The following is a 142689-nucleotide window of genomic DNA, read 5'->3' as shown; positions in this document are numbered from 1 at the left end:
CCTGTTGGAATAAATGCTCAACGTTCAGCCGAGATAATAGCTCAAGTTTTTAAACCATGGAGTGGTTTTTAATGGCTGACATTCTCGCAGTTCTTTTTCTTTTAAAAGTTTCCCATTCGTATAGGTTAATATTTCTTGACTTGCACCAAAAGCGAGGACCTGTGCTGATCTCCTTCGGCAAGTCACCCCGGGGGAAAGGCTCTCGCCTGAAATGGAGATAAGGAATATGCTTAATTTTTGCTACCTCACTGCGGGGGAGAATGGTAACTAATTTTTTGAAAACCTGTTAGATTATGTAATAAGTAGTAAAACCTGAGTTTTAGAATTTTTAGGAAAAATTCTCCAAAACGTTTGCTGTAATGTAATAATGACGGCATCAATGGACGATAACAAGGATGGCGACTAGGGAAGAAAGGTCATAAATGGGGGTTATGTTACGTATAATTATCTGGAGCCAAGACCCCAGTCCCCACATAGGATTTGCATAGTTGCAAACGTGTGATGGATGGGGGCTTCCTTAACTTGATATGCTTTGATTCTAACTGAACATAGAACAATAAAAAAATTCTTTCTTTAGCGTCTTCATTTTCATTATTTAGACTAAAAGACCACTGCTTTTACCTCAGAGGAATTGTAGACCCAAGAATAGTCAATTACAAACAAAAATAAAATTGAACATAAGTCCAAATGAACCACAGGGTCTAGTGGAAAGAACATGGAAACAGTCAGACCTGGTTTCAAATCTCAGCTCCTGAACACAGTGAATACAATAAGGATAGAACTTGGGAGAAGTCAGTTAATTTCTTTAAGCTTAGAGTTGCTCATCTATACAATGTTTTGGAGTTGTTTTGGGTTTTTTTGGCTTTTCGTTTTTGGTCAGTGTTACATTTTATGAAAGCTCAGCTTGCATTACCTAAGGCAATGAAGTTTCTTAATTTAAAAGTGATTTTTAATCCTTTCCTGTTTTTTATTCTACAAACTCTTAAACACTGCATTGCGTTTCACTTTTTTTTTTACCTTATACAGGTAGGTGTTCCCTAACCTGTGTTCCATGGAACATTAGTCCTTTGCAAAATGTTATTAGGTGCTTTATGGAAGAAATTTCTAGCACCAATATTGGGGAAAACACAAACCTGTTGCTGTGAGGTTTTTAGAAGTACATCTGTGTAGTATTCTTGCCAAAAACGTTTAGCCTGAATCTGTGAAGAAACACGCAGATAAATTCAGAATGTGATTTATAGAATGTCAATATCAAAAAGACAAAAGGACAGAAGGACTGATCTGTGTTAAAAACTATTGAACTGGATAGGATTATGGATGTTTCAAAAGTTATACAGAACATTTGTGGACACTTGGGGAAATTTGAACATGGAAGCATAACAGATATATTGGTGACTTAAATTTCTCAGGCACCATAATTATAATGTCATTATTAGACGAATGCTTTTGTTCTTAAGAGATGTATGCTTAAGTATTCAGGAGTGAGGTCATGATACCCACACACTTCTTTCAGATAGTCCAGGCCAAAAAAAAAGTAAGAGGAAATATGGCACTATTTTAATTGTGGTTCTATGTGAACCAACTGTAGTACAGTTGACCTAGAAGAACACAAGATTTAGGAGTGCCAACCTCCCCTTCTCCCACACAGTCGAAAATCTTTTGAATCCCCAAATATCTCACTGCTAATAGCTTCCTGTTGACCAGAAGCCTTACTGATAATCAGTTGATTAACATGTCTTTAATATTGATTTCTTTCAGGTCCAATGGTACCTACATTATGTTTTGTTTTATGGGATAGGCAAAAGTTTACAACTTCTTGCCCTTTAAGGAAGCTAGAATTCCATTTCTGCCTCCCAGCAGGTGGCAGCAAATCAGTACTCTATAAAGTGCAGTAAAATTGTAATTTTTCTTGTCCTGGTAAATGTTCTGGAGGTTACAGATTGTGGCTTTTCTTAGCTAGAAGAGCAAAAAGAATATGCTGCCAGATTGTAGGAATTTATATCAACTGATCAGCTAGTTGGGAGAGTATATTTAATTTATGTGACTAAATTGTATTACATATTTATATTAATATTGTTCTTCATTGCTTGTATATCACAGAACAAAAAGTCCATTTGTAAGCAGTTCTGTTGGGATAACATTCAGTAATGCTTATATGTTATCTCCATAGATAAACAATACTCTTCACAGCTGTTAATTGGCAAATACCATCAACACAACATAACATTTCAAAATTTATGGGACATAGATAAATATTCTTAGAGGAGAAAGTATAGCTTTTTCATTCTTTTATTAGAAAAGATGAGTTAATGATCTAAGTGAAAGTCTGCAAAATCATCCATAGGCCACATCTGGGGCATAGCCTGCTTTCGTATACCTTATAAAACTTAACAAAACTAATTTTAAAATAGAGACAAATTATCAGTATCTGGAACAAAAGATCCTACAAATATTAAAACTGGTTCTCAACCAGAGATATTTTGTCCCCAAGGAACATTTAGCAATGTCTAGAGACATTTTTGGTTGTTACAATTGGGGTGGCTATTAACAATATCTAGTGAGTAGAGAACAGAATGCTACTAAAATTAATTCCACAGTACCCCACAGCAATTTTCTGGCCCCAAATATCACTAATACTAAGATTGAAAAATTCTATTTAAAATCACAAAAAGAGAATATTACAAATTTAGGTCAATAAAATTTGATAACTTAGAAGAAATTAACAAACTCCTTGAAAAACAAAACTTACCAAAACTGAAGAAGTAACCGAGAATCTGAGTAGTTATACATTTATAATAGAATTTGAATTTATAATTAAAAACCACTTTACAAAGAAAAGTCCTGGCCCCGATGACTTCACTGGTGAATTCTATCAACATTTAAAGAACACAAAATGTCAATCTTATATAAACTCTGAGAAAATAGAGGAGGAGAGAATACTATCCAACTAATTTTATAACGCCAGCATAGGCCTGATAGAAATATCTGACAAAGACATTAGAAAAAAAATCAGACCAATATCACTCATGAACATAGATGCAAAAATCCTATACAAAATACAAGCAAATTGAACACAGCAACACAGAAAAAAGATAAAATAACAATGGCCAATTGGGATTTTCCCCAGAATGTAAGATTTGCCCAACATTTAATCAACTAACCAGGTTAATAAAGGAGAAAAAAAATCATGTCTCAATCCAGAAAAAGCATTTGACTCATTTATTGCCAATTCATGATGAAAATAATCACAAAACTAGAAATAAAAAAGAACTAACTTCGTTTTATAAAGGACATCTACAAAAGACCAATATCTACTTAGTGGTGAAATACTCAGTTCCTAGGGTTGGGAAGAAAATGAAAATTTCTGCTCTCATCACTTCTATTCAACTTTGTATCAGTGCACTAGACAAAAATTAAGTAAAATGAAAGGTGTATAAGATTGGAAAGGAGTAAAAACTATTTACAGTGGTCCGTGTAGAAAGCCTATCTTTAAAAAGTTTTAGATTAATACATTGTCCATGTAGAAAATCTTTTAAATCTAGAATTTATCATTGAAATCGGTGTGCTCAGAGGAAGGAAGATCAGTATATAAAAATATTTTAAGTTAGCAAGCAGCAATTAGAAAATGAAATTTTAAAATATACCATATATAATAGTACAAATACTTAGGAATGAGTTTAGTGAAAGACATGCAAAAGCTGTACTTGGAAACTGCGAAACATTTTTGAAATGAAAGAAGATCTAAATAGAGAGATGAGTATACAATATTCATGTACACAGAACATGTACCAAGAAAAACCATATTCTGAGCTATAATATAAGTCTCTGAGGATTCAGATTGTACAAAATATATTCTCTGAAATTAAAATAGAAATCAATAAGAGATTTATGGAAAATTCCCAAATCTCAGTAATCAAAGGCATAGATTGCTTAGACTGCTGACCTGAGAAGTTCAGGTTCACACCGAAGACGTTTTCCTTCGCTGCAGGGCCAGTTGAATCACATAGGAGTTGATTCTGGACATGTCAATGCCGCATTCTAACCAACGGCACTAACCTGGCACTGCCTTGAGGTTGGGGTATGCCGGAAGTTGCAGATGTCTGTTACGTACTTGAATATTGCATTTCAACAGTTACAGCATATTTGAAATTCATGAAATCATCCCCGTTTCTTTTTCCATCACAGTCTGAAAATACTGATGGAAAGTCGGAACAAGGCTGTGGGCGTAGTTGACAAAACAGAAAATCTGTTCCTGGACAGCTTTTGATGAATAAGTAGAAAGATAATGAGCATAGACTACATTTGCATAATGGCATAACAAGGATTCATTGAACAATGCTGTCTGGGGAAACTACAGTTTGGAAACCAAATGTAACATTCTGGTTCTGGCAAAATTACCCATTGTATTTAATGATGATGTGTGGATTTGGGGGTGTGGGATACCCCATATGCTTTATTCTCTGATCTTAAATATCTTTTCATCCAATTTTTCTAACAAAATAATTGAAATTCATTTTCTAATAGAAAAAAGTTCTAACATCCAGATTTGTCCTAATGTAGCTCTTTCAAGGAGTTATAAAAGTATACTTTGCTCTTTAATAGACCTTTGAAAGGATTTGGGACCATAAATCATTTTTATATTAAAAAGTTTTTTCAACCTGGAATGGGATTTTAAGTTACTTTCCCCCATAATAATTTATTTTGACTGTCAATTATGGTTAATTTAACCAGATAATTTTCAAATTTCACTTTGTAAGTGGAATTTAGGAGACCTTTCATTCTAGATATTTCCTTGTAGAAAAAGCACTTTAAGTGTTTTTTCAATATCTACATTGTGCAGTTTTTAACTTCATGTTACTTCAGATCATTCTGGAAATACTTTACCATTTTGGTATAATTTTCTGAAATCACAGGGAAGTGTTCTGTTCTGATACTCTTTCTACTCTGGATTTGAACAAAAAGGGAAAACCAAATATAGTTTGTTAATAGCTAATCGTAATTGACATTATTGAACAATGATGGCCATTGTGCTATTATTCTATTATTAATTGTTTCTCTCAACATCCCTATGAGAGAGATGGGTCTGATATCCCCGTACTTATGAGGAAACGGGGCTCAAGGAGATTAACATGCCCAAGGTCACATCATAAGTGGGAGAGCCAAGATTTGAGTGCATGTGATCGAACTCCAGTGTCCACATCTTTAATCACTGGTGTTACTAACTCCCATTTTCCTGTGCATTTACTAAAGTAACAGGATTATTTCAGATCCCCCAACTTATTATGACCTCTCCAATTTCAGTGTTATCTCTATAGTATAAAATGTGATATAATGGCACCCTATTTTTCTATATGCAGCAGATTTTCCAATGTGATTCACAATTTCACCACATGATGGTAGCAATGAGGTGAAAACCCCTGTGCTTCTAGTATTTGACATTAGGCTCAGACCTAAGTATAAATGTCAACAGAAAGTAATTGAAGGTGTTAAAAAGAGTATTTTTTTTAAGGCAGCCATAAAGAATTAGTTTAGAGGATCTTTTTGAAACATAAGGAATGAAAAGATCACAATTTTGAATGAAAAGGGAGAAGAGTAATTGACTCGTAAATGTTAAAAAAGATAAAAGATGAGCCTTTGTGTTCATAAAGACGTATGTGGGACAGATGTCAGAACTTCCCGCAGGAAGGAAAAAGCCAAAGGAAGAAGTAAATGAGAACATGACTTACAGAGAGACAGAGAGACAGAGAGACAGAGAGAGACCAGCTGTAAAGTGATGCAGTCAGTCCCAAGGTCAAATGGATGTGTTCCAAGTGAGATCCCACAGTAAGTACAAATAGGTTAGCAAAAGCCAGTGACCAAAAGATAACCTTTAATAGCCATCACTACTTCCTTTTCTAACCAGGATAAGCATGACTATTTCTTTTCTCTGCAATACCAAAGATATAACCTATTATGGAAGGAAGAAGCATTGTTTTTTAGAAATTTATGGAAGCAAATTCTTACACATTCTGTTAATTACAGTGACTCCAGAGACTCTCAGAATGTGGTCCCTGGACTATCAGCATGTTTATGCAAATTTTTGCCCCCTCCAGATGAGCTGAATCAAAAACTCTAAGCATGGGGCCCTCCAGCTACTTCAGATGTACCTGAAAGTTCAAGGTCCACTGTATTACTTAAGGGAAAAAAAAAATTATCAAAGAATTATTAATAATACAAAGATACTGGAAATTATATTCTAATATTAAAGGAATATTAAGTAAATGGAATGTTATGAAATTTAAACATGACTGATGGTTTTTAATAACTGAAAATGCCTATAATATATAATAGTGGAAATTATAAAACTGATCTCAATTATAAAAATTCTTTAAAATATAGAAACAAACAAAGCTTGTCTTTGAAACAAACAAAGTGATTGTCTTGAAGTGATGGGATTGTATGCACATTTTGTTTTTGCTTTATATTGCAAATGCTGTTTTCAAATTTTCGATGAGGAGCCATTTTACACCTATAAAAAAACCCAGTTTTATCAATATAATGATTAATGATGAAAGAGAGAAAGACTTTCCAAAGTCAAAATACTATTTAGAGATTACATTCTTGCCTATTTTTTCCTAAATATATGGTTAATAGGAAAAAATTGACAGTGACAGTCCAAAGCATAAAGAAAAAGCAGTTGACACGTTGCTTACTAGAGAGACAAGGCACAAATAGACCACAGTTGATATGTTCAGTGTTGAAAGAGGTACAGAATAAAAATTTGACAGTGAGAGAAAATAATCTTGTTTCAGATACTAACGATGGGCTTTGCTCTTTCAAGTATCATTAGTAAGTAAAAAAAAAAATTAAGTATTCTGAAGTAACATAAAGGAAAATGTCTTCAAATTTAGAAAAGAATAGGCTTAAGACATGTTACCCTTCAGGAAAGATTCTTATTTTATTCTATGTTATTTGAATTAATAACTTAGGAAGTCAAGCAAGGTCAACAACAAGAACCAGCAGAAAAAAACCCTCATAAGATTAGAATTTTAAAAATTAATTCCTATCTATATTTATGTATATCTTGAATGTTACATTTTATGTATGATTACTTCTTTATGACAAGTACCTTTATAATATATTAAAATTGATACTATATTAGGCCACACAACATGCAGTAAGTTTTTTAGAAATCTGAAACTGAACAGACCACATTCTCTAAAAATAAGAAAATAACAATAAAAATTAATAATAAGTGATCAAACAAGAGGAAGAAAAGCAATCATTTGGAAATTTAAGAGGGAAATTATTCCAAATAAGTCTTAGAACAGAAAGGAAATCAAAACTATAATTATATATCCTTTAGAAAAGGATATGAAATAATAAAACTAATGGAATACATCCAAAGATGTACTCAAAACCAAATTCAATATTTAATTATTTTCATAATTTAAAAAGAAAACCTAAAAGTAAATGAACTAAGCCTTCAATTCAACAAATTAGAGAATTTTAAAAAATCAGGAGAAAGGAAATAATGATAAAAGCAGAAATTAAAGAATTATAAAATAAAAACTATTAGAGTTATGGTTGTGTCTTTGAAGGAAAAATAATACAGAAATACCCTGGGAATTTCTATTCAGAAACACACACATGCACACACACACACTAATACATTAGAAATGAGAAAGGGGATAGAAATAGAGGTTGGATATAATTTTATAAAAGAAGATCTCCATTTCCAATAAAGGGCAGGCTCCATCATTGAAACCAACGCTCCCAATAGAATGGAACAACTGAAAATGATAGACAGCACATAAAAACAGGTTCTTAAAAGCAACAAAGACCTAATGAGATAGTAAGGAATTTCCAGGCCAAAATTTAAATAGAGAAGAACCCCCAGAGATAGTATTACAGCAGAGCACTTAAACTGCTTTTGTCCTAAGAGCACTTGCTAAACCAACAAACTGTGGCTTTGGTGGCCTTGTAGAGCATGGACAGAAGAAATGAAAGCCCAGGGTTTACCCAAGGTGAAGATCTAAAAGGAGACCCTTCCCCCAGAAAGCCAAGATACTAAAGGGATATTCCTTCCAAATAAGGATGAACCAGAAGTTCCTGCCCAAGTTGCCTTGGCTCTCTCTATGCAGAGCAGGAATGGGAAATAAAACTGTCTCCCAGAAGTTGTAATCATATGAATGCTTCAGGATGCCGTATGTCCATCACCAAGGTAGTCCAAAAAAACCGTAAGCCATGTTTTAAAGTTATTTCTGAACTGATAATGCTTCTGTGCACCAAGCAGAGCCAAAGACATCTTCAATTTAGGCCTCTAGGAATCCTCAAAAATAATTTTCCAAGGGAAAGCAATAAGCAGGTCACAGTCAAAAGTAACCAAATGCCCCAGGGGAATAAGCCACCAACAAGAGCCAGCAGAAATAAATTACAGAAACAAATCTACATTGAATTTAGATGCTGGAATTTTTCAGTGACTGATAAGAAAATTACTATGTTTTAAAAAATGAAAAACAAGCTTAAAATATCTTCAGAGAATGGGAGACTGAAAAATAAACTAGCGTATTTATAAGGGAACTAAACAGCAGAGGGATATTTGAACGTGCTTAATGGTATTTGATGAGGAATAAAAGTAGACCCAAATCCCTGGCTTGGTCTCCATCTCCTGATGTCATAAAACTTCCACTTACTGTGAGCGGATTTTAGAGCCTAAATAAGGCCTAGTCAAAGAAGAGGTAGCAGATCGTTAAGTCTGACGAGCTTCTTCAATAGAAAGCTCACTAAGGAGGCCAACATAAAACAAAATGAGAAACATTAATAACTTTCCTTCACAACAGCAAAACCAGTTAGAAGTCACAATAAAAAATGCCTGGTTCACAATGCCAACAAAAACTTTGTATATGATACAAAGGTGGCATTACTAATGGGAAAAGAAGGTTTTATTTAACAAATGGAAAATTTGGTTAATTAGGTGGGGAAGCAACAGTAAAGGCATTATGTGAAGCTGGGATTGCCACCACAATTCCGCTTTGAGGTGCCCTGGTAGAAACAGGAAAGACGTCAGATCTGAGAGTTTTGGGATTGCCACGACAATTCCGCTTTGAGGTGCCCTGGTGGAAACAGGAAAGACGTCAGATCTGAGAGTTTTCTGCCTCAGCTAGCAAATCTCCTAGTAATGTGTGATTCCTAGATCTACATCCAGCTTTATTTATTTAGAGTTTGGAAGGAGATACACCATGTGAGCAGTGGATGTCTCCCAGTTTCACAGTGTTTTAGTTTAACATGCAAAGAGCACTTTTTTACTTTTATGAATAAAAATCTTAACATTTAAAAATGATAGCAGAGATATATTCTGCTTTTGGTCCCAACAAGATGATGTAGCCTTGTTTCTCCCTGCCCTGCTCAACTAAGGACAACTATAAACCCAGGCCATCACGCAAGACACAACCGGAGGAAAACTCTGAATGTGTAAAGAGGTGACACGCAGATTTAGAACCCCAGGACAGCAGGACACCTTCACCCAGCTTTTGCTTTTGTTTTATTTTGTATTAATCAGAGAAGTCTGTCTCTAATGAGCTTCCAAGAATAGGTAAACAATTTTGTTCCACAGAATTTTTAAGCAAAAAAAAAAAAAAAAAAAGAAACTAAATTAGGGTTGCCACATTTAGCAAATAAAAATACCAGATACCTATGCAATATTTGGGACATACTGATCTCCTAAATACTAAGAAATGTATTTGTTGTTTATCTGAAATTCAAATTTAACTAAGCATCCTCTGTTTTGTCTGCCAACCTAACCTAAAACTAAATGCATTTTGAATTTATAGAATTTTTTTTTATTAGTTTCAGGTGCACAAGACAAAGTACTACTTAGACGTTTATCATTTCTATCCCTCACACTGTGTGAACCCCCTCCCCCCATCCACTATCCCTCTGACATCGCACACAGCCATTACATTTCCACTGTCTCTATTCCTAATGCTGTACTCCGCCTCTTGTAAGTATATACATACATATATGTACATATATATATAAAATGATAGTTGGCATTCATTATTATTCAGCTTCAGGTGTACAGTGCAGGAATTTATAGAATTTTGATAGTTACATTACCACAATTATTTTTTGGGACAGCGGTTCTCTGATGGTAGATTATAATCAACTAGAGAGCTAGACTCTCAGGGATGGGAACTGGAAATCAATATTTTTTAAATGGACCCTTCCCCCTCTCTCCATGGTCCACCCCTGTCCCAACCATGATCCTAATGTTAGGTCAAAGTTGAGAAAAAATGATCAATATTTTCAGGTGTTTAAATATTCTTCAGTTTACATAGAGCTCCATAAAATGAAAAATCTAATTTCCAAAATAATGACCATAATCTAATTTGATATCTCTAAACACGTTGTCTTAACTTGACACTAATATGTGCAATATATCTGACATGACCACATAACTTTAAAGGTACCCTGTTTTTTACCATATTTCTTTGGAAATGTTTAAGCTTGCTTTCTTCTCCTTCAGGAGAAAAATTGCTAAAGATGATGATATAAAAGCAAGCAAAATCTCTTCCCTATGCTGAGACAAAAAGCAATGCAATGTATTTTTAAAATTGTATTTAGTCATGGCCTTTTATTTCAAAGTAGAAGGAAAGAAATTTTAGGGGAAAAAACAGATATTAAAAGTATGAGCAGTTGCCTTGAAGCATAATTCAATATTTATCAAATTCTATGTGTATTTCTGCTGAACTTGGTTGGAAAGAGCAGCTTTGGGCTTAGACAACTAATATTCAACTGTCTATGATAAATATTCTTAGTTCCATTTACATCAAATTCAAATGTGTTTATTTTGCTTTTTGATTTCACAAGCAGACAAGACTAAACTGCTGGATGTTGCTGTTTTGATCTTATGCACTATTTCAGCTTGTTCGAATAAATGCGAAATGTCTGTTCATTTGATTAAAAGAACTCCACTGTCCATGTCAGCCCATCTTCCTCGTGACATGCAGGCAGCTACACTTACAAGAGGATTAAAACTTGTGGGTTCAATTGCTCCTACATTTTCTAGTTGATTTCGACAGTTCTTGGGACTATTGGCCAATTTTTTGAAAATGGCTTATTTTAAACCTTGAAATAACCATTTTCGACCTCACATCCTATCGAAATCATTATTTCCTCCCTAGGGATAGTTGATGAGGTGCCTCACAAAATCTCGTGATTTTTAGTTAATGCAAACTGTTGTTTGGAAAGAGAACTTGCCCTGAAGCCGGTAGTTTCGAGGGGAAAGCCTGCTGGTCCCCAAAACGGGGGACTGAGGGCATTACCTGGGGCTGATGGCTCTCTCCACGGCCAGCCTTTGGCCTCGCAGGTTTGACTTGTAATCTCAGGTAGAGACTCATGTGAAGCACACTCCTGGAGTGAGTGTGCGACCAGAATGCCAATTTACTGATTGGTTATAAAAATAAAACATATACTTGTCAATAATTCTCTCTCCAGGAAAATTTTGATTTACAGCCAAATGTCAATCGGAAGAGAGTAAGATAATGGCTAGTGTCATCAGCCTATAATACCTGCTACTACAGCTCCATTTCAGGCTTTTATCTTCTACATTGCTGATCAGCTGTTGTGATTGATATGTGCCTTTTGTTTTCCAGCATATGATTAAACATTCAATCAGATTACAGTCAAGTATTGGCCAAAGGTGTATGTCTTATTCCCAGGGTGATCTTGCGTTATTGGTGAAATGATGCTTCGTAAGCTTTTTAAATAGTTTACTCCAGAGTTTAACTGTGTTTTTCTCTTTTCATACTTAAGTGGAGCATCTCGACTCTGAAGAACAGCTGCATAGAACAGAAATCTTGTCTGTCTCATTCACAACTGTACCCCCAGAGCCGAGAACAGTGCCTGTAACATAGTAAGCACTAATAATAATATAATAATTGAATGAAAGAACAAGTTGATGTTGTCTCTAGATCTTCCTACACTACACAAATGTTATCAGAAAAAAGAACATATGCTAAATTCCCATGGATTATTCTCTTTTTGGAGGATATCAAAAGGAAATGGCTTACACAGCACTTGCCCCTGACTCACCAATTTAAATTAGACTCCCTGTCCCCACCCACCACTTTATTATTCTCTCTCAGCTTTCTTTTCCTTCAGCATTTGCCACAACTGATAGTTTGCAATTTATTTGTGTTTACTTTAAGGTCTGAATCATAAGTTCTGGAAGGCAGGGACTGTGTCTGTTTTATATATACCAGAATCTACAGCCTATCTTTATGCCACAGACTTCATGTATTTAATAGAAGTCACCTTGAATTTTATGAACTTGATCTACTTTGACGTCGTAGGAGGAATAACTAATGACTCGGGGACTTTGGATATCAGACTAGTTGGATGGTGAGCTATTTGGAGGGCAGGCCACTGTCCCAACACCCCGAAATCCCATCCCATCGGGCAGTACTGCTCACAGCCAACCATGGATCATTGGTGTTCCCCAGCCTGTCTATAGAATAGCAAGGAAACAGTTTAGTTCATGTTCATTGTAAATGTGACAGTCAAGATTATTATATTTTATAAGAAATCTAGTTGCATATTTAATAATCACTAAGTTCCTAAAAGTTATTCATCTCAGCTCACATTCTGTTAATGGTGTACTTTGCCTCGTCTATTGAATTTTATATAAATGCCATTTACATCTGTTAATGCTACCGTTTTTTTTTTATTGTGTGTTATGATAGCCAATTCACAGAAATAAATCAAGAGCTTAAAGGTAGTGGGGTGGAAAAGTAGTGATGAGCATACGTAGGCATGTAACTAGAACAGCACAGCCCTATAAATGTACACCATGGACAGGAGTCCAGTGCAGAGACAGAATGTGAAGCTCTATGTGCCAGCACAAGGGAATCTTGATGCACACGTGAAAATTGGGTTTTATCAGACCAGCAATCAATTGGCCTCTAGTTTCTATTGCATTGTCTGTTACAAAACTTTGTTAAAGAATGGCAAGAAGCCACGGGAGCTTTTGCATCGCTTTCTAAGTACTGTGACCTTTCTGATAAACTGATTGAGTTTTTCCTGAACAAGCACAAAATAATGCTTCCTAATATGAAATTGATAAATTGTGTCATTTAAAGGTGGAGGGGACCAAAACTAAAACATTATTCAAAGTTGTGCGCGTGCACACACACACACACACACACACACACACACACACACACACAGTATTGCTAAAAAGTTTATAATTCCAGCTGAAAGGCTAATGAATAATTATCATGCTCAGGAAGAAACTTCAGCTATAGGAATTTCACAGTCAAAATGGACTGTTGTACATCTTACAATATGAATGGCAAACAGCACAGAAGGGCAGTGTCTCTCATGAGGGCATGCTAGCAGATATCTGGCTTACATTTGAAAGAATCACAGATGTGCAGAGTATCAGTCAATGCTTGGCAGAAATGTGGCAAAATATATGAAAGGGAAGTGTTCAGTGACAATGGGTTAGTCATTGCCCTGCCCCCATGCTAGAGGAGATTTTGTACACAGTTGGCAGTTCCTTTGTGAGCCACGATATAGGCTGGAAAAACACTGACAGCGTCAGTAATTCATTCAGTGAGGAAGTGGTTACTTATTTGGATAAAATGGTTGTCCCTTTACCCATTGTTTTACCCCAGAACAGAGCTGGTGGAAGTAGTTAATAATGTGGTCAACGAGTGTTTATCCTTTAAGCATCTTCGTGAACAAATTGGCAGTAAGAACAAGCCTCCAACTCCATACAAAAGTAAATTATCGAGGTGCAAGTGTTTAAACCAGCATTTGAAATTAGAGATGAGATAAAAGAATTTATGAACTAGTAATGCCAATATTTTTCAAAAAGTAGTTTTGTCTAGTAGTGTATTTTAATGATGTATTCTATTTTTAGAAGCCTCAGTCTATTATGTCAGAGTGTAAATTTTAACATTTTAAATATTGTGGTTATCAGGATATCTTAAGAAGGCCAAACTACGGTATAAATATCTTAATCAACAAGTTTGATTTTAACACTTGATTTTTTCATTCTTTGGAGAAATCCAAGAAATTATGGGACATACTTATATGTCATATCCCCCAAAATAAGATAAATAAAAGAAGTAAATCCAAATCCAAACCTGGAGAAAAACTTTCCAGAGCTAAATGAAATCAAAGTGGAGTAGGACCCCATTTGTCATCATCTCTGAGGTTGAAACAGAAAACGTTCCAGGTATTGTGATTTTTTTTTTTTAATCCTACTGTCTGACTTACCACTGAGAGAGAAATCAGAACACATAAGGAGTTCCAACTTTTCTCAGTATATTTCTGAGCTATATATTTAGACGTATCAGACAGAGATTCTGAACAACTCTGCCAATCCTGATGATCAATAATGATGATTAGGACTTTTTATTTTAGTACAAATCAGCTAAGAAAAGAAACTGACTGGATGTGGGCTCTAACCTGTGCCTCAAGCTCTTCACCTTTTAGAGGGTTCCAGAAACTGTGGGGAGAGATTGCAAACAGTATCTCTTGCATTAATATGAAATATTAATAATGACTATTAATTGCAAACTAGTTTGTTTCGGATGAACCTGGAAAACATTATGCTAAATGAAATAAGCCTGACAGAAAAGGACAAATATTGCATGATTCCACTTATATGAATTTCCCAGAATAATCAAATTTGTAAAGACAGAAAGTAAAATAGAATTTACCAGGGAGGTGAAGGTGGAAGAGAAGGGGCAGTGAGCAGCTGGTGTTTCATGGACACAGTGTTTCTATGTAGGGTGGTCAAGAAGTTCTAGAAATGGATAGTGATGATGGTTGCATAACAATGTGGATGTGCTGAATGCCACTGAATTGTACACTTGAAAATGGTTAACATGGTAAATAGAACATTGTGGATATTTTACCACAGTAAAAAAATGAATGTTTAATCCCTATTTTAAAATTGTAATAAAAGCGTATTTAAATGTACCCTGAATTGTTAGTTATGTGTGTGCCGAACATCCAACAAGAGGTCTGCGCATGCATGCTAGAAGCCAGCTCTGGAAATTCTCCTTAGGGATTTTTGAAGTAGCATTTCTACAGAATGGAGGAAGTGCGAAGCCACTGGCAGAGGCTGAGAGGACACCTTGAAGAACTAAGGCCCGGAGGTGAAAGCTGGAGCTCCTGGTAGTTTGCTGTGGGAGAATCCGCTCTCTTCTTATCTGTGGAGATACAGTCCAATGAGAAATGTAATGTTTGGTTTCCTTCCCACTGGTGTGAATTCAGTCTGGTGTCAGGCGACAGAAGCACACTTGTTGCTGTTTGGTGGCTCTGTATTTATGTTGCCCTTTAACTCATTAGGCATATTAAAACTGAAAGTCTTTGGTTGTGGAATTCCTTCTTTTGGTAGAGTATTCAAAATAGGAGGCCTTTGGGAATTAAAACAAAGAAGAGTGTCCTCTCAGACTTTGCTGGAAGACAGTTTTCCCTAAAGTGGGCCATGGAATGATATGTGTTCCATGAAAAAAAGGTTATTTGTGGTGAAGCAATCATCACCACAGGTTTCTCCACGGCAGAACTTTCCAGAATGCATTTTGAATTGACAGAAAGATTAGTCCCTTTTTAACTGTTGCTGATATTGTGATAGGTCTTAAAATCGACCTCCTTTTTATTTTTCACAGAGCGTTCTGTGTGACGTGTGTTCTGGGAGCACACTTTAGAGAAGCTTGGCCCTAAGGAATTGTGATATTGTGGTTTATAAGAAGAAATATATATTTGGTCTTCCTCCCCTGTGTCTGGCACAGAACTCCCAAAACTCTAGGAATTTCCTAAGTGATAAGAGGGATAAAGGTGTCTTGATGTGCATAATAAACTCCTTTCAACCACACCACAGTTTATGTGAATGAGGTAAATTTTGGAAAGTACCTAAGGCTGCGGACTGGTTGTCGGGGGAACCAATTGTGTGATTGGAGGATTGGAACTTTCTTTCCCACCCCCTTGATCTAACCTGTGTCTTCATGCCAATATTCATCCACAGTGCATTTTTAATAGCTAAAAAATTTCATATTTGTAAATATATATGTATAATATTACAGTGCAGTTCTGAACTATTGGCATAGTCTGGAGGTTCAAGGAATATATCAATGCCTTCATTCATTTTCTTTCTTCTGTGTTGCACTTTAATGCAATTTTAAAGAAAGGATTTGCTCAGCCTGTCCTAATCCCTCCGCAGCTGCATTTTGACTCTAGATATAGCCACAGCTGATCAAGGTTATGTGTCTCGCTAACATATTTGCTTGTAATATAGTTCTTAGATGAATCCTGAAAAATGGCTGTAAATTTCCAGAGACATCTGTTAGCCGCTCACGTGTGTTTATTTATACACTGATTGCTGTCTCACTGTGTACTATAAACTATAAATGGTGGTAAGCAACTGAAGCACCACATTTCATATAGAAAATGAGAAAAGCATGAAACTTCTTCCAGGAAAGGAATTTGGAATTGATTTCAATTTTGAATTGAAATCTGTAGAGACCACCACTACTTTTCCACAGATGATGCTACCTAAGTGTTTCCATGTGCCTCCCAAAGCCCTATTTGTAATTATGTTCCTATTTCAAAGGCCCTTGGAGATCAAAAGGGATTGAGGACTGCATTCTGCTGGCGGAACCCCTGTTTCTCAAGAAGGACAGAGTGTGTTGGTGAAAGGAAGACATTTCCCCTGTAGCCTTTTTCAATGAGCCCCAGCGAGGCTTTCCCCATCCTGTCAGGCACAGCTCCTCTCGCTGCCTCAGTGTCACCCAAAGAAATCACAGTAGAGAGACATTTTCCTGTGAGTTTAGCCAACCCACACCTGAGTTCCCACTCTGTCTATGGCCAGAGGGACTGCTCCCCTGGTGCGATCACAACCCCCCTTAAATCTGAGGACCAACTGGGTCACCAACTCAAAGCTCCTGAAGGCTAGAGGGTTTCTGTCAAAGTAGGAATTAAAATTATGAAAATCAAGGATACTCTGAAATTAAATTAAAAGATGGAAGTGCATATTTTTATTTTTAAAGATATATAGGCAACTGATTCACTTAGAGGTATTGCTGTTTCTAAACCATAAACATAGCTAATCAAGCACAAGAAAAAGCACAAACTGATAAAGGATTAAAAATCACACACTTTAAGAAATAGAGCTGGCCTGATTCTAAGTCTATTTTGGTTTATTGATCACATATAAGTTTCTCCTTTCCTTTTGTCAATTCACTCAGGCCATTTCTAAATATACTTCTATGGACTTAGAAAATAGAGTTTGTTTCTCCCAAAGAGAGCTTTCATTACCAATAAATAAACTACACACTTTGAGACATAGTATCTGAAAAAATACAGCATATCCATAAAATAAGAATAGGATAATATAAAAAAAATCATGGAACAATAGTTTTTGGAAACTGAAACATGATATCTGAAATAAAGCATTTGGTTGAAGGATTGGATAATAAACATGATAAACATGTTAATAAACACCAAAAATAATCTGTATTGGTTTCCTATTGCTGCTGTAACAAATTACCACAAATTTAGTGGCTTAAAACCACACAAATTTATTATCTTACAGTTCTGGGGGTCAGAAGTCCAAAATGGGTCTTCCTGACACAGAAAAGATCCCAAAAGCTTTCAGTGGAAAAAAAAACCAATAGGTCATCTTAAAAAGATTGATAATCAGACTGGCATCGGTTTCTCACCAGGAATCCTAGATAGCAAAGAGCAACTCTTTCAGTGCCTTCAAAGTTCTTGGGGGAAATCATATTCAAGCTGCAGAGAAAAATGTAAAACATTTTCTCAAAGCTATCTTCCTTTTTTTTTTTTTTTTTAAAAGAAGTAACTTAGCTACACTCCAACAAAATGAGAAAGTAAACCAACAAAGAGCATGAAATGGTATCCAGGAAACATAAGTTCAACCTGGGAGAGCAGTGAAAGTAAGTCCTGGGAAGGTGGCTGGCTGTGCAGAACTGGAGAGTGACATGTAAATTGGAGGGATAGGGAAACAGCTTCAGGAGGGAGGGCTCCAGAAAAAAGGAGGATTTGGTAGACTAAATAGTATAATAAAGACATTGGTAAAACTTGAAGATGTGATAAATGAACAGAAGGATTCAAGGAGAAAAGCAGAACCAGTTAGAGATGATAGAAGACAGGGATAGATAGATAGAGAGAGATACATACATACATACATGCAGGTAAATTTATTACAAAGAACTGGCTCACATGATTATGGGGCAAGTCTGAAATCCATGGGTGAGGTTATCAGGAAGGGAAGAGCACACAGGCTTGACTCCACAGGTACAGACTGAAGCTATAGCTACAGGTGGAATTTCTTCTCTGTCTTGGAGGGAAACCAGCCCACACACGTTAATCTGCCTTCCTTGGAATCAGCTGATTGGGGACTTTAATTACATCTTGAAAATCCCTTTGCAGCAACACCTAGATTAGAGTTTAGTACCAGGACTCCAGCCTAGTCAAAACGACATATCAGAAACTCATCACATGCAAGCAAAAGTAAAGGGATCAGCAACTGCAAGAGAAAACAGAAAATCCCTTTATTAGGAAGTTATGGTCCAAATAAAAAGCAAACTAAAAAATGTTATTTTGATTACATGGTAGAACACAGAAAAGGAGAATACTTTGAACTTGACTCTAGACTCATCTTCCGCTGACAGGCCCAGTTGTTGTGATTTTGGAACCGTAGAGGGGGACGGCTGATCTGAGCTCACCACTTGGCTCTAGATGGATACATTCACCTAGTTATGAATATGTCAATGCTGTGCGTTGGCTTGGAACCTTTAGAAGCAACCTGCGGGCAAGTCACAGGAAACTTGACTCTGTTTAAGGAACACTGTAAATGCCATCAACCTTGACATTCTACAAATAGAGGTTCAGGTTATAAGGTTGGGAGGAAAAGTTGAGGGCAAAGTGACGGAAATAAGAATCACTGAGAGGAGGTGGGAAGGGGATGTGGGAGACACATAAGTTAGCTAAATCCTCCATCACAGGAGGGAATCAATAAACGAGGTCTACAATCAATACATCAAGAAACAGAAATAGAGGCTTGTTAGTTAGAACTGCAGAAATGGCAACCAAAAAAACAAAACCAGAAAACAACAGCAGCAATAACCGATGTACCAATGGTTGCCTCAGAGCCGCAAAATTAGGAAAGGGGAGAGCAGAGTCTAGGATTGCTGCTTTTCAATTAGTATAAGTCCTTCTCTACTCTTTGATTGTTAATCAATCATGTGCATGTTACCTTTATAATAAAATTTTAAACAATTGTATTTTTAACCAAAGTCTCGATCAGAAACAAAGGGCCCTGGGAGATATGGAAAAGAGGAAAGTTAGACAAAAGCGAGCACTGGAGGAATCATACTATTTACAGTGGGAATCCAGGAGTCCCATCTCTACTGCCCATGTCCTCAGTGAAGTCCCGCCCAGGTTGGTGTTTGGGGGTCAGCGTTCAGCATGGTAGAGCACACAGCCAACCTGGACCAGGGAAGAATCCCAGAGAACAAGTCAAGTATAACATCCTAACAAAACATCACACCCCTAATCGATAGCAGAGGGCATTTCTCCCATTGCCTGGCGTCTCGGGACATCGGCACTGTGTCCACTCACCTGTACACTCGGCTCAGATGAAACAGGGGCTTGACTACCCTGGGAAGGAACCTGGGGACAGGGAACCATTTAGCCAGTGACCCCAATTCTATTAGACTGTAACCACACACTGCAGGTGATTATGGCTCTTGTTGGAACTGTCCCAATGTTCATTTCCTCATCGCGATTTCCTGGCAGCTCTGCTCCAAGGCTAGATGAAATCTTGATTCTTGCCAGAAACCATTCTCAACAAGTGTTTGCTGAATAAATGCTTGCATACATGAATGGATGATTAGAAGCTGGAGGAATAAGCTTCCAAGAGGAGCTTGGAGACAGCAGGGCAGCAAGCAGGTAGCTTGGGTATCTTTGCAAGTCGGGGTGCAGGGTGGGGACTCGAGAAAGGTGCAGGAAAGGGAATGGAGGGCAGACAGCAGAGCTGGCTTCTCTCCTCAGTCTCTTCCTGTTCCTTTATGTTGTCAGTTCTGAACTCTTGTTTCTCTCCTGCCCATGTGTTTCTTTGCACCTGGCCTGGGGTTTGGTGCCTCTTTCAGGGACCCCTGTTCCTGTTCCTCCGGGTTCTGTTCTGCATTTGCCATGTGCAGGCATGTGACCCTCCCACGCACAATGAGAATGCTTTATTTCTCCATATTTACATAACATTCCTATCATTTTCCTTCTGGTCTTTCTTTCTCTGTACCATCTAGTCTTTTTAGAAATTCCTAGAAAGGACAGATCTCCACCCCGACATCTCCCCACCAAACTAGCAGTCTTTTAATGATAGTGACGTATCTCATTGAGCTCTTTTGCAATTGGGAGCTTCTTCTCCCTCCCTCCCGCTCTTGGAGCTCTCCTTGTGAGACTTTTCCAGCAATCATTCCAAGCTTTAAGTAGAATCACCACAGGCAGTTGTGCGACTGGGAAAGAACCTCCTGTTCTCCTTCAGTATTATTTAAAAGCCAAGAAAATGGATCCTCGATGACAGATCATTCTTGTCACATTTGTCAGCAATCTCATCGAGGCCGTAGTAACTAAAGAGGGCGCATTCAATGAGAAACAGAAATACAGAACCTCTTTTTTTACTACTCCCAAACAAAGAGCCTGGATGCCTCTCTTGCTAAAATCATAAAAAAATGGAGTTGAAACAAGAATTTTCCAGGGAATGTCTGACTGCCATTTCCTATAGAGAAAACAAAGTAACAAAATACATAGTAGTCCCTTTAAAAGAGTTCAGTAACTTGGTGCATGAATAAATAAAGCCAGTCATCATAACTTTAGAAATTAAGAACCTACGAAATTGCAATTTTCAAAGCTCCAACACAGTTCAGTAATTTTATTATAAAATTTGCATTCTGACCTGTAGTACAAATGCAAAAGATTCTCCAAAGTGTGTGGGGGAGAAAAAAATGAAAGTATCGAATAGCACGTCATCATAGCACAGTTAGATAATCTGGTGTAAAACGGAAATCAAATGCAATAAGCATATTCCTTACCTCTAGTTTTAAAGGGGTACCCTTTGATATTATATCTGACTTGGCACATATGGGATACTGCCATCAGTTTAAAAAGCCTTTCTCAGGAAACTGCCAGAAGCATCAGACTTCTCTGATGGGATGGCACCATGGACAAAAGTACAAAGATCCCTGGAGACTGAGTGCTAGACACAGCTGTGACGCCCGGGACAAAGCATCCAACTGCCCAGGCCTCAGTCTTCTTTGTAAAAGGAGAGGGGTTGATACGGGGCTACATCTTCCCCTTTTATTGGTCTCGGATGGTTTTGAGAATTTCATGAAAGCTATGGGCCCGTCCACACTCAGGGAAAACACACCTCAGTACATACACAGAACATTTTATGCCTAACTTCAGGGGCTCATCCCCCTACCCCTAATGCCCACACATGGGCCATCTGAGGGCGTGGGGGGCTATGTGAGCTCCCTGGTCCTTCAAGGTCTCGCCTCCGTGATTGTCTGCCGGGCCGTCTCAACGTAGTTATGAACCAGGCTGGGCCACGTCCTCCACTCTTGGAAACCCCACTGTAGTGTTATCGTCACAAATGCCCTTGAAAAAATATTGTTGTACGTAAATATTCACCCGCCTGCACGCATCTCCTGGGTTTTTACGGAAAAATATTCTGGAGAGGTGGAACCTACAAATTCCAAAGAAAGAAAGTTCAGCTCTCACCTTCTGACTCAGAGTGAGCTTTCCCTGTGGAAAAAGAGAATCGTGTTCAACTCTAAAAGGATAAAAATTATACTTAAAATAGCAGTTTCTGGGATACCCATTTATTCCAGCAAGAAGACTTATGAAGCTTTAGGCGAATTCATTCCTTCATTGAGCCAAGCGTTTACTGAGTGCCTATTATATGCCAAGCCAGTGGGTAGCACTGGGGCTGAACGAGAACAATCCTGTAATCAAACAGCAGCGAGAGGAGTGGAGGAAAGCGACGAGAAATATTGACTAGAAATGTTTATGGCTTGAATGGGGGTATGTAGAGAGTTCTATGGGAACATAATGGAGGGGACACCCAACGCTACCAGGGACAGACTACACAGAAAAGGTGATGCCTCAAATATTTTTGATGATGAGTTAGAATTTTCTGGGCAGCAGGAGGACCTCTCAGACAGGGGCTATGGGGAAGGATGACAAGTTTTCCAGTGTGACTGGAGCTCGGGGCCTGTGTAGGCACACGCTCGGAGACGGGTGGAGCCAGACTATTCACATGGTCTGCAAAGAGGTGACACTTTATTGATGTCATTATTACACGTCATATACGGTGATAAGGACTTACTGAGGGCTTTTCATCAGGTTAGAGAGGTAACATCGGTATTTTAGAGAGGGGGCGTAGGGAGGATGGATTGGAGGTGAGGGAGGCAGGAGGCAGGTTAAGTAACACTCTTTACACACATCTCTTTTTGTATACTCTCTTCGATAAAAGTTTTATTCGCTTAAGCCCTATGTTCATATGCCAATTTTTGATGCGGATAATTTGCTTTTTAGTAATCATTACCTGTTGGGAGTCATCTGACGTCATGTTCATCCATTAGGATTTTATTTTTAACCCCAGTTTGAGCAATATGTCACTTATATTAGACCCCTGCCCAACACATGCCCACAAATATATTTTAATTACGAACTACCACACCTAATTGGAAAAGAAGAGCTTGCCAAATACTGTGAACGTCCCTTTCAGTTAGCAATAATTTGCAGTCTCTGAAATGGTGAGTATGGGTACCATAGGTGCCGCCATACTGCTTCAAATGCTGAAACATTTTATTTCATAATGCAAAACTTTATAGTTTTGTATGTTCTAGAAGTATGAATCCTATTTACATATTACCACCAAGATGCTTTACCTGGCCTAACCTTTATCATTCTTTCATGCCATGGATGGGAGAATGGAGGAGGTCACCTTGGGAGAGTGTGTGCATGGAGCAGAGAAGGCAGCAGGAGAGCCGTGAGGGCCTCCAACACCAGGAAATGAGGCACTCTAGTAATCATTCCATTAAGAGAAAACACCGAAGTTTTTACATTCATTTTAATGGGGATATTTAATGATGGATAACACTGGTTTTGTCTTATGAACAAAAATTTTGGAACTAATTATACTCATTTATCAAAGCATGAGAATGTACTTTTTCATGAAGTTCAAATTATTTCCCAATGCATAAAGCATGATTATCATAACACTCTTACGATACAAAAGTAGTAGTTAATGTTTGGGTGAAGGGCAAGCTACCTAGTGTTCTCACGGAAAACTACAGATGAAGTCCACTCATCAATATTTATTGGTCGTCTACAGAATAGGCACTGAGGTGTTTCAGCTTAAAAATCTCTTATGTTTTCTAAGGGAACTTCATAGGTTCCATTTTCTGAATTTTAAAAATCTTTCTTTTTTACAGATTTATTGAGATATAACTTGGATACCATACAACTTTAATGTTTTCCAATCTGAGGGCAGTTACCGTGAATTTTCAAATAGACACATAAATTAAACACATCATCCCACCAGCTTAACAAAAAATAATGGCAGCTACTGCTTATTAGGCACCAACTCAGGTGACAGGTATGAAAAGTAGCACTTTACATAACAGTTCCTAATCTTCACACCATACCTGAAGAATACATCTCCCATTTAAAGCTGAGAAAATCCAGCTTTAAAGGCTCAGAGAACTTCACAGAGGTCACCAGGGAGGGAGTTCAAGGGTAGGATCTGGATGTAGGTCTGACTCAAGGCCTTTCTCTTCTGTACTTAATCTTGCTACCAGTCTTCTGAAAGACAGAAGCTAGAGTCTGGAATATATATAGAAATCCTCCACTCATTTTAAAGATAGATCCATGTTACGACCCATTGCTTTGGTGTTGCCAACGTTTCAATTTTAAAGCGTTTTACTATCATATGGGGATTAGCTTCAGAGACATTTCTTAGTGGTGTTACATTTAATGCCTTATGCTTAAGTAGAATTACATATCCTACAAAGGTTAAATTGGCTTTTCTTGTCTCCTTCCTCTCAAAAGGACCTATGCTAATATAAGTTTCTAAATATATTTAGGCAAGTGCCGGGGTGGAGTAGGAAAATTGGTAGGGACGTGAGTTAATGGATTTTACTAGATACAAATGAGTTATTAATATATGATGACTGGTAACGGTAGAATCTGCTGTGTATTTAGGCAGACACCCAGGGCAGAGTGGCTGCCAGGTCACCCAGTTAGGAATCATAAACTTCCAGAAGTAGCATAGGCGCTTTTGATGTCCTGACCAGAGGAGAGAAAATTACACTACCAAAATAAATCCTTCCCTACAAAGGGATAAACAAGAATTTAGAATGGAATTACACAGAAAGACAATAGCGAATGTTGTGGTGAAGGCATCCACTGGATGTGAATTGCCAGTGGGGCGTCCTTTCAGCAGATGAAGTAGAACATGTGTGAAAGTAAGAACCTAAGAAGCGCTTGAATCCTTGGGGGTTAGCGGCGCTCTAAGACTGGTGCTGGGAATTCCAACTGGAGATCAGGTGTGGCCAACATCCAAGGTAGAATAACCCAGGATGGAACCAGGAATAAAGAAATTATGTTATTATTGGAAATCACGAGGGTAAGCAGCTAGTCTATAAATTAGGGGTGGCTTAGGGAGTGATGTAAATGAAAGTCACTATTAGTTTCAGGAATACAGCATAATGGGTAGACATTTATATAACTTACAAAGTGGTCCCTCCGATAAGTCTAGTATGCCCGACACTATACATAGTTATCACAATAATACTGACTATATATCCCTGTGCTGTCTTTTCCATCCCCGTGACTATTTTGTAACTGCCAGTATGGACATTATTCCTGACATGGTAAGATCTGGGAAAGCAACAAATCCATAACCTGAAATACAAGACTCTCGGGAGGCTGGGAATTCTGTCCAGTGTGCTCCACCAGTCGCATTTCTCTTCTCGCCTGTTTCCTTGTTCTTGAGTTCCTGCTTTAACTGTATCACAAACGCTATGTACTGAGCTAGACATTCTTCCAAAACCCTTCCAAAACCTCAGGTATAGGGAATCTTTGAGAGACACAGATGACATAAGATTAACGTCTATGAAAAACACCAAGCTCTGGGATGATACCAGCCTCTGCCAAGTGCTGGGAGAAGGAAGCTCTTCAACCTTTCAAAGTGCTCCTTTCCTGATTCCAGGATAAACTGAGGGATGTCCATGATTCTCTCTGGCTTTTTTTTTCCCTGTGTCTTTCTTCTCAGAGCCATGTTCTTCTGGATTCTTGATGGTTTAATTTTTTTCTTCACCACTATGCCTCTGCTCCTCCCTTGCCCTAATTCCACTGTAATCTTTCGGTGTCTCCTACATCACCCTAAATGACTTCACTGTCCATGTGACTAGACCATATCATTCATCCATCCAGTCAGTCAGTCATTGTTTATGGAGTGCCTACTATATCAGTCAAGCACTATCTGGTGACAGCATAAGCAAAAACACCTAACTCCTCTCAGCCTGCTTCTTGGTTCCTTGATTTTTCTCCCCTCCAGGGACCTTCCCAAGTCTACACTACATCAGCATTCTTCATGAAGGGCCTTGGTTCAGGATTTACTGTCTGAGAATTTTGAGAGGCTGCATTCTCAAATTCCTCTGAGTGAAGTCACGAGAGAAGGCCGGGGTCACCGACACTGAATGTGCTCTTTGCTCTCACCTCAGCTGCCCTGCAGCTGCTTGGCTTCTTGTATCTAGTCGACTGGCTTCTTAGCCTGGACCACAGAGGCCATCGTTCCGATGCTGGTCCTTCATTTCCTAGAATTTTCCCAAGGCTGCATTGTCAATCCTCAACTTCAGGTATTTACCACATTCTTTTCCTATGATCCCGCCCCCACATTCCAGAGCCTATATATGACCCTGCAGGTTGGATCTACTCCGAGGCCACACCCCCAACCTCAGTTGTGCCACCCATGCTCTTCCCAGTGCTTGAGCTAACTGCTAGTTGACACCCCTCTTCACAGCAACTGCTTTGACCTTTCTGTTCCTCTTCAGCCCAGCTTTAGTCCCCTTTTAGCGGACGACCTCGCCATGGAGGCGGACCTCACACAAGCATGTTACAACTCTGTTCTAACACAGCCTGCCTTCACATCTACTATCTCTCTAGCCACCACCTTCAGTTCTCCCTCTCTGTGTCCTTCTCCTTACCGATAAACTGTCCTAGAACCAAATGCTGTTTGCCTCCACTTTTTCAGTTCAAACTCTCAAACCCTCAGTCTGGCTTTATGCACGACCCCGAAATACTTCTTTGGTCACTAAAGACTTCCTGATGACCAAATGTAAACCTTTTCTACCTTCTCAAGCCTGTACTATTATTCCCCTTGCCTGTCAAGCCCTCCTTGTTGAAAACTCTCCCCTCGGCTTCTATTTCTGTCTCATTTTCTTAGCTCTTCTCCGCTCCTTGTGTGTACGCCTCACTGTCTGTTCTCTCCTAGACCCTGGACTGTTTCTCTCAACCTTTCTAGGCTGAGCTCTCTAGGAGCTAAAATCCTGGGTCGCAGGCGGGGGCGGGAGGGCGGGGTGGAAATCCCATTTCTTAGTGTAACGTACACAAGCTCTGTATGGACCTGGCCCCTTCCTACCTTTCCATTCTTTACCTTCGCTAGTTGCCCTACACTCCAGCTACATGGCATCACCGTTCCCCAATGTGCCAGGCTCTCCCATTCTGTCCTGCTGCCTGGTATACATCTTCCCCTCTCCATTCCTTGCCTGCAAATTCCAACTTAGCACACCATCTCCTTTGAGAAGTCTTCCCTTCCTCTTGCGGTCCGGTTTATGTTCCCTTCTGTAGCCTTGCTGCCACAGCACGGTGTCATTGTTTATTCACTTGTCTGCCTTTCTCACGAGAGTGCAGGCTCCCTGAGGGTGGGGCCGTGGATCTGTTCACTTTTATCACCCAGCGCAGAGGCTGGCACAGGATTGGTGCCAATACCTGCTTAACAAATGGAGCTGGTAAGACTAATCCTTAGATCCAAAATGCCTACATAATGCTGAATATCTCTATGACAAGTTCTCATAACCACCTACTTCAAGGACAAACTAATTCAATTATCAAGTGTTAGTACAGGTGGCTTTTAATTTCTTTTTGTTTTTCTTGGACTTTAAAAATCTTTAGTGAACAAGTAAAGAAAATTGTCTACAGAAATGAACTAGGAGTCATGTCTTGAGACAAGCGTCATTGCCTCTATATTACAGATGAGGAATGGGTGCAGCAAAGTTAAGAAACTCGCTGGCGGTCACACACACTACCAACTGATGCAGTGTGGCAGTGTTACTAGCTCCGGGGTCCCCCTCTTCTAAGCAGCCCAGCTGGCCGTCTCTTAGTGGCAGAAAATACGTCCACTAGGAGACGCTTTGTTTTCCTTAGTTCAAACTAGCTTAATTTTTTTCTAGTAATCAAATAGTTCCTTTGACTTTTTCATTCCTTTCGTCGTAAACTTTCAGGAGACTTAATAGCCTCCTATGCCTGATGACATTGATTTTCACTAAGATTTTACCAAAAATTCAAAGAGCTGCACACAAGCCAAGTTATGCACCAGGCTGCAAAGTCTGAGGCCCCCAATCCAGCAGGCTTCAATCTCCTCTGCTGCTGGGGTTTCTTCTTCTTGGGTGAATCTCCAAGCTACCAGCCCTGCTACACCCAATTATCAGCTGGCATGACTGTCCGTGAGGCAGCCACCGGAACTCGGAGAAAAATTGCTGTTCACCAGGAAAAGGGTGAGAAACCCTGACCTGACCTCTTTAATGTTAGACAATTTCCAGTTATACCTCATTGTTGAAGCCCAGTAGTTTTAATTTAACCTTCTTTTATTATATCCCACCAATCACCATCATCGCTCCAGAACACCTGTGCCCGGAATGATTTAGCAGGTAAGTGGGAAAACAGAATACGAGGGAGGGTTCAAGAAAACAGCGACCCTTACACTTACACAGCAGTTATGTCCCCAAGGTATTTCCACGTGTGTTTCTTCCAACAGTTCGCACCTCAACTCTGTGATAAGGATACAACATCATCTCCATTTTACAGATGAGGAAACAGAGATTCACAGATGCTAAGTGATCCAGCAAAGACACACATGAATTTGTGTTATAACACTGGTCTTCTATCCGGGGTTTTCTCCATTTGCACCATGATGTTTCTGGAAATAGCAAGATGCGGTAGACATTTCTGTTTGGTCATAGTTTGGTGACTAAGTGGGGTTAGTAAATAACTCTGGAAAGAGGTATAAAAATGTAAAGGAGAAAAAATGGCATCTATTTGGCCAGGGAAGAATCTACATCTCTTCAAATCTGCGTCTTTAATGGGCAAACTTTGTTTTGGGGGTGAGGTAGGGGGTGGATGGAGGTGGGGATGGACAGAGAGGATGGGATCAGCCCAGGCCGAGTAGCTTGTAAAAGTACAGTAAGTCCTCATTTAGTGTCTGTAAACATTGTAAACGAAACCAATTTTACCACAGACGAGTTGATATATAAATGAGAGTTAAGTTCTTATGACATTTCACCAACATTATAATGAACAGAATGACATTATTCGAGAACCTGCTGTAATCACTTTGTCTTGTTGCAGTTTTAGTTCCCCTCCCCCCACCCCCCATATTACATCCTTTCACATTCACCCTCGCATCCCATCTGAAGTTCAGAAATTGGGGGTACTTTTGCTTGACTGAATGGTATCCACTAAGAATTGCTGCTGCTGTAATTCCTCACATTAAAAAGTTTATGTATTTAGATGAGGAATTCCAGATTTTGCTATTTTATTCTTTCTTAATTTTTAAAGTTCCACATGTCTGCTCCTTTCTGATTAAATGGTGAGTCTGTTTTCTTCACGATTCAGTCTCCCTGTCTCTGTGTTAGTAATTTTAGTTTGTTACGTTTGGCAAAGAATATCTGAGAAAAATCTCTCAAGAGAGTAGTGAATCTTATGGATCGTAAAATCTAGTGTGTGAAGAAAGGAAATAACAAATTTTTAATCAAAGTAAGCAATAATGACAGGTTTATTTAAAATTTCCAGTAGAGAAAACCCACTAGTTTTGGAATAAAAGTACTCAATGTATGAGAGCATAAGTGAATATAAAAGATTAGCAGAAGAAAAACAAAACCAAACATAGTACAAAAAAATTAAAAAAGTTTGAAATGGATTTCAACAGGGATGTTCTTTAAACCCTCCAAATACTTAACAGTTACTAAATTTGGCAAACAATTCACTTGATAATTAAAGCCTATTTTTGTACTGTAAACTCCATAAAAACTGCTTATTAAAATTCAAGCACTCCATACAATTGATGTTGAAACATATAGGCAGTCAATTTCAGGATAGCAGGAATTATTCATTTGCTCTCACAGTTATATGAAATTAACCAGCTGCATAACTGCTTTCTGGAGCGAATGAGATAGAAGATGCAAAAAAAAAAAAAAAAAAAAAAAGTAGGATAAAATCTCTAAAAAATTGAAACACAGCAAAATTCAGACATCAGTTTGTTTCTTTAAAACAACAAACTGAAGTTTTACAGTATATTCTACATCTGCAGTTGTCATTTCCCTTACGTCCCCCCACCCCCTCAAATACTCCTAAATCCACTAGTCTAATCAATTCTTAGCTTCCAAATATTCTGTACAGATATATTTAGCAAAGAGCATATGCCTAACATTATTCTGACAGCAGTATGGTTAGCATACAATTTTAGGAAGATTACTATGTATATCATCAAGATTAACCTTTACTTAAAAAACAAACAAACAAAAACCATTACTAAACAAATAGTTTTAAAATATTATGAAAACCCATGTAAAGAAGACTCAACATGGGCTCTAAACCTGATAAAAACACACTTCAGAAAGACTATTAATGCTAAACTTTTGCCAAATGATGACCTTAAAGTGCCAAACACAAAAGAATCTCTTAGGACCGTTTTTTTCCAACAGATAATTTGTCCCTGGCTTGGCCATCTCTCCTTTAACTATACACAAAGTCCTGCTAAAAGTATGCATTGTAGGTGATTTTACAACAGAATGTTAGAATGTAAACTAAACAGGTTCTTGATATCAACAGTATGTTACCAAGGTTTTTTAAATTTCTGAATCCAACAGTTGGTCACAGAGGTCAAGTATTATCAAGGCTCCTTTGTCAGTTCTCAATCGTGTCTGACTCATCCATCCTTCAAGTACATGCAAGGCTCAATAGTTTGCAAGAGGCAGAAGCCCTAGGCCATTTAAGACACAGATGAAATAGGATTATGAGGCGATCCCATCTGAGTAAGAACTTTATCCAGCCACTGGAGGGGGCCGTGCAGATGGATCTCAATCCAGCAGGGGGTGCTAGTAACATCTTGGCGGTGGTATTCGGCTCCCCAACCCTAGAAACAACATATTGGAGGTCATTCAACTTGCTTAACTCAGTGCTTAGACTTATTAAGGAAAAAGACTTCACATAATCAGACACTTAAAGATATGGGTGCTTTCCACACACTTGCACACACACAAATGCACACAATTTGGCAGGCAATTTCAGGGTGTGTTCACAGATTCGTGACGTTCATCTGTGGATTCTGGATTAAGAAGTACTAGTCTTGGGGAATGAATGTTTTAAAATACATTATAAGGCTGTTTTAATCAAGACAGTTTTAAACTTCCATTTTCATTGCCCGTTATGTTACTGATGGTAATGTAATAAACATTATTAAATTCTCACTTGATCCTTAAGAAAATAAGGAAAAAGTTATGTTAGACAAACAAACACGCTGTTTTTTCCCTATGCAGCCACTGAAGGTCCTCCTATTAACACAGATTTCTTGAGCTTTTAATCTCTAATCAAAACTGGCAGGAGCACGTTAAGTATCCAAAAAGCTAATATTGACAGCTAATCATTGCCTTGAATCAATAGATTCCATTATTCATTTGTACAAGAAGGTAGCTTGCCAGATTTTCTCCAGGATTACTGAATTAAGACACCAAGTTTGCAGAGAAGACAGTCACTATGTGAAAGAGAAAAGTAAGTTTGCTATTGCAAAGATCAATAACTCACCGGTGTGGTGGACATGGAATATGAAATTCTGATAAACCCTTGTTTCATGAGGAACATCAGAGAAGACTGGGTTCTATTTCTTTGAAGGCGGGGATCAGGTTTTATTTATCTTTGATCTCAAACATCCAGCACAGTGATTGGCGCAAAGCAGAAGCTCTACAGAAATACTTGTTCAGCTGAACTGACACGGATTTTTTCAGACTTTACTGTGCAAATAATTTATAAAATATACGTTTTGTGGTAAAGTCCAAAAATGATCATCTTACAAATAGCACAAGATTGGCTATTAATATTACTCAAATGTTCTGCACCATTTCTCTAAGACGCTAACTGTGAGAGGGCCAAGTATCCAGGCCTTATGATAATAAAGAACAATGTTGTACGGGGTGCAAATGTTTTGTTGTTAATGTATGATAAGCAGCTGCCCTTTATCATGTCAGCAGGAGTTTTAAAATGAGATTAGTTTATCCTTAACTCTTCATTCCAGCACTTATCACATTATAATTAAACACGTACTAGGCCATAAGCATCTTGAAGCTAGAGACTTTAGGTGCTTTTTCACCTTTGTATTTAATTCTCTGGAATAGTACTAAAGTATTTGCTGAATGAATGAAATCTAATACATTTTTAATGCATACCTTGTGTTATAAACACTTTTTATTAGCGTAAAGGTTGTTTTTACTTGTGTAAAAGTAAATAATTAAAAATGTGTAAAAGTACAATAATTAAAATTGATTGGGTAATCAATATGAAATGAGTTTGAGGAGAAAGCCAATTGAGCATTAGAGTCATAAATTCTTCTGCAAAGGCCCTTCAATAATAAAAGCCTCATCAAGGGACCTTCGTAATGACTGCCACAGTTCTCGACTCCTTCCACCCATTTTAAAGAGGAGGACCATGAGGGTGAGAAAAGAATCCCCAGGTCTTAACCACACAGTTAAAATGGCACACAGAACGAGAACCTTCATCTCTTACTCTCAGAGGTAGTCTTTCTTCCACACCAATAAAAGCAGCACACAAAAAGCAATGCTGGCAAGTCACTGTCCTCATTTTAAAATTCATTTTAGCCGAAATGCTAAGTCAAAAATTAAACGTAAATGTTAATAATGGATGAGAAAGGTCTGTGTCGTTTCATAGGTGCAAAACATACAGGTAAACCTCTTCAAAAGGTAAAAATCCTCCTTTAATACTAAAAAGGTGCCAGGCTCAGCTATGAAGCATTGTAGAATTATGTTTCGAGAAAACAAACACTAAGAGAATACAATGAAAATCTGCTAACATGATTTAAAGTAGGGGAAAAAAAGATATTCAGGGAAAGATACCTTTGATCTAAAGGATGATTAACAAAGTCAGGTTCCAAAATTGCCCTCTGTAATAAATACATTACAAAACAGGTTTAACAACAAGTTAGGTGAGCTTCTGAAGAGAGGACATGAAAGGTGGTTGCCTCACCCAAATATATAATTAATTTTGTTTCTCAAGGTAACAGGATAAAAATTTATCTTTGAGAATTCAGAGATAAGTCAGTCACTAGAATAAGTTACTGACTCATGAAATCTAATCAGACATTTTAATTTTTTACATTTCAATGGCATCTTAAATTTTTTTTTTCCCCCAGAGGTAGAAAAGGAGGCAGCAAAGAAATCAATTATTGAAAGAAATGTCTTTAAACTTCTCCCTCCTCAAATCTTACAAGACAATCTTAGAGCTAAAGGCACCTATTTATCTTTGGGCAAAGGCCTTATTAACTTTTGAATTATAAGAAAATCATGAGGTTTACGCAATCACTAAAAAAAAAAAAAACCAAAAAAAATCCCGACCAATCAAAAATAAATCTCACGGGATGAACTTCTATTTTTACAAAAAGATCACTTGGTTACAGTTGAAACAAAAGCAAGAGGTGTTACCATCATAAAAGTATGAGAAACAGAATGAAAAGAAAAGAAAGGGGGGTGTGTTTATTGAATTGATCTCAAAAGACAATCATACATTTAAACTATACCTATATGTTAAGTATAGAACATAACATACTGTAATGGTATTACAATAGCTTAAATAGCGCTATTCAAATAAGGAAAAGTTATTACAGCCTGCTACTACTGACATTTAACACACACACTCCTATATTCTGATGATACTCAACTAAGTCCTTACTTAATGTTCTTCAACTTTACATGAAACGATGTACAACTATAACGAAACCAATTTCACCACAGGCTAATTGATAGAAAAAAGAGTTAAGTCTCTGCGGTATCTCATTAATGTCATAACAAAATGACGTTGAATGAAACGATGTTATTCAAGGACCTGCTGTTTTCCCCTAATAACTGATATCCTTGTTGAAGTCTAAAAATGCCTATATAACAAGTGGGCTTCTATGGACACGTATCAAGAGGAAATAGATTTGCCCATTGGGGGAAAGCGCAGCAAGGCGTGTGAAACCCCAACCAGAGGAGTCCGGGCTCACTTACCTTCACAAAGCTCATGCGTATAGTACACATTTTTGTGAGCTCGTAGACGGTCTCAAAGCCATGGTTCACAGACTGTGCCAGTAACTGAGCAAATTCTTGGTTATTAAAAATTTTCAAACTACACCCACTCGGGATCTTGCAAACAGTAGTAGGATGAAATCCGTGATGGTAGTTGCAGTTCCGACTTTGCACAAAGATGCTACTGTCACTGAGGCACTCGGCATATACCTCCCCTCCAACATAATAAAGATGGACGCCTACAAGAAGACAAAGCATAGAATTACTCATTCTCGTTTTTTTACAGCTGAAAAGCATCTGTGTAGCTTCAGTGTATGAATTTATATGGATTTAAACTCTGGCTAATTAGAGAGATATTCTCCAACTCTTGCACAACTGAGAAAATCTTAACTAACAGTATTAGTTAATACAATGCCCATATGTCAACATGCATGTCTTGGTTTCTAGGAAATAATATAACAGTCTCTTAAAAATTCGTGACAAAGTACAGCCATTTCATCTTGATAAGCATTTAATGCCCTATTTGGCCATGGATTGAAAGCATAGTCTCACTTAAATACAGCACAATAAAGGTGGACTTTATTATGGGTTCCTGCAAGTATTCATCACATACGGTAGTTCTCTGGCATTTACTTTGCGGCTAAGCTGTTTGAAAATTTTTAGGGAAGGAGAAGGGAGGATCGAACAAAGTAAAAGAACTAGCAAACCACAGGTGGAGGAAGTATTGCTGAGAGCTGTAAGATGTAAGGTTCAGGGGGAAAAAAAACTAGAAAAATTACTCATACTGTGTGGAATCTGATCTCACTGAACTGCCATCTGCTCCAAACTTCTTCCTGTGAGAGCTGGAGTGCCAGGAGTGTAGGAAATTGATCCTACCCAGACTTTAAATAAAGGAAAGGGGGGGAAAAACCATTCTGGCAAAGCCCCACACCATTAAGAGCGATTACTTTATTACAGGCCACCCAGCAAACACAGTCACATCCCCTGTGGCTTTAAACCATCTACCTTGCAGGGAACGATGGCACGGCTTAGTCAACACTAACACTACGTCTCACACAAAATATCATGTGTTGTGTTTATATGTACACAGGATGGCTAAGATTTCTGTAACAACTAAATAGCTGCTGGACCAGAAGTCCATTTTTCTGTCTGATGTAGAGAAAACAATGTAAGAGTGTGTGTTGTGTATTTTTGTTTTTCACTTTTTTTCCTCGATTATAAACACGAGAAATTCTCATTTTAGAAAATTTAAAAAGTAAAACAAAATATAAAGAAGCAGAGAATACTCTCACTCCTTTCATGACCTAGAGGGAAGAACTGTTAACAGTTCGATACATTATTCGGTTTTGAGTATCATTAAACTTTCTTTGCAAACATTTATAATATCTACATGATTGTAGGGATATAACCATTTATTTAAGGATACTCCCGTTACTGGACCATTGTGTTTACACTAGTTTTCTGCAGTTGTAACAATGCCATGACAAATGTGTCTGCATCATTTTTGATAATATCCTTAGAAGAGATTCCTGGACATTAAATCATTGGATTGCAGGCTCTTGATTCACTTTGCCAAATGACTTTCCAGAATGCTTGTATCAATTTACACCCTCACCAGTAGCGTATGTGTGCCTCTCTCATATCCCTCATGCCCGCACTGAGTCTGAGTTTAAAACAAAAGCAAAATTTCCCTATTTTAAAGCTGAAAAACAATATTGTTTTAATTTGCACATGAGGTTGGATATGACTTCATGCTTATTAGCCACCTATGTTTCTCTTATGAATTTACTGTTCATATTTCTTACCTATTTATCCCAGTGGGGTTCTAGTATTTTTAAGAATTTTTTTATGAGCTGCACCTATAGGAAACATATAAATAACTTACTTCTTATTTGTTTCCTCATTAGTCCTTTGTCTTTTAATTTTGTTCATGGTATTTTTTTTTAAACCTATATAAGTTTGAAATCTTTCATTAGTCAAATCTCTTGCGATCTTTTTTACTGCTTTTTACGTTTAGAAAATTTCTACCTCTCTGATCAAATATGTTTTCTTCTAGCTTTTTGATAGCCTGCTTTATCAAAAAAATTCAATTCAATCTATTTGCATATATATTTGAACCCCTGGCCTCACCCAAAGGTAACCTTGTTATTGCAGGACCATTAGAAGAATATTCTACTGATTTGTTTTGCTCCACTTAACATACATTAAATTTTTAAATATAGTATAGTCTGAGTTTAATTTATTCTACTGTTTTGTCTGCACACTGATTTAATTGTAGTTTCATAATGTTTTATTAACCCCAACATCAAGAATATTTTCTTTACTCTTCCATTAAAAAATTTAGCTATTTTTACTTGTTTATAATATTCAGAATACATTTTCCAACTTTCAAAAAATATCACATTGTGATTCTGGCATGGATTGTTTTAAATTATAAATTAAATTAGGAAGAATGAACATCGTCAAAAATTTTCTCACAATATTAGGCCTTCTCTTTAAGAAACACAGACTGCATATTTATTTATTCAAGTTTTCTCTCTCTCAGTAAGATTTGGTTTTCTTTACGTAAATCTCTCATATTGCTGGTTCCAATTATTTCCCCCCAAATTATGTTTTCTGTTGCTACTGGGAATGTAATTTTCCCCTCTAGTATATCTTCTAATTGGTTATTGCCAGATTAAAGGAAACTGATACATAATTTCCAAAAATAGGTTCTTTAGAGGTTTCTAGATAAACAACCATATCATATGAATCGACACAAAGACCATAAGTAATACTGATGGGAGAAGGAGGAAACGCACTTATAAATTTCTGATACAAGTAGAAATTGATAAAAACTTCCTGGAAAGTAAACTGGTCAAATACACCAAGAGCCTTTGACCTACTAATTTCACTTGAATCTATCCAAAGAATTTTAGCAATCAATTAATTAATCATATCATCTGCAAAAAACAATCATTTTTGGCTTATTTACATTATCTGTAATTCTACATTTGAATAAACTACTCAAGGCATCTGGAAAGATTTTAACAGCATTCCCAGAATTCTTATTTTCTTCCTAATTTTTAATAGGAATGTTCCAGAGTACAATGGCTTTTTACTTCCTTGGGGCAATGGTCAACTTTAGAACTTAATGAAAAATATGTCCCTCTGTCCCAAATGAATGCAAAATTGTGTTTATCTACAATTTCAGGGGTTTACAGACCACAGAAAAATATCTATTTATGAACCTAAGCATTTCATCATTAAATGTGTAGTTCAGGGCTCCCCCCAATCATATTAAGGAACTCTCTATTAATTCCTGTTTTTTTTTTTGTTCAGGGTTAAATGTTATACTTCATGTCAAATGTCTTTTAAGTGTCTATTAACCTTTTAATGTGGTCCACTGTTCTAAATTTCACAGTCGGTCATTTTTAAAACCTGGTACTTTGGAAATAATTTCAAATTTAGAGAACAAGAACAAACAACAAAAAAATAGAACAAAGAATAGCCATATAACCATCATCCGGATTCGTCTATTGTGGCAACTTACTCCATATGCTTCACCATTTGCAGCCGCATCCCCTCTACTCTTCCACACACACCCTCATGTACACACACGTACATACATACATATATGCATATATACGTGTATAAGCATATACACACCCTCATATTCACATACATACACATATATATATTCTAACACAGGATTGTTTTAGATTGATATATATATATACATGGAGGGTGCCAAAGAAAAAGTATGCAGAGTTTAAGAAAGGAAAAAACTATTAAAATTGTAATACTCAACATACACTGATAACAAAAGATAACAAGCCATGTGCATACATTTTTTTGGTACCCCTGGTATATAATATCTCCCTGAACCATTTCATCATGGCCCTTTACCTCTAAATACTTAAGTGTGTATTTCCTAACAGGGACATTCTCTTCCACAGCCACAGTACATCAGCAATGCCAGTACCTTTAACACTGACACAAATACTTTAAATCTACCGCTCATATTCTCATTTACCTGTTGGCCCAATAATGGCCTTTACAGTATGTTTCCCCGTCTGCTACAGGATCATGTCCAGGGTCAGATTATAAGGTAGAGCTGATCTATCTCTTTAATCTCTTTTAATTTGGTATATTCTCTCATCTTTGCCTTTTGACATTGATATGTTGGGAGAATATAGTCCCTCCTCACTTTTTAATAGAACGTTCCTTATTTTGGATTTGTCTGAAGTTTCTTGATGATTAGATTTAGATTTGCATTCTCAGCTGGAATTCTGCAGGTGGTGTTATTTCCTTCTCAGGGTACTACATCTGGAGGTCTCTGACATCCATCTGTCTCTCACTAGTGATGACAATTTTGATCTCCCAGTCAAGATGATGTCCAATTTCTCCACTGTATAATTGCTGATTTTTACTCTCTCTTGAAACGAATAGGCAGCCTGTGAGGAAACACTTTAAGACCATGTAAATATCCTGATTCTCATTTAAAAAAATTCTCTGTATTTCGTATCCATTAATGATTCCTGCCTGATGGCTACGAAATGATGACTTTCCAACTCTAGCACTCACTACATTTACCAATCATCCTTCCCCATTCATTTACCTATTTATTATTAGCATGGACTTATGAATAACTATTGTTTTTCAGTGATTTAATATTCATTACTGTACTTTATTCTGGTGCTCAAATTATCCTAGAGTTGGCTAATGAAAGCCCCTCCAAGTTGGCTCCTGTGAAATGTCCCCATCATTTTCATAAGCATTTCTTTATTTCCTGACATAACAAAATGTTCCAGGCTCATCATGTGCCTCCCTGTCCCAGCCTTGGAGTCAGCCATGGTTCCTCTCAGTGGGAAATGGTGTTAGAGATGATGATCTGAACGCTAGATGTGCTTATTGCTACTGGGTATCTTTGCCTCTTGGCCCTTTCAGCAGACGGATCAGAAACGATCTGCACGTATAGACACATCCACATATGCATACATGCACACATACATACACGTGAGATCATAAACATGCACATACACATATACACACACATATTAAAGTCATGACTTCACACCGATACCTCCACAGGGTTTATTTTTTGCCCTCCTCCATACTTATACGACTCTGATTTCACAGTGAAAACCTTATTCCACAGAACAATACTACACATTTAGTCATTTGCTTAATCTTATAATACCTTCTAAAAGTTTCAGAACTGATTCATTCATACTGCTACTAAATAAACAAGTCTACTAAAAACACACAGGGTTCCTTTGCAATCACTCTACCCTACCTGCCCCAAACTGAGGATATATAGCTAAGTACTATATTCGTAAGTTGTTTTGGATTAATTCTTTCTTTTTTTATTTCCCAGCGAGTCGTTGTTCATCTGAAATACATTAGGCTTACTTGTTTTAATTTGCTTTTAGTTTTAGGTTATAAGCAATTTTTTAATAGCAGTTCTGTTCTATACCAAGAGATACGATAGACTCGTGCTGCCACACAGCAAATCACTACCTCAGCTAATTACTACCAATCATTACGAGTTGATAGACCACAAAAATCACCGATTGGAAGGTGAACTTCCTGAGAATGCAAACTGGGAAAATATTTACAAACTGCAGCCAGTACGTATTATCTGGTGTTTGCTACACTAGCCCGTACAGGAAAGACTAGGCAGTTCTGGGGAAGCAGGGACAGCACAGACAAAGAGGTAAAAGGGAACACTCACCTTTTCCGATGTGCCGCCTAGTGTTTTCAATAGTGGAATTCCGATTAACGTTGGATAGCAGCCCAAGACAGAAACGGTTCTTATTGTTGGAAGGATCAGTGAAGCCATCCACCAACACACTTGTGGAGGAGGCATGGAACGCTTCACCCACGCGGTTATTGAGCTCGTAGTAGACAATAGAGCACCAGTGTTTTGGTTCCTCATAAGCAACAGCCTGAACATCTGTAAGAAAGGAAAGCTTACAGTCAACCACAGTTAGTGCCTCGGGCTCTCAAACACTGAAGCTGTATTGTACGTACAGTTGGTTCAGGATCATGGCATGAAGATATGGAAGAGCAACTGCTATTATAATGTATACAGTTTAGCTATGATGTCTGAAACAGGTACTGCTTACTAAGTATGACATTCTCCTTTCATTGGACAATAATATTCTCCGATCTGTCAGATCACCGAAATGCCCGCTAAGCAGGCATACCCGCAGCATATACTGACCACGCACAATATGCTACTAGCTCTTAATATGCCAAAATGGAAACTACCCCCATTACAGACCCTGGCTCACCATCTAAAGAAATGCAACAAGTGGTAAGTGAAGTGAAAAAAAAAACAAGGGGGAAGACAACAATAGAGAAGAGGAACTATGCCAAAGGTGCTGGCCAAAAAAGGAATTCCTTTCTACAAAGCTGCAGTATGCCTATGCTTTTTCAAAGCAATGAAAATCAGTTTCTAATTATTGATAAGAAGTTACTTTACTTCATATGGAGTTGCCAATAACTACCATAGCTACGGCTCTGCTCCAGTCCTCAGACGCAGGAAGAAACCTTGCCAGCTGGCTATTCTTACGGAATGAATCATATCTCTCTCATCCAGATTTCATGCTAACTTCCTTATATTTGCTTTAAGTCATGCAGAGCAGGTGTGTTTTGTCTCTCCATTCCCAGAATGGGCCAACAATGGAAATTACCCAACTTTACCGACAGGATGCAGCTTGTTAAGTCAAATCTCTTAAGACTAACAAATCTCCCAACAGAACATGCTTCTAAACATTTGCAACTAAAAGGTTCTAAAGATAAGTTCCTTCTGTAGTAAAATCTCTTATACCACCACGTTAAGACATTCCAGGAATACAAACTCCATCCACCCAGTATGCCAATATGCAATGATTTGAGGTTTATGAAGTCTTGGGTGTACAATCACAAAAAAAGAAAGAAAATGCACATTGGCGGCATGAACTGTAACTGTTAAAGCGAAAAGTACTTCTGTTTTCTTAACATCAACCTCCACAAATATTAAAATGTACTTTACTTGAGAATTCGGTAAACAAGAAAAATGATCATTAAAAAAAACCACACAAACATCAGCTGCTTTATACACTTAAGCAGGTGAGCAGAAAACAAACACACACTCTCTTCTGTTTGCTAAGGAGCTATCCCTTCTCAATGTGTTCTTATTTCAAAGAACAATATTTTAATGATTTGCAAGGGCCAAACCTTAAGTAAGGCCACAACATCATTAAGAGAGGGCTTTTATCAGCTATCAGGATTGTTCAAAAAACTATCCATCTAGATTGAAGGTTGACAGTTTTTTTCTACAAAAGACCAGAAAGGTTTTGTGGGCCATATGGTCTCTATTGCAAGTATTCGATTGTGCCTTACTAGTGCAAAAGCAGCCACAACTAATAGGTAACGAATGAACACAGCTGTACTGCGATAAAGCTTTATTTACAAAAAGAGGCAGCAGGCTGAATTGGCCTGTGGGCTGTAGTTTGATGATTCCTGCTCTAAGAAAACCACCAAAGGTAAAAACAACAGCGACAAAAAGGCCAACATTCCTTCCTCATGAAAACATTCACTGTAAACTTATTCTAACCGGAAAAAAAAAAACTTAAGCAATTTAAAGGAAAAGTTTTAAAGCAATTGAATGGTCTAGTTCCTGAAATCTGACATTTTAGGCTTAGCAATAGCCAGAGTGTCCACAAACTCATGAGTATACAGAAGTGCCGTGTCTGTTCTTTCCTGCTATCCTGTTCTCCAAGTAAAAATTCTAAAGACATGTGAGATAGGAGTTATTTTCCCCAGCCAGAATCTTTGTTGGCTCATAATTATACCATGTTTTCCCGAAAATAAGCCCTAACGTGATTTCTCAGGATGACATCCTCTGAACATAAGCCCTAATGCGTCTTTTGGAGCAAAACTTAATATAAGACCCAGTCTTATTTTCGGGGAAACGGTATGTTTGAGAGGATGTTCTAGAGATGATCAGGAGCCGTAAAATATGGAGCCAATAAAACAGGCATGAAAATCTGTTACAGATTAAAAGGGTGGACATTCCAGTTTATTACACTACGCATCTAAGAAAGGTGCTTTCAGTTCACCGTCAAATTTTGAGAACTTAAATGCAAGCAACTGTGACAAAGTCTGAGGTATCTCCAATTTTAATTAAAACGTTGATAAGAATGAAATAAGGCATACTCAGCAATCGAATTGCATTTAACTTCAATTTGCATAACATTTATACAAGTTCCATGAGCCATGCCACGTGCTGAGTGCACCAGGGAAGCACTTTCCTCTTATTTGGGAGCAGTGTTTTTTTTTTTTTTAATTAATTAATTAATTAATTTATTTTTAAAAATTTATTGGGGGTGACAATTGTTAGTAAAATTACATAGATTTCAGGTGTGCAATTCTGTATCACATCATCTATCAATTACATCGTGTGTTCACCACCCAGAGTCAGTTTTTATTCCTGGTGTGGCGAAGACTTTCTCCTGACACGTGTTTCCCTGAGCTCCCTGAACCCTTCAGCCTACTCAACTCACCCCTGCAGCAGCTCTGGATGAATGAGGGCAACCTCGCCTCAGTCACTGCCAGGGCACATGCAGAGCTGGAAGCAGACTCACCCCCCACTAGAGAGGGCAAGAGATGTCTGGTTCTGCGTCAAGTTCTTCCAGGTGAGAATAGGAAAAACATGAGCCTCGATTCCTTTTTGGAACCCGGTTAGAAACAAACGAATACAGCAAGAAAGAAATGCTATTAGTTTGTTCCTCTTGCAGTTATACGTAAATGGGGGCTAGAAAATAGATGGGGTTTACGAATATCTATCCTAACTACAAAAGAACCTTTTGGAAAGCCTTGCTATATGAACTTCTAAGTTTGGAAATCACCAGTGGAAACTCTACTTTGGTATTGTTTGGCTCATTGTTTCTCAATACCCTTTTGTCTTTCCCTTAAAAATATTCTTCTATCAGCAACTCAAAATTAGTAAGTATTGAAGCTCTGAACAGATGGCTGCACAATTACACTCAGACCTTCACTAGTGAAATCTGTATTTGTTCTTCATGTAAGAGACTTATTGGTAAGCCAAATAACTCTTTCTATAGAGCTTCTCCTATTGGGCTGTCTTTCTCAAATTGCTATCTTTTTAATGACTAACAGAAATTTGTGAGAGAAAGTAACATTTGGACAGATGAACTTTAGGCCCTAAAAAGGGAGTAAGCAGCCAGGCATTTTACCTCCTCTGCTGATTTCTGAGGGCAGTGAAGGCGCCATCATATTTGTGTCCATTGGCTGAGAGCCATCCTGGGTCATGGGGTCTTCGGGAGGCAGGTAAGCAGGTGGGGGTGTATCCGCTACAAAGTTAAAAAAAAATGTTTTGTTTATCCTTAGTAAACACACACTTGTTTACTAAAATTCCATGCTGAGATTCTCAAGAGATTAAGTTGCCATTTCAACCTTCCAATCAGAAGACTGGATACTACAGACACTGGGCTTGATGCAAACTTGCAGAATTACTACCATCTCACGATGTTGTAAAATTTTAGTGAAAATTCAGTGAGGATGGGGGGAAAAGCACGAAATGCCAGTTCCAGAAGCTGCCTGCCTGCCCAGGATCACGCCATTTAAAAGCAGTCAGAGGAGCATTTAAACATGCTTTCATGCACTCTATTTCGAGAGGGACCTCTGTTTTGTAGTTTCACCAGTGGATGAAAAACCTTTGAATGCTACACAGGACTTAATAGAAGGAGCTTCAGGGTCTCCTGCATTAAATCCATGGGCTCTTAGGAATTTCTCAACTGAGTTTCGTTACAATCAACTTACTGACTTAAATGGTTCATCGCCCGAGACTTCTGGCAATCTGTTAGGACTCCCTTCTCCCTACCTACTAGTTTTAAAATCCCTAGTAGCAGGATAATAGGAAACAAATCAGATTATCACGGTTATCTTCTATTTCAGAATTTACACATATGTTTCTTCTGGGAAGCTCATTGCCAGCAGGCAAATAAGAGGCAAACAATATGATTTTTGAAAGAAAGAACACTAACGTAAGTCTTCTGTTTTCTTAAATAAAATAAAGGGTATGGGTTTCCCACAAACAATCCTTTGTGATCAAACTTCAAGTTCCTCAGTGGCTATGGTGAGCCCACGTAGCTGTTACGACAGAGCGGGGAACAAAGTCTAACCTCAGGGAAGCAGGAATAACCTGGCTAAGTCCTCTGGACCACCCCAGGCCACTAACCGCCATAAACAGCTAATAGTGCTCCCTGGAGTTCTCAGACATTTCCAAGACCGACTCTGCAGCTGAATCACAACCCAGTGATTTCCACCGTCCAGCTGCTAAGAAGCAAGAGCTCAGAGAACAAAGACAGGCCTGTGGGGACTTTCTCTGGATGCCTTGTTCACTCTTTCTCCATCTTCTTTTAATTCGGGTTCTTCCATGCAGCCAGAACACTGACTCGGCTTTACTTCAAGCCAGGAATGAAGACAAAGAACCTCCTCTGAGACCAAATGCCACACATTTCTGCAAACGAGCTGGTGAAGATTTCACGGGCAACCTCTGGCAGGCATCAGCACTGAGAGGGACCAGAGTAGCTACTGGTGGTATCCCCTATTCCCTCAAGGACCTCTTCCACCCCGGGTGACTTTCTCTTCTCCATATTTCCTCTATTTGGCCCATGTCTTAATCCGTGGCAGCCAGGGGAAGAGTGTAAATTCAACCAATAATCTTCACTTTTTTTCACTCTTGGGCCCACCCTGGGTTTGCCCCTGAAGCTATCTCCTCTCCTACTAGCTGTTCATCAAATCCAAGGGGTCTGGGAGGGAGTGGACAGGACATCACCAGATGATATTAGTTTGATTTTTAAACTAATGAATGTCCCACCCTCATCCTGAACAGTTTTGGACTGAAAAACAAACAAAACAATGCAAAATAAACAGGCTTGAAATAAAAGGAAGCAATGCAAATATCCATAAAAGATAGCAGTATCACGTGTGGACCATTTTTCAGTTTTTGAGGACATATCAGCACTGTTGTTGAATTCAAGTTTACTTAAAAAGCACTGCAAGTGGCCCAATAAACACGCACGCCCACTCGTTTTCCCTTCTTGAAGTTAATAGGCGTCAGGTATATCTTTGTTTAGAGTATCTTTCTTGAGGTCTACCAGCAAGAAATTTGGCACTAATCATTTTGTTCTTCGAGATGCTTGCTTATTCACCTATGAACTTGAAAAATGTACTGTCCTAATTAATCATTTATTTCGATAAATATTACACCATCAGTTAAGTCTAAAAAAGGAGGATAATTGTTTTTTGTCTTTGCTAAGTTAAACAAGCAGATGGTTTCCAGTACTTCTGTTGCAATTCCTTTGTTGCTAAAGTATATGTTTCTCGGGATTACATCACCACTTAGATGAATTTAATTAAGTAGGGGGCTGTGATCCCTCAGGAAATATTTTTTCTGAGGTTGCACTGATAGCAGGATTTTTTTTCCACGTATGAAATGATATTGATGGAGGCTGTGTTTCTCCTAAAGCAAATGTGTGCAACGCACAGTCTTTCTTTCTCTCTTTTATCAAGAGTGAATCCTGTAACGACGATGCCACTCCCCAAAGGATGCAGCTGTTTTAATTAAAACCTTTCAAAATAAAAAACAAAACTTATTCAAGCAACTGTGGCTGAGGAATAAAACGAGGCATGTGCTTATTGCTTGGCCACGGGTCTTCTTTCAGCCAAAGTCGAATGCTGGGTGCTAGAGCACAGCACCATGTACCAGAGGAAAAGCTCCCTCCATTCCAGGTGTACCAGCTTCTCCTGGACACTGGGATAACAACCATCTAATCTGACCACAGAACAGCACCCAACATTCCAACCTACCTGGCATCTGAAAAGGGCTTCCTGGGTCCGAGCTGGTGGGAGAGTGAGGGTAGGTGCTACTGCTGCTTCCAGGCGAGTTTGGGTAGCTGCTGTTGGGAGAATGGGGAAACGGATGGCTGTTGGGTTGCTGGAAGGAATCCGGGAACGTGGCATTAAGTGGCATGTGAGGCTCATTTTGTCCTAAGTTACGGAACTGAGCTAAGAGGCTGTGCTGCGGATTATATTCGCTGTGTCTTGGAACCAGCACTGGAGGAAGAACTGGGAAAAAGAGAAATAAAGGAGACAAAAATGAAAATGTTGAAAATCTGTAACAACGTCACAATAAAGTTGAAACATAATCTGTAAGTAACAACAAATTATCTGAACCCTGTCCTGCTGCCAGCTCAAAAGCACCATTCAAAGGAAAAGGCATTTTCCACTCAGGAACAAATGCAGTGAAAAAGTAGTGTCCTTAGCATCACTGATGACGTACGCCTGAGACCTGCAGCATTGCAGACTGAGGAAAGGCTGCAAAATACATTCTTTTTGGTTAAAATGTTAAGTGAGGCTTCCCTACCCTTAATGTTTTCTTTTACTAAAAACCAACACATAATTAAGAACCTACATCACCACTGACAGTTCCACTTTCATCCTGGCTGACGAGATTTTACATTTAAGAGTTAATAATATTTATTGAAGGATAGGTATTATTCACTACAAATGTTTTCAATCGACACATTAACTCACTTTCAACCAACAGGAAGCATAGTAAAGAAAGCTGAGAGGATAAGTATAGTGAGCAGCATAAAATCCAAATGCCAATGAACATAGTTAATTAGACAAAATATGATGTTTTGTGGGACAGACTTTATATTGTGTCCTACTAGTCATACAGTCATATGCCGCTTAATAACAGGGATACATTCTGAAAACATATATCCGTTGTTAGGCTATTTCGTGGTTGTGCGATATCATAGAGTATATGTACACAGAGACAGACAGACAGGTAGGTAGGCAGGTAGACAGATGATAGACAGACAGACAGACCTAGGTATCCATAGCCCACTGCTGTACTTGTCCGTGCTGTACTTTCACAGGACTGGCAGCGCAGGAATGTTTGCAGCAGCGTCCTCACAGGTTCGTAACGCCTTACACTACATCCCCACAGCTATACAACTAGATGATAAGAATTCTTTAGCTCCATTATAATCTTATGGGACCGTCAGCATCTATGTGGTCCATCACGGACCGAAAAGTCGCCATGCGGAGCATGACTGTACCTTACGAACCCCTTTTCTCTAAGGATCTTAATGTTTTTACCCACCTCTCAGTAATCTTTATCACTACCTGATATGAAAAAAAAGGAAATTGGTTATAAAATCCACATTCCATTAACCAAATATTTAAGTATAAAGGCCAAAAATGTTTGTACCAGTAGAGAAGTAAAGAAAACAAGTCAAGGGCGGGCCCGGTGGCTCAGGTGGTTTTGCTCCTATCGCCAAAGGCTGCCGGTTCCATTCCCACATGGGCCAGTGCCAGATGTGGCTCAGTTGGTTGGAGAGCGGGCTCTCAACCACAAGGTTGCTGGTTCAACTCTTCGACTCCCGCAAGGGATGGTGGGCTGCAACTAAGGTTGAACACGGCACCTTGAGCTGAACTGCCACTGGGCTCCCGGATGGCTCAGTTGGTTGGAGCGCATCCGGTCAACCACAAGGTTGCCGGTTCGACTCCTGCAAGGGATGATGGGCTGAGCCCCCTGCAACTAGCAACGGCAACTGAACCTGGAGCTGAACTGCGCCCTCCACAACTAAGACTGAAAGGACAACAACTTGACTTGGAAAAAGTCCTGGAAGTACACACTGTTGTTCCCCAATAAAGTCCTGTTCACCTTCCCCAATAAAAAAAGAAAAAAAGAAAGAAAGAACACAAGTCATTCCTAAAAGCTCTATGTGATAGGAACCTAAGGAGTTAATAGCTGCACGGTCAGAAACCTCCCGAGGCAGAGCCACTACAAATGCAATGATAATCCAAGGGCAGGGTGACTAACAGCCCTATCCAGGGTGAGATCCTCAGCTTCCTGCCAGAGGCACCAGATGGCTCTTCCCAATAATAAAGGCCCTTGGATTCCCTACGCTCCTGGCCTGGGCTAGAAAGAGAAACACAGCCCATTTGGTCAACTGCATGGGAGGAGAGAGGAAGAGATTTAAAATATGTTACTGTTACTGGAAGTTAGGACTCAGGATCTATTTTGCCAAAGAAACAATACTGAGGGGCATTAGGAGTAAAGCAGATTGTTGTGGGCTTTCCTGGGAATCAATCCATAACTTCTAAGCTTTCTATAGGAAAACATGTTCTTAACACTTGGATTATCATGTACTCATGAGCTGAGACTGTTTAAGAGAAAATACGTTTTTGAAGGTATTAAAATTTCTCATACGCTGTTTAAATTTTACATAATCCTGTACTCGTAGCAATAAGATTTGCTTATTTCCCTACTATTTGATCCCTCAGAAACAAATCTTTTTAGTACAAGAAATGTATTTTATTTTTAGCGCACTGATGGAATCTGCCCAAACCAAGTCATCAAAAGAATTCCTCCTTCCACCTTTCAATAGCCATCTGAAATGTAAACTACTTTGTTTTGTTGAACACAAAAATTCCCGATAGTCATAAAGGCTCCCCCAACGCCAGTAGAAGTCTATATTCCAAAATAAACTCATGCTATGAAATAGTTCAATGCTTTTAAATTCCTTATGCAATCCAACATTCTCTTTTTCCTTTAGCTGCTGCAGCTTGAGTTACGCTTCCCAACTTGCCTTTTTTGGTCATCTAGCTATAGCCTCAATTCTGATTCATACCTTTAAAAGGGGGCAAAGATTGGCCTCTCAACCCCTCCCCGCAATGCAGCACCAGACAGCAGTGTGAATCAATCGTCCATCTCACCCCTTCAGAGGACCCCCCACCCCCCAACACACACATTCTGCCCCACATCTCTCTTACTGGATCCCGTTTTTAGTGACTCCTATTGCCTAACAGGTTTAGAACTGGAATTCGCCTCTTCCTGGTGCAGAAGGCACTGTATTTGTGCACCCTGAGTTGCTCCTGCAGCAACTGCTGTGTGGTGGGTAGGGGTCTGGCTCTAAGGCACAGTGCTGTCCTTACTGTGCGTTACAGGTGAGATCCATCAGCTTTTGCAGGTAATCTGGGAAGTGAGCCACCAGCGACAACAAATCAGTATCCTATAGATGAACTTGACAAGGAAAATAACCTTTCTCCTCCCTTCTGATTGTTAACATATTTTGCCACTGCTGATATAGGTACAGGCATCTTTTAATAAACTTAAGAAATGTATTGAGGTATCACACATCTATACTGAAATGCACAAATCTTCATATAAATGTAATCGCATGTACTCTAGTGTCTAGCTTCTTTGGTTCAACAGTATGTCTGTTAAGACTCACCCAATTGTGTGTGTAGCATCTGATATGGATACATTAGAATTTCTTACTTAGTTCCCCCACTTAACCTCCTCAGAAGATAATCAATTTCTTTTTTGCTAGTGTATCCTTCCTGGGTTTCTTCTTGAAAAAATCAAGCACATAAATATATGCTTTCAGAGTTCATTTTTGTCACTAAAAAGAAAGGCAGCCTACTATACATACTTCTGCACTTCGCTTCACTATCTCCTAGAATTCACTTCAGTTTAATTTATAGCAATCTTCCTCATTTGTTTTTACAGCTAATAGCACCACAGTTTATTCAACCATTCTCCCATGTCTGGGCATTTAGTTTACAATATTTTACCATCATATGTAACACTGCAGTGAATAACTGTGTGGATATATATTGTAGTACTGTTATAGGTGTATCTCCAGGGCAAATTCCTAGAAGTGGAAAGACTGGGTGAAACAGTGAATGCAGATACCATTTTGTTATCATCAAGTACTCCGTACTAGGGTTGTACCATTTTGCACTGCCACCAGTAACGTATGAGAGCGAATTTTTCCCCATAGCTTCCAGAACAGATTATCTTTTGTCAAGCTTTTGATTTTTTTTTTTTTTTTGGACAATCTGATGGGCGAGAAATGGTATTTTGGTGCAATTTTAATTTACATTTCTCTTAATATGGTGAAAGTTAATCAACTTTTCATGTATTTCAGGGGACATTTTAATATCTTTTTGTGAATCGTCTGCTTGTGTCTTTTGACCACTTTTGGTCTTTTTCATTTAATAATATATATTAGAGATACTAGCTCATGATTTATTATACATTACAAGTATTTTATCACAATCTGTCTTTGACTTTGCTTATATGCAAAAGTTTATTTTTTATTTTTTTGGTTATCAAATTTATCAGTATTTCCTCTTATTGAATATGGATTTTGATTCATAGAAAGCTTTCTCCTACACCCAGATTGTAAGGAGGCATTCATCCATGCATAGTCGGAATGCACATAAAGTTTCTTATTTTTTTTAGATCTCTGATTCATTTGGAGTTGGCTTATTTATAGTATGAGGAATAGATCTAATTTTATCTTTTTCAAAATGGTTAGCCAGTTGCCCCAACACCATTTATTAAAAACCCCATCTTTGTCTCAGAGATTGAAGGTACCACCATTCTCATAAACTTCCATACACTTATAGGCATTCCATTCCATTTTATTCCAGTCTGTGCCCTAGTACCACTCTGTTTTAATTATAGAGGCTTTATAGTATGTTTTAATATCTGATAGACTAAGTCAGCTTTCCCAGTTCTTCCTTTTCAGTGTTTTGCTTGCATGCATCTTCTTCCATATGAACTTCAGTTATCACCTTGTCTACCTCCAGAAAGAAAAGATTATTGTTACTTTTACTGGGATTACATTATATTTATACACTAACTTAGTAAGAATTCATGTCTTGATGATGTTGAAATGTCCTAGTCAAGAACCTAGTCAAGATCTGCTCCAGTCTACTTTTGTGTATTTCAGGAGAGTTCCACCATTACTGTCTGTGTTTTTGCTGGGCTTACCATAACAAAATACCACAGACCAGGGGCTTAAACAACAGAAATTTATTTCCTCAAAGTTCAAGTGGCTGGAAGTCCAAGGTCAAGGTGCAGGCAGGTTGGTTTGTCCTGAGGTTTCTCCTCTTGGCTGGTAGATGGCCACTTCCTCACTGTGACTTCACATGGCTTCTTTCCCTAGTGTTTCCTGTGTGTCCCAATCTCTTCTTCTTGTAAGGACACCAGTCAGACTGGGTAAGGGCTCACTCCAATGGCCTCATTTTAACTTCTTTCACGGCCCTATCTCCAAATAGTCACATACTGAGGAACTTATGATTAGGGCTTTGGGTAAATAAATTTTGAGGGAACACAATTCAATCTATAACACTGCATATAGGTTTAGACATTTCTTATTAAATGTATTCGTAAGTATTCTGTCTTTTCTGTTGCTCTTTTAAATGGGGTTTTCTCTTCCATTATATCTTCTAACGGGTAATGATTTATATATACAGGAAGGTTACTGATATTTCTATGTTACTTTTACATCCGATTACCTGGCTAAATTCTTTTGTTGTCTGAGTTAGTTTTATCATTGATTTGTTTTATATAGAGTTCTCCAGGTAAACAACCATATCACCAACAAATAGATATAGTTTTAATTTTTCCTTTCCAATTGTTGTCTCCTGTCTAATTGGATTGGCTAACAGTGCCAATATAATGTTAAAAAGGTAGTGGAGATAGTTAACTTCCTTGACTTCTTCTTAACCTTGGTGGGAATGCTTCTACTGTTTCCCCATTAAGAAGCTGACTTTAGGGGTGAGGGTGTGTGTGTATTTAAGGAAGTATCCACTTGTAACACTGTTATAAATCTGGCTTGCCTTTCATTTCTTTAAACTTCTAATGTTTTTTCACTAATGCCCATTTCTGTATGATGCTTTTGAGAAGTCTGATTTCACCCTACTTTCTTGCCTTTGCAAGTAATGTGCTTTTTTTGCCCTAAGGACTTTTCTTTGTCTTCAAAGTCTAAGTTTTACTAGGATGTGTCTCAAGTTAATCATTGTATGTGGATTTTACAAGTACATGGCAGGTCCTTTCAATATGTAGATTTAGGTTTTCTATAATTTCTGGAAAGTTGCCTTTGAATTATAGTTTTACATTCGTTCTGTTCTGCTGTCTCTGGGAACTTGGGAGCTGGAATTATTCATATGTTGGATCTTCTTTGTTGTTCATTCCAATCGCTTTCTCTTAGACCTTTGTCTTTTTAAATCTCCTACTTATTCTTTTAGTTGTTTTCCTGCCTTTCTCCAATGAACCCTATTACATTTTAACATGAATCTATTCTCCCTTTGACATATTGAAATTTACTCTTTATTTATGTAAGTGTTTTTGTCATTTAAATTTATTTTAAGTGTCAGCAACTCTCATAGATTTTCTTTCAATTTTTGTCCATTTCTGTACTTAAGTTTCTGAATTTCTGATTATCCCCCTCCCAAAAGCTTGTCTGAGGATATTTAATTTATTTTGATGTATTGTCTTACATATAACATATTCAAGTCATAGACTCAGGAAAATATTTTTAAATCACATCTGAGAAAAAAAATAATTTGTCCTGAATAAAGAACCTCAAAACTCATTAAAAAAAAAAAATCCAGTTAAAAATTAGGCAAAAGATTTGAACAGATGCTTCATTAAAGATGATGGAGCTTAAAAACATTCTGCTTACTGAAATAAGACCCAGAAGAACAAATATTTTATCATTCTAATTATATGATGAACTTAGAGACAAAAGTTAGGATAGCGGTTACCAGGGGCTGAGGGAAAAGGAAAAGGAAGAATTGTTGTTAATAGGTAGAGTTTTGTCGAGGGATGATGAGAAAGTTCTGGACATGGATAGTGGTAATGGTTATAGAACACTGTGAATGTACTTAATGCAATGGAATTGTACATTTACAAATGGTTAAAATGATAAGTACCGTAATTCCCCGGAAATGAGACCTAGCCGGACAATCAGCTTTAATGCGTCTTTTGGAGCAAAAATTAATATAAGACCCAGTATTATATTATATATTATGTTACATTATGTATTATATTATACCCAGTCTTATATCATAGTAAAATAAGACCGGGTCTTATAGGTATTAATTTTTGCTCCAAAAGACACATTAGAGCTGATTATCTGGCTAGGTCTTATTTTCAGAGAAATGCAGTATGATGATGTGCATATTTTACCACAGTAATTTTTTTTTTAATTAAAAGGGTTAACCGTACCAAGTGTTGACAACAGGAATTCTCGTACATTGCTGGCTATAATATAAAACTGTACAACCGCTTTGGACAACATTTTGGAAGTTTCTTATGAAGTTAAACATACACTTACCATATGACCCAGCCATTCTATTTATAGATATTTACTCAAGTGAAATGAAAACATGTATGTACACAGAGGTGTGTATTTTATTTGTGGTAGCAAAAAACTGGAAACAAACCAAATATCCATCAACAAGTGAATGAATAAACAAATTATGGTATATCCATTCAACGGACTACTACTCAACAATAAAAAGGAATGAAGTATTGATTCACACGACATGAATGAAGGTGAAAATAGTATGTTGAGAGAAGGCAGACAAAAAAAGTGCAAATGGTATGATTTCATGCACATAAAATCTAGAATATGGAAACAAATGTATGCTGACAGAAAGCAGATCAGTAGTTGCCTGCGGATGAGGCTAAGGGCTGGAGGGAGAGATTGCAAAGGTGCAGGAATTAAACCTGTGTGTGTGTGATGAGTATGTTCATTGCCATGATTGTGGTGATACTTTCAGAGGTATACATCAAAAATAATCACAATGTACATTTTAAACATGTACAGTTTATTCTATACCAACTATTATTCTCAGTACAGCTGTTAAAAAAATAAATGTGAAAAGGCAATTAAAATTGTCCTTTGCCAATTTTTTAAAATGGCTAAAGTTTCCTATTACGTAGTCCTTTTCCAGTCCCATCTTCAAGTTTTGGGAACCAATTACTCTGAGCTCTCAACAGAACATTCCCAACTAAAAGTTTAGTTTTACCATCTCCATGACCTACCATGTGCTACTTTGGGGGCTCTACAATGCGCTATCTCCCAACTCAGAATCCCCATCCAGGAAAGAAATTCCAGTTCACTACCACAGATACAGCAGCTCTTACAGCAAAAACCAACAAAAGATACTGAAAGGGAAGAAGAGGTGCAGAAAGCCGCATGTTAAAGTGGTGGTAACTCTTAAGAGGTTTTGTATGGGCCATTAAAATGCTAATAAGCAGAGCAGCAAGATAAACAATCTTTCTGGAAGATATTTCCCCAGTATTTCTTCTCAACATTTACCACCAAAGTAAACATCAGTGCCAGAGGAGAGTAAACTCTTTGGGGGTCCCAGCAGCTCCACTGGAATTGTGAAATTACATTCAAATTTTGCTTTATCTTACCAAATTCACACACGTTTTAGATTCTACTCCTCTTTACTTCTCAAATGTAAAAGAATGATATTTTAAGTAACTTACAATGAAGTAAAACTGGTTCTCCAAGAGGCGTGCCGTGCTACCTATGGCACTGAGGACTCGGTATGGCACACTGTGCTGGGGTGGGTGGTGCCCTCATTTGAATGTGTGGGTTTCTGATGTACTCAGTGTCATCATTCTAACACGTTACTAATTTCACAGAAAATGACAGTAAAACGTGGCTGGTAACAGCAAGGACGGAGACAGTTGTGGTATAAAATTAGACTCTAGAACTAAGAGCATACATGTAGAAGCAAGGAAACACTCATCCAGTTGATTTGAGGTGACCGCCATGTCCTACAGAATTCCCACTACCACCACCACGCATGTTTGCTCTAGGCTTGGAACCACTGAGCACATCAGACCGCTGTGCAAATAAGAGTGTTAGGGGGTAACTTACTTACACCGAGAGTATCAAGTGTTGGCAAGGCAACGAGCACCCTCAAGCACGATGATTACCGCCTCATGTCTGCCCGAGTCTCCAGGAATGTTCAATTATGTTCTACATAGTTGGCTTGAGAGAGGGATGTGTAAAATAAATTCCAGAATGTCTCTGACAAATGCAAGTTATGGTCACTCAATGTAAAGAAAACTTTAGTCTAATGTAATAAGTTCCATTATGAGAAGTACCTAATTTCCTGATGGTGTGTAATAAATGAATCATTATCAAATCTGATTTGTATCGTTTGATGACTTCTGAGTAGGACGTCTGTGACGTCTGGCTTGCCCGTGACAGTCCCAATGCATACCTGTTGTTTCATGGAATTATTAATAGGTGACCCCGGTCACTCTCAAAAGTGTCCTGGTTTGGGCAATAAATTACATGACCACCCAAACTACAAACAATAACTAATTAAATTCAGGAGAGGAAAGAGATGGGTATAGAGTCTTGAACAGCTGCTAGCCCTAGAGAGAAGTGTTAACGTGGAAGAGAAGAGACACACAGAAGCTAGTTAGGCCAGCTGAGCTTACACACACAAGTTGTGCTACACTAACGAGGCCCGGGCATCTCTCACCCGTGTGGGAACCTAAGGGACAACGCTGACGTGCTCTACAAGATTTCTCGCTACCTCGCACTGTTCTTCCTTCCACTTCACCAATATTTCAGGTAAGGAATGACAATGATATCTGTTTTCTATTGGTGGACGAGGAAAGAATAAACACCCAGAATAATTATCCATGTTTAAACACACCTACGTATGTGCGATTCTTATTTCTTGGGTGAGCGGCTGAAAGAATTGGATTTCTGTACCAGTGGGTAGCAGCTAGGTATTGTCCATTATGCCTATGCCGACAAACCATGGGCACGGGCCTGGCACAGCACAGCACAAGAAACAGTCAATAATATAATAACTATGAAGAATTAGGATTTGCAAACTCTAGGCCTGACTCAGGTCAGAAATAGAAAGGAAGAGAGGGTGAAGAATGTCTTCCTCTGAATCTCCTTTCCCTGTTTCAGGCTGTTTCTATTTGATGGGAATAAATATGGGAGCCCTGACTGCCCTGGGGGACTGTTTTCTTCAGTGCACTGAATAAGGTTACTCCCTCTTGGCAACATGAGAGAAGGGCTGAAGTCTGCGGCTTCCCTTTAAGGGCTGATCTTACTGCTTAATCTGAATTACAAGAATCTCCTTTGAAAGAGGAGGCCAACATGAAAACACTTTCTTTATACCCCCACATTTCTCTTAGATTTGAATCATTTAAAACTCAGACTGTTATGTCATTCCCAACGCAGGTAAAAAGCCCGAAAGTAGTTTCCCATCACCTCTTCAGATGTATCCTGGAGGGAGAAAAAAAGGCTCCTCTTGCGTGATTTCACCACCCCTCCCCGCCACCCACTTGAAAATCTCTAAGTGCTATATTCCTTTAAAAAAAGGAAGTGTTCTTCCCTTCTTTCCCTGACTTCTCAGGAGGAAAAACAGTCAAATTTCTGCCTTTTCTCAACGATGCACCTCTGCTTTTCAAAGTATCTCTTTCAGTTAATAAATAAATAAAATCCCTTTTCTAGTCAGCAGGGAAACCAAACTAAGAAAGTTTCAGGAGACATTTTTGTTTCAGGAAGCAAGTTTCAAGAGACATTTGTGATTCTGCTACTGGACTCGGCTTTACAGCGTTGCCAAGGCACAAGGAAAAGGAATGAGAAAGAAACAGCTAAAATTGGAAAGAGGGGCTGAGCTCCGGGAAGCATTCCTGTACACCCTCCAGACTGGTGAGCTTTTTCAAGATATGGAAAAACTGTTTGAAATTCTATCACCACGTTGTCAGTGGTAAAGTTGTCTACAAACGGATGAAGGCTGACAAGATCCCACCTGGGCTGGAACCCCCAAAATGTTCGTAGACAACCTCTTTTGTTTTCAACAAACAAGTTCTGATAGCAAAGTTGCCAGGCCCATGTTTGTCCACACAGACATAATGGAAACTAGCTATGTGCTACCTACCCAGAGGTACAGAAATGCTTTTTAGTTCTAAAGCCTCGGAAAAGGCATTTAGGTAAGGAGTCAAGACCCCCATTGCCGGCTCTGGCTTTGCCTTCGATCAAATCACTTAACTTCGCAGGGTGTCAATTCCCTCCTGCAAAAAAGCAAGGGACTTGAACTCCAATGGGCCTTACTGCTCTCAGCTGTCAAGGGTTCTGACTGATGACAGTGCTGCTTTATGTATGTCTGGAGCTTCACAGTGTACAAAGTTCAGGGCCAGTCTGCACCTTAGGACACGTCACTGAGGTCACCTCAGACATGGACAGTGGTCAGGGATAATCAGGAATGGTCTGAGAGCAGGTCCAGCTGCAGTAATTCTCACTTTTAAGGACAGGCTGAAGGGGAGGGACAGCCACGCTGCCAAAGCAGCTGTGCCCAGTGGAATATCGATACCAGATACACGGTCCTAGATACAGTGCGCATCCAGTGACCTTCTAAACAGAAACATTTCAGGCAGAAAGTGGGGGAGAGGGGAAGATCACTTGAAAGTTAACAGTATATGCATTTAGGAAATTGAATTCCTACCTCGGGATACGGCAGGGAAACTACACTGAAGAAAACATCCTCAGAACCTTTCACCGAGGTTCAATGAAAATATACATATATACATACATACACACACACACACACACACACATATACATACATATATACACACACATATGTGTATACATACATATGTGTGTGTGTGTGTGTGTGTGTGTGTGTGTGTATATATATCTCCAGAGTACACCCTCAAAGACGCCAGGACCTAGTCCAGCCTCCAGCTCCAGGTTAGCATTGGAGGTGACTGTCCTCTCACCCTACTCTTCACCCAGCCCTCTTGCAGTTTCTACCTGCTAGTTTCACACTTCTGTACCCTTCACTCACTCGGCCATATTTCCAAATCCAGTTCTAATGTTGTCTCCCTTATGGTCCTTCTACCCACTCCCAGTAGAAATGAATTCCTCTTTGCTTTTCGCCCCACTGTGGCCTAAACAGACTTCCATCACAGCATCTGTAACATTTCATTGCTAATTTGACTTTATCTCACCCAGACCATAAGCCCCTTGAGAGTAGAACAGGGTTTTCCTTCTTGTGAATCATCCAGTGTCTGGCACACAGTAGGTCCTCAATGTTTTGTGTTTTGTGTTTTTTTGTTTGTTTTTCAATTAATGTGTATTTGTGAACCATATGACTAATTCCTGGACTTTTTATTTAAGCTGATTAATACAGAACAGCCTTTCTCAAAGTATAGTCCTCAGACTTGCTGTAACTAAATTAGCAAGATACTTGTATAAAAAGGCAGATCCTTGTACCTCATCCCAGACATGGTAACTCAGAACCTCCTAGCGTTTGGCTGAAAACAGCCTGAGTGAAGAAAGACGGGGGTGCTGCTGGTGGTGGTGGTGGTGGTGCTGTATTCACTGGTAACATAAGCACTAGGTGTCTTGCTCTATAGATCTCTAACTACCTGTGGAATTTAAACTTTAATTTTCTCATCTTAAGTCAAATTTCTAGCGATCATCCCTCTCACCTCTAAAATCCTATACAGTGTCAGTCCTGATTCTCAGGACTACAGATTAAAATTAGGGTGATACAGAAAAGACCAACATGGTATTACACTAAGTTGACAAGAAAATTCACAAAGTGTCCAATTTTTTGGCCAGGCAACATGGTATCATGTAAAAACCACGGGTTTTGTTTGGATCACGATAGCACAGGATCCTAGCTGTATAATTTAGGCAGCACACGTTCTTGCCTGTGTTTCCACGTAGGGATGATAAAATAAGTTCCCAACAGCTCTGTGAAGACTGAGCACGCGGGCACATGGTAGGCGCTCAAACCCTGGCTCCCTCCCTGTATCTTCTCCCCCATCCTTACCCCAGTTTCCTTTCCTTTGCCCAATTATTTATTTGCTTAACTACCATAGAAGGAAGGTGCTATGTTTATTAGAGACTTCATAGCTTGTTAGTGGTAGAGAACTTCAGAGTGCAAGCTAAAAATATCAGGGAAAACTTCAAAAGACACACGTGATGCATAACAACAGGTAAAGGGGTTTTAGTTTTAGACTTGGGAAATTGGCAGCCCTGCACAATTATTTCCTAGCCAATTAATGGGGGCAATTTATCATTATTATTTTTTTTCAGTTAGCAATTTATTCTTTAAAATTCACTTCTTACTAGTAAAACGGAAATAACAGTACTTCTCTCCGATTTTCTTCTTACTTAACATTTATATAGTTCTTATACATGCCAAGCGCTGTCCCAAACATCAAGTCATTTTATCCTAACTCTGACCTACGCACTGTTATTACCTCCATTTTATAAAACTGGATATTGAGGTGCAGACATGAAGTGGCTTGCCTGTGAGTGTGTAACTAGAGGAGGCAGGCGTCCAACCCAGGCGGTCTGGCTCTGTCTGGAATCTAGACTCTCACCTGTCCTTGGTGTGTCTCTCAGGGCTGCACAGGTTACTTCTGACAAGGTCCTGGGCCACGGTGAGCGCTCAGGGAGGGCAGTTACTATTACACTAACGCAGCCGGCAGGCCTAATCATGTTAGACACGTCTCGTATGGAATCGACACTTCCCCAGGTGTCACGCTTGGCAGTGCGGCTTGATTTGTAGTTGAAGTTGAATGTAATTAGTCCTCATTCTGAGTTCAAATTTGATTCGTGTAATGTATTAAACAGACACTAATCTATGAAACAGACACTAGCTGTCAATGATGAAGACTGACCAATGGGAAATAAAGTCTCCATAAACACTTGAAGCACAGGTGTGGACTTTCTCAATTTATCATCATCAACCCAAATTCGTGCATTTCAGGTCACATACATGTGCTACTACCGTGTTTCCCCGAAAATAAGACCTAGCCAGACAATCAGCTCTAATGCGTCTTTTGGAGCAAAAATTAATATAAGACCCGGTCTTATTTTACTATAACATAAGACCAGGTCTTATATAATATAATACAATACAATACAATATAATATAATACAAGGTCTTATGTTAATTTTTGCTCCAAAAGACACATTAGAGCTGATTGTCTGGTTAGGTCTTATTTTCAGGGAAACACAGTACTAAAAAGTCTGCATACCTTTCCCTTTTGTGAAAGAGAAAAACTGATTAAAGGGAGAAAACACTGCTTTGGGAAGCAGCACAGTTTGGTGGATTCTGGATTTAGATTGGATTTGGGAGTTAGACTTCTATTTGAATTCTGGCTCTCCAGTTAGTTACAAGTTGTGACAGCTTACTCAGTTACATCTAGTGGCCCTGCCGGTACCTCTACTTCTCACACTTGTGGTCGGGATTAAATGAGAAAACATGGAAAGCGATAAACACAGTGCCAGGCACACAGTAGGCATAAAAAGTTGCTATTTTAATTTTTATCATTACTATTATTGTTGCAACTATTATCCTCCGTTTTCTGAAGATTCGTTTAGTGAAAACTTATTTAACGTTATAGTCTAAAGAAGATGTGCACAAAAGTTGCATTGCTTATTTCACTATTGTGGCCACATTATGTTTCAGGAATGCATAGTCTTTTCACATGCATTATTTATCTGAATCCTTGCCACAACCCTGGACAGTAGGTATGTTCACTCCCCATGTCACAGGTTAGCCAACACTAGTTCAAAGAAGACAAGTAACTCGCCCAAGGTCAAAGACATCAAGGGCCAAAATTTTAGTCCAGGTCTTGTGACCCAACATTCTCCCTGACCATATTTTCACCTTACAGCTAAAGGGAAATATGTATCTCCGTTAAATTATCTTATTTGTCCTGAATAAAAGAAAAATCCACATTTATCAGTCAGCAACCGGCATTCTACTGGGAGCCAGAGCCCCACCCAACTCCCCAATTCATTCTCAGCATGGATTCCTGTTTTTATCCCCCAGTGGTTTTGTATTATAATTCATTTCTGTCCTTAATTATTTTGTTGATCAATCTGTCTAATTTAGCCAGGGGCAGCCTCTTCGGGCTGCCCCGTGTCCTTAAGACATGCTCCTATCAGCTTTCTTTTTTAAAAAACAACTCATTTTAAAATTAGCTGTTGTTCTTATTTAAAAGCTGCAGGTTACCTGTCCCAAAAGCATTTACCCAGAACTGTTCCCAACTTGATCTTACCTAAACACCTGTCCAGTGCACTACCATACCCTGGATAAACTTTTTAGATGCTCAGAGAACAATACTGTCAGAAAAAAAAATACTGCTGAATCTGCTACAGAGCCAGCCAGGTACAACAGAGGGACATTAAAGGGAAACATAAAGGAGAAAACATACCAGGCAATTCTACTCTGTTGTCATATATATGTTTACTTTTAGTTTACAGGAAGTGCCCAAATCTCACATAAAAATTAGAGGCTCTCCTTTTGCCTTATTGTGACTGAAGACCCCAGACAGCCAAGCAGGCAGGTGGTCAGGTGACAGTGACGTGACTACGTAAGCCAGGTAACTACTTAGAAATGGCTTTTTCCTGTGAAAGAGTGAAGAGCTAAGAACAGCAGCGTCTCGTGGAGAGGTGGTTTAGAAGTGAGGTGGTGATGTAGTAGAACGTAAACCTCATCTTTCATTATAAGGTCTGCTACGATTCCAGGGAATAAAAATGACAATTCAAACAACTGGGGGAAAAATATGCCAAACAGTCCCTTGTTGACCTAAATCGTTTCATTTACGTGTAGCCCATGTTTCCAGACTCTCGATCTTTTATCAGGGAAGTTCCAGTTACTCCTGGTTACATAACCCAGGTCACTCCTCGCAGTTGTATGAAGAGCACGTCTGCAATACAGCAGCACAAGCAGACTTCAGTGCTAAAGGTCACAGGCACGGAGAAACCTTGCTGAGGGCACTGATAAAAGTGGAATGGGTAAGCGGCCAGTTCAGTTTCTCTCTCCATCTCCCGCACGTGGGGAAGAACTCTGTTGACATAGTGGAAGCCCAGAGCAGACTAGACGCGGGGGAAACAGAAGTCTGCAGCTTTTAAAACTAGTCCTAAAAGCAGTGTCTAAGAACTGCACTCATCCCCAGCCAACGTGGCAAAGTAACAAAATTGGGGTTTTTCAGTTCTCCCATGCTTTAGGTCCTCTGAGATGGTTAGCACAGTGTTCATGGGACCCACAGCTGCCCAAAGTCCCCGAATTTTCCTTTTTAAATATTCTTTTTGCTTCCCTATCTCCTCCCCAAACAAATCTCATTTTTCCAAGTATCGTGGCAGAGATCTGATGATTTGGCTAATTCATATTATTAGGTATGATGCTGAGTCTTTCAAGAGAACATTTGTATTTCAAAGTGGAAAAAGACAAAGGGGTGGGACATACATTTGTGGGGAAGAAATCTCCAGTCTTTTCTTTGAGCCTTTTAATATCTAGTACTAAGGAGGCTGAAAGTAAAACTGAGATAATCAGCCTGAGATTACGTAAACCCACCTTGCCTTCCACGTCTCTCACTTTTGCGAGTCTCCATCAAGAGCATAAGGTACTCCCAGCATGAGGCGAGTCACCTGTCACTCCTCCACCCCAACCACACAAAACACTCCCAAACCTACAAAAATAATGACTGTCTGAGGATGAGCCACAGGTGGGCAAAATAAGCCAAAAAGTGTAACTCACAGGTCTCAATATTATTTCACCCAAAGCTAGTCCCAGAAGTATTACAGGTTTTTCCTTATTTTCACAGAATTGCAATCAGTATATATATATATATATATATATATATATATATATATATATATATATCAGTTCTTTCATTTATTATAACAAACATTTTTTTCCTGTAGTTTTCGAAATTGTTCCTTTTCCTCAGCCATGTTTTCCTGTGTTGTTTCTAACACTAGCTGGCTAGTGTTTCTTTGCCTTATAAACTAGCCGTGTTGGATCAAAGAGCATTGGATTTTAAGTAAATCAGAAAGTTCTGAAAATGTTTTCTCTCGCCCACCTAATGTTGCACACGTGGAAAATGAATGGAGCTAATGGTCAGGAAAGCAAAAGTATGAGAAAAAGATATTTCTATCATCTGTAACATACAATCTCATAATTTCAAATTGGAGCAGATTTGGCAACAGAAAAAATCCACCCCAAAACAAATCACATAATTGTCTAGTTGCCTGCTTCAAAGTATATAATTTATATAAAAATCACGTACAGTAACTGCTAAAACTTTCCATATGTTGTTTGATTAATAAGTAACACAAAACCAATGCCCCAAATAATGCATTAGAAACAGTTGCTCAGGAAAAAAAAAAATCAGAATAATAAACTACATTTTGCCTTGGATTTAAGAATACGGAATCCACTGAGAGATCTGGGTATAAAATCCTACTTGTGACTATATTACTTCCTCTGTTCTAGTAACACGGTAGATGACAACAGTGAAATTACCAAACACAAGCCACATGCCAATGGAAACAGTCTCTTGGAGGAAAGTTCACCATCTCCACGTCCACTTGGCTATGTGTGGAGCTTGAACAGAAGCAGATAGTGACCAAATGCTTCTGTTCAGAATAGAGCTTCCACATGAGTGGCAGAAGGACTTCCTGAGCAGACGGGAGCGTGGCTGCACAGGCCGGGACACTCCTTGCCCCAGGGGTGGCTCCCGAGGACGCCTCTGCAAACTGACTCGGGGGCTTTCCCCAGCATCCACTCACTCGCGAGGCACACGTGCCTAGATCTGCACCTCTCACAGCTTTTAAAGCATTCTTCCTTCATATCAGTGGTACACGTATGGCTCCCCCACACCACAAGGTACTAGAGAACCATCCTGACTAGGGCTAGAAACGTGGTTTAACTATACACAGCAGTATGTCTGTACCACAGTAACTCTTACGGAACACATATGTGCTAATTGTCCTAAGTCTTGACCTTCTATTTTAATTTGTTTCTCCGGTCTACTTTATTTGTAACGATTTCTACTTTGCTGTATGTCTTCTTATAAACTAATTTAAATCCTCTGTACAATGAAATACCCATATGTATCTGTACCACCACATAGACTGGAACAGAATATCCAGATGTGTTAGGGTTGAGTGAGCTTTTTTTGTGGCCCCTCTCAAGCTTATAGGAGTTAGCTAGCTGCATGCCCTGAGCACACTTCTATTATTCAGTTTAGCACACTGTGCTGTAATTCATTACATACCAGTCTTTCCTGGGCGGACTCAGTTCCTGAGGAGCTGCATTAGTTCGGTGCAAAAGTAACTGCGGTTTTCACAATTATGTTCAACCATTTAAACTGCAATGACTTTTGCACCAACCTAATATATGCACCATAAATGCTTGAAGAGAAATTCAGACGTAGATGAACACAGTATGTGATGGTTAATTATATGTGTCAACGTGACTGGGCTGAGGGATGCCCAGAGAGCTGGTAACACATTATTTCTGGCTGTGTCTGTGTGTCTTTGGAGGAGACTGGCATTTGAATCACTGGACTGAGTACACAGGTGGCCCCCATTAATACAGGTAGGCATCATCCGATCTGCTGAGCACCTGAATAGAAGAAAACGGTAGAGGAAGGCAAATGTGCTGTTTTGCTTGAGCTGGGACATCCATCTTCTGCCCTCAGACATCAGTGCTCCTGGTTCTCAGGTCTTTGAACCGGGACTTACACCAGCGCTTTCCTGGGTCTCCTGCTTGCAGACAGCAGATTATGAGACATCTCAGCCTCCATATGCACATGAGCCAATTCCTATAATAAATCTCCTGTCATCTATCTGCCTACCTACCTATCTATCGGTTCAGTTTCTCTAGAGAACCCTAATACACAGGTCATCATGTTTTATTTTGATTTTTATAGTTAAGATTGTTGCTATTTAATCCCAAATTTTCAAAACACTTGTAATGACCATATCTTGACATGTGGATTGTAACTTCAGTTATCAGACTCCTAGAATCCAGCACTCAGATAAACGTAAAGGTCGATATTTCTCCCCTGTCCCTTCCCTTTGAATGGATACGCTAACACAAGACTTAAAAAAAAAAACAAAAAAAAAACCAACAAAAAACCCAAACTTGAATTAGATAGACATTTCTGTCACCACTGGTTCAAATAAAAACATTCACACTATAAACACATTTTAAAATTTCTTTTGCTTTTTAAAAATATTAATTTTAGTAAACCTTGATCCTTGAGTATGTCTTTTTAATATTCTACGTGACAAATAGGAAGTACACACAGAGCACCTTTGTTGCATATCCACGTACAGGGCTGTCTTGAGGAAAAGCACTAGCGAGACTGCTGGAGTCGTGAGCTGAACTAGTCGTGAGCTACTTTTTTCCTGAATCACTATTTTTTAAATTGATGTAATTGCAGATATACGTGCAGCTATGCATAAGAAATAATACAGAGAAATCTTGCCTGCCCTTTACCCAATTTCTTCCAAAGGTAACATCTTGCAAAACTACTGAACAACATGACAATCAGAGTACTGACACTGATTACAGTCAAGACGTGGACAATTTCCCTCAACCCCAGGATCCCTCATGTCCCCCTTTTATAGCCACACCCACTCCCTTTCTGCCCCTCTCCACCTCCTCAACCCCTGGCAACCACCCATTCGTTCTCCATTTCTATAATTTTAAGACTCTCTTCTTAAGGTAAAATTTACCAAGTGATGAATTACACGGTGACTGAGGCAGCCAGAGTCAGAAACTTCATTCAGTCATCGGTGAAGAGGATTTTAGGTGTATTTTATTTTTAAACAGCCAGGAGCTGTGATACTGAAAATGAAAGCACCTAGAGGATAACTCCAGGATGTTAAACATCAAAATTGAAATCTCAGAATTTCAAGCTCAGGTTTAAGATGGCCTTTCAAGTTGATTAAGTTCAAAGTACAGAAGATAAAACATAAAAAAAAGCCCAAATGACAGGAAGTGTCCATGAAGGCATTTTAACGGCAGCAGACAGCAACTGAATGGTCTTCTCAGTACCACAGTCAGATGGCTTACTTCACCACTGGCAGCATTTCCTTTGGTGAAGAAAAAGAAAACCTGCATTTAACCCAACCACTAATAAGTAGCCTTGATTCTAAAGGCTACTAAAAATCGAAGTAAATAGTCACCTGTTACATCACCAGCAGGGTCATAGCCTTCAGAAGCTGCACACACTTTCTCTTTTCTGAAACTGTCCATGCATTTGCAGAAAAAGAAATTCTTAAGATCATGTACCCGCATAATCTTGTTTGCATCTACAATCATGCCTCAACGACAGGGATGCATTCTGGGAAAGGCATCGTTAGGCGATTTTGTCGTTGTGTGAACCTCATAGACAGCGCGTACACAGACCTAGAAAGGTACAGCCTACTGCACCCCCGGCCATATGGTCTGGCCTTCTGCTCCTAGGCTGCATGCCTGTACAGCACATTACTGTAAAGAACAGTGTAAGCAACTATAACACAGTTTTAAGTATCTGTGCATCTAAACACATCTAAACACAGAAAAGGTCCAGTAAAAAAACAGTATAAAAGATCAAGAATGGTCCACCTGTACCGGGCATTTACCGTGAACGGCTTGCAGGGCTGGATGCTGCTCTGGGTGAGCCAGTGAGTGAGTGGGGAGTGAATGAGAAGGCCTCGGACGTGACTGCACACTGCTGTAGCTTCATAAACACTGTACCCTTAGGCTACACTAAATTTATGAAAATATTTTTTCTTTCTTCATAGCTTACTGTAACTATTTTATAAACTTTTAATGTTTTTAATTTTTCAACTCTTGTAACAACATTTAGCTTAGAACACAAACATTGTATAGCTGTACAAAAATATTTTTTCTTTATATCTTTATCCTATAAGCTTTTTTCTGTTTTTAATTTTTTTTTTTTTTACGTTTTAAACTTTGTTTTTAAAAATTAAGACACAGACACACACGAGCCCAGACCTCCACGGGGTCACCATCAGCATCACTGTCTCCGCCTCCACGTCTTGTCCCACTAGAAGGTGTTCAGGGGCAAGAACACACAGGGAGCTGGCTGTCTTCTGTGACAAAGGCCTTCTTCTGGAAGACCTGCCTGAGGCTCTTTTCCAGGAGGTGTCACCCTTTTCAGAAATATGTCCATAGTGGTTTGCCTGGTTTGTTTCTTTTTTCATCACAGATTTTCTTGTAAGCAGATAATGCACCATGAACATTCCCCTGTATGAATGAAAACCTTTCAATGTTGGGGCCCATGTTTTGAAACTTTTTAAGGAGATTGTTGAGGTCTGCAAATGTTTCTGCTAAATCCTGCCCTGTGAATTTTTTTGGGGGTTCTTCTTTTCTTCTCCTGCAGTTTCCTTTTCTCTTGCCCCTTCGTCAGCTATGCGTTCCTGTTCCAGTTCCCACGACGACTCCTTGGTCAGTTCCTCAAGAACCCCCTCCAGGAGCAATAGTGTCTTCTTCCAGGTGCCATTCACACACTCCTTGGTGATGACACCACCCCAAGCTCAAGCAAGGTTTTTAATGCAAAACCTTGAACATCACAGCTGTAGTGATCTTTCCAAAACTGCATCAGCGTCTCCTCAGCAGCAGCAATAGCCTGGGCAAAGGTCCTCCTCAGGCAGGAGGCCTTAAAAGCTGGTACAACTCCTTGATCCATTGGTGGGATCAAAGAGGTGGTGTCTGCAGGGACAAAGACCACTTTGATATTGGGATGAAGATCCCCAAGAAAAGGTCCGGGAGTATTAGCAACAAGAAGTGAAATCTTGAAAGGCACATTATTCTCCAAACAGCACTTCTCCATTTCTCTGGCATAGCAATGAGGAGGGCTCCTGGAAGGAGCTGGGTCATCCACGCCTTCTACGCGCCTGTAGGACCCTGGAGGCGTGTGCTTACTGGTATGCTTGAAGGCCCTGGGTTCTCACTGCCAGATCACAAAGGGTTTTAATTTGTAGCCTGCAACATGGCCCCCAAGCATGACTGTTATCCTGTCCTTAACGGCCGTGAAACCTGGCGTGGATTTGGCCTCCTTACACACGAAAGTCCTTTCAGGCATCCATTTCCAGAATAGGGAGATTCATCCATATTGAATATTTCTCTGGCAAGTAATTTTCCCCCGTTATCAGCTTATCTAGAGTTTCCCAAAATTCTTCAGCTGCCTTCGCATCAGCACTCACAGTAAATTCAGCATCATAGTCAGGTCCAGCCTCTTCTTTCAACATCGCAAACACACTCTTCGCTTTGGCCATGATCTTCCCGGTGCTGACAGACAGACGCTTCTGTGTCTGGTCTTCCATCCAGGTCACTGGAAGCCTCTCCATGTCTGACATAGGCCCTTCTCGAAATTTTGTTAGTCTCACTGCCTTTAATGAAGAGCTCCTCTAACAGCTTCTGTCACTTTGTTCTAGTTCTTCAAGATTGTAGCCATGGTGGGATGGGACGTGCCTCCCTGGACGGAAAGCACAAACTATCACTGATTTTCCACCTTCACAGTCCTTCATCACTTTTCATTTCATTTTCAGGTCAACCATTCGATGTGGCCTCTTACTGGCAACACTAGCAGTGGATTCTGTACATGTAGGGGCCATGATGAACAAAACAACACAAGAGTAAATCAAGCACAAGAGACAAGGACGCAATCAAGAGACTCGGCAAACGTGAGACATATGAGGCTGCTGCTGATTAACAGGGCAAAGTAGAAAGAGTTCACTCTTAAAATAAGGATAGAAAGTGTAGTACAGTAAATGCATAAACCAGTAACAGTCTTTTTTATCATTATCAAATATTATGTGCTGTACATGATTGTATGTGCTGTACTTTTACACGACTAGCCGTGCAGTGGGCTTGTTTGCAGCAGCACCACCACAAACACGCGAGGGACACATTGCGTTACGATGTATGATAGCGTAGGCCTCACTACATGAAGTGACAGGAATTGTTCAGCTCCATGATAATCTAATGGGACCCCTGACGTTTATCTGGTCAGCTGTTGACCGAAACACCGTTACCTGGCACATAAGTATATTACTTATTCACTACTTTTTACTCTCCAAAACTCTTAACTCCATTTCAGTGTTTAGATAAAAGAAGACCATGTATCTCTGTGTTGAATTTTAAAAAAAATTAACATCACAGCAGGTATATAATGAGCAGTAAGAATGTCTATATTAGAATAAGAGGAATTCAGTAAAGTTGTTGGAAAAAAGCAAGTGCAGTCCCAGCAAGAGCAAGTGTAACAAAATGTAACTTTAAAAAGGACACAATAAAACGCAAACAGTTATCTATAAATAAATCGAAGAAAAGATGTACAAGAACTTTATGGAGGAAAATGAAAGAAAAAGACCTAAATAAATTTAGACAAATATTATGCTCAAGAGCGTAACTATGTCAATCTGCCCTCAAATGAAATCACTGAAATTCCAATAAAATTGCTGGAGGATTTTTCACAGAACTTGACAAGGTAATCCTAAAGGATCTGACAGAGAAATCACAAAAGCATAGTGTTAAATGAATATAACAAGTTGTAGAAAGATCCTCCAATATCATTATATAATACTTTTAAATATACAAAATAATATTAGATACTGCTGTGAATTCATACATATGTACTAACAGTGTAAGAGTATGCATGGAACGATAAACATCAAATTCAACCGTCAAGTAATTCGAAATACTAGTTACTGAAGGGAACAGGATCATAGAGGCATAAACTGGAGTTTATGTTTTATTTGTAATCTTTTATTCCTTAAAACTGGGTGGTGGTTATGAAGACATGATTGGATTATTTCCTAGTCTTTAAACTTTTTTTGCGTGTCTTAAATATTCCATTAAAAAAAACCAGAATGCCTTTTATTTAAGAACCATGTTATTCCATGATCTAACAAATACCAATACAATAGCTACATCAGCATCACCTGAAGTACTTGTTAAATATGGATCACCAGGCTATGCCAGAATCAGAATTTCTGGGAGGGGAGCCATGGGATTCCAACCAACGCACAGCCTCATTTGGAGGCTGTAACCACTAGCTATGGTAACCACTAGTTATGAATGACTAATCCATCAGCAAAACTGGTTCCAATCTGAAGATGAGATATTTAAGTGGTTAAGATTGCCTAATCACTTTCCAATTGATGCAAATGTTCTAGAATGTGGATTCTGATTTGAGAGTTAACCCGTACAAATTTTCAAGTAGTATATCCTTTGCCCTACCCGCCCTCCCCCCAAAGGTCATACGAGTACATGGAAAAACTGCTAATATCGTATAAAGTAACAGCAACAAAGGATTCCACAGAAGAACATAATTCCTTTATGTCCTCCACAGTGAGTATGTCACAGCAAAATTCCACCAAAGATGATAAAAGGTGCTATTCTCAAGGATACCGTGGTACAAATCCCTGGCAACTGCCCTCAAGATGTATATCCCTCAAGTTCCTAGATGGCGACAACATGCTTCTTGACTTTCCTAATTGTCTTCCCTTGTATTAAAATCATAGCTAAATTTGTCTAGAGAAATGCACAGAACCAATGGGAAACATGAAAAATTAATTTAGAAAGAAAACAATTAACTAAAAGTTCCAAGTACGAGTACCACGATGACAATTGTATCCCCTGCTCCTAGGAAATGCAGTTAACCAGGGAGGACTAAGTTGTTAGGATGCATGACACATTCGAGGGCTGACAAATATATATATTTTCCCTGAGATTTAAAAGTCTCAACTGAAAGCAGGAAGAGGAATTATTGTGTTATTTTAAACGACACAAATCAGCTAAATGCCGTCAATCACAAGGGCTCACTTACCAGGGCTTTCTACTCGCTTATAGTGGTAGGGATTGATGCACACCTCCTTTTGCTTGGAACCAAAAGGAAACTCGCAGCATTCCAGTGGTTTTAGTTCATGGTGGCTCTGCAGGTCGGGCCAGCGCCACACGCGGCAGTAAATGACATGAGGCAGTCCCTTCCGGTGGGAAACTTGCAGCCTGCCATCCAGAGAGCGGGGAATGGTGACACAGTTACTGGGCTGCCCCGGGCAGCTCAGGGCTTTCTCCAGTTCCTCCATGGCCCCTTTCTTTTTCTTCAGTTTTTTCACCAAAGCATCAACAGCTTTCTCTGCCCATTTTTCTTCTTCATCGCCCTGTTTCCACCCAAGAAGTCTCTTCACCGCTGGACTTGTGAAGGAAAACAAACTGGTCACATTCATAGTGATGGCACTAGGTACACACTCCTTGTGTGTGGTGAAACGAAGGAGTCTCCAAATTGCGAAACGCCAACAGAAGACAGTTCCCTTTATTTATGTAGAATTCTCCTTAGCTGCTTAGTTTTGAGGTCCTGAAAAGTAGAAACTACCATTCCTAGTGTTGCAAAACGTAACCCAAAGTCAGCACCTAGAAAAGACAAAAGGAAAAAAAAATGTTTAAAATCATTTCTACCACAAAAACCACAATTTCTTAAAGAATTACTATGGCCAGGTCCAATTTGGAGTGCTTTTACGTACTTCAGTATGCTATGGACTGAATTATGGCCTCCCTAAAACTCACGTTGAAACCCCAGCCCCCAATGTCACTATATCTGGAGATGGAGGCGCTAAAGGAGGAGGATAAATGAGGTCACGACAGTGGGGCCATCATCTGATAGGATTGGTGGCTTTCTAAGAGGAAGGGACAGCCCTCTGTCTCTCTCTCTCCCCATGCAGTGAGGAAAGGCCATGTGAGGACACAGAGAGAAGGCAGCCATCTGCAAGACTGGAAGAAAAAACCAGAAACCAAATTGGCTGAAACCTTGATCTTGGACTTCCTAGCCTCCCCAACTGTGACAAATAAATTTCTGTTCTTTAAACCACCCAGTCTATGGTACATAAATCCTCGCTTAACCTCGATAGGTTCTGTATCTTTAAGCACAACGAGGCATAAGGATACCAATTTCACCATAGGCTCATCCATACAAACAAGAGTTATGCTCCTATGGCATCACATCAACGTTATAACAAAACAACATTGAACAAAATGACATTATTCAAGGACATGTATTTTGCTATGGCAGCCCAAGCAGACTAATAATACACAGTACTTAATCCTTTAAATAATCCTTTCAACTAGGTAATAAAATCACTGCCGTTTCAGACTGAGACACAGATTAAACTGAGACACAGTTTAAAAAGTAGTATGTTACTGTTTACATGAGTTCTGAGATAGAAGCAACAGACACCGTAGTGCAAAAAAGTCCACGTTCTCAACAGATACTGTTTTCTATTTAGATTCATTTATGGGTACTAAAAATATATTTCAAGACACCTCAATCAACAAAAATTGAAAGCCACAGAAAAAAAAATATAAATACAATAGTTTTAACATCTTTTTTTTTTCTATTAACATCTGGTTTTAGTTTGTTCCTCAAGTATTTCTTGTGCTAAGAGGAAAGGTAGATTATACTTCTACTACATAAATTTAGCAGCATTTGAGGGTATTTATTCCGTGAACAAGCCTGTGCCTTTGGGTCACAGGGCAAGTGAGGTTAGGGAATTTATTTCCCACTTTTTCAAATTTGCTTTTCATTGACATGAAAGAAATGAAGCCCATAAACACATACACTGTACCAAATTCTTTAGTCAAGTTGTCTCATTTAAAACTTCTAGTTATTCTTCACCAGATGAAAACATGAAAGGTGAGAAAGATTAAAGAGGATACCTTTACACAAACTCTGGCTAAGATACAGTACCATGTATCAAAACAACCTCCTCCCAAAAATAATGATAAAAGCTGAATAAAATACAAACAAATCGGGGGGTGGGGCGGGGAATCCCGGCTTTTAAAAGGAATGAAAAAGCTACCGAGGTCCTCAGGACTAGAGCGGCCAACATGCTGGAGAGAAGGAAAAAGCAATGAAATGAGCTGAACGTTCTTCACAGTGTTTCTGCCTAAGACAGTTGCCAAAGCCTAAGCTATAAGTAGCAAGAGGCCTAGTAGCCAAGCCGAAAAAGAACTAGGCAGAGATTTCAGTGGCCTCACAGTGTAGAGGAGACCAAAAAAAGTTAAGAGTTGAGGGCCTGCTGAGAAGGCAGACCTGGTAAATACACTAGGTTTTCAGTTCAGACCACTAAGCGGGTATGGCCCAGTATAAGGGCAACAATGAAATGGAGCCATTTTTATACTGAAACATCCTAGAATTGGATCAAGGTGATGGGAGAAGAGGAGAAAAAACTTACAGAAGAGACAATATTTTCAGATACTGGCTAAGGCTTTTCCAAAACTGACAATACACCTCTAGCCACAGATTCATGAAAGCCTACAAATTCCAAGAAGGATACACACAAAGAAATCTACAAGTTCTGATGTATTGTATCAAAGAAAAATTACTGAAACCCTATGACAAAATTCTTTAAAGACAGATTATTCTCAAATGTACAGTAAGGCTGACAGCTGACATTTCAGCAGAAACGATGGAAACAAGAAGACAGTGAAATATCATGTCAGCGTGCCAAATGTCAATAAATAGCTGGTGACTTAGAATTAATTCTATGCTTAGTGGAAAAAACATGCAAAAAATGATTGTGAAATAAGGATGCTTTCCAACAAACAAGATCTGAGAGAACTGGCTTCCAGCAGGAATTCGTCGGGCAGAAGGAAAAAGATCCTAGAAAGAAGCAAGCAACTGCAGGAAAGAATGAGTTCCAGAGGGTAAATAAGGGTAAATCTAAATGAATACTGACTTTATAAAATAATAATAGGAATGTCTTGTGGTGTTTAAAATATACAATTAAAATGATAAAAACAGGGGAAAAGGGTAAATGAAGTTGGTATTCTAAGGTCCCTCCCTGTATTACCCAGGCTGTGGAAAAGCATTAAATTATTACTGATATAGTTTTGAAGTACGTCATAATAAAGTAACCACTGAAAAAATAATTTAAAAACTATTAACAGGTAATAGAGGAGTTAAAAAATATGACATGATTTTTTAAAAATATGACTAATACAAAAAATATGAGAAAGGAGAAAAAGGAGCAAATAATGGATGGGACAAATAAAAAACAATATGATTTAGATCTAATCCCTGAAGTATCAGCAATTACTTAAATATAAACAGATTAAATACGCAAGTAGAAGGCAGGGGTGGGATGGGGAGTACCACTAAACTATGGTGACTTACAAGAGACACATTAAATATAAGAACAAAGAAAGGTTGAGAAAAAAAGGATATAAAAAGATAACTATGCATATTCTAGACAATAAAGCTGGCAAAGCTTATCCAATTAAACAAAATAGACTTTAAACTAAGAAGCATCACCAGAGATAAAAAAGGGACATTTCGGGCCAGCCCGGTGGCTCAGGCAGTTAGAGCTCCATGCTCCTAAATCCGAAGGCTGCCGGTTCGATTCCCACATGGCCCAGTGGGCTCTCAACCGCAAGGTTGCCAGTTCAATTCCTCGAGTCCTGCAAGGGATGGTGGGCTGCGCCCCCTGCAACTAAGATTGAACACGGCACCTTGGGCTGAGCTGCCGCTGAGCTCCCAGATGGCTCAGTTGGTTGGAGCACGTCCTCTCAACCACAAGGTTGCCGGTTGGACTCCCACAAGGGATGGTGGGCTGCGTCCCCTGCAACTAGCAACGGCAACTGGATCTGGAGCTGAGCTGCGCCCTCCACAACTAAGACTGAAAGGACAACTTGAAGCTGAACGGCACCCTCCACAACTAAGAATGACACAGTGTTTCCCCAATAAAGTCCTGTTCTCCTGCCCCAATAAAAAAAAAAAAATAGATTTCAAATAATAGTAAAATCGGTATGAAAATCAAAACCAGAAGAAGACACGGTTTTAGAATAAAATTAAAAAAAGGACATTTCATTTAAAAGAGTTGATCTACCATGACTAGATCACAGTCACCACCACAAATATATCAAATTTTCAGCATGTAATTAGTCTCAAAATACATAAAGCAAAAACTGACAGAATTGAAGTGACAAAGACACAAACCCACAATTTAGTAAGAGATTACCATAGTAACTGATACACAAAAATCAATAGCTATAGAAGATTAACAACGTTTAAAAACTTCATCCAACTCATGTACAAAGATCACTGAACCCAACAACAGTAGAATGCATACGCGTAATACTTTCAAATACACACAGAATACTTACCCAAATTGACCATATAATGAACCATAAAGCAAATCTCTACACATATCAAAACTGTATGAAATGTCCTTTGATCACAGCATAACTAAGAAATCAATAACAAAAATTTTGTTATTGAAAATAATTATACTTTTCAATAACTCACGGGTCAAAGAAGAAAACGACCACAAGAACAATGACAAAAAAGCAACAGTAAATTAAACCCAAAGAAAGTAGAGGGAAATGAGAGCAGAAAAAAGCATAATAGAGAACACCTATAAAATCAAAGCTGGTTCTCTGAAAATACTAATAACATGGGGTAAATGTCTAGGAAAACTAATTAGTGAAAGAGAAGGTACAGATTACCAATCACAGGAATAAAAGGGGAAAATCACTACTGATCCTCAGAAATTGAAAAGCTAAAGATACTGAACAGCTGTCACAGCAAATGGTGCATGTACACAGTCCTATGCGGCAGTCCACACGTCCGTCTCCTCACGATAGGAAAATGATGGAGGAATTAATTCAATCTTACTGTCTTCCGGTCTTTAGAGGCCAGGACTGTACCTCGACAAAGCAGATTCTCAATGAATGTTTAATGAATGATTTAGCTCCCTGAAGAAATTAGAAGGCCAAGTGTGGGGCTTCAACTTTATTCAATAAAATATGAATAAATATTACTAAATGTAAGTATTCAATAAGCTGTAGGGAGTCAGTTGTTTCCTTTTTTTTAAATAAAGAATTTTATCCAAATTTACCAGTTTTTTGAAACTGGTATTAATTTTTAGTTAACAGAAAACAAAACTATGCTATTATCAAAAATCACACTTGGCCAGAGTGTTACCTATTGAAATGATCATTTACTAAAGGTTAGTTTTGCAAAAGAACGAGAAAGACATCTAGTCCTACGTCACCACTGATGAAAGAAATATATTTCTTATTATTCTGGATATCTTTTTCTTCTATTCCAAAGACTGCTTTTTATATTTTTGCCAATGACTTTCAAATAGAGGGGGTGTGTTTATATCAAAATCACTTGGGGCTATTTCAAATTCTATCACTGATAGGTTTGTTATATAAGGTACGTGTCTTGAGAGTGTGGGGAGGATTAAGAACCACCCTTTCAGACCTTTGTTTTAACTATTCAAATTGATATTCATTCAACACAACTGCACTGAGCGCCTGCTAAGTACCTGGCGCTGGGCTGTACACGAGGACACAGGCAAAGGTGGCTACCCCCGACCCCAAGGGAGCTCACAATCCAAGGCGAGAGCCAGTGTGAAAACAACTAAGTCTGCTGAGGCGGACTGGTTTCCTGGCATGCCAACACCAGAGGTTTGCGGGGAGAAGGCGTAGGCCGTCTGAGAGCCTCAGCCAGGAGAGCGTGACTGTCCCAAGGTCAGCCAGGAGCACAGGACTGGGAGAACAGGAGGCCCATGGATGGTGCATTTGCCCATCGTGAACGAACCACAATACTGTGTGACAAGCGCTTGAAAACAGGTATAAACAGTAACATATAAAAGCAGAAAAAGAGAGAACCAATAATTCCAGGGATTTCAGGAAGTTTTTCCGAGGAAATATCAGACAGGTCTTCAAGGATGAGCAGAATTCTGCGAAACAATAGAGCTAACATTTTGAGTGATCACTGCATGACAGACAATGTCCCAAGTACTTTCCATCATCTATTAACTAGTTTAATCTTTGCAACAAACCCTCCAAAGTCAACACTACCATATGCTTCATTTTACAGGTAAGGAAAGTGCAATATAGAAAAGTTCAATAACTTGCCCAAAGTTTACGTACATGGCTATCTGGCAGAGCCAGGGTTTGAACTCCTGATGTCGGGCTCTAGAGCCTCAATTTGTTAACCACTTTTCTAAATTGCTAGTCCTAACAGACACATGATAGAAATGCCAAGGTTCAAGGTGGTTGGAGGCAATCCAGGCTGATAGCAAGGGCAAGGGCAGGGCTGTGGAGAGCCTGGGATACATTTTATCCCGCAGACAAGTGGAAGGTTTCAAATCAGAGCATTGCCATGATGAGATGTATGTTTTAGAAAGACAGCTACGATGATATCCTCAATACAGAAAGTATCCTCCATACAGAAAACAAAAATCTAAAACAAAACTAAACAGAAAAACTACCACCTCCAAACACCGCAGGGGCCAGTTAGGAGGTAAATGTCTTGATGCCACTCACAAAAATTAAAGTGACAAGATCACAAACTTTTGCATAGGAATGTGCATCGATGAAACAAAATGCAGGCTGATGACTAATTTTTGACTTATTGAGTTAAGCTTTTTTTTTTTTTAAATATGCAAGTCAAATAAGTCATCTACCTCCCATTAGGAATCCAAATGAGTCCATGATACTATGGCCTTGGCAAAACAACTCCTTTTTTTCTCTGCCCCTTTTTTGTACTTCCTGCTTTAGTTTATGTCAAAAGTTAAGTGGCCTTATCAGTTTAAAGTGCAAAATAAAAACATGACTCAGCAAACAGAGATTTCCTTCCCTCTTGTCCAAATACAAACATTTAACGCTGACAAAAAAAAAAAAAGCATTCATCCAGGAAAGAAACCCCCAGAAGCCTTAAAAAAAAAACTTACTCTAAGGAAATACTCTGAACCAGAAAAGGTAAAAAGTTTTCATATAAGACTTTCATCAGAGCATTATTTACTAAAAGAGAAAAAAAACTAATAATTAGGAAATAGTTACATAAGCTTAGAACAATTCACTTTAAACATTATGTTCATAAAAACTATGTAATAACTTGGGAAAAAACCTTAAACAGAACATAAAACAGTATAGCATAAACAATTATGTAAATATACCAAAATATTAATAGTGGCTGGGTTTGGAAGGTTTGTCATACCTCTCTCCTACTTTTCTAAACCTTTCAAACACTCTTTAATGAAAAATTGTAACTTTCAAATTTTTAAAAAAGCCTCTATATGTAATTTGCTAATTACAAAAAAAAAAAATCTATTTCATAAGCTCAAGCCACACACGAACTCTACTTATATGTCAGATTGGACTTGGAGTGTGATCTGATTTCAGAAGTAAGAAACACACATTTTAAAATAGGGTTCTGAATTCAGAACCCTTTCCTATGGAGTCTTGTCCCTGGGAAGGGTTTCTATAGCACTGCCAGAAGCCAAATGAGAAAAATACTCTTATTAATACTCCTTTTGACTTGGATATTTAATTTTGCAACTTATGTGATATTCCTTAATGTTAAAAGCAAAAAAAAAAAAAAAATTAAAATACCTTTAACAGCTATGTAGCTTGCTTTATATTTAAAGGCAAGCTAATTAGCCAACTGCACAATAGGTATTTTCTTCATCTTGGCCTCATCTAGTAAAGAAACATGTAATTATCTAACTGTGGGAATATCAACAAAATACACTCTCTGCCGTTCAACCTTTCAGATCCCAGTATCCCATAGAAAGTTTTAAAAGAAAATTATTCTAATGTGTATCTGAAGATACATTTAAAAAGGCAGGGGGAGGATGGCCGCCAAGTGTTACAAATGTAGTACCTTTAATAAAAGAATGAGGGGGAGAGACAGGTAAGACCAGTGGCCTCTGTAGCTTCAGACTAGTGCCATTTTATAATTCTTGCACTGGCATGGAATTCAGTGAGCTAGACAAAATAAACGATCCCATTAAATATTGACAAAATAATTAGATCATTCAATAAAATAAACATAAAATATAGGCTCCAAAAAGTGACTGGGGGAAAAAAGACTCCTAGTACCTTAAAATAAGGAACTGACAGAGATAAATGGTCTATTTTCAGTGAAGCAAACAACTCATTTTTTTAATTCACTTCTTGTTCTTTGGTTCATTATTCTATCTTAACTCTAATGGTAAAACATCAAAGCATAAAAGATCAAAAGAATGAAGGAACTAAAATCACAGGGTATTGATTAACTGCACTTTGAAACTGTTTACCAGTTGGATAAGCTATTTAAGAAAAAAGACTTTATAAAAATTATTTTTCTATAAAAATGTTTGATCCTTTTTTGGGGAAACAAGTATTTCCAAGTAAGTAAATAAACTGTGTGCGCATTTCCTGACTTAAACCACTAGCTTTCTTCTTAAACAGATGATCCTGTGAATAAACAGAAAAAGACTTGAGCTTCCAAAGACAAGCTACAGTGGGGCTTCAGAGAAATTGTAAGCAAACTGTTATGATTTTTGTAGTTCAGTAGTTTTTAGATCTATAACACATCAGCATACAGAATGCTATGGAGATGTAAAAGACCTCAGAGATGTGTTGTATAAAGTGATCAGTGGCAATATTAATTAGTTTTATGGAAAGGTATGCATCATCTATCCTAACACCCAATGTTAGATAGGCCTGATGAGAAATCTTGCTTCCTCTGAGATGCTTAGCTCAAGTAAAAAGTCAAAGAGGGTCAAAAAGTGAACATGCCAGGGAATCCATCTTGTAAAATAATTTTTCATTACTCCAAAATAGACTATTTTTTTTAACCTACTTGATTTCCTTTAGGTACACAAGTCAACTGTATACTCCTACTAAGAAAATGAATAAAGAAAAACCCCATTCAAAATGGAGTCATGGAGGGCGGGCTCTCATATACACACCACAAATCGAGCTTCTTTTACTTACCCCAGCAGGAAAGAGCTTACTTTACATATCCTCCTGCAGGAAGAGGCAGATTTTCTCCTTGCCCAGCAACAACTCAACCAATGAGAGGCTGCCACAATCCCAAATTCTTGCGATCTTCTAATGACCTTTTGTTCAAAACCTGCCCTCCCAACTTCCTCCCTTCGTCTAAAAAAACATGCTCCTCTCTCTTCTCCGGAATGGTGTGCTTGTCCCAAATTGCTTTTCCTGAGTAAATTCATTTGCTGCTTGATAACCTTTGTTGTTTAATTTTTAAGGTTGACACTACCAAAGGCAGAACTGTCAAGACAGATCATGATTCCTCCCAAAGAAGATGAAACCAAGATGCCCTAACAATTCCTAACACCCATAAAAACCATAGAATCACAGAAGACTAGACACTACAGAGTAGGGTTAAAAATGCTTAAAAAAATGAAGGCTACAAAGGAGAATGTTTGAGATTCAATACCAGTAAATATTTTAAAACATAAAGAGCAAGCCATCATTAAGCCAAGAATTGCAATTATTGGTAAGAGTAAGGTAGAGAATTCACAAAATGGGGGGGAGGGGAGCGAGAAGGGGGAAGTCATAGCCATGTCCATTAGCCTTACTTAAATAAATTAAACTGCAGAATTAATCAAAAGTCCTCGAGAATTGGGAACTTCCAAACTTTTGATAAATAAACCTGAATACCTATCACTTACAAGTGGAACAGCAGGCAATCCGCTTGCCGGCATGGCAGGACGGCCAAGGCAGAAACAGCACATAAACTCCCCGTTCCAGATGAAGAACAATCCTATGAGCAGTACCCACGAAAACCAGTACAGTAGTCTCCCCCTTATCTGCGTTTTCAACCGTGACCCGAAAATATTAAGTGGAAAATTCCAGAAATAAACAATTCTTAAGTTTTAAACTGCACACTGTTCTGAGAAGAGTGATGAAATGGTGCGCCATCCACTCTGCTACCTGGGACATGAATCATCCCTGTGCCCAGCGTCTCCACGCTGCAGACGCTCCCGCCCATTAGCTACTTAGTAGCTGTCTTGGTTATCATTGGAGGGACTATCAAGGCATCGCAGTGCTGGTGTCAAGTAATCCTATTTTACTTGATAATGGCCCCAAAGCGCAAGATTAGTGATGCTGCCAATTTGGATATGACAAAAAGAAGCTGTAAAATGCCTCCTTTAAGTGAAAAAAAGGTGAGTACAGTAAATATTTTGAGAGAGAGAGCACATTCACTCAACTTTTATTAATCTGTTACTGTGCCTAACTGATAAACTTTCTCACAGGTATGTATATATAAGGGGGAACATAATATATATAGGGTTTGGAACAATCTGCAGTTTCAGGCATCCACTGGGGGTCTTAGAACGTTACCCCCGCAGATAAGGGAGGGACTACTGTAATGAAGACATGTGGAGACAGCACTCTGCAACAAGAACACAACTCTGAGCAGTTCCTAATACCGTGTTGCCCCAAAAATAAGACGTAGTCAGACTATCAGGCCTAATGCGTCTTTTGGAGCAAAAACTTATACAAGACCCGGTATAATACAGTATAATATAATAATATATTAAAATAAGACCGGATCTTATATTAATTTTTGCTCCAAAAGACACATTAGGGCTGATAGTCCGGCTAGGTCTTATTTTCAGGGAAACACAGGAAAAGCATCAGAGATTATTTATTATACGGCTCCTTAAGAAAAACGATACATCTTTACTCCAAGCCAAACAGGAAAAAAAAGTTTGCTACACAAGAATAATGCCATTACAACAATGAATATAAAAACAGAGATGGGTTTTCTCTAGCTATTTCAGTCTTAGAAAATACCCCAAAGTAACAATGCTCTGTGACTTGGTTTCAACAAATAATCTGTTCAAATGTTTCTTCTCTCCAGTTAACGCCAATTAGGCACTAACTTGGTTTTGAGATATTTGTTTTGCGGGAGAAAACAGGTCAAGTGCCTCTGCATTTCTTTTTCCTGTTTTAAAATAGCAGTTAGCACAGGACTTTCAACATTTCTCAATTTCAAACGGGTCAGATGTAGCTAAATAAAACTTACCACTAACCAAAATAAGGGGGAAAAAATCCTAGAATAAGTGAGGATGGATCTAACCTCTCTTCATTTCTCTCATAGATTCTAAAGCACCTGTTTAACTACCTACTCCATTGCTTAGGAGTTGGGCTAAGAGGAACTCGACTTCAACTGAGTCCTCAGAAAATGAAAACATATTTAAACAAACTTCCTAGGCAACAAAGCAATATGAAGATCCACTGGAGATCATGGAAGAGTTCTGCCCGGTCTTAAAGCAGAAGCTATGTCCTGCTCTCACCAACCCCAGATGTCACATTTCACCTTACTGAGCCTCTTACTATTATGCCTTGTTTTGGTTACTTCCAAACATGTCCCAACTTTCTAAATGTGTGATTGACGACAGAACAGCTAGTTTGCCACTTTCTCACTAAATTGTTTTTCCAGAGATTAATTTTCCAGATCTGAGTAGCGTGATGAAATGGTGCGCCATCCACTCTGCGACCTGGGACATGAATCATCCCTGTGTCCAGCGTCTCCACGCTGAAGAAACTGGGGGGTGAAGGTGGGAGAGTGGACAAGCTCTTGAAAGCCTATTTTTAGTAATGCAATTATGTAGACACTAACAGCCAGTCTTCCAGTCTCTCAGGTGTGACTTAAGTGACATGCTAGTGAGAGACGTGATGCGGTCTCTCAGTAGTGTTAAGTGAGTGGGAATCTTAGGAACCAAAAAAAAAAAAAAAAAAAAAGGAGTAACACATAGGCTTTGAATTCCAGCTTACCCACTTACTTCTCACTTGTAAGTTCATTGCAAGCTGTGACATTTCAGCCAAATGATTTCAAAAGTGGTGTCTCCATGATGAAAATGAAGCAAGGAATTTATGGATGTCACAATTACATGAGTCTTTAAGGATACAACTGTAGTTTATAGATTTAGGTGTGTCAAGTATTGCTACTCAATATAACTCCATTGTGTTAGAAAACTCTTTAAGACAAGAAGAACTCTTTCACCTTCTGCTCTGCATACACAAGTCCCTCCATCCTGACAAACCTGGACTGCTTGTAGGGCAACTCATCAATTTCTCTTAGTCATAGAGATTCCCTACAGAATAGCACGTGTCAGTTCTTTTTTGTTTCAATAGATGATTACTTGTTAAGTAGACTGAAGGCACTTAAGTTTTCTTACTGCCCTCAATTCCAACAAACAAACTTGGCTTCTTTCGATATCTCCTTGTCACTTCTTCTAAAAGTTTACAACATTCATGAATCCCACTGAATCCCAAATCCCAATTCCAAAACTCCTGCTTCTAAAGGAAAACTGAACTTCAGTACATGCTGGCCTTCAAGACGGCCAAGTCCTAACTACCTCACACTGATAACTTTCAATTGTATTCATCTCAGCTCAAAAGCTGTAGTGTTATTTGCCCTGTAAGTGCTCTTTTCTTAAACACAGGACACTGACGACCAAAGGCATTTTAAAATTTAATTTTACTGACGGCAGAGGGAAAAAGCCTATAGTAGTTGTCTCTTAGAAAAAACTAGTATTCTCTTTGACTCCTTGCTATTGTAGAATGGCAATTTTATAGATAGCAAAGAATGCTAAATGTGGTAAATTTCCGTAAGGGGCCAGTTCTGAATGATTCATCATTAACAAATGAATGAAATTATTTTAATTGACCTATTCACTTACGTAAGCATTATATTGGTTGTTTTTACAAACATCTTATTGACTCCTTACAGGAATTCTTCAAGGTGTGTGTCATTATCTCAATTTTATTAATTAACTTGAGGATCAAGACCATATTCTAGCAAAGGGTACATCTACATTTTAAACCAGAACAGATACGAAAGTCGACCAATCAGGTTAAAAAAAAAAAAAAGTAATGCAAATGCCAAATTCACAGATGAAAATGGAACAGGCTAGAGGAAGAAAAAAACTATCCCTTATATTTAAAAAAAAAAAATCCTGCTGTATTTCATTTTTGGGAACATATTTTTCTTGTTCCACTGATCTCACAGGTGCTGTTTATGACAACAAACACCGACATCTGTAGGGCTGAGCTGACTGGCATTCACAAGGCAGGACAGCCTGAACCCTCTCCCTATATTTAGATCCTCCAGCTCAGATCTTAATTGAATAATTTAATCAGGACCCTCTAGAAGGGAAACACATCCATATTCATCACAGGCATCAAAGGAAACATCTTTGCAAGTTATATCCTTTTACAAACCAACATATGGTCTCACGCCATTCTCCCAATTGTTGAACTCCTCCTCTGGGAAGAACATGGAATTTTATTTCTTTTTATCACTTGAAAAAATCACTTCCCTCCTAATTCAGTAAAACTGGGTGGAGGCCACTTCCTCCACAGGTGAGAGAAATAAAACTTGTTGATATGTCATTGTCAGGAATTTTAAAGTTAACCATTTATTTTATGTACTTTCAAATGGAAACAAAAGGCAGACTAAATCCAAAGTAAAAAATCAGGCACATTCTTCACACTTTCAAATAAAACACCTACAAATTTTTCTGTCATTTTTAAGATGTTTTTAAAAATGGAATAAGAACAGATTTGGAATAAGAGACAGATTTGAAAAGCGGCTTTCTACTTAGTAGCTGTATTGTGAATCAAACATTTCTCTGAGCCTCAATTTTCTTCTCCACAAAATTTTGTTTCTACCACCTACCTCACTGGTTGTTATGAGGACCAATTATGAATATGTGAAACTCATCTGAAAACTGTAACATGCTGAAAAATGTGACGTATTCTATTAAGAGCAGTTTCACAAATAAGAAAGCTAACTTTAATATTTCGTATATATCAAAAAGCAAAGTTTCTGTCCTAGTTCTAACTTTCTGTTTTTAAAAATGGTAAAAAGAAAATCCGATAAGCCCCACAGTCATTCAGTTTATTTGACAAACACCGGTGCGAGACACTATTCTAAGTACAGACATAGCACTGCACAAAAGACCCAAAACAGTATTTTTTGGAATGAGACCTACATTCTCGTGGTTATGGAGGCCCCACTGAGAAGGTGATGTCCCTATAGAAGCCTGAGAAGGTGAGGGGCTGAGCCATGTGGTACCTGGGGGAGCCAGCAGAGGGAAGGGCAAGTGCAAAGGCCCAAAGGCAGGACCGTGGCTCAAATGTTCACACAGCAAGGAGGCCGATAAGGTGGGAATGGACGGAAGAGGAGAGAGTGGGTGGGAGATGAGGCTGGGGAGGGGAGCAGACACGTAGGAACCCGGAGGCACTTCTTAGCTTTCACTCAGAAAAAGACGGGGACCACTGGGAGATGCGAGCAGAGATGTCAGCCATGACTGACTGACGGTTTACGGGAGCCCTGCGCTGACTGGGTTGAGAACAGACGAAAACGATGGAAGTAGGACGTCGTAGGGAGACCAGCTGGGAAGCTATGGCAATTGTTAAGGTTTTAGATGATAAAGGTTTGGATCAGCGTGGCAGAAGGGGTCAGATTCTGCATGTATTCTGAAGGTACCACCATGAACAAATACATTTTCCTGCTTAAGAAAGAAAATAATCAACCCTAAACTTGAAGAAATCTGTTCAATTGTTACAAGTGTAAGAAAATCCCGTCTGATGGGACTATGGGACTGAGTACCTGAGGTGGGATCAAAGGTCAGTGGGGAGGGAAGTAGTCCCGGAATGATCACAGGAGCAGTCTGGAGGGAACAATGGCTAGAAGCTAAAATCTTGTACTTGTAGGAATGAAGGTGAATGATGGGGAGTGAAGCAGTGAGTCACAAGGAAGGGAAGTGAGTCGCAGAAGCTGACACAATGTTCAAAGCTGGGTTTTTCATGGAAGATGGCGGGAGGATGGGCCAAGGGTGGCAATGAAGGGGACACCACCTCCTGGCCCCATGCTTTGAGGGTTAGAAAACAGCCAGGACCTATGGGACCTACCAGGAAAGCTGCATCCTTAGATGAGCTCGGTCTATGCTCAAGGTCACTCATGTTCCAAACAACCCAGATGTCTAACGGTAAGGGAATGATTACATAATTTACGGTACACCCGACAATGATATAACTCTAAAAAAGAAAAAAAAGACACTTTCATGTCTAACATGGAAACAAACACCATACCATAATTGTTCAGTTCAAAAAAGTTGCAGAACAATATACATAATGTGATCCCATTTTAAAAACAGACAGAAGCAAAACTTGTATTACATGTATAAATACGTGCGCATCTTTCAAGGCCTGAAAGGAAATAAACGAAACTGAACAGGTTACCTTCAGGAGTGAGGTAGGAGAAGGGAGTGCAGGAGAGTACTGTTTTTTTCTTCTAATCAATTATGGTTTTCAATTTTAAAACTCCAATACTACAAATAAAAAGTGAAAGTAGGTTTTTAAGAGATTTATTCTCCGTGGCTCCAAAAAGACAGCATTATGACCAAGAGGTGGTAAGATTTATCGTTTTATAAAGGAAAAAAATAATTGAAAGTGTTTCTGCACAGAATGGAAATACCACTGAACTGGGATTTTCAGAGAAATGTATTCCTGTACAAAGGGCTGGAATATATTGCCTGATTCTGGGTGAATATGGTATGGGTGGGAATGCACTTTTTTTATTAAGCAATTCAGGCACATGATCATAAAATTCAATTTTACAAAGTGCCATAATATAACAAAAAAAGTAAGTTTCCTTCCCATTCTAGTTCCCTAGTCCCCTTTCCATTAACAGTTCCAATATCGTTCAAAGTTTTCAGTGCATGAATCTCACCCCAAAATGTTTTGTGTTACTCAAATATCTCAAGAGTAATTTGGTACTGTGCATTTTCCAGTACATAAATCTGTTATTTAGAAGAATAAAATAACTTCTAAAAATCAAAGTTTACATAATCACTGAAACAAACACTGAGATCAGCCAGATTTCATTCTCCTCCACATGACAATCAATGACATCCTGTTTTCAATCTGCCAAAAACTGGACTCGACTTAGAAACGTTCACTTGGCCACCTCACAGGAGAAAATGAACAAAGAGCAGCAACCCTCTTCCAGCATTGTAAGAGCTCCCTCCAGCTAAGAGCTAAAAGCAGCCAACGCCACGTCTTTCACTGGGTTAGAGACATAATGCTGTGGATACAAGCATCACCTGCAGAACGAGGTGAGCCAGTGAGACCTGCACCAGAGATGCAGCCCTTTGCTGCCTCATCACTGTTCAGTCCAGGGCTGTCCGTTAACCTCCCCACAGGGACTTACTTACCAACCAGAATGGAAAACCCTAAGAGTGCTCTTCGAAGGCTTAAGAACTCAAGTTCTCCCCGCTTCTTACGTTCCACTAAGAGTGCATTGGTCTCCACTAATGCACTATTTAACTGAACAGTTCTTTTAAGCGCGTACCACATAAAGGTGCCGTGGAAAGAGAATGAGTATGAGACGGTTCCCATCACCATCAAGCGTACAGTTATGAAGCGCGCAGGGAGGGATGGGAGAGCCATGTTATACGGTTGATGGAGATAAGTCACATGACATGATCAGGCTGTTTAAGGAGGAACAGACATGGAGAGTGGCCAACACATCGTGCCCTCTTCTTTGCTGCAAGTACATCTCCCGGGCATCCCGGGCTCGGTGACACCGACTCTGCAATGTGAACTCCCAATGAGTTCACCCAACTACCACCCAGGGGGGTCAATGGTGTGAACTGTGGAACGGATCATCCAAAGCGGCCTTAGTAAGAATTAGCTGTTGCTTTTGGAACGTATTCTGCTTTATCAGAGAAAGCTTCCAATTCCTTGTCATATTTTACACTAGTAATAAAACTATGAAATACCCAGAGAACACAGTAAATTCTAAAGAAATGCCTGTTCAAGACTCAAATATTTCTGTGTAAAATCTGTAAGTGGATGACGAACAGTAAACTACAATGGTTTTATTGTCCTATAAAAACTTACAAACATATTTTATAATATAAATCACTCTATCTTCCTCTCAAAATTCACACTATAGGCAACAAAGCCTTTATAGCGCATCTGAAACATCCCAGTTGAGGACTCAATAACCTCCCTTTACCATCACCACCAACTTCCAAGGCAGAGAGCTGTCGTGCAGGCACGGGAGACTACGTCCGAGTACATGCTCGGCCTCTGTCAATTTTCAGCTCCAGGACTCAGAAAGAATCAAACGCCATTCTCATACCATCATCACGCCACCCCAACAAAGCACGAAGCACTGTTCTGAGCACTGCGGACCTATTAACTCTCCTAATCCTTATGAGAATCCCATAAGGCAAAGACTACTTCAGAGATGATGAAACTGAGGTGCAGAAAGGTGAAGGGACTTGCCAAGGCAACCCCTCCACCAGCCCGCTTCTCCTAAATAACCTCCTCCTTTGTCTCATGCAGAAAGCAGGTGGACTGACAAGCAAGGATTTGCTTAGTTTTATTTTAATCCCTCCAATTCATTCTCTTCCCAATTCATTTTGTTGTTGTTGTTACCTTCTTTCCTTCTTCCCACTTTCCTATAGTTTTATGAGGGCAGCAGCGACAAAATTAAGCTCATTGTAACCTAAAGAGCCTAGAACAGGATAACAAGTTACAAGCGATCCCTCAACAAGGCGTAAGGAGACTGACACCATTACATCACACCAACAGCCCACGTCTGTGTTCAACCATTGACACTCTTTTCTTATAATGAGACTGTGCAACATTAAAATTAAACTCCTTTTAAGAAATTCATTTTCTTTACATTCGCACCGATTATTCTTAGAGTCCTGGACTGAAAACATAAACAAAACGGAACACAAATAACTGGCTCATTTTTCTTGAAGTAATCCATTTCCATTCAAGCAAATGTAGAGACGGAGAAAATTTAACTGAAGAACTCTTTCAAATATTGTATTTTATTACAGGTAAAATATTAAAATACTCATTTGAATGGCTCATGCACAGCTGGCAGTCACAATGCTATCTACAGATACCGGCAAAAAATACTCCTCTCCACCGTGCAGGATGTGGGCGCGGCGGGGGTTGACAAAGCAAACCGTGTCCGGGAGGGGCAGAACCTGGTCATGACACTCTCACTTCAGTAACCCCTCTGCCTCCTGATCCCCCCTTTCTCCTCTCTTCCAGGGTTTCTCAACCTTAGCTTTATAGGCTATTTAGCAGCACCCTGGTCTCTGCTCACCAGATGCTGGCAGAAACACCCCTCACCCTCCTGCAATTGGAACAACCAAAAAGTTCTCCACGGCGACGTGGCCAGATGAACCGCTATATTCAACCCCATTTTGCTATTCCTTTTCTCCTTCTAATCTAAGCACCTCGGGCCTCCACACCTTTACTTAGCTCCACTTCTGGATTCCAGGACGCAAGGAATTGCTGAAGTCTGCAGGAAGGAAACAGGGAAAGATACCTGGCCTTCCTAGCACTTTCCTCCTCAAAGAAGAAAGGGGGGAACAAAAAGTTAATCCTCAGAATTAACTGATATGTCTGGCTCACAGAGCACCAAGTGCTGCTGAGTATAAAACACACGTGCACACTCAAAACAAACTTACAACACAACACAGGTTATATTTCCTGCCATGCTGTAAAAACATCAAAATGAAACAAACTCGCTCATCAAATACCTACTGTGTGTCAGGCCAATAGTTCTTAACACTGCTGTACATTAGACTTCCCTGCGGTCCTTTTTAAAAGTTCCCCACCATAACCTTAAACAGGAAGGACCCCCTGGAGGGTGGGGACAGGCATTTCTGCAGTGGTTGTGGCTGTGATTCTGATGTGCAGGCAAGGTGAGGACCACTCACTGTGCCGACAGAGATCAGAGAGCCACTGTCCATACTTACACCCTCGAGGAACTGTCTAAAGAACAACTGTAATAAAAGCGATTAAAACAGAAGCTAGATGAGACAAGCAGGCATGGATCACTCCTCAAAGATACAAGATCCTCAGCATAAGCCCTACCTTTATGACCCCTTATCCCAACTTTATGAAGTTGCATAAAAAATATACTATGAACAGAAGTATAAATATAAATACACTCAAAAACTTGCTGAAAGAATCAATTAAGGTAGAAACGGGCTCTACCAACTGCATCAGATTTCTCTCCCAATCCTTGATCTTGAAAGACTATCGCAATTATAAGAGAAATACCTCCAAGCTAAGATGATAGAACCTCAATAACAACGCTTGGTGTTTACCTTTTCCCATCATCATATTCTCCCCTTCCCAGTAAGATTGCTTCTTCAGGGCAGAAACTGACTTACACATTTCTCTATCCCTTCCAAAACAGGGCCCGGGGCTGGATACACAGTAGGAATAAATGAAATACTTGCTGAATTATCAGCTTAACAAAAAGCAGAACCCCACCGTGGGGATGCACCTTTTTTAAAGGAGGTTTTCTCGGCCAATGCGACAAGACAAAACTTTTTGGTGTTTAAATGCAAGTACATGCTGTAAATATAGCTTGGGTGCCAATCACTTAAATGATAAGCTAATTTTGTTCACAGTTAACCAAAAACATTTAAAATCAATCAAACGTTCCCTCAAGCTTGAACAAACTAAACCAAAGTCCTGAGCACACAAACATGAGCAGAGGGACAATAAAGAGGTTCTTATTAATTACGCCAGACTGCAAAAGCAGCAACAGGCAAAAAGCAAAACAGGGAGCTGAAACAGGAGCTGGCCAGCTTTACACCACAGTCGGCCGTCCTGAGCGTTAGTAGAGCTACACGTATACTTTCTAAGGCAGCATTCACCCCGTCGTTATTATTCTCTTTCATGAACGGCTACTCCCTTTCACAAAATTCAGACCCATTTGCTCTGCGTTCATCCCGCCTTGCCAACTCCAGCTTTCAGAGTTTGAAAGACGGGTCAGACTTAGCACCCCAGTTCAGGCTCCCTCCTCCCTGTCACTGTCATTCAGAAATGACCCAAGAATAGGGAGGGACATGGGGAGGGACGGTAGCTGGCCAAGTGCTGAGCCTGGAGGTGAGATTCAAAGCCTTTTCTTTTTCTAACTTTGAAATATTTGCAGATCATTTAAAAGAAAGAAGACGGTGAGGCAGAAGATGCTGTCTAGTGCCTAGGAAAGCGCTCACTGACTGCTGAGGTAAGACTGTACTTCACTCAGGTGACGATCCCACCGATGACCAGCACGTTGTTCCCTTACAGCAGCCTACGAAAAGCCTTTCTTATACCCACGACCCCAGCCATCACCTTAAGAGAAAATCTGGGAAGTTAAATGCTGATGCCTAAGTCTTTCCATTTTTTTTTTTCATTTTATAAGGGCTTTTACTACTTGGGGGAACTTTTCTCACTTTATTTTACTACATTATTTACTAGTCCATCTCAATAATCAAAACCGTATTCTAAGACCGTCTCTGAGTCTCATGAGAATGAGGAAAGGTCACTATAAATAAACTCTAACACTGCAGGTAGGAGAGAAAGGCCCACTTCAATGTGCTCTATTGAGCACCGGTGTCTGTAAGGTTCGTCGATCGTGCCCGTTGAGTAAGAAACTGCAGCACTGATAGGCCCCTGAAGAGCGGGGCCTCACACTCTAAGGAGGAGTCTTCTATCCCAAAATCATGACCTGGAGGGCAGTACGGTAATATCACGGAAACGGGACGGAGAAGGCCAGTGTCTTACAACTCCAGCTTACGTGTACCATGTACCTCCTTAGAACTCCAGCTTCTCTCAGGAGGCAGGGAAACTGGGGTTCCCTTTCCTTCAATGAGAAAAGCCCAGTTTTCCCAGACCGATAACTTCCTGGTCAACAAAGAGTAATACAATACAGAAAAAGAGAAGACTTCACCCCCATTACAGTGAAGGCTCTGGTCAAGGACACCAAAACCCTTTTTCTGTTTAGTAGTTGTTGGCGGTTCATTTGTTTGTGAATTGCTTGTTCACATCCTTTACCAATTTTTCTATAGGGGTGGTGTTTCCCACTGATTTAAAAAGATTCTTACAAGAACAGTAACTCACTGCAAATCTGTTACCTGAAAGATCGTTTGTGAGTGTGTACTTAGTCATTTGTGTGTGTTTGGTCACATAAATGCTGTCAAATGTATACATCTTTCCTTTACGTTTTCTGCCTTCGGAGCCACGTTTTGAAAAGCTCTCTCTACAGCTGGTAATACCGCTCCATCTCTTGAAATGGCACAAATCAATCCCCCTTTCCTCCTGACACTATGACAAGAATCCATGCCACCCACAGTCTTTCTGCACTGAGCATGTATTACTCAAATGAAAAAAAAAAATTACCACTAATGAATGCTGTAAGAAAGGCCACTGATAAATTCAGAATACTTACTTTTTAAAGCTCTGGGCAATCTAAATAACTTTTTAAAAATCATTACAGGGCATTCTTCTCTTAGTCCAATTAACCATACTTTTCTTAAAAACTTTTATCTAGACTCGTCAGGGAAATGCTCTATTTACAAATTCCCACACTTGGTATTTCACGACTTCGTTACCAGCATTCCCACTGCTTAACGCTCCTCAGTTCACTTGGTTCATTAGACTCCCTGTGACCTGTGACCCCCGTATCTAGATTGGATTCCATACTGCGCTCAGTAACATTCTAGACCCTACAGTCACGTTGATTTTTATAAATGTTATAAATAACATTTCCCGAGTGCTTAGCCCGCGCCAGGTCCTATGCTATGCCCTTGGGGTGATCTGTACTTTACTGACTATAAAAGATGCACCTCCCCCCGCCCCCCGCTCCCATTTTAACAACTCTGAAACCAGGAAACTTATAACCAATGGTATGTCCTGTCTAATTGCCAGCTTGTTCGATAGTGCATGAAATAGTTATCTTACAATTGGCATTGTCTTCGATTAGATGAACTATGGAAGCACAACTCATTTCATGTTCCAATCAATCCGAAGGCTGCTGTGCCCTTTTTCAGATGAGGAAAAGCAAGGTACAAAAGTTAATGGTAGGTAGCTTTCCCAAAGTTCTAAAAAGCCAAGCACGGTTTGGGACTTGGACTTAAACCAAGTCCCCTGATTCTAGAACCTCATTTCTTAACCGATTTGCTACCCCTCGGCCAGACTCATCTCCACCAACGTTTCCCTCCTACCTTGCTATCAGGCCACCAAGTTCCAGGAGAAAGCAACAACTAGCTCATCTTCTCCAGTCACACTGCACTTGACCTCAGGTTTCCCCCTACTGTTTAGACTTTGAATTCTCCATAGATTTCCTGACACGCCAGCTACAGCTCTTCCAAAGCTTCTCCAATATTCTTAGTCTCCCAGGACCACCTGACGAAGGCACTTGCCTCTACACTATAGGCGAAGCCGGCACCGGCTGGCATGAGCTCTGCCACGCTTTCCTTCCTAACCCCATTCTGCTTCTTCCTCAGCCAAAACTCCCTCCTTAGCATGGCTAACACTGCGGCACCTGGGCTCCAGATCACTAATTCTGCCACTTTGATTGTTTTCTATCCATTAACTGTTGTCCAATATTATAGCCACAGGTGACTACTTAAACATAAATTAATTAGAATTTAAAATGCAGTTCTCCAAGGTTGCACTAGCCACATTTTCAGTGCTCAGTAGCCACGCGTGGCCAGTGGCTGCCGTGTTGGACAGAGCTGCTCCAGAGATCTCAACACTCAAGCTTCCCTCCCGAGGCTCCGCGCCATGACTGCCCAGGATGCCCCCCTGGTACCTGCGCAAACCGGCAAGTCCTGGGACACCAGTGGTCCTCCCCGAGGGTCTATACAACTCACTCCTATATCACCTCGAAACAACTCTTGCAATGTTATTGCATTTAATATTTTTCATTTTTGTGTATCTTCTTACCAATGACTGACTAAGCCACTCAAAACTAATAAATACTCACTGAATAAATTAAGCATACACTTACATTACAACAACAAAATGATCAAATAAGGGCATATTTAAAATCCCTCTTCCACTAAAATGACACATTTTCTTTCAATCTAACAAACAAAAGGTCCTGCATTTAGCTAACTAAGTAATGACTTAATTTAGTGTCTAATTATAATACTTAATAGATAATTAGTTCCTTTTTCTTGTGGTGTTTGAAATTGAAAGAAAAAGCTGTAGGAGTGTGAAATACTTCCACTTTTCATAAGCACACCGCAAAGAAACCACAAAAGACAAGACAATCAGAGGAACATGAATGAATCGTTTTAGTAACTATACCCTAACTATCTGAGTTTGTAGGAAAAAAATAGATATAATACAGCTGCCCTAAAAATTCAGGGGAAACTACAAATAAAGCATTAAAAATTATGTACATAAATATATTTCTGAATAAAAAGCTAGACTCCTCTCGCCTCCTTTTCCCAAACCTGGCCCGGTGAGGAGTACTTACATTCTGAGCTCAAAAGCACACCGATGTATAATTAACTGTTGTGTGTGTATGTGTTCCTTTAAATTCAGACTTGTCCAGAAAATTAGTTAAAAAACCAATCCACCACACCACAGACCTGGGTTCTTACAAGGGAACAAGGCTCTGCCTTATTCCAAACACTAGGAACCAAGTAAAGGTTTGAGAGAATCGCCAGGTACGGATTCCCATGAACCTTGGAGGGTCTGGTGCTTTATTTTCAAGAGGCAGTCTTCCCTCAAGTTCTGATTTTAGCTTGTAACAAATATTACAACGATGTGAAAGTGCTCAAACACTGCAGTTTCCAGTACCTTCCTGAGAATCTGATGTATTCACTGGAGTCACTGTTTATGAGTTTTGGCTTTTCTCAACTGAAAGCAAGCTTCCTGTACACAAATGCCTCTTCTACAGAACCTGCTCGTTTCTGCAAGTCAGCAAGCGGTTGCTATAAATGTTGTTATGCTTCTGCCTATAGCACTCGTCATGTATCTCTAAACCTGATATCATCTTAATAATGCACACCAAAGTGAAGATTTTAATTTAGATTTTAAGTATGTACATTCATGCTACCTATCTTAGCTAATTTTTTTTAAAGGAAGTTACTCCAGAATAAGTGTTAAAAATATTTCAGGTGTTTTGTGGCAAATCAGATGACAGATCACCAGATTTGACTGAATAGTTGCACTACCAGGTAGTAGCAGAAAAGGCATATAAAGAGTCAAAGAGATTTCGGTTTGGGGCAACATGGCGACGCCTCCATGTGTTATCAAAGCACACCTAGCTAACCTTGGTACCAAAAGTAAAACCAGAGCTTCCAGGTTGTTGAACTCATCCAGGTGCTGTGACAGTGGCACACCTGGAGAGGGCATGGCAGTTCTGGCCCCTCCCCCCGACCTTACCCTATGTATTGGCTACTCCTGAGTTGTATCCTTTATAATAAAACTGGTAATATAGTTAAGTTTTAAAAATAAGAAAAGCCACATATAGAAGTACAAGTACAGAAAACACATCAGCCTTAATGTCATTTTATGACGTATATCAAACCTCTCTACCTTTTTATATTTAAATTATCCTTTTTCTTCTCAGATCTTTCCAATTCTCTCCCTAGAACCCTCGCTCCTTCCCTAAGTACCCCAAACTTCAGCTTTTGGTTAGGTATGTGAGTTGCTTTTCAGAGTCAAAACATGAGATTCGTATAGCATAATCGCCTGATTTAATTTGAACTTTGTACAGTCTCGGATCCCCCATTTTCTAGTAAGATCCAATTGATTAAATCAGGCACAGGTCTTTTCCATCTCTAAAATGAAATCAAAATCCATTTAAATCTGTAAAAAAAAATCTCTCTGAGGTTGTCAGACTTGATTCCTACTCATCTCAAACAACGTTAGTTACAAAAAATAAGTATCATACCAAGAAATTCTTTTCTCCCCTCCCCAAATTACCATACACTGGATATGCTCACACCAAAGCCTCAGGAACACTGCGAGTGCGGTGGGGGAAAACAAAGAAACAAATGGGAACTGAACAACAAGAAGAGTGACACAGGGTCTGGCTTTCCCTCTCCTGATCACTAGATGGGTGACTTCAGGCAAGTCAGCTATCTTCTCTGGACCTCAGATTGCACAACTTGATATAAACCAACTGGATCAGAAAATCCTCAAAGCAACTTTTAACACTAAACAGCTCTATTCTCTATGAAGAAAAATAAAAATCTTAATGTTTACGAATGCACTTAGCAAGGCAGTGCCATGGATGCCCGTCATCTGAAATATCACACAATTTGGATACGTAAGTGTACACACAAGCCTCCCAGGGCATGTAAGAACATTCGGATTAGAGGACGGCAGTGAGAAGAAGAAGGTATATGATTCATGGTTTCATCAGATTCTTCAACTGCCCGGACCAAAAAAAAAAAAAAAAGAAAGAAAGAATGACTGAACTATAAAGACGACACAAAAGTCGGCATTAAATGTAAGGAAAAAAATGCTAAGGAATTTGCAATAAAATTATTCACATCTCAAGCTGCAGTGTTCACGAGCCAAGGGAAGACTAATTTTGATGAGATAAACTGAACCACTAGAACTTCCTTTTACAGTACCACCAGCTTATGATTATACAAGAAAAATGCAAGGGGAAAGTGGCAGGAATTATCCAGAAAAGCAAAAAACTAAATTGGCTTTGAAATGCATTACTTTTATGTCAGATTTATTCTTCCTATTCTGTTCTGCTTAGCTATGTATTAACATTATGTTTCCTTTCCTTCAAACACTGAAAAGATAACCAAGAAAAGCGTAATAGCACAAAATTTGTCTAAAGGCCTAAAAAATAAAAGCACAGTCATGTCTCTACTGGAATAATCGAGTCCGGCAGAACAAGGATTATGTGGGTGTATGTAATAGTTAGGAGTGAGGCTCTAGTCAGACCTCGTGGTTCATACCGTCACCACTAGGTGTGTAGCCTGAGGCAAGGCAGTGAATCACACCAAACTCAAGTTTCTTTACCTGTCAAATGTGACTCAAAGTTACAACAGTACTCAGGAAAGTTTTGAGGCTTAAATGAGATAGCGGTATTAGAAACAAGGCAACAGTAAAAACTCAGAAAAGAAATACCTACAATTATTTCTCCTACCCACAGCTCTAAGTCAAATTAGAACCCGCGATACCAATGACAAATACACGGAAAGTCAACCTCATTTTCTCTACTAGCTTCAACGGTCACATCCCAACTGTTTTTTAACAAGAGCAACTAATAATCCCTTAGTAGCAAAATTAACTGATTATCTCTTTCTTTCTTTGGCCCCGCAAACTCCTCAGCAGAGGTAACAAGCAGAGAAGTAACTGAAAGATGAGTAAAAAGGGAGGAAAAGGAGAGCAGCACCGTTAATAGAACCTTCTACCACGAGGGAAATGTTCTATGCCGACACTGTCCAGTATGGTAACCACTAACCATAGGTGGCTACTGAACACCTGAAATGTAGCCAGTGCTACTGAGAAGATGCATTTTTATTTTTACTTAATTTTAATTAATTTCAACTTAAATGCCCACATGTAGTTATTGGCTACCTTACTGGACAGCACAGCTTTAGATGACCCATAAATTGAATAAAGGTTGCCAGAAAACTAAGCAAAAAACAAGGGTCTTCTTTTTCTGAATTGTTCATGTGTGCAATTCAAATATATTTTTCAGTGGAGACCTGATAACTATGACTAGATAAAGATATAACATGTCAGCGGATACATCAATACAGGGCAACTAAGTTCTAATAAAGGGATCAGAAATAAGAAGTATGTTGTCCTCTGATATTTTAGAAGGTCCCTAAGGTCAAGTTAAATTGAAGCTCATACAAAGCATGACCCACTACAGGGATCAGAGCTGCCAAGGTCCTTATCAGCACCCCCAAAGCATGTCTCTCCACTACCGAATGGAAAGCTACTTAAACGCAGACTAGACATCTCTGCATTTCTGTTCAATTTTTTCAGAAATTCAGAGTTCTGTAAACCTTCCGCTCTTTCAGAAAAAAAAAATCAGCATTCCTGGCCAGTTCAGCCTTTCCACTATAAACAAAATCCATGTACCACCCATATCTGAAGTATAACGCCAGACTCCTGCTTAGCTGCCCCTGTAATATGGTTTAATTATGATGACTGAACTAATAGGCTGACATCATAGACTTTTACAGGCTGACCCCATGTCATCCTGATGTATCATTTTGCACCAGTTCAGTGCTGTAAATCAATTTAAGATCTCAAGCAGGTTGAAAAGGCTGGTAATGATGCTTTCTCTGCTGTCTCTGGAGACTCTACATTATACACAACTTACATTATTTATAAAGCCTCAATGATGCCTCCATTAGCCTTGTAAGACTACACAAATGAGATCTTTTATACACACACAACTTGGCCTTGATTATGTAGGCGACTGCAGTTTAAATATACTCGTCTAATTACACTCAAGTTTATTCTTTTTGTTCAAGTTTATTCTTTTTCCAATCTAACCAAGTTACTATGTTTTATCTTTAATCCAGAATTATTAGAAATCACAATTACAGTCTGAAATTTAGTTTTTAACTAACAAATATATTTAGGAAAATGAGACTTACTTCCTCTTAATACTTTAATGAACTCAGTAGAAAGGAATTAATTATTAAACTCCAAGAGGTGGAAGAGCTTAAAAATTTTAATTGCCTAAAGAGTGCCATTCCTCCAAAATGCAAAGGTCCTCAGCTCTTCAAGGGTATAAAATCAAAGGGTACTGAAAATAGGAAAAATGGATTTGGTTACACACCTATGGTTGGAGGGATCAAAACTAAATCAAGGACAAATCCCTACCCTTAGAAGAAACCCGATACCACCTGGATCCTCCAAAGGCTCTAGCATCACCCACCTCTAGAAAATCATCTCTCAGGACCCTGGTTACAGTTTCCTAAAAATTGCAGTGTTACACAAATGTACACCACCTGCACAGAAATATCAAATAACTGCAAAGGGGAAAGAAAGAGGGCGGGAGAGGGGAGAACAAACACTTTCACCAGTATTGCCTATTAGGCCAGGTACCTCCATCAGAATAACACTGACGCAGAATATTTATATGAATTGAAAATGCTGGGGCGGTGAACACTGCCTCTACCTCCATTCTTTTTCAACAGTTCCAGTACAGCTCACCCACCTCCAATAAAATGTAAAGTGGTAATTATCAGCAAGGTGAAAAATCAACATGGGCAGAGAACAGTTTTCTCATTACTGAACGTGGGCATGTTATCCACGGCAGGCAGTTAGAGCAAGAAATGTTCGGAAATAAAGGCATTCTGTGATTTAGGTGCTGAGAGTGTCAGTCACAGGAAAGACACACCGAAATCATGCAACTTCTGTATCAATTTCCCCTACTTTGCAACTTCAGATACAATGGAAAGAGAACATTGGGAGGAAGAAAAAGGCCAGTTGTCAACAGCACTCACGAAAACGATGCTTTCTCAGGAGATGGTTCTGAGCCGCGCCTCATTTTCAGAAGGGAAGCCTTCGCCTTCCTGGAGATCTCGCACAGTGTATTTAAAAATCGTAAGCGCCTCAAAATAAACAAAAGCCGCACCACTGTAGTTGTGAGATCCGGCGGGCGTCTGTCCTTCCTCACTTCCTAAGTACAGTAGGGAAACGCTCTCCCTTTAAGCCTTCATATGTATTTGGCAACTAGAAAAACAAGCCCACGTCTCTCTCTGCTCTCACACCCACCACCCCCACCTTCTACAGAAACAACCCCGAGAAACCCTCACAAAGCCAGGGAGCAAAGTAAAAGAACAGTTGTTCAACAGCGAACTCACAAATACACATGCAGTGAGGCAATCGAATCCGGTCAAGGGAAAGGAATGAGACGACACTTGGAGACGCAGGCGGGTGTAGGCGGAAGAGGAAAAAAAAAAAATTACGCGCCGCCGCCAAACCTTTGAATAAATTAGAGGGAATTTCGGTGCGAACTTCCCTTGACCTCGACCCCCAAGAGGGTCGTTGGGGCAGAGAAGGGAACCTGTCTGGGACGCGGAGGGACCCAGGGCACCGGGTGTCCCCTTCCTGCGAGACCGGCTCCCCGAGGCGCCGAGTGCTTAAAGGGCAGCGCCGGCGGCCGCCCTCCAACTCCCGCAAGGGTGCCCGGGCCGGCGCGGGACACAATGGGCCCGCCGGCCGCGCGGACGGGCCTGGGCCCGGCTGCAGGAAAGGAAAGGGAAACAGAGAGCGGGCGGAGGGGGAGGGTGGCCCGGAGGTCCCGCAGGTCCCGCCGCGGGCAGGGCCGGGGGCGAGGCTCCAGCGAAGGAACGCGGCTTCCCCACCGCAGACCCAACAAAGACGCAAGGGGAATCCCGGCCGAGCCCGGGGCGGCCGGTGGGGGCGAGAGAAGAAGGTGGCAGGTTCGCTCCTCAGAGCGACTGGGAGACGCCATCATGGGGGAGGGGGGGTCCCCGTTCCGACCCACGCGGGGAAGAGCCGCCTCCCCGCCGCGGCCCGCGCCGGGCCCTGCCGATCGCGGCCGCCCTGCGGGCCCGCGCCCGTCCCATCTGAGGCAGCGGCGGCGCTGGAAAGTCCAGGGTGCCGACAGGCGGGCGGGGACGCGGCAGAGGGGAAAGTTGGGATCGGGTATGTTTCGTTTTACCGGGTTGGCGACGCGCCCGTCCGCGCGGGCGCACGAGTGGCCGGACGAGCGGGGTCCCGCGGCCCCGGTCCGGCCGGCCAGGCGCTGCGCTCGCAGGGTCCCTCCCCGCGCCTCGGCCCGGGCTGAGCCGCTCGGCCTCTCCTTCCTCCTCCCGCCCGCCCTCTCGCTCCCGGAGCCTGGATTGATCTGGTCGTGCTGGCGTCAGGGAGTCGGAGCCGCCCAGCCTCCACTCCTCCGCTGCCAATACCCAGCGCACTCGCCCGCCCGCCCGCTCGTTTGCTCACACGCGCACCCGCGCGCCGCCGCCGCCGCCGCCGCCGCCGCGCGACCAGGGATCCTCTCCAAATTCCCCGCCCCGCCGGCGCGAGCGCGGCGCAGGGAGGCCAGAGGACCGCGAGGGGAGCGGCCCCAGCCCCCGGCCCCCTTGATTCCAGCAGGGAAAACAACGCGCATTCTTGCCTCCCCCTGCCTCCTTTCGTCCGGGTGAGCGGACTTGGTGCATTATCTGCAAGTGAAGTTCTGTGTTCAGCGTTTATTTTCTGAAATGTTCATTTACACGTCCACCGCGCCCACCGGAACGTTCTATTAATGTGGAGTACATGTTTGACAATTATCGTTTCAGACTCGCTTTTTGTGTCTAGTTTTCATTGCCCCTCACTTACTCCCCAATGATTTGCAAGCCTCGGAAGTTGCACGTACTCAGAATTGGATAGCCTGTGAACCAATACATGCGTGAGAATCAATTGCATGTGAATCAATACATGCGTTTCGTGCCTAATGGTTCGAGTAGGTAACCTCATTGCTCCAAATAATGACAGATGCCACAATAGCACTCTAAATTTTTGACCCAGTTTCTACAATCTTTTAGATGATACCCCTCCCCCCAATTAAAACAGACTAGCTCTCATCTACCTGATCTGCACAGACATTGAAAATACCTTTTTGTAAGAATTAATTTTTCTATTAACCAGCTCTCTGGAAGCTGGCATGAAATCTTGGATAATTACCATAACGTTATGTTTAGAGATGAATCCTGAGGAATAAATTTTACATGAACCACAAGTATCATTACCACCAAAATAAAATGTCAAAGACCTCTGTAAATTAATGGTACTTCTAGTTGTTCACATACGTTTACATGTACACATTCCATTTAAAATTCTTAACTATTTTACTATTTCTGCATTCCATGTTTAATTATCCAAAGAAAATGTAACAAACCCCACAAAACACAAAATAACAGTTTATAAATTATAGATCAGAATGTTTCTGCTAATTTCTTTGTTAAACTATTTGAGCACTTACTGGTCAATTCTTGGGCCTCATCTTATTTTTCCTAAAAGCAGCATTTGACACAGTTCATCATTCTCTGCTCCTTGGAACAACAGCTGGAGTGAGCCTTGTTAAATGCCACTTAGATCAGGTCCTTCTGTTCAAAACCCTTGATAAATAGAATGTGCTATCTCCATCCAATGGAACATTATTCAGTCATAAAAAGGAATGACACATGCTACATGGATAAACCTTGAGAACATTGTTAAGTGAAAGAAGTTAGGCACAGAAGACCACAAATTGTATACTTCTACCTACTGTATATAAAATATCTAGAATAGGCAAATAATCTACAGAGACAGAAAGTAGAATGGTGGTTGCCTATGTTTGGGGGAATGGAGGAGGTTAGATGGTGATAGCTAAAGGTTATGGGGTTTCTTTTGGGAGCTAACAAAATGTTCTAAAACTAGTTTGTGGTGATGGTTGCACAATTCTGTGGATGTACTAAAAATCATTGAATAATATACTTGAAATGGGTGAATTACATGGTATGTGAATTTTAGTTCAATAAAGCTATTTTTTTTAAAAGGAATGACAAATAAATGCAGTGTATGATCCTTGACTGGATCCTGGGTTAGGGACAAAAGCTATAAAATGACATTATAAAACTGTTAATTTGTTTAGCCAATGGATGACCTTTCTTAGTGAAATCCTACTAGCCCCAAATAGTAATTATTGATACTACACAATCTATGAAATTTGATTTTGCCCCTTGTGCAACTTATTTTTGTAAACAGGGATAGAAAATTGTATTTTAAAATAAAAGGACACTGCCATGGCCAAGCATTTGGTATTCAATGCCAAGAAGTAGAAAAATAAAGAATAAAAAAAAAGGATATTATTGGAACAATTATGAAAACTTGAATATGGGTTGTATACTAATATAGTATCAAAACAACAAAATCTTCCCTTGGCTTCCCATTTCACTCAAAGTAAAAGTTCTCACAATGTGTACAAGACTGTACATGATTTTTCCTCCCCGCCCTTCTCTACCACTCTACCCTGGTCTCCTATTCTCTACCTCGCTCACTTCCTCAAGTCACTCTGGCCTCCTTACAAGTCCTGGAACAACCTGGGCACACTGCTATGTCAGGACCTTTGCACTAACTGTTTCCTCTCTGGAAAGCCGGTACCACAGATGTCTACATGGGCCACTCCCTCAGCTCCCTCACGTCTTCACTCAAGGTTTCCTCTTGCAATGAAGTCTACCCTGGCCACTTTATTTAAAATTTCACACACACACACACACACACACACACACACACACACACACACACTGCATACCCCTCCCATTTTATATTCTCTTTCCCTGTTTGGCATGGATGGTTTACTTATCAGGACCTAACCTCTTACTTAGTCAAAAGCAATGTTCTGTTTATTACTATACTTTCAATGCCTGATAGGAGCTCATTAAATACCTGTTGAATGAACGAATCAAGTATTGTTCAAGTCACAGGAGATATGGTGGCAAAACAGAGAAAACTCCCTACTCTCATCAAGGAAGACAAATAATGAATACATACGGGCATGCAACACAGAAGGACACTTCAATCATCAACAGACCACATATATATACAATGGTGGTCCTATAAGATTATAATGGAGCTGAAAAATTCCTATTGTGATGTCATAGCACAAGGCATTGCCATGTGTTTGTGGTGACGCTGGTATACACAAGCCTGCTGTGCTGCCAGTCCTATAAAAGTATAGCGCATACAATCATGTACAGTCCATGAGAATTGATGATAATAAACGACTATGTAACTGGTTTATGGATTTACTATGATAGACTTTATCATTACTTTAGAGTGTTCTCTTTCTACTTATAAAAAAATAAAAAGTTTCCTAAATGCCAGGTTAGCAGCAGCCTCATACAGCTCATGCTTATCGAGTTTCTTGATTGCATCATTTTCTCTTGTGCTTGATTTAATCTCGTGTTGTTTCATACACTAATGTGCTGTCCAGGCTTGTAGCCTAGGAGCAATAGGCCAGATCACATGACCTAGTGTGTAGTAGGCTACACCATCTAGGTTCCTGTACGTACATTCTGTGATATGTTCATACAACAATAAAATAGCCCAAGAATGTATTTCTCAGTATTCAGATCGTTAAGCGGCCCTTGACTGTATATGAATATGCTAGGTGGTCATACATGGGATGGAAGCAGCAAGATTAGAGGGGTTGGGAATAGGGAGGTTGATATTTCTATAGGGAAAAGCTCACTGACAAGAGGTCCTGAAGGAAGAGGCAGCATGCCACATGACCTGGGAGGAGGTTTTCCAACCTCCCAAGCAGAGGTAAGAGAAGGGCAAAGACCCTGGAGCTGAGTCTCTTTCCCCCATTCACAGAAGAGCCACAAAGAGCCAGCCACAGGAGGGGAGGCGGAGTGTGTGGGCCCAAGTGCTCGTGGGCTAGTGGCTGTGGAGGTGGAAACACAGGAACCTTCTTTTCTGTCTGTTTCTCTTATCTTGGTGGGATAGCCATGCACCCTTTTTCCTGAGAATGGTGAGCGTGGAAGAGATGTTGGAGGATGTTTTTCCTGAGAATGGTGAGCGTGGAAGAGAGGAGCCGATATGCAGCACTGATATTCTGGGAGAGTTTGAGAGCAAATGAACATTGGAAATGTGGTGAGATTGCCAGGCAGAGCTCCTAACTGCCTCTTTGAGGTTAGTGGTCATGAATTTAAAGCAAGGCCAGTCAGCATGGCTGTGGATTCTTCTCCAGCCTCCTCAGCCATACGGGGCAGAGCTGGGTTTAACCAGGGCTGCAGTTGTACAGGTGGGTGTGATGGAGGGAGGGTATCTGAGAACAGAGGGTGTTAGCAAGGGTGTGACTATGCGGAACTGTGAGAAGGAGGGCCGAGAGGATACAAAGGAGTGGGGGCAAAGGGAGAGGTGAGAGGATTATAGATTGAAGGTCTCAGTGGGGTCCAAGAATTGCTGGAGTTAGGAACCACTCCCAACACCTGGGGAACAGCCTGAGAACAGGATGCTTGAAATTGAAATCACAGAGCTGGGACAGTTTGGGGTAATGCCAAGATCTAGTGTTGTGACCAGAGACAGCTGAGGCAGGTAGAGGACAGGATCCTGGATCCCAAGGTCCCTCCAAGTATGACTCTGACACACATTTTTGCCTGGTCTCCTTCACACTCCAACACACACGCTGGCAAATTTGCAACGATATTCCTCTATTTTATTTAAATATCATATCCTTTGTTCATACTTGGATATGATATTCCTCCTTTTTCATATTTAAAAGGCATTTAAACATGATATCCTTCGTTCATCCTTGGTATATGATCCTGGCTCCTCCAATTTTCAAAATTCTACCTATTCTTTAAGGCCTGACATCATCTTCTAGATATTAAGCAAACAAACAAAAACGATTTTTAAAGCTGCAATGGATGGGTTTGTTGAGCTCAACATTCTCATTTTAACAATTGAGAGAAATGGCATCTAGAAAAGTTAAGTAATTTGCTCAAGGCCAAAACACTAGTAAGTGGCAGAATCGGGTCCAATTCCAGGTGTCCTAACAGAGTTATCTCTTCTCTATTCCAAAGCCTCATCCCTGAGGCCTTCTCTGCTCCCTTCCTCTTGCTGTGCCGTGAATTATACTTGTATATTATGAAACCCCGTACGTATATTAAAGAAGTGGATAAATAATGACTAGCCTTCCCTTCCACAAAAAACTAGATTTTTTTCCTTTACCGACACAGTATTTTGGCACAAATCTCACTAAAAGAGCCTCATTCGACTGCTGCTGTGCATCAAGCTCATAATACGTAAGGAGCTCATACTAGCTAGAGTTTACTGAGTGTTACCTGGTACAATGCTAAACGCTTGAGAAGCATCATCTCTTTCTAGTCTTAGAATCTCTCTGTGAGATAGATGCCATTATCCTCATCTGCTGGTAACATCAGTGCCTATTGAACAGGGCTTGTGGGGAGTAATAATAATGATGACAACAGCTAACACTTATTTAGTGTTTACTATTTGCCAGGCATTGTTTTGAACAGTACTTTATCCTTAAAAACAACCCTAATGATACATCTCTTATATTATCTCCATTTCACAGGTGAGGAAACTGAAGCACCAAGAGGTTAAGTGAATTGCTCAAGGTCATACAACATGGTATGTGGTATAATATATGTGTTCAATAGAGGTAGCCAATATTCTTTTCACTCAGTGTTCATAGAGATGTGGTGAAAATAAATTTCTGCCTCCAAAGTCAAGTATTTTAGGTAGACTTACACCAGAAAAATTATTTAGTGGATTATTCAGTTTTTAAAAGTTTTAATGACTACGTAATTATCAGGAAAAAAATTAATTTTGTTTCTGGTAGCAATTTCTCTTCACTAGATCTGCATCCATTGGCAAGTTCACCCGAGTTGAAAGGCTGGCTTTGGCTGCATTTAACACAAAACCTAAATGACAGTGGCTTAAGCAAAAATAGGAATTTATCTTATTTCATGAAAAAAGAAGATCAGAAATAGGAATTCCAGGAATGAGGAGGCAACTCAAGGATGTCAAGGCCAAGGTCTCTGTGATTTCCTTGGCCTCTCCTTCATTGTTGATTATAAAATGGGTGCTGTAGCTCCAGTCATCATGTCTGCATTCCAGGCAGGGGAAAAGAAAAAGGATAAAGACGAAAGAGGTGGACTGAGTCTAAAGACACTTTAGAGAACACACCACCAGCACCACCATCTATGGTGGGCCATCACCACTACCATGACACCCACCATCTTCTCATCAGTAAATACTGTCTTATGGTCTCCCCTATCCGCAAAGATGGCTGGAAAATGTCATGTTTTTCACTTTTAATCTTAGAAAATTGCCAGCACAACCAAATGGAATTTTTGCTAGTGGTAAAGAAGGGAGAATGAATGTAGCAATGTGCTCCAAATGGCTCACTCTGGCTTGTGAGAGCCGATGGTTTAAATTTTAGGTTTTTTACAAGGTGGTTGTTAAACGCATTGGTAGCCTGAAATGGGTCACAGTGGGAGTATTTACACCACAAAAATCAGCAAACACCACAAATTAAGTCTCCCCCTCTCTGCTTTTTTTTTTGAGAGCCAGTTGTTAAACATTTACCAGCACCCCACTGAATACTGGATAGGTAACTAAGAGTCCCTACCACAGAAGGCTTTTCATTTTCCTTATTATATTTGTCATTTATCTCTGACTATAATGCTTGCGACTTATGAACACTTAGGCAGGTAATCTTTTGAAGTACTTGGTATATTAATAATCCCCCTCTTTATCCCTTAAAGATGATAGGCACATTCATTTACATTAGGCTTTAGTATTTCCCAGAGAATGTGCAAGTTGTTCTTTGGTATTAAGTTAGGGACGTCATGAAACTATTGTAAATTTCTGTTCAGGAACTTGAAAAAGTTTTATGTAAAAATATTCTGTTCTGGTCAGATTCAGACCTGTGCAGCCTCTGCATTTTGTATTTGAGACAATTGTCATATTAAGTTATTGCTAAGACAGACCAGCTTTTCTAAGTTAAGGTATAACTTTACTGAGGTATTTTACTTTAAAATAAATTCTTCTTCCAAAATTTAATCCTGGAAAATGAGTAAAGTGGAACAATTTTTCCTCCTGAGTATAAGGAGGAATCAACGGTTTTTCATTTGTAAGGAGGAGACTCCCCAGGTGGGTCTTTTTTGTTTTTCTTTTGAACACAAACAGGCACTTAAAAACACAGCACTGATAAGGCAGTACCTTACCCTTGGTTGGAAGGGAGGCAATAAGAAAAATGATTTCAGGAGCTGAAGTAAATCTCAAAGGCTGTGAACATGACCACACCTAAGAAGTTTTGACTCCAAAATAGAATTTAGGGCATTTAGAAATGAGCACCAAAGACAAAATCATATATAAATTCAGTTGGAAGATATACCATACCTTAGGTTTTTATTTTTATTTTTTATGATAAATGGACAAAACTGACAAAAAGAAGCCTGTGAAATTTTGCATTAAACTTTAACTTTTTATTTCTTTGGATAATATATTTTATGACAGGAATTTTTACTGTTGTTTTGTCACCTTTAAAGTCCATTGTACGAATAAAGATAGCAAATCCTTTACTGTCCAAAAGATTTCTCTTTTAAAAATCTTGCTTTGTATGATATACATTAACTAATGTTATCCAACTGTAGCAGTTGTGATGAAGAATCTTATTTGAAAATAAAAACAACGATCAATAGCAATCAATCTATAAGGCTTGTGTATCCCATTGAATCAACTATATTTGAGCACCGTCTGTCTAGGGTTTTTTGGAGGATGGTCAACAAATAACATCTGCTTCCTCTTCTGAGTATGGAGGCAAATAAAAACCACACCCAGAAGTCAGACAGATGGAACTCAAAATATGATTGTTATGATCTATAAAGTGGATTGGAATATTTAGCCATAAATCTGTGGCCAAATTAGTTTTCCAATATTTTACCTCCAGATTAGAAAGTCTCAGGCATTAACATAGTGGGACAGCCACAGGCTGAACTTTACTTGTACAACTGTGGATCACAAGGGTCACCTCCTTTCAGAGAATGCCCTTCTTCTGGTTTCCTAAAGGATTCTTCCGCTCTCCATCAGCATATACCCTGAGTTAGCTCATCTTTCAAAAGAAAGGCTAATGTTGCACTTTCCCACTTGAGACAAGGTGATCAGGTTTTTTTCCAGTTAACCCAGGGATACTCCACTTTGCCTAAATAAAGCTCCCTGAAGTTTGCATTTTGTTTTTAGGGAGCTCAAACTCAAATTTTTTCCACTTCAAATTTCTGCAGTTGTTTTGACTGCAAAAACCATTAACGGTTAAGTTGAAATGCTGTGTGTCAAATCAAAGGAGAGAAACTAATATGTAAAAAGATGGGAAGATGACTTCCTATAGAAGGTCCCAGCAAAAGTCAAAGAACAATATTAATTCAGTCAGCAAATGCATACTGAGTGCCTACTGTATGCTGGGCACAGTTTAAGGCACTAGAGTCACTACAGTGAAGAAGGAGCTTTTGCTTTTGGTTGGCACATATTTTAAGTGAGGAGATAGACAATGAAGAAAGCAACACAAGTTAAGATGTGATCTTACAAGCTACGAGGACAATAAAACAAGGCAATTCGATAGATTATGACTTTAGGGAATGGGTAGGGTTCTGTTTTAGATAAAGTGGCCAGAAAAAGGCCTCTCTGAGCGAAGAGCTTTGAGCTGAGATGTCGACAATGAGAAAGAGGCTGAAGAAGTTACAGATAATCATTTTAGACCCTCACAAGGGCTTTGGAGTTCTGCTAAGTGCAACAGGAAATCACTGAATGCTTTAAAGCAGGGGACAGACAGGATTTGAGCTACACTGTCCTGGCTTCTCTGTAGAAAAGTAGGAACTACAGACGGCCTTACAAGGCTCCTAACATGGTCACAAAAGGAGATGGCAGCTTGAACTAGGGGTTAGTGATAGTGATGGACCGAAAAGGATAGAACACTATAGCAAGGATAAAGGATAAATGCTTCTTTTATTATAAGCTTCAAGAGGACAAGAATCAGGCCAGTGAAATTTGCCTTTTCATAGTGACATGAGTTCCTGTAAATTTCAGAAAATGTATTTTAAAACAATGCTTGTCACACATTTATATTTTCCTATCATACTTTCAACAACCTCAATAGTTTTATCTCCCAAAATGAAGAATTACAGAATTTCTCTGCCTACAACACCTTCTTTTCCTCTTGTTTTAACTCTTTCTCTTTATGGATCCTTCCCCGATACAATAAACATTCTCTACTAACATCTTCCATCCTAAAAATACAGCTATACATTTATAAACATATAAAACAGAGCCACAAAAACAAAACCCCTCTTGTTCTGAAATATTTCTCTACTTATGGCTCCATGTCTCTGCTCATCCACATTTCCTGAAAGAGTAGTTTATACTTCTTGCTGCCTCCATTTTCTTATGTTACATTCACCCCATAACTTGCTATACTCTGATTTCAGTTTGGATCATAACACTGAAACTATTCTTGCTCAGCTAGGGCCACGCATACTGCTGGGTAGGTTGTGTTTGTACAACTTAGCCCTGGTTAATACTTCACTGACCTTCTCATTGCCAAATCCAATGAATACCTTTCTGTCTTCTATTGGATGGGTTGAATTCACTGTACACCACCAGTCATTCTTTCATTCTCAAAAAACTTCAGCTTTGTAAAAATTGGGAAACAACCCAAATATCCATTCCGAGAGGGCTGGTTGAATTAAAATAATGGAATACACTGGAGCTGTAATAAGGAGTATGGGCTATTTCCTATAGGCTACATGAAGTGATCTCCAGGGTATCTTGTTAAGTATAAAAAGTGAGGTGCAGAAAAAATCATGTATAGTATGTGATCATCTGTTTTAATAAAGTGGAGGGATATGAAAATATATCTATGTATATTTGCTCATAACAAAACAATAATAGAAGGATAAACCAAAACTTTTTTAAAAAAAGCTCATACAGGGATGCGAGAGAATAAGATGGAGGAAACAGGGACAGAGCTAGATTTCTCTGAATATACCACGCTTGTGGATTTCACTTTGGAACCATGGAAATGTTTTACCTAATTATAAAGCAAAAGTAATTTTAAAAAAAGAATCAATGAAAACGAAAATCAAAATGAAACAAGTGAACCTAACTGTAAATCAAGACTGTGACATAAACACACAGAGAGGAATTATTTTAATGACAAAAAAATAGTGATCTGACTGTAAATTCCTACTGTAACATAATTTAAGGACAAAAGGAACTAAACAAAATCTTAAACTGTTTTCAGTATTATTAGTAGTATTAATAATATTTGGCTTTTTATTTTGAAATTATCATAAAAACATATTTAAAAGTAATTATTTTAACAGTGTTGCAAACCACACTTTTCAGCATAAGAAAAAAGCAATACAAATACTAATTTAACTAAAGATGCTTTAATCTTAATTTGAATTGGGAATATTAGCATGAACTCATGATGTATTTTATCTAAAAATACATATTCTCCGGATTTTTGAAGGAAAATTCCTAGAAACAATTATGAATGCAAAAGGAATGAGATTGTGGTCTGTAAAAGAAACCAGAACATTTTAGAGAAATAACTGAATCTGTGGACCAATAAATAGGTAAGATGAGTATGGCCCATCTTGTCATACAGAAAGCAAGAAAGCTATCAAATGCTACTGGAGTTAATTCAGAAAACTCAGGAAACAACTTAGAAAAACTCCGAAGGGACAATTTATATAGTAATAATAAGATTGGCTATGAGTTCACCACTGTTGATGGCTCTATGGGAAATCACTATACTCTATTTTTATATTTGAAATTTTATATAATAAAAAGTAAAATGAACAAGTAAATAAAAACCCTTGGCTCCCATGACAGTGCACTCCCCCAGTTTTCTCCTACTTCCCTGACCACTTCTTTTGTCCCTCTTTCACGGGGTCCTTCTTTGCCTCGTCCATAAAATTTGGTGTTTCATTCTTAGCTCACTGCTCTTCTCACTCTACCTACTTCCTGTGGGCGATTTCATTCCGCAATCTCACGGCTCTGTCTACCACTTCTGTCTCTAACGACCACCTATTTGCCAGTGGGTTCCAAATAGGAACCTCTCTCTCTGGTCCAGAGCTCTCACTCCCTGAGCTTTAGAGTCTCACGTCCAACCACCTAATGATTTATTCTGGAACTCACACATCCTTCAAACACAACACATCCAAAACAGATGATCTTTATCCTGGAGTGTGGGCGGCGGTTAGTGGCATTGCTCACAGCCATCCAGAGTAGAAACCTGGAAGTCAGGCTTGTTTTGTTCTATCTCACCTCCCACATCATCAGGTAGGGTCAGTTTTATCTCCTGAGTATTTCTTGAATCTATTATTCATTTATTCATTTGGTGGCTGTTTATTGAGCACCTACTATGTGATAGGCACTAATCTAGGTGCTGGAAATACAGAACTAAACAAAACAGACAAAATCCCTGCTCTCATAGAGATTATATTCTAGTTCTAGATTTTAATTTAGATGTTCCTTTCTCTTCCCTGAATTACTGACCTATCCTCCTAAGAGGTCTCCAGCCGTGCCCTCTTTGAATACATCCTCTACAATAGTACTTCTGAAAATGTGGTTCCTGCAGCTGCAGTGGCATCACCTGCCACTTGCCAGGAAGCAGATTCTCAGGCCTCACACCAAGCCCACTGAATAAGAAACTCAGGCAGTGGGGTCCAACCACCCTCAGGGTGACGTGGATACATATGCTGAAGTTTGACACCCACTCTCTAAGGAAACCATTGGAGAAAGCTATCTAAAATGCAAGACTGGCCATGTGGTTTCCCTGCTTAGAACCTATCAGTGAATCTCCCTGAATACAGAAAAAGCCCAAGCTCTGGGGGAGGACACACAGGGCTCTCCCTGGTCATGTTAGCCATCCACTTATAGTGCCTGCTCATCTGTTAGGGCTTACTTCCTTCATTGTTCTCTCCACCCCAGTCAAAACCCTGAGTCTGTGTTTTTACAATACTGTGCATTTATCCATCATTTGCATGTCCATCATCTGCATATACATATAAGTGGAGGAATGTTTCAAGGGCTCTGGAACCAGATTAGCCGTGAATTTGGCCAAGAAACTCAAGATCTTTGCTCCTTTATCTATACGAGGAATGATAAAAAAAATACAGTTAATGTTTACATAAAAAATTTTATTACAGTAGAAGACACATTGCCATTAATCCTCCTCAAAATACTTCCCCTCACTTCAAACACACACCATCGTTCTTGCCACTTTCTGAAGCAGTTCTGGAAGTCCTCTTTTGTGAGTGTCTTTACTTCATCCTCCATCATGACAACGCTCCGTGTCACACATCACTTCTGGTACGGCAACTTCTGTCCAATAAAAACATTACAGTGTGTCCTCATTCAACTTATTCACCGGATCTGGCACCATGCAACTTCTGGCTCTTCCCCAAAGTCAAAATGACTATGAAAGGTAAACATTTTGAATTGATTCAGGACATTGAGGCAGCCATGACAGCACAACTAAAAACACTTACAAAGAGGACTTCCAGAACTGCTTCAGAAAGGGGCAAGAATGATGGGATAAGTGTGTTAGAAGTAAGAGGGAGTATTCTGAAGGGGATTAATGGCAATGGGTCTTTTACTGTAATACTTTTTTTTATTTAAACATTCACTGTATTTTATGATCACATCTCATATAATGGATTAACAGGCTACACCGTAAGGGTGTGAGAATTACGTACAGTGCTGGCTCGTGCTTGGTAAGAGCTCAGTGCTACCTATTTTTATGATTTATCTCTGTGTATGCATCTCCTCACTAGATTATGTGCTGCTACCGGGCAAGTGCCTGGGTGTTATTCAGCAGTGTGTTCAAAAGACTTACCACAGGGTCTGCCAACATAAGAAATGTACCGTATATACCTGTAAATGAGTTAATTTCCCAAATGTTCATTTAAAATAGAAGACTCAATGGTTGGGCTCTAAATCTCTGTTGCTAAGTGATCAATATACTGCTTATAGTGAAACATTTATTACTAGAGTAATGCATGAAATCTAAATGGAAAAGTATGTTAAATACAGGTAATTTAGTTGACTATTCTACTTAAGTTTCTTAATAATGCTAATTGTGTAAAACAATCTCACTACTAGTTTATTCTTTGGGCAAAACTGTTTTTCACACATTTAAATGGTCCTTTTTTTAAATCAAAGATAAAATATTCTTCTGTCCTTGAAGCTATTCTGACCCTTTCAGTCACTCTTTGGAGAAATCAATTTTTAGTACATGCTCAGCTACAGGAATCCTTGGATAAGGTACATCCTTCCCATTTCTTTTCACTTAGTCTAGACCTCACAATATGACTTGGGCCTCAAGCCTCCCTCACAGTGTAGCTCCTAAAATTATAGAGAAAACAGCAGAAAACTTCTTTCCCCACATTCTCTGTTATAGTAAGTCCTCACTTAATGTCTTCAATAAGTTCTTGGAAACTGTGACGTTACGCGAAACAATGTATAACAAACCAATTTTACCACAGGCTCATTGATAGAAACAAGTGTTCAGTCCCACAACATATTTCTGTCCACAAAAACATCCCCAAACTTCTAAATAAAGGCCCAAAACACTTCTAATATTAAACATCCAAACAAATGTGAACTATACATACATTTAAGAAAGATGAGTAAAAACAAGTAAGGTAATTCTATTCCAACCCGCTTGTTACAGTTCAGGGTCGCGGTGGCTGGCGCTCAGGACACAAGGCAGGACCCCACCCTGGACAGGACATCCCTCTATCACAAAGCCACTCCCATCCACACACATACACGCACTGATACTGGGACAATTTAGACATGTCAGTTCACCTAACACCTTTGGGATGTGGGAGGAAACCAGAGTGCCCCGAGAAAACCCACACCGACATGGGGAGAATATGCACGCTCTACACAGACAGCGGCACCGGCCGGGAGAAAACATTTTTTTTTCTCTCATCAACGTTATAACAAAATGATGTTATTCAAGGACGTGCCATACTTCCCGGACACACATCACACAAGGCCGACTAACCCACACAGGATGGAAAATGTACAATCTGAAATAAGTCTTAAGGTATTGTCTCTTTTGCCTGTCACCTGCTGGAATATCTGGCAGCAGGCCCAGAAAAATCGAGATTTATTTCCCCTTCTTGGAAGCTCTCTATTTCCTCTAGGTAGGGATCCTCATCAGTAAGCAAATGTTCTTTGGCTCCGTGTAGCTTAAAGGGTCCCAGCTTGAAGCCCTCCATCACATAAGCCTTCTCCCCAGTGCATTTGTATCAACGTGTCCCTTCCTCCCTCCAGCCTCTCCCAGGAAACTTCTCCCTCCCTGGTAGGGTTTTCAATGGACAGAAACGAAGCCTCATCAATCTTCACTCCTACAATGCAGTGTTTGGATACCTTCACGTCCGTTAGCTCACTAGATTCATTTGTTTGTTCAATAAATATTTACTGAGCATCTACTAGGCCCTCTTATAGGGCAAGAAGCAATGCACAGCTCTTGCTTTCGTGGAATGGCCCACCTAGTCGCTCCTGCGAGATGACTTCAAACAGGCAGTATGCAAGTATGGACGGAACAAGCAGCATAAAGAACCGGACTAGCAAGTGCAGATTTCCTGTTCTCAAAGCTCTCGTTATATTACATATAAAAATGGGTCCACTTTTCCCATAGACAGGCTGCATGCTTTACTTCTTATATTCCCAGAAACATCGGGCTAACTGCAGGTGTTGTGGGAATACGTTTAAGAAATTTTAAGATATACCATAAGGGAAATGATTCATGTCAATAGTATATCTGGAATGATCCACTTTATTAACTTGGAGTACAAACACAATCGCCTCACTTTTACTTAATTTATTGCTCGAGCACCCACCTGCCCTTAGTGACAGGAAGTGCACTTACTTCCCAAGGCCTCCCCTAAACCCGCTACTTGGGCAGGAATACTAGGAACTTACTTCACAGGCCATGAGTCCTGCTGCAGAAAGCTAGGAAGAGAGAGAAAGCCAGAACTGTGACCATTCCACTAACGTCATGGCTTGGGTCTCTGCCACATAAGGTTACAGGTGGGTCCTGCACATTCTGTTGTCAGGAAATTTGTTCGTGATTGCTATGATACGCGGACTCCTATTGATTCAGCTCTTTCCTTCCCATTAGCTCAGCAGTGTCCTGGCTGAGCTCTGAGGCCACCCCTCTTAGCTCACACTCCATGCTCGGCCAGCCATTTGCCCTAAGGCTTAGGACAGTGCCAGGTGGGCCACAGCTGCAGAAGAACCCAGCCGCAACCTCCTGTCACACTGGAGTAAGTCTTCCCCACGAAGCCTGGTTCAGTCCACGTGGCATCTTCCCTGCGTGGAACCACCTCAGCACATCCCAACAAGGGGTCTCCCAGATGCACACAAAGGCGAAAGGCAGGTGTTGCTAAGCAATAAACACATGTGTTTTGCACACCTACATCTACATACAGACTTTCACAGGCAAGGATTGCCTGTTTGCCTTAAGTTTTCATAACTTGGAGGGTGTTTTAAATGATTCTCTACAATGAAGCAACGTTCTCCAAGCGACTGTTCTTGGCTGTGTAATGTAGAAGTGGCAACCCATTCCAGCACCAATGTTTCATAAAGAAAAGTCTGCTTCTTGGACTATGGCTTTTGAGTGAGGCCAAGTAATCCTTTTTCAGGTCTTGAATGCGGAGGTGAGGGAGGTCGTTAATTAGACCGTTTGCATCTCCCCTTACCATCTGGTAGTTCTACTGAGCATTGCCCTTTCAATAACTGAAGAAAATATTAAAGGGAGAATGTTAGTGTTGCTTGAAATAGGGAGTGTGGTGTTGAACAAATACAAACCAATGGTGGTGACGACATCCCAGATTCTCTGAGGACAGAGCACTCATTTTAAGGCTCAGCGCTGCTCCTTTCTCCTTCAAACACCTCATCAACTTTCAACGACACGACACGGACTGCAGAACCAAGTCAACATCTTCAACCAGGCATCCAAAGTCTTCTACAATCCAGGCCTTATCCACCTGTTCATCTTACTTTACCACGATTTTCCTAACCAATTTCTGAGCCTCTGTTATATTTGTTTGCTCACTATTTTACAAACTCACCAGCACGTTTTTGAAGATAAACTTTAATTTGGAATCATGTTAAATTTACAGAAAATCTGCGAAGATGGTACAGGACCTTCCTATATACGCCTCACTTAGCTTCTCCTAATGTTACCCTCTTTTGTTATCATGGTACATTGATCAAAATAAAGAAAACAACATTGATATGTTACTGTTAGCTAAACACCAGTTTTCTTTCTAACGTCCTTTGGCTGTGCCAGGGTACACTCCAGGACACCAGGTTGCATTTAGACCACACACATTTTTTTTGTCTCCAGCCTCTGTTTACCACATTTTTCCTCCCTAGGATTCCCTTTCCTCTCCTGACCTATTTAAGTTCTACGTATTCTTTAAGTCCATCCAAATCTTACCTCTGCAATGTCTTTCCTAATTGTTTCTGTCCTCAGTGATTTCTCTCACCTTCAAATTCCAGGACCACTTTGGTCTGGATCACGAATTTGGAATGTGACATATGCTGGCCTGTATTGTTATGTTTTTGTTTTTTTTTTTAATTTCATTTGGCAGTTAGCATTTAAGGAAAGGATAAGGTCTCATTCATTTTCTGGCACACCTGGAAGCATTGTGTTCTCAATGAATGTTTATTGGTCATGAATTTATATACTCATGATATGTTATTTTATTATTAGCATACATAATTGGGAGTAGGCTGTAAATATTAATTGAATTCTTAGAGGCCCAAGGTTACTACATTTACATTTTATAATGTAATAGAAGGAAATATAATTTGATGAGCAATAATAAGAACTAATATTTACTGAGTGCAGACCATATGCCAGGCAACCTGCTAAATGTCCATAATTCTGAAGAAACGTTATGTGGCAAATACTACAGTTATCCCCATTTGAGGTTAAGTAATTCGCCCAAGACTATCCAACATGAAAGAGGATGGAGCCAGGACTCATGCCCAAGCAGGATGGCTCTAGAGCTGCTAACCACCTCTCTATAAAGTGCTTTTTGTCCTAACAATGACTTCTGATCAGTGATTTGCACGTAAATGCCTCCTTTTCACCAGCATGCAGTCTTTTCCTAAACTTCTAAATCCCGGTGTCCTCAATAGCCCACTGACACTGCTCCTGAAAGTTTCAAATTACTTTTTTTCTTATCTGTTCCAATGGCCTTATAATTTGTGTCATGATGTTTCTATTCTCCTCACTGAGTTTGAACTTAGAAGCTGTTTTGCATCGTGTCCCATTTGTACTCTCCGAGGGCAGAGACTTTGTATCCTCGGCCCAGGACTAAGCTTTGAACACCACAGAATACAACACCAACTGTATTTCCTCTTTGTGACAATATTTTGAATGTCTTAAATTTTTTAAGTTATAAAAGAAGTTTATGCTCATTAAGACATTCTAAAGCATATATAGAGAGAGTAGTAAGTGAGAGATACCTTCTTTCCTTCCTAGTCCTCGGGGATAGAGTGTTTAAAATTGGGGCCTTGACACAGATTGTTAAAAATGATGAATATTTTTAATTATATATAAAAAAAATACTGACCCATGATTAAAAAATTGAAAACTTTCCAATTATACAGAAGCATATACAAAAACAAAAGCATCCTAAGTTCTACTTTTCACAGGAAATTGCTCTTAAAAGTTGACTATTGTGAAACCTCCAGAAGATATCTACACGTATAAGCATTTTGGGTTTTGATTTTGTTTTGGGCAGGAATAGAAGGTGGCATGCACTGTGACAGGTGTCTTAGACTTCTGTTGTCTTTAACGGTTACCCGTTCTTCCCTCCTCCCCCACATTCTAGCCACTCTCATTTTCTAGACACTAATCAATCCTTTTCCTCTTTCTTAGTCTTCCCCTTTCTGACTCCAGTTTATCCGGGATGTCTGTTCCTTCTCCGAATATCTTTACCCTCAGAGAATTTATCCATTCTCTGGGCAGGCTACCACCTTCTCTCACTCTACTCTCTTGCTGCCACAATTCTTTTTAGACTTTCTCAACGCACCCTCATTTCTCAGCCCCTTGCAATCTGCCTCACATCCACCACTCCAATAAAATTACATTTGAAGTTTCCTGAGACGTCTCTGAAAAACAGAAATCCCCTTAGACTCCCACCGTAAGGGCTTCTGGGTGTCCTTTGCCTCCTTTCTTTTAGAAGCACTCCCTTCTGGCTTCTGAGACATTGCTAACTCTCAGTTCTCTCTCTGTCTTTAGGTGTGGAGCCTCCCCTGCTGCTGGCCCTCTGGGTCTTTCGTTCTGATCTCTATCTCTCCCAGTGTGCATCTCCCTGGGGAATGTCTTCACCTCTCACAACCTCAAACATTGCCCAACTCCATGTGCCCAACAAGAACTAACCTCTCTCAAACTCCAAGTCCACATTTCCAACTATCTGCTGGTCAGAGTCACAATTTTACCTCAAGGCTAACAGGTCAAAGCTTAAAGTCACACCACCTAAGAACATGTCCTCTTCCTGACTTCCTTATTTCTGTTATTAGGTTGGTGCAAAAGTAATTGCGGTTTTTGCAATTGTTTTTAACCTTTTAAACCACAATTACTTTTGTATTAACCTAATAATATTGCTACCACTGTTTTGGTCAACTAGCGAACATACTGGTCATTTTCTTCTCCAGTGCCCCTTGCGTCTCATCAATCGTCTCTCCCATGAATTCTGCTGCCTGCTCTCTTTTTGCCTGCTTCTTCTATCTAGACCCACCATCTCACGGCTTGGCTTCTTGACTTCACCCTTACAACCTTCTGATTGTTTTATCTTCACACAACGCCCCTTCATTGTCTGTCTCCCCACAGATTGCCAGATAAGTCTTCCCAAAAGCCCGACTCTAATCTTGCACTTCCCTGCTCAAAACTCTTCAGTGAAAAGCCACTGCCTGTAAGTGAGAGACACATTCTTCAACATAGTTTTAGAAATCCTCTGTAACAGCCATTCTCAAACATTTTTCACTCTGAAAAATTACTGACCCCAAAGAGCTTTCATGTATATGGGCTGTATCTATCACTATTTATTGTATTAGAATCTATGACTGCATAAAATTTTTATTTCCTTATGTATTTAAATATAACATGTACAAACCCATTCAATGTTAACATGAATACCACATTTTATGAAAAAATAACTATTTTCTAAAACAAAAAAATCAATGAGGAGAGTAGCATTCTTTCACAGTTTTGTCAAATCTCTCCAAGGTCTGACTTGATAGAAGATAGCTGTAATCTCCTATCTGCTTCTGTATTTAATCTGTTATGATATCACAAGCCATGGAGCCACTGGAAAATTCCATTGTGTCCTTAGAGAGGAGTGTGAAAAGGCAAATAACGCCTCAGCATGGATGGGAAAACAGCTTTGGCCTCACAGACCCTTTGAAAGGGTGGCAGGTCCCAGACCATGCACTGAGAACCACGGCTGTGTTCTTCTCTCTCACTGCTCCTCAACCAAACCTCATACTTCAGTTAACCCAGACTGTCCTTTATCCCCTAAACGTATCCACATTTTCACAGCTCTCCTCTGAAATAAGTATTTTGGTAAACAATTTTGTTTATTGGGATTGACCTATGGTTTGCCAGGGTACAGGGAGTTAGTGAAAAAACAAAAAAGAGATGAGATTTTCCCCCCCTCTGATTTGCTGGGAGGCAGTCTAGACTGGGAATCAAGGAAATTACACAGTAGTGACAATTCTGTAACTAACATTTTACGTCACCTTGGACAAGTCATTTAACTTAGTTAACATCTTGGTTCTCAGTTCTTGCATTTATAAACAGAGGAAACATGATCTCTGGAAGTTGTTCCAGTTCTAAAATCATCAGTGATTTAGAATTAAATGATCCTGAACTCTATTCTGAATAAATAGTAAAAATGTGCTACTTACAATCTTCATATGCCTCTCTCTCGTTCTTTCTCTCTCCCTCCCTCCGACCCTCCCTCTCTTAAGTAGAAATTGCTGTCTTTTGATGAGTGCATAAAAAATCAAGTTCTCTGTGTTTAGTTTCTAATGACTGTCTTGAAGGGCTTCAACAAAGAACCCAGTAGAACCTTTGTTGAATTTTTTTTAAAACTGAGATACAACTGATGTATAACATAATGATTCGATATTTGTATATATTGCAAAATGATCACAAGTCTAGTTATCCATCACCACACATATTACAACTTTTTTCTTATTATGATAATTTTTAAGATCTACTCTCTTAACAACTTTCAAATATACAATACTAACTACAGTCACCATGCTGCACATTACATCTCTGTGACTTATTCACCTTATCACCGGATGTTTGTACCTTTTGGCCCCCTTTATCGATTTTGCCCACCTCTCACTCACAGTAACTACCAATCAGTCTCTTCTCTGTATCTGTAGTTCAGTTTTTTGGTTTTTCTTTAATTTTTTTTTTTTTTTAAGATTCTCCATATAAGTGAGATCATATACGGTATATGTCTTTCTCCTTTTGACTTATTTCACTTAGCATAATGCCCTCAAGGTTCATCCATGTTGTTACAAATGGCAAAATTTCCTTCTTTCTTGTGGCTGAATGATATATAGATGCCACATTTTCTTTTTTTCTTTTTTTTCTATTGAGGACTATTGGGGAACAGTGCGTTTTCCGAGGACCCATCAACTCCAAATCATTGTCCTTCAATCTAGTTGTGGAGGGCGCAACTCAGTTCCAAGTCCAGTTGCTGCTTTCAATCTTTAGTTACAGGGGGTGTACCCCACCATCCCATGCGGGAATTGAACCAGCAGCCTTGTTGTTAAGAGCTCACGCTCTAACTACCTGAGCCATCCGGTCGCTCACCACACGTTTTTTATTCATTCATCCATCAATGGCCACTTAGGAGTTGCTTGAATTACAGGTAGTTTTAATTAAGCTGGGAATAAATTTCCAATACACTTCATGAAATCTGGAATAATTTCAGCCATTATTTCCTCCAGTCCTTTCAGCATTCCTTTCTTCTTTGCTCCTCTCCTGCAGGCACTCCACTTGTCACATACCCATGGTGCTCTGTTATTTTTCTTCTTCTTTTTTTCTCTCTGTGTTTCATTTTGGATAGTTTCTATTGCTATGTCTTCAAATATGCTAATCTTTTCTTAAAACAGTGTTTACTCTCTGTTAATCCCGTCCGGTGTAGTTTTCATCTCTAGCAGTTTATTTGGGTCTTTTTTCTTTATCTCTTTCAAGTCTCTTAACATGCTCATGTTTGCCTCTACTTTCTACAACTTATGGAGTATATTTATGATAGCTGTTTTAACATCCTTATCCACTAATTCTATAATTTATTTCATTGGGTCTATTCTTATTGATTTTTCTGCTCATTATAGATCATATTTTTCTTTTCTTTGGCATAGTTTTCTTCTTGCTTGCTTGCCTGGAAATTTCTATTGGATGCCAGACATTGTGAATTTCACATTGTGCAAACTGGATGTATCTTTATTCCTTTAAGTATTCTTGAACTGTGATCTGGGATGCAGTTAAGCTACTTGGAAACAGTTTGGTCTTTTCAAAGCTTGCTTTTAAGCTTGTTTAGGTGGGACCAGAGCAGCCTTCAGTCTAGGGTTAATTTGGCCCCATTCTGGAGCAGTACCTTTCTCAATGAGTACTCTGTTGCCCTGTGGAGTGTGAGGTTTTTCCATTCTGGCTGCATGAGCCCTGTGTGATCTCTGGAGATTATTCCAACTGCTCCTTTCTGATGATTCTTTCCCGGCCTCTCAGCACATGCATGAGATGATCAATCTTCAAGGGGAAACCTCTGCAAATCTCCAGAGCTCTCTTTATGCAGGTCTTTCCTGGCTGTGCAGCAATCTCTCTGGTACTCTGCAGAACAATTCCAGCTGCCTCGGCCTCCCTGAATTCTCAACTCTGTCTCCTTAACTCTGGGAGCCACCAGGCTCCATTTGGGTTCCTCCTCCTTGCACTGCAGCCTGGAAATTTTCTTTACGCACTAAATTGGGGGTAATTCCAGGGTTTACTTGGTTAGTTTCCATTCTCTCAGGGATTGCTGACCTGAGCTGCCTGATGTCCAATGTCTGAAAACTGTTGCTTCATATCTATGTTCACTTTAGGTAAGTGTTAAAGGTTTTGTCTTTCACATTTAAGTCTTTGATCAATCTGTAATAGATTTTTCTTTTTAATGGTACATAGTCGGTGTTATGGACTGAATTGTGTCCCTTCCAGATTCGTATGTGGAAGCCCTAACACCCCAATGTGGATGTATTTGGATATGGGGTTTAGGGAGCTAATTAAGGTTAAATTAGGTCACATGGGTGGGGCTCTAATTTAATAGGACTGGTGTTCTTATAAAGCGATAAAGAGACACCAAGAGAGCATGCACACACAGAGGAAAGGCCGCGTGAGAACACCAAGGAAAGGCGCCATGTGTAAGCCAGGCAGGAAGGTCTCATCAGAATCCAACCCTGCTGACACCTTGATCTTGGACTTCCAGCCTCCAGAACTGTAAGGAAAATAAATTTCTGTTGTTTAAGCCACCCAGTCTGTGGTACTTTTTATGGCAACCCTAGCAAACAGATACAGTAGGATCTAACTTCATTTATACATGTTATCCTACCATGTGTATTGACAGTCTCATCTTTTCTCCACAGAACTGTGACCTCTGCCATATATTAAATGTCCTGTTTCTGAGCTTTCTATTCTGTTCCACTGGTTAATTCGTCTCTTCTTGCACCAAAACAATACTGTCTTAATTATTATGATTTTATAATGTTTTACTATCTGGTGAGCTAATGTATTGACCTTCATCTTCGTTAGGAATATTGGTAATTCCTAGTACACCGCTCTTCTGCATGCATTTTAGAAGCAGTTTGTCAAGTGCCACCAAAAGCAATGTAGGGATTTTAATTGTGTTGCATTGGAACTAAAGATCCTCTTAGGGAGTATTGATATATTTCAAATATTGAGTCTTCCTGTTCATGAATATGGGATCTTCCTTATTCTTTAAAGTCTTTCAATCACATTCTATAGTTTATCTATAACAGTCTTGCATATTTCCTGCGAGATTTGTTCTTAAATACTTTTTATTGTTGTTGTCATTATAAATAAATGTTCAGAGTTCATTTGAGTTTTGTGGCTGGTATATATAAATGCAGTTGATTTTTGTGTTTTGAGCCTTTGGCCAACCTCTTTGCTAAATTCATAATTTCAATAATTGGTCTACAGATTCTTTTGTGTTTCTATGTATTCTATCATCTATGAAAAATGACTACTTTTGTTTCTTCTTTCCATTCCGTGTTCTTATTTCTTTCTCTTGACTTATTGCACTGGCTTAGGATATGTAGCAGGTGGAACTTTAAAAAGCAGCTGGAACTTTTTGTGTTGGTCCTGATTTTAAAGGGAATATTTTCAATGTTCGTCATTTAAAATGACACTGTATATAAGTTTTTGGTAGTTATCCTTCATCAGGTTGAGAAATTTCTGTTTCTAATTTAATATGCAGTTTCTATAAAAAACGAGTGATATATTTATACTATTTTTATGCTACATCTGTTGAAAATATCACATGGTTTTTCTCCTTTAATATATTTATGTGGCAACTGACATATACAGATTTTCTAATATTAAACCACTCTTGCATTCTTAGGATAAACACACAACTTAGTTATGGTATATTTTCTTTTTCTGTACATGCTAGATTCAGTTTGCTAATATTTTAAGTTTTTGCATTATGTTCCTAAATTAGATTGACTTATAATTGCCTTTTGTACTATTCTTTATTAATTTAAAAATGCCTCTCAGAGAATGCATTCCTGAGTTTTTCCTCTTTTTACATTTCTGTGTAAGTCTGTATGAGACTAGAATTATTCATGTCATAAAGTTTGGTAAAATTTGCCTATTGCATTTATATAACAGATACACACCTGAGTCAATTTCAGGAAATATTTATCTAAGAATTTGTGCATTTTGCCTTTATTTTCAAATTTATGTTGACATAAGCTTGTTCATAGTACTCAATATTAGAACCATGGATAGACCACAAATGTTACGACTCCCTTTTCAATCCAATACTGATCATGTGGTCTGTCTCTCTGTCACTCTCTCCTTCTTCCTTAATCAATTTTACAAGAGACTGACCTCTTAACTATTTGTAAAGAACAAACTTTATAGTTTTGATGATTTTCTCTTTTGTAATTGTTTCCTAATTTATTAATTTCCATTCTTACTTTTATTATCTCCTTCCTGCCAGCTTATACTATTTTTTTTCCTAACTTATTAGTTGAACATTTAACACAATTTTCAATCTCTATTTTTTTCTATAACACTCCCTCAAAGGGCCATTTTCACCTCATTCCACAAGTTTTGATAAGTTAAGTTTCATTCATTTCTAAGTGTCTTAAATTTTATTTTTTATTTTTGAACCATGATTTAGTAGTCTATTCTAAATTTCCAAGTGTATGTGGATTTTATGTATCTTTTCATTATTGATATTGCCTCATAAAGTTTTAGCATTATTGTCTAATTTGGGAAAACCTCAATCCAGTTTCTTTAACGTATGGGCTATAAGATTTCAGGGCATTTCAAGTTTTCTAATGCAGGACACATTTTAAATAAATAGTCTTTGAACTGAGAAGACTAAATAAGTAGCTTGTCATAGAAGACTGACATTCTCGTTTTGTAGAGCATTATGAATTTTATGTTATCTTGGATTACATTTAGAATTTTCACAAATAAGCAAGGAATTTATATTTTTCCTATGCATTTATATGCATAATTTTCTTAATTAATTGCATTACACCATCAGAAACCTAGTCATTATTTCTGTTTGAAATGGATCTATTTTTCTTAATGAATTATTATAAAGTACCTACCCTGTTTCCCCGAAAATAAGACCTAGCCGGACCATCAGCTCTAATGTGTCTTTTGGAGCAAACATTAACATAACACCCAGTATTATATTATATTATATTATATTATATTATATTATAATATAATATGATTTTTTGGAATGACCTGAAAAATTTTTTGCTTTATGCCAAAATTATGTCAAAATAATTCCTATTGATTTCATCAATCATCTTTATTATTTTCATATTCTAGTAGTTTTAATTGAGTTTTCCTTCTGTTGTTGAATATATAAATGTATAGATGACAAAAGAAAATACTCTTCATATATGTCCAAATCAGGCATTTTTTAAAAAATTTATTGGGGTGACAATGGTTAATAAAGTTACACAGATTTCAGGTGTACAATTCTGTATTACATCATCTATAAATCCCATTGTGTATTCACCACCCAGAGTCAGTTCTCCTTCCATCACCATATATTTGATCCCCCTTACACTCATCTCCCACTCCCCACCACCCTTACTCTCTGGTAACCACTATTGTCTGTGTCTATGAGTTTTTGTTTCTCATTCAAATCAAGCATTTTTAATGTTTCAAACATCTGTACAAATTGCAGTTAAAATGGCATAATTGGCTATATCAATTCTTTGAATAAACATTTTTCAAAAAGGAAAATGGATTTGGATTTGGGTTTCTCTTCCAATTCTTTGAAAATTTGGTTATCCCTAAAATGCAATATGTGAACTGCCTTATAGAGAACAAACCTTTTTTTGTACATACAGTTTCCTTAAAGAAAAATCCAAGTTCGCATATACGAGTATATTAGTTCGTTAGGGTTATCATAAAAAAATACACTACAGACTAGGTAACTTAAACAACAGACATTTATTTTCTCACACTTCTGGAGTCTAAGATCTAAGTTTTGGCAGAATTGATTTCTGCTGAGGCCTCTCCCGTTGGTTTACAGATGGCCATCTTTTCCCTGTGTCTTCACATGATTCCCTCTCTGTTCGGGTCTGTGTCTTAATCTCTTCTCGTAAGGATGCTAGTCAAATTGGATTATAGCCCACCTGACCGCCTCATTTTAACTTAATCACCGCTGCAAGGGCCCGTCTCCAAGTACAGTCCCATTCTGAGGTATTGAGGGTTACGAACTTCAACATATGAATTTTAGGGGGCAATAATTCAGCTCATGACAACCTACATATTTAAAATGGTCCATCTTTTGGCTAAACTGGAAAGACTTTGCAAAACATGAATGAGATGAAAGGAATGAGCCTTACATGGCCTGTATGCAAACATATGAATGTTCTAAGTTGGACTTGAACTCCTCTGTCCTCACTTTCACAACAAGAATATTGTCCTTCGATCGACAATGGCTGTTGTTCAATGGCAGGTTATAATCATCCAGAACTTCACTTTGTTGAATAACAGAACGATGATTTTCTATTAACAATAAAAGTTAAAAATTGCTCTTAGGGTTTCCCATCATAACTGTGTCACACAATAATTACCATCTGATTAGTATTTGTCACATCTGGTGTGGCATCTATAAGAATGAAATAATATCTGTTGTCTGGTGAATTTATTCATTTTGTACATATTTCCACCTTGTTTTTATTAATTCTTCATAAATTATTTTGGATAAATAAACCACGATGAGTTTTTATTTTCACGTTTCCATGTGCCCATAGATGGAAAAAAAGAACAAATTCAGCACTGGTTTGATGTAGTCCATGAAATTTTCATCGTTTGAAGTGCACCACGTTCCACTGTGATCTCAGAACATACCCCGTTGTTAAGGGTACGAGACTGAACACATGAAAAAGGGGCAAAGCTCATGCTTTCCAAACAGCTATCGGATACCGGTTTTGAAGGAGGGATAGAAATCCAATTATTTTCTAACCAAGGATAACACTACAAAACAAAGTGTATTTTCAAGATACAAACTTAGTAAAATTGGTAGTCCCAACAAATCCTACCGTGTTTCCCCGAAAATAAGACCTAGCCGGACCATCAGCTCTAATGTGTCTTTTGGAGAAAAAATTAATATAAGACCCAGTCTTATTTTACTATAAGACCGGGTCTTTATAATATTATAATATAATATAATATAATATAATATAATATAATATAATATAATATAATATAATATAATATAATACTGGGTGTTATGTTAATGTTTGCTCCAAAAGACACATTAGAGCTGATGGTCCGGCTAGGTCTTATTTTCGGGGAAACAGGGTAGGTACTTTATAAGAAGGTTTGTGAAAGAAAAGGCTGAAGGTTCTTAGCATTAAGCTTCCATGTACTTGGAGTCAATTATGAGAACAACCTGGTTACACCATTTGGACAATCCTGACTCAATAGAGAGTTTCACAAATAATAGTGATCACCCCAAAGCAATGCTGGGACAATCCAGCCTAAACATCAGTCAGGCCAGTTGCGAGTCATCAGATGCACCGAAGCAGAAGCCAGTTGTCATTTACTGTGGCGCAGGTATTTTTAAAAGCTGAGCACAGCAGAGCCTCCCCCATCAATTCTGACTGGCCTCAGTCTGTTGCCTGGAGCTACACCGCAGAACCTCTGATGTACTGCCAGAGGGGTCACTGGAGAATTGTGTATTTGCTCAAAGGTACTCTAACCCTCTTGTCGTTGCCCATAAGTCATAGCATTGAAATGCTCGAATTGGCAAAAACTACTCCAGCTGCCCAGGGCTTCTTATGACAAGGCCTTCAGATCTTCTGCCATCATATCTAACAGTATGTGGAAACCACAGAGATACCTGTATCTCTTGAAATAATAAGCACAGCACCAGGACTGGGGAGTCGGAAGGAAATCCAAGAGGTTAACAACACGCCATAGCAACAACTCCAGGCAGCCAAGTTCCACATCTATAAGAGCATCCCTTATTCATACAAAGAATTAGAACTGCTTACTATTAGAAAATACAAGCAGTGAAGCATGAGGATAAACTGCAGGTTCCTCAGGTAGATGGTGTCACTGGGGTACAAACAGTATCCAAATTGTGGCCTCCCCTCTGCTCAGCCCAGGACTATAGAGGGGGCACCTTTTCTAACCGGGTCAGTCAAAAGGTGACACATTTTTGTAAGCCTGACCCAGAGGGATCTGGATGGGATTTCCATCTCCTCTGTTAAAAGGCACTTTATGTTCTAGCATCAGCCCTGCAGGCAAGGACATTGTGCCATTCATATTTTAACCCTCGGTGACAGGTGCAGTGAAAGACATGGGGACAGGCAATAAGATACAAGTTGGTTGAACTGAATGTCAAACTGGGGTTTAACATCCTGGCGTCTGCCTCCAAGAGTATGCTCACAATAAAGCTAATGAATCCATCTTCTCAGCCTCCCCAACTACATGGACAGTTGGCTTTTTGAGAGTGGGAATCCTGTGTCCACTTCCTTTAGGATCCTCGAAGCAACATGCATGGTGTTATGCCCAAAGTAGGTATTCAATGAACATTGGTGAATGGCTCGTCCACGTGAAATAGAGGGTTTGTTTTAAAACCCATGTCGTAGGCCTACGCCATTTGAGAACCACTAGAGCTGATTTGCAGGGACTCTCCACTTTAATGTAACTTTTGACACAGAACTCTGAAATCCCTACAGGCAAATTTTAATTTATACAAGTGTTCAAAAGAGACTACCCTGAAGGTATACAGGTGTTCCTTAACACAGGTGAGTCAAGCCTGGCAATGGGAACAAAAAGTTTCTGGGTTCCTTAAAGAAACAGCATATATAGGAAAAGAGGGAGAATCCTTCTTCTCTTTCCTTATTTCCTAGAGCTTAGCTAAAACACAAATATAACATGTTTACAGGAAAATTACATGGCCTAATTGGTGTTCAATTCCATCTTACCTTCCTCAGAAAGAATGAATCAAACACTCACAAGTAGAAACTGAAATAACATGCTAAATAACTGGCTGGCCCTACTGATCCCTCCCCTATTTTCCAAGAGAAATTATTCATAAAAAGGAAGAAAATGTTCCAAAAGGTTAATAGTGGCTCACTATGGATGGTGAAATATTTATATTCTCTTTTTTTATACTTGTCTAAAATTTCCACAATTTTTATAAATGACAAATTTTAATTAAAAAAATATGCTTAAAAAAAAAATAACACAGTATCCTGCTTTCCCTTGGCCAATGGGTGGGCATATGTCCCAGTCTGGGCTGACTAGAGTCCTTGATTTTTAGTATTCCTTACATAGCCCAGCTTTCTGCAGATATCAGGGATGATATTTCCAAGCTGCTACCTTCATTCTTCCAGCTATGGGACTCGAGAGATAAGACCCCTTGTCCTCCAGCTCCAAATGAAAAAATCCTAGAGAAGAGAAGGACTCTTCCACTCTTAAGTATTTACCCAAGAAAAATGAAAGCATATGTCCATTCTGAAATGAGTGGACATTCTGAAATAAAAGCCTTCTGTCCACTTGTACAGATGTGTGCATAGCAGCTTTATTTGTAAGAGCCCAAAACTGAAAAGACCATGATGTCTACCAAAAGGGGAATGGGTTAGTAAATTATGACATAATCATGTAATGGAATACTACTGCATAACACAAAGGAATAAACTATTGATACATGCAACACATGAATAATCCTCCACCCCCCCCCACAAAAGAATCTATACAGTATACATAATCCATGTGTATAAAATTCCAAAAGACGCAAACTAATTTCTAGTGACAGTGCAGATCAGTGGGTTTTGGGGAACAGGAGGAATGCAGGGGCAGGAAGGAGGGACTAGAAAAGGAGTCGGAAGAAACTTTTGATGGTGATGGATATGTTCATTAATCTTGACTATGCTAATGGCTCCACAGGTGTTTATACCGGGGGTGCCAAAAAAATGTATACACAGGACTTGTATTCACCTTTTGTTATCAGTATATATTGAATATTACAATTTTAATAGTTTTTCCTTTCTTAAAATGTGTATACATTTTTTGGCACCCTCTGTATGTGTCAAAACTTATCAAACTTTACACTTAAAATAGACGCAGTTTATTGTATGTCAGGTATACTTTAATAAAGCTGTTTTTTAAAAAATACAAGGCAATAACAATTAAATCTCTCTTAGATACCATTTTAGGGGCTATAGTTATTCACTGATATAGTAAAAGAAACGTGCTCCATGTCAGTTTCGTTCACCTGTCCAGTGGCAAGGAGTTCCAGAGGGACTGCCTGAATATGTATGAAGTTACCTATTCTAGTTACCTATTCTAATATGATTACGATGACTTCATCTCTTTTTGCTTAGCAAGCTGTGTATACTTCATCCGTGCAATCTTCCTTTTCTTCTACCCAGCTCTTTGTACAAAAAACAAAAGTAAATTTCACCTCTGCAATATCATTTGGAAATGCTAAAGAGCATCAGAAACAAACAAAACATAGTTCAAGTGGAAAGGGAAAATCCAGAGGCAATTGGATAATATAACTTTGGCTAATTAGGAGGTTGTCAGTCTGTTTTTTGCACCATAATCCCAATCCCTACATTTTCAGGAATGGTGTTTTAAAGATCTAAGCATCATAAGGAAAACCAATGCCTTTTACTCCTTCTGTGACGTCCACAAACCTAGCATGCCTCAGGTAGGGTACAGGGTACTGATTAAACACAACAGATTGGTGTGATTGATGGCTGTGGAAACTTGAACAAGTTACTTAATCTCTCTGACATACAATTTCATTATCTGTAAAATGGAGATAACAGTTCTTACCTAGGAAGGGTTGTTTTGAGTCTAAAATGAGAGGCTTTCTTAAAGCAACTGTCCAATGATACATTTTGAGTTCTAGATGTTTTGGGGTAATTCATCTTCATTAATCTTCATGACACCCTTGCAAAATGGGCATTATCACACACCCACACACACTTTACAAATTAAGAAACTGAAACTCAAAAGTTAAATAATTTATCAAGATAATAGAATTGGTGGCAAAGCAGATTAATGTGACTCAAAAGGCCAATATCTTTTCACTAAGCCATATTATTTTTCTGGCATAGTTAATAAATATTTGCTGATTGGCTGGTATTCAAGATATGACTTTAAAAAATACTATAATTTAAATATCCAAACCATGGGGGTGGGGTTCTCTATGGAAAGTAGTTAGTTATGCTGTCTGTGCTCAAATGTTTTAAATAGAAATACCATAAGAATCTAGTTCATTCTTTTTAATGTGCTCAATGGTGGCAAAATTTTAAGATGGATATGGTTAAGGAAAGTAGACAAACACATTAAATACATTAGTGTGAGTGACTAACTAATCTAGGCAATTATAGTTGGGATAAAAAGCTAGATGGTAATATTGATCCTGTTTTTTCTTTGTTGTTGTCAAAGATAATTTCAAAGAAGGAGTGCGAAAAATTCATCAGGTAATGATGGTATCAATAGAAATAAGTGGGTAGTCTTTTATGGTGCCCATTTTAAAGTGGCAAACACTAATTTTAGTGAGATCTGATGCTTAATTGAAAAATATGAAACTCATATCACAGTCATAGCTCATTTAGCCTTGATCCTACTCTGTTTCAAGCAGTGATTCAAGGGTGGCAAATCATTTAAGCTTCTGCTAGAGTAGCTTTGCCTGTATAAATATTATAGTTGAGCGTATTGTTAATAGCTGGTTAGTTGTCTTTGAATGTTAATTTGGAATAATTTTAAAATCTATTACATAGGTACTATCTATGCTTGTTTGAATGTTATAGATTTTTCACTACTGCAACTTTTTAACATTGAAAAAGAATAATAGTTATTCTAACTAATTTAAATTTAGAACCTGGGTTTATAAATAAAGTTAATTATAACAGCAATTCACAGATTTATTGCTACTAGACAAGAAAGAGGCTGAGTGTCAAAATGCCTGGTTTTAGTTCCAGCTGGAGCTGCTGAGTGACTACAGACAAATGGTAATTCCCTCTGATCTTTCTCCCATTTTAGAAAGTTAAGTGATATGTCACATTTCTTGTTAATGGCAGCACCTCGGCATTTTTGGATAGACTATTAGTTTAAACAGCTTTTTTGGTTTTAAACTCCATTTTCACGGCAGCTATGAGAAAGTAATTAAATATTTTGATGGCAGGGGATTTTCCTTTATCCAGTGTTTGAAATAAGGGGAGAAAATGTTATCCTGGTATTAATCAAGTGAATGTTGTCAAAAAGGATGTAATTGGAATATAACCTCAATATCTATAAAGACTATCCTGTAGGGAGAAAGAACCTTGAGTAAAATATACAACTTTATCAACTATAAATTTTCTTACATAGAACTGAGTCATACACATTATAATTTGTAATAAATTGAATGCACAAATCATTCTGCTCATTTCCACCTATGACCTAGAATACCTGGTGGAACAAAGCTTTCAAAAGTGAAAGACCAATTGGCCAACTTCCAAGTCATCCGGCACACTAATGTTAATCATTTAAGATTCACATAGCGACACAGCTTCATTGCTTATTCCCAAAGCACACAATACAAAGTATGGCCTAGTTTCTGGTGAACACTGCTATTTAAATTCTTTGTTGTAAACTATTTTCCAAATGCCCCATGGAGAATTCATTTCATTTTTGCCAGCTGATTAGTCGGGAACCAAACAAGACGACCATCAATAAGTGATGCCTATGTTTGATGTCTTTGGAAGGCTGCCACACTGCGCGCGTGCGCGCACACACACACACACGGAAAAACAATTAACTGAACATCTGTTATTTTCTTTCAAATTTGGGCTTGGTTAAGAGGACACAAAGTACACAGCAACAACCAGCTGCTGACAAGCAAAGTTCAAACATTTTAAGTCTGTGCCAAAATGCGTACTACCTCTTCCTCTGTAAAATTTGATTGTGAAATACAGAATCACAAAATGTATAGGACTCTTAATTATGGAATATAATCCGAATTAACACAGGCTAAATTTGTATGCTACCATGAGAATACATACTACGAGAATCAAGTTTTATCTTTAAAGATAAGAATTCACCTCTAAGAATTCAGTCTGATGCTAGCAACCTAGACTTTTTAGATTTGGCATCTAGACTTTAATGGGTCAATGCAGGTGGGGCCCTAATCGACACATTTTAGCTATAACCTTCAACATCTCAGGTTGTACTTTGTCATTTTTATTGCCTTTCAATTTTCTGAATGCACAACTGAAAAATGTAGCAATTAACAAGTGTGTATACTCTGAGAGACATTGGCAAATTAACCAGGGTACTTCTTGTCATCTGTAGGCATAAACAGCAGTCTATTCACTTATTTCTACAAATATTCACAGCACTTACTATGTGCCCAGCATGATCTCTGTGGATACAACTATGCACAAGACACTCTCCTTTCCCCAAAGAAGTTATTATACCATATTGCAAACAAGAAGCAAGTACTTTCATCTCAAATAACCAACTAAAAGAAATTTGTGCAAAAGGGGAAGATTTTTACAGCTTCTTTTTCATTCATCAATTTGGGGATATGCCTAGAAGTGTGAAGCATTTGTTAGCTACTAACCATACTTAGGAAACTCCATCTGTGGGATTTCAGTAGGGAAACTATGCTAGGCATTTGCAAATGAAGATGTGAACACCTAGCAGCTAACATTAAAACTACTTCCAGTAGTGGAGACATATTTCTGAGGCATGCAGGAGTTCAGTTGTAGGAAATGCCATCAATCTTATGGGGATTTAGTGACTGGTGGTGTATAAAATGAGAAGAAAAATGATGATATAAAAATGTTTTACAGCATTTAAGACAAAAAATTTAGACATAGTCAATTTCTGTTTTCTAATCATATACTCATAGCTTTTGCCCAATTACATCCAACCTCAGTTTCACCAAGTGGGAATAAACTCAATGATAAATTTTAATATTTTCCTGGTTGCCCATACCCCAAGGACATAACTCTCTTTAACAGCTGCCCAACAACATTAAAGACCTCAGCTTCTAAACACAATAGAATGACAAGGATCAGATTTATTTCCCCACCTTAAACAAATATAAAACTAGACAAAATATAATTACAAAATATAATAGCATACATGATAGTTAGTAGAAAAGGACATTAAGCTATCTATACCAATACTACATATATTCAAAAAGGTAGAGAAAAGCAGAAACATGATAAACCGAGAAATGGAAGACAAAAAAGACCTAAATGTAACTTTTAGAGATAAAATATACAATACCTGGGACAAAACAAAAAAAAATGCATTGGATGAAATTAACAGGAGATTAGATACTGCAGAAGAAGAAAAAATAGTGAACTTGAAGATCTAGCAATAGAAACTATTGAAAAAAAACACAAAGGATAAAAAGACTGGAAAAAAGTGAATAGGACATCAGTAAGCTGTAGAACAAGCCTACTGTATTTTGTAACTGGAGCCCCAGAAAATGTAGGTCAGAGAAGGGAACAGAAAAGTAATTTGAAAAAATAATGGCCACAATTTTCTAAATTTGATGGAAGGTATAAACTCACAGACCCAAGCTCAACAAACCCCAAGTAGAAAACACAAAGGAAATCACATGATGGTATAATCAAATTGCTGGAAACCAGTAATAAAGAGAAAACAGAAATGTTACATATAGATATATTAGTCAGCTCTAGCTTCCATAACAAAACACTATAGTTGGAGTGGCTTAAATCATGGAAATTTATTTTCTCTCAGTTCTGGAAGCTGGAAGTTCAAGATCATGTGCCAGAATGGTTGAGTTATGATGAGGAATCTCCTCCTGGTTTGCAGATGGCAGCTTTCTGGCTGTTTGCTCATATAGCCTTTTCTCTGTGCAGGCACATGGAGAAAGAGAGAGCATGAGAAAGAGATTTTTTTCTCTTTAAAAGATAATTGATTGCTAAAAGTAATCATGTATTGTGGGACTTATAACATGTAAAAGTGAAATGTATGATAGCAATAGCACAAAGGTTGAGGTTTGGAATAAACATATACTGCTATAAGGTATATAAAAATGATATGTTATTTGAAGGTAAACTGTAATCAGTGGAAGATGTACACTGTAAACCCAAGAAGAATCACACACACACACACACACACACACACACACACACACACAGGAAAAAAACAAAAGCCAATAACAGACGTAAAATGAAATCATAAAAAACACAAACCAAAAAAAAGGCAGGAAAAGAAGAAAAAGGTCACAAAGGACAGATGAAAAAAACAAAACAAATAGAAAGATGGTTACTATAGACTGAATGTTTATGTTCCCCCAAAACTCACATGTTGAAACCTAATCCTCAAAGTGACAGTGTTCGGAGGTGGGGCCTTTGGGATGTAATGAATTTGATTATGAGAGCGGAGCCCTTGTAAATGTGATGGGTGCCCTGTAAGAAGCCCCAGAGGTCTTCCTTGCCCTCTCCCACCATGTGAGGGCACAGTGAAAAGACAGCAGTCTATGAATCAGGAAGTGCTCCTCACAAGACACTTTGATGTTGGGCTTCGCAGCTTCCAGAAATGTAAAAAATAAATTCCTGTAGTTTATAAGCCACCCAGTCTACAGTATTTTTTTATAGTAGGCTTAACTAAGGGTATGATAGATTTAAAACCAACCATACTGATAATTACTTTAAGTGTAATTGGGCTAAACACCCAATATAAAAGGCAGAGATTGTGAGCTCTGAATAATAGGGTTCCTGGTTTGATTCCCACATAAGCCAGTGAGCTGCACCCTCCACAACTAGATTGAAGATAACGAGATGCCGCTGACCTTCCAGAGAGGTGGCCAGATGGCTCAGTTGGTTAGAGGAGAGCTTTTAACAACAAAGTTGCCGGTTCAATTCCTGCATGGGATGGTGGGCTGCGCCCCCTGCAACTAAAGATTGAATGCGGCAACTGGACTTGGAGCTGAGCTGCGCCCTCCAGAACTAGACTGAAGGACAACGACTTGGAGCTGATGGGCCCTGGAGAAACACACTGTTCCCCAATATTCCCCAATAACAAAATTTTAAAAAGGCAGAGATTATCAGATGAGATGAAAAGCAAGACCCAAGCATATGCTATCTTCCAGAAGCCCACTTCAAATATAAAGACATATAAGTTAAAGTACAAGGATAGAAAATATACCATGCTAAAATGAATTTCATAAAAGCCAAGTGGCTCTAATTAATATCAGACAAAGTAAATTTCAGAACAAAGAAAATCACCAGGAACCAAAAGAGTCATTTCATAAAGATAATCAATTCATCAAGACTTAAAAATACTAAACATTTATGTATCTAATAACAGAGTTTTAAAGTACACGAAATAAAACCTCATAGAACCAAAAGGAGAAAAAAAGAACGCACAATTATGGTAGGCGATTTCAACATCCTCCTCTCAAGAATTGGTTATGATGAATTATTCCCTTTTCGCTTAATAAATGTTAAGCAAAATAATAATCAGTTTGTCCTGGACACTCTTACTTCTCTTCTACTCAACATTTCATACAAGAACAAACTACATTTCATCTCTGAGATAGTATGTTAGAGATGCTAAAGAGAATGAAAAAAAAAGAAGAAAAGAGAAAATAACCCAGTTGGAAAGAGAAAACCAAAGAACAATTGGGTAATACAGCTTTGGGAGGTTAGATACAAATGTCAATTAGGAGGTTGTTTGTCTGTTTTTGTGCTATACACCCAATTCCTATATTTTTAGGAATGGTGTTTTAAAGATTCTAAGTCACGAGTTAGAAGACTAGTGTCTTTTTCTGTGATGCTCATAATACATAGCAGGTATCAGGTGGGATACAGTGTAATGATTAATTACAACAGGTTTAGATCAAAAAAGTCAAGTTTGACAGATGGCTAGGGAACCTTGAAAGTTACTTAATCTCTCTGGCACCTAGTTTAACTATCTGCAAAATGAGGATAATAGAACCGTATTCGTTTCTTAGGGCTGCCACACAAATTGTCACAAACTAGGGGGCTTAAAACAACAGAAATGTATTCTCTCACAGTTCTGGAGGCCAGAAGGCCGAAATCCAGGCATCAGCAGGGCTGTGCTGCCTCTGAAGTCCCTAGGGGAGAAACCTTCCTTGCTTCTTCCAGATTCTAGTGGCCCCAGGTGTTCTTTGGCTTTTTCCATTGTTAATGAAGTGCTCGTTTAGGCACATTGATTTGGTCTTTTGGTGGCAACATGAATACATTTAGGGTAATGCTCTACATGGTAACAAATGGCACCCAGGACCCAAAAGTCTGTAGTATAGCCAGGTGAGGTTTAAGTGAAACAGCTTTCTATTCTAGAGCATATCTAGCATATCTATATGGTTTGTTAAGTCTATATGGTTTGTCTCATTGTTAGGTCAAAACTCCTAGAGTGTCATGGTTAAGAGAACTTTAGGGACTCGTGGAAGGTAAACATGTAACGGACATCATTGGCCACTTGCTCTGTTACAGACTGTAATAATCGGACTACAGTTTTTGATGTTTTGCTGCTGACAGCTTTTAAGCCTCAGCGCTTCTTTTGCCCCACATCTGAGCAAGATGGTAAGAAAGCCAGGGTGCCCTCCATTGGCATCAGTGGAAAATTCAAACCACAAAAGGTCCTGCTCTCAGCCTGCCCCACCTACTAACCACAATGGAAAAAAAAAAAAAACTTAAAAAAAAAAAAACCCTAACCAATCTCCTTAACTTGCTCTTTCAAGACATTTTTGGACCAGTTTGGGAGGCTTGTCATGCTCTCCCCAAAAAGCCTCATCATCATAAGCCTTTTAACAGCCTCGGTATGTGTGTAGCTTCACCAGTATTGGCATTTGTATCCCGTTGTACGTGGGAATGGCTCCCATTCCCGTGGGATGGCCACAACACACACTCTTCTAAGCATTTTACACGGGTTTCCCGTTATACAGTTGAGGAAACTGAGAAACAGAGTAACTGGCTAAGGGTCGCAGGGTGAGTAGTAGAACTACTACTAGGATTCACACCAAAGGCCACGCTGTCAGGAAAGACAGGCTTCTGCTGATCAAACCAGAATGACAACGGGGATGGGCAGCACCACGAGGACGAGCTGTGTCGTTGTGATTGAAAGTATAAAGACACTGAAGGGATTTCGAAAGGCTGCTTCAAACTAGGATGCGACAGCCTTGCCTTAGTTATCTGGTAATTCAGGCGCTGTTAGGTTAGCCTAACACGTTAAACCTACGAGTGTTAAAGATGCAGCTCTAGAAAGCCAAGGCTAGTCAATCTGGCACTAGAAAGAATTGTTTCAGGAATGTCTCCTTTTGACCCTCTCCTGGTATTAGGTGGCCCCAGCAATCGGCACACTTTATCTAGATAAAGAAACAGAAGACTGTATTTCAAATGTCTTTCCAAAACTGGCGGATGACCCACAAATTAAAGAATGTGTCATGTAGTTACAAGGTGGATTTGCTGTTATGGAAGTATCAAATGCGTGAAGCCTTCCTGGAATTTTGGCAGTAGAAAGAGGTAGATTATATGGGATCCTCTACAAATAGAACCAAAACAGTTAAAAATGTATAAAAAAGCGGAGGACAGTCATGGTTAAATTACCCAGGCGGGGGAGGGAGGCAATCAGGAGTTCTTTGGAGGTAAATGCTGCTTTTTCTTGATCTTTTACACTGATACGATAATATTTAACACCAAAGTACGCAGTAGTAGGTGTCATGTTTGAAAGATGTGAAAAAGGACAGTTAAAGGTACTTAAAAAAAGAAAAAAAACAGATTGACTAGAGGCCCAAAGAAGGGATAAGAAGAATATCAAAACAACCATGTCTGACATTTCTGAGATCTTACTGTTTCTCAGGTAAGCAAAGCACTTCCCATTCATCATCTCACTTAGCCCCTATAAAAATCCTTAGAAGGAGATATTATTCCCATTTTACAAGTGAGCAAATGGAGACTCAGAGAGATGCAGTACCTTATCCAATGTTACACTCCTGGTAGGTGGTGAAGTCCCAATTTGACCCTCACTCCAAAGACCACACACACCCTGTAATACGGTCTCTGAACGGCTGCCTCCTGACTGCTTCCCCAAGCCTGTGTGGGAACCAGAACGCTATCTATCATTTGAAGATCCAACTTCATTTCCCGCCCCTGTCCCAGTCTTGTGCATTTAAGCTGAATGACTCTATCGATTTGCTCATCAATATACAATAACTCTTAAGTACACCAGTGGTACATTTATTTCCAAATATTTCCAAAACAATGTTTTACACACTTCATATGCCTTCATGATTTTTTCGTATCTACTTAATGTTTTCCTTTAACTGTTTCTTTTTACTTTAGCGTCTTCCTAAGTTGTAATATTCATCACGTCATAGGTTTGGTATGTTACTTACATTTTTCTAACAAATATGAAACACATTTAATTATTAACATAAAAATGTCCACCTGATTCCACAGTGGCTCACATTCCACCACCTGGGAAACTGTTCTTGAACTTGTAAGCAAGGAAAATTGAAATGCACCCCACCCCACACCCCACAAAGCTGACCTTTTCATAAAGAATGCCACCCCTGTTCCCTAAGATAGATATTTTTGTTTCAGCCTCATCCAACCAAACAGTGAGATGTCTTCCCGGTTTCCAGAATCTAAAACCTTCTGCCCTCACTTGGTAGAATTGACCATCCAATGATGTGGAGAGAACTGTGTCAGGCCCCTGAGACCTTCCCCTGACCTGTTTCTAACTTCTCCCCACTCTGGTTCAGGGTCTTCACACTTGTACCACAACTTGCCAGTCTCCTGTCTTCCCCCAACCCAAGCAGGGTCCTCTACACATCTTCAGAATCTCCTTTAATATTGAGACATTTCTCCAGAAACAGTACAATTTCCCATCTTATTATGCCAAGTGTGGAATTAATAAATGAATGCAACGCGTCTCCCAGGCAAAATATTTGCACATGAATTGGTCTGTCTGGAGGCCATAGTACAGCTCTAAAGGTGGAACTCCAGGTATTTGGGGAGTCTGTGGTGAGATAGTCCTTCTGTGTCCTTCAGATGATCGCCTCAGGTATGTGGCCACCAATCCCCTCTCGGTATGGTCTGATCCTGCCTCCACCAGGTGTCCCTGAGGCCCTGGATAACATGGCGAAGCTTGGAAGTTTACCCCTGTGGTATTTCTGAGGGATTGGTTTGGATCTCCTTCTATTACAAAAGCCGCCTTTTTAAAAATAATAATAATCTCTCCTGTCAACATTTCCAGAAGACATCCCACTATTTGTAAAAAATTTATCATTGTGTTCACTATTTTAAAATATACTTTATTATTAATATGTTTTCCCACTATTACCCCATTCTTCATATATAAAAACACGTCTATATACTAATTATATATCACTTAATTTTGCCTAACTTTGTTTTGTTTTGGTGATCAAAGCACAAAACTGTCACTCCCGGGGATCTTGCAGACCCAACTTTTATGCCTGAGGATTGAAAGAATAACAGTATTTCCTCCATTAATCTAAAAGTCAGAAACTAGGACCCGCTCTAGAATGGTCCTGTGAAGTTCAAGACAATTTTACATCTATTCTAAGAAAAAACACCCAAATGATGTTGAATAAGATATGAGCTAGCTAATGCAGTTGGCAGAACATGATACATTGCTATCTGTGCTCTGGATCTTTCAATTTGCCTTTATTTATGTATTTCAGGCTCAGCAGCTGCCTCCACACCTAACTGAGGAACTATTGGTATGTTCACTCCCTCTTCTTCCTGGAGGGTGCATCTCCTGGTCCACGTGGTTTTGGGGTTTTTCTTTTCTTTCTTTCTTTTTTTTTCTTCCATTGCTGCTAAAAGAACATCCACAAAAAGTTGAGAGAGGGCTAACCAAAAGGAGTTGGAATTGACCCAAAACATATGACTATTTCTTGGCATCTGAGAAAGGAAGAAACTTATTATTAAGAATAGTAATGTCCTCCCTGTTCCCTAAACATATGCTGTCTTGAGCAGCTGTGTGTCCCGGGAGCCCTTCTGTTAACTTAGGAAACACTCTAAATGTGGCCCCGTCACCTTTTCATCAAAGAAATCAAATATTCTATCAGATTTTTCCTTCCCAGCTAAAAATGGACATGTTGGGAACTGTAGAACTTGCTCAGGCAAGTCTTTCACTAAATATAAAAGCACCCCATTCCTTATAACTGTAGAGTTGATTCTCCTCCTCAAATAGTAACATAGGGAAATGCTGGCAAAATATGTCTTTATTCCTAGAGCCCTCAGTCTGAAAATTGTATGTTTGTGACTTAAATATAAAGCACTGGCATCAATTAAAGCAAATGGGAATTTACAAGTCTGTGGTTCCATTCTTCATGCATATAAGTGAAAATGATGCCTTTTCTTTTTTTTCCCCAAGGCAAACTTTGTCACATTTTAAAGTTTGAGTAAATAAAGCTTTTCAACATATTGGGATTAATCAAGAATACCTAAAACCAAATTCTTGTATCTCTAGGAAGAGCAAAACGGTGGCCAATTTCTTTCTACTGACTTATACCATTACTGATGTAATGATTACTTGCCATCAACATGTCTATTTGTATCAGAGATACCTTGGTGGAAAGTAAATGCTCCTTCATTATTTTCCTCATCTGAGTATGAAAATATTGGTATTTTTTTAAGCTCATATTCTATGCCTGGCACTGTGCTGGCCCTGGGGATAGGAAAGTAAATAAGACACAGTTCATACTCTTGAAAAAAGGTTTCTGTGGAGCCCAGCCCCAGACAAAGAAGTCAAGTGTCTACCAAGTCAATTCTTTGGATGAACAAGTTTCATGATGCAACCTGCAGAGATGGTTGGAATGAATGGTAGTGCAGGCACGGGAAGTGGACATGAGACAACTAGGACATCTCCTACTAGGACGGCCTCAGAACCTCTGGCTAAATTTTGGCGGGCCTGTGTAAAGACAGCACTGGTGAGTGAACTATACATAAGCCATAGCTGTTCTTCAGTTTGTTTGGGCCCCAAGCATTGCCTAGAAGTGAATGAAGCAAGAGGCATCCATTATTCAGGCTATCACCTAGGCCTAAACAAAGAGAATACTGCTGTTGTAAGACCCATTAGATTATCTATCTGGTTTTTACCTGTTGTTTCTCAATTTCAAGCCTATCCTTCTTACGGAGTCTCTGACATACCTGGAGGGAGGAGAAACTGGTAGTAGTTGTTTCTTTGATCCCACCATAGTTCCTTAGGATGGTTCTCAGCAGGACTGGGACTACAGATAACTCTCCTTTAGTTGAGTCTCTAAGGAATATCTGTATGTTGCCTTGGAACAGTGTTTCTCAAAGGATGAGTCAACCAGGGTGGATATTTCTTAAAAACAAGGATTCTTGGACACACCCAAATTTGCTGACCCAGAATCTCTAAAAATGGAGCCTGAAATCAACAATTTTAACATCTTTCAAGGGTATTCTTTGGCATACTGCAGTCTGGGAAAAAGTCCACTACGGAATAGCCTGAAGAGACTGATTTGGGTTTAAGGAACTCAGTGAATGTATTTATTGTTTACAGGAGAATTAAGATGCTTTGAAGAATCCTAGATTCCCATAATGTAGAAAGAGCCAGTGGGTGACAGATGCAACCCTTCAGTTAGTCACTCCACTTGAAATTCTTCAATAGTCAAATACTGATTTGATTAAATAAGCTTAACTCTTTCAATTTGTATGTTCTCTGATGGATTCCAGGAGGAGCTGTTGGTCAATTACACTTTGGTATAAATTAATCTCAATGGTTTTATATAAGATAATGGGATAAAAGATAAAAAAAGGAATGTTAGCCCACTTCATGTGTCTCTCACAGCTCAATTTAAAATGTGTATATTCCTAAGACTGCCCTTGATGGTCAGTTTTACGTATCATGTTGGCAAGTTTATAGTATTCTGTTATTTAATGATCACTACTGTGTTTCCCCGAAAATAAGACCTAGTGGGACCATCAGCTCTAATGCGTCTTTTGCAGCAAAAATTAATATAAGACCTGGCTTTATATTATATTATGTTAGATAAGACCCAATCTTATATTATAGTAAAATAAGACCGGGTCTTATATTAATTTTTGCTCCAAAAGATGCATTATTGCTGATGATCCGGCTAGGTCAAATTTTCGGGGAAACGGTAATCTAAGAATTGTTGTGAGAGTATTTTGTGTGGTTAAATCAGCTGACTTTAAGGAGATTATCTTTGATAATCTGGCTGGGCCTTATCCAATCAACTGAAAAGTCCGTAAAACGAAAACAGGTTTTTCTGAGAAGTAGAAATTGTGCCTTAAGACTGCAGTGTCCACTCCTGACAGTGTCTGCGGACCTGCCCTACAAATTTCAGGCTTGCCAGTCCCTCCACAATCATGTAAATCAATTCCTTTAAATAAATGTCTCTGA

At 39.1% G+C, this 142689-nt stretch overlaps 1 protein-coding gene across 3 annotated transcripts; it reads right to left on the bottom strand.

Moving 5' to 3' along the window:
* Positions 1–30202: 30202 nt before the first annotated feature.
* On the bottom strand, positions 30203–99861 carry SMAD1 (SMAD family member 1). 3 transcript variants are annotated; one of them, XM_033135099.1, is made up of 7 exons: positions 99613–99861; positions 70174–70757; positions 45513–45770; positions 42875–42991; positions 39364–39585; positions 33630–33886; positions 30203–30490 (listed from the first exon to the last, which is right to left on the bottom strand). In XM_033135099.1, exons 2-7 carry the CDS (start codon positions 70571–70573, stop codon positions 30347–30349), a joined length of 1398 nt encoding a protein of 465 aa, XP_032990990.1. In that variant the 5' UTR covers positions 70574–70757; positions 99613–99861; the 3' UTR covers positions 30203–30346. The 3 variants fall into 3 exon arrangements, with proteins under 3 accessions (XP_032990990.1, XP_032990992.1, XP_032990991.1); XM_033135101.1 differs by lacking the exon at positions 99613–99861 and adding an exon at positions 98789–99284; XM_033135100.1 differs by lacking the exon at positions 99613–99861 and adding an exon at positions 98429–98804.
* Positions 99862–142689: the final 42828 nt, after the last annotated feature.

This window comes from Rhinolophus ferrumequinum, chromosome 18, assembly GCF_004115265.2.
Source record: "Rhinolophus ferrumequinum isolate MPI-CBG mRhiFer1 chromosome 18, mRhiFer1_v1.p, whole genome shotgun sequence".
NCBI classification, from domain to species: Eukaryota; Metazoa; Chordata; class Mammalia; order Chiroptera; family Rhinolophidae; genus Rhinolophus; species Rhinolophus ferrumequinum.
Note: the sequence above shows the minus strand (reverse complement) of the source record. Positions and strands in the feature narration are given on the sequence as shown.

Bases quoted from the DNA above. Each gene is read 5' to 3' on its own strand.
- SMAD1 (XM_033135099.1), bottom strand. From the start codon at position 70,573: ATGAATGTGACCAGTTTGTTTTCCTTCACAAGTCCAGCGGTGAAGAGA. The intron at 45,771-70,173 runs GTAAGTGAGCCC...TCTTTTTCCCAG, and splicing joins TAAGCGAGTAGAAAGCCCTG to TTCTTCCTCCAGTGCTGGTT. The intron at 30,491-33,629 runs GTAAGTGAGCCC...TGTTGTTTCTAG, and splicing joins TACGCATGAGCTTTGTGAAG to GGTTGGGGAGCCGAATACCA.